General features: G+C 43.2%; 1 protein-coding gene across 3 annotated transcripts; it reads right to left on the bottom strand.

Annotated features, from left to right (window-relative positions):
* Positions 1–8236: 8236 nt before the first annotated feature.
* FLI1 (Fli-1 proto-oncogene, ETS transcription factor) lies at positions 8237–125791 on the bottom strand. 3 transcript variants are annotated; one of them, XR_010026035.1, is made up of 10 exons: positions 107211–107242; positions 53246–53457; positions 42804–42961; positions 36031–36234; positions 30820–30888; positions 12932–12997; positions 11108–11170; positions 10451–10498; positions 8781–9894; positions 8237–8711 (listed from the first exon to the last, which is right to left on the bottom strand). XR_010026035.1 is itself a non-coding variant. In XM_063139125.1 (9 exons), exons 1-9 carry the CDS (start codon positions 125783–125785, stop codon positions 9365–9367), a joined length of 1389 nt encoding a protein of 462 aa, XP_062995195.1. In that variant the 5' UTR covers positions 125786–125791; the 3' UTR covers positions 8237–9364. The 3 variants fall into 3 exon arrangements, 1 of the variants encoding a protein (XP_062995195.1); XR_010026034.1 differs by lacking the exon at positions 107211–107242 and adding an exon at positions 104634–104800; XM_063139125.1 differs by lacking the exon at positions 107211–107242 and adding an exon at positions 125747–125791 and having other exon boundaries at positions 8237–9894.
* Between the last annotated feature and the right edge of the window lie 1096 nt (positions 125792–126887).

The following is a 126887-nucleotide window of genomic DNA, read 5'->3' as shown; positions in this document are numbered from 1 at the left end:
GGTGCCAAAGAAAAGCTGGAACTTCATGTTATTTCCTATCCTATTTTGTGAATGGTGCTGCAAGATATCTGTAATGCCGGGTGGCTGTGTGAAACCATTGTATGGTTTCCCCCAGTCAGTTTTCATGTTCTGCATTATAAGGAAATTCATAAGCCATTAAGGGTGTGATCTTATACATCTTTAGACAGAAGAAAGTTCTAGAAATCGCACCATGTTGAGAGTGCTATGACTTTCCCCCCCCTGTCTAAACATACATAGGACTGCAGCTTAACCTAGTAACTATTTTCATCTATCATCAATGATCACTAATGATGCTATACTTTTACTCTGGGTGACAGCAGTTCTACCAGGTCTCAGTGAGGACCTCTCCCTGAGATGTTCAGGGCTTTATGTATGCAAAATGTGTGCTCTGTCTCTGAGTCATGGGGTCAATATCTTTCACATGCATGACCTTTATGGAAAACCTTATTCTTATGTGAGCCGTAGGGCTCCACAAGCAGTCATGTTTTGTTCTCCATCTTTTAGGAGTTTGGGATTTGGGAAGGGAGAGGCAGTGAGCAAGGAAGACCACCCAGGGGTGCTATAGGATTGAACAAAGTGAATTAATGATGATGGTTTCATGGTGAAACGGCCACCAGATGGCACACCTGTTTCCTTAGAATGACAAACCAAAAGCCAACTGTGGCTGCAAGCATTGGAATAGTCACCGTAGAGGCATTCAAAAGCAGAAATCTCGTTAAGTCTGCTCTAGATTAGTCCCGTTAGTGTCACCTAAATATTACAAGTGGAGTAATGTTGTTCCCTCAAGATCAGCAATTGTGGGGGGGGGGGAATCAATTAAGAGTTGTTGTTGTTGTTGCTGAAGTTTAAATACAAGCAATTTCTTTGGTAGTACAAATCAACATGTTGCCACAAAGCTTGAGAATCAGAGCAACTTTATCATGAGACACTCTAGGGGGCTCTCTTCACAGTGCTGAGTTGACACTACATTCCCCCCTCCCAAACCCTACGCTTTTGCTCCTGCAGAGTTGCGCTAGATAATCCTTACGCCAAGGAGCAAGCGTGAGGTTTACAGCGGTCATCCGCCCCCTCCTTCCCTGAGACAAGAAAAGATGTAGGGTGAGGAGGAGGTGGAGAAGCCAGTGGTGGCAGCTCGAGGGCAAACATTTTCCTAAACTCTTCTCCCCATGGTAAGGCAGCACATGGCATTCATAGAATCAAAGAATCATAGAATAGCAGAGTTGGAAGGGGCCTACAAGGCCATCGAGTCCAACCCCCTGCTCAATGCAGGAATCCCTGACAGATGCTTGTCCAGCTGCCTCTTGAAGGCCTCTAGTGTGGGAGAGGCCACAACCTCACCAGGCAACTGATTCCATTGTCACACTGCTCTAAAAGTCAGGAAGTTTTTCTTGATGTCCAGCTGGAATCTGGCTTCCTTTAACTTGAGCCCATTATTCCATGTCCTGCACTATGGGAGGATCAAGAAGAGATCCTGGCCCTTCTGGAGGCCATTCCACTCACTGGCCAGTCTCCTGCCCTGGCAACCAGTCGGGGTCACCGTTTGCCGGGAATGCCCCCAGAGCAGCTATGGAGCAGCGCCTGAGCGAGGACAGACCAGTGGAAAGTCCCTGACTTTTCAGCCATGCATCTTCAGCTCTTTGCACTGGGGTGGCTTTGAATCTGTGGCTGCATCATCTAACTGGCTGCACAGATTCGGAGCCATGCTGGGGCAAAGAAGATGTCAAGACAGTCCCCAGGTGACTGTCTAGGTCTGCTGTAGTGAGTGCAGGAGACAACTGTGGGCAAAGAATGATGTTGCAATATGGAAGCATGGAGAGACCCTACGACAGATTTCCCCAACTTGACCCCCTCCAGATGCATTGGACTAAAACTCCCATAATCTCTAAGATAACTATGCTGACAGAATAATTGAAAATCATTCCCTAGAGAATAATTGCCCTGCATTCATTTCAAGCCTTAATTGGCATGAGTAAGAAGCCCTGGATTCTGGAACATGTAATGTAAGAACATGTGAATCATCCCATGTTCAAGTATGGTTCCCTCACCAATTTGTAATGAGCAGCTATGTCCTAGCTGCCCTCTACACACATGTTGTAAAGTGATGCTTCCATGCTTAATGGCAGGTTTTTTGCTTCAGAGGGAGATGTTTTGGATATTCTGGCTCAAGACTTTGCCACCTCTTGGCATGAATGAAGGTGTAGATCAGAGTCTAAATCAATTAGGCATCTAAAATGAAATGAAAACTTAAAAGAGTAAAGCCATCTTTTGGAATGCTTCTAAAATGCAACTATTAGGAGAAAAGGAAGGGCCAACAAAATTTACCAACAACCACACACACTCGGTGCGTTCACATGTTGTGCGAACCCAGCCATTTTGGCAGATAGATCACCCCTCAATTAAACAATTCACATCTATTGCAAAACCAGACACTCTTTCACCTGACCCATCTGGATGCAAAACCCAGCGGCAGAAGATGTGATAGGAATTTTTAGTTAAACATTCACACATGGGAGAAACGGTTGGTTTGTTCCCTGGCTGTTAGAATGGAGGAAACTATCTGAAAACTCACCAGCTAGCATTCCAGGTTACAGGAGGAAAAGCTTGTATGAAAAGGAAGTCTGATCTGGCCATTTTCCCAACCGGTTAGCATTCCACTATAGTGGCATCAGGCCTGCAGGAATTGTTTAAGGTGGTTAAGGGTCCAATATAGGTTTAATATTTCCTTCCCTTTTCTCTCCATTACTAATGTGAAAACAAGAAAGTGTTAAGACAAGAAAAGCCTTTTACATGTAAGAAGTCCACAAAAGCCAGGAAGTTCATTGTCAGAACTGGGAGGGGGGTGGGAGGAAGGAAAGTCATTGCTCAGTGCATTAATATTATTCTACAAGTCCACGGAGTCCCATATTGCTTCTTTGATGCTGGAAGGCTGGAAGCCTCCAAAATGTGGATTACTACTGGCATATTTATTTGATCAACTTGTGAATGGTAGCTGGGGGGGGAGGCTTGGAGTCCCCCCCCCATCCATTCTTGCTGGAGTGCATCTTTTCCATGCAAAAGGCCCCAAGTTGAATCTCTTGCACCTCCAGGTAGACTTGCAAAAGCTCCTGTTTGAAACACTGGAAAGTGCCTAGCAGTCAAGGTAGACCAGGGGGTTGCCTTTAACGCCTATTTACCCCATTGTGGCTATGCAGTGGTGCTGCATTATTTATATGATGCAGCCGCCAACTTGCAGCCGTGTCGGGCTTTTACCCCCATAACTGCACTTTTCCCACGGTGTGCTTTCACTGCGATTTTTGTTGTATCTTTGAGGTCACCATGTTGTTTATTTGATCAACTGGTGCATGGTAACTATGGGGTATGTGGGAAGAGTTGGAGCACCCCCTTCCATTCTCAGTGGAGTGCATCTTTTCCATGCTAACTGTCCCAGGTTCAGCCTCTTACACCTCCAGGTAGAATTGCAAAGCCTCCTGTCTGAAGCACTAGGGAGCACCTGGAAGTCAATGTGTCTATATGGCCTTTTTACTAGGGCTGTGCTCCGCTCCGATTTGGATCGTGAATCGGGGGAGGAGCAACCTGATCCGCATCTGCCAGAGGTGGATTCGAATCAGGTTAGGGGAGCTGCAGATCGAGGCAAAGTGGTTTGCCTCCATCTGGAGCTCTGAATGCAGGTAAGTGGGGGAGAGGGGGGCTCACCTGGCGCCGGCGCCACAGTCCATGTGGCAATGGCGGCACAGCCAGGTAATGGGGCAAGGGGGAGGGGGGCTTACCTGTGTCCATCGCGGTCTGGCGCAGGCTTCAACTGAGGGCCAGGCCTCAAAGCGGAAGCAGGCCACGGCCTGGTTCAGCTTTGAGGCCTGGCCATCAGTTGAAGCCTGCGGCGGACTGCGACAGAGGCAGGTAAGTGGGGAGGAGGGGGGCTTACCTGGCTCTGCTGTGGCTCTGCCACCGCCACCATCGCAGTATGTGCAGTGACAGTGGCGGAGCTAGGTAAAGGGGCAGGGGGGCTTATTCGGCCCCCATTTTGCCCCCTTCTCCTCTTACCTGCCTCCGCTGCCTGCCGTGGAGGCAAGTAAGTAGGGTAGGGAAGGGGGGGGAATCTCGATCTGCCTCTCCGGATCTCGCTCCGCAGAGTGGAGCAGGGGAGTGTTGGATCAACCCAATGTGGATCGGCCTGATCCGAAAGTTGTGGATTGGGCCACGAAGTGGTACGGTGTGTGTGTGTCCGTGCACAGCCCTACTATTTACCCTGATGTGGCTGAGCAGTGGTGCTCATTCCAACTCACTTGGTGTCTTAATCCATCTCTCTGGGGTTCTTCTTGGGTGGTTACCTAGCATTTGCGCTGTTCCCCCACCCATTTGAAAGGGTTGAAATACCTCCCTAAAGCTTAGTTACTGACAGTAAGTGCTGTAAGCAGAAATAAGCTGAGTTTATTTAATTGGCTCTGCCTGTGTTGCCTTGGGGGCCTTAGCCACCTCTGGAATGGGGGCTGGAGACTTCCTTGATGGACTCCCTATTGGTAGGAATATTACCTGATAAAAGTCCATTTGCCCCAAGTCTAACCCAGAGGGAAGCATTGGTATGCAGCAATTGAATTAAAATGAGCAGCCTTCTGTCAATGTTAGTGGAAGCTAACTTTTGCCAAAGTTGTAAACAAAACTAATGTTGGAAAATGCACTAAACGTCCAGCGACGTCCTTCGAAAGGAAACCAAATATGGATATGTGCGGCACCCCTGAAACCTCTCACTGCTTGCAGAAATAGGGTGCACATGACAATAGTTTGACCCTGCATTGTATGTGTCTGAAAAGGTCATCCTTGCATGGTGAAATGGACTAGTGCAGTGGTTCCCAATTGGTGGTCCACGTAACCCACCCAGGGGGTCCGTGGCACCATTCACATGTTCACCATTCATTTCTGGAGTCCGCTGATGACGAATTCCTACCAGAAGTAAAATATAACATCACTGAGCACCTGCGTGATTTAGCGACTAGCTTCAGAGGCTACTTCCCTCCACCTACTCCTGAAAACACATGGAGAAGGAATCCTTTTGAATGTGGTGATGTACAGCTAACAACTCTATCTGCGGAAGAGCAAGATGCACTTGTTGACGTGACTTGAGATGGTTCATTGAAATCATTTTTTCAAAGAATATAGACTGGATCAATTCTGGGTGAAGGTTTTTCCTGATTATAAGAAGTTAGGTGAAAAAGCTTTGAAACATCTAGTTCCCTTTTGTTCCACATATCTTTGTGAACAAACGTTTTCGACATTTTGTTATATGAAGAACAAGCATAGAAATCGGCTTGATGTTGATCCAGATTTGAGATTAAAAGTAGGAAATATTGAACCGGATGTGGAAGGGATTGTTCGGGACAAAAAGAGGCATGATTTCTCCCAATCACATTTACGTTTAGTAGCTGCTAGACATGTCATAATTTGTTCAATTGTAAACTAGACGTTAGTAAAATTAAATTCGTCTTTATATTCCTAACTAAATCATTGTCATTTTTGTGTGGTAATATCACAAATTTTATGGTCTGTTTTTAAAATCTTTTGCTTATTAGGGGCTACCCCTTATTTTCTCCAAAAAATTGCTTTGCACAGGTAACTACCATAGAGATAAAAAAAAATTCAAAAGTAGGGGGTCCATGACTTGGCATTTGAAAAACAAGGGGTCCACAGTAATTAGCTAATTGGGAACCACTGGACTAGGGCACAACTGCATGAATGGTGAAGAAATACAGCTAAAAACGTATTTAAATCCTTCATCAAGGAAAGTACAATTTATTAAATCACTTTTTAACATCATGTCATCATCATCATACAACAGTCTTCTGCTTAACATAACAATTGCTTTTAGGAAACAATCCCCAAAGATTACTTGCAAATTATATATATTTTAATATCCAACAAAATAAAAAAATACATTGCATATATAAACTAGAAAATACCTCTCTAGTTAATGTTTTTTTTTTTAAAAAAAAAACTTTTACTAAAATGTCCTGCAAGTAAGATTTACCTATTAACATCCTAAAAATCAGCCTGTAAGAGATTAGCTTGACTGCTTTACCACAACTTGTTAAATAAATAATAATAAAAAGTATCAGTGCTTTTTTTAAAACTTACAACAACTAGATTATAATGTTCTGTTTTAAGGCTTTTTTTCCCTCCTTGCAGGCTTCTATAAATGAGCGGCTACACTAGGAATGTTCCTGGGAATGGTATAAGCAGACTGGAGATGCAAGTCTTTCTGCTGTTGTCTTGAGGCCTGATTCCTGCTGACTTTTGTAGGATCAGATAGCTTATTAACAGGCTATCTCCTGTGGTTTGCAAATTACATCTGCAGGGAACCTTTTCTACATTTCACAAGAAGAAATTCCTGCACATCTGCCTGGGACGTCAGTGTGCTGCAGAGGATTCTGGGAAGCATTCAATGGCTCTTAGTAATGATGCCTGTTTGGAACCTCTTTGTTCCAGCACACCACCCAATACCAGTTGTTGTCATTGGGCTTCTCAGAGGTATCCAGTTGGCCACAGTGGGAAGCTGAATGCTGGACTAGAGGAATCTTCCATTTGGTGCATATGGCTCTTCTTATGTTCCCATGCTCTCCTCTTGTAGGACCATGGAACTAGTTGCACGAAAATCTGAATGCCAATCTAGGCCAAGCACAACATTTTATATAAATGCATCAACAGATGCTCGACCGATCTTTTCCCTGTATAAGGCATTAACGCAGGGGTACTGCTGAGAAAGAGTAGGCACAATCTGGTGCCCTCCAGATGTTTTGGACTGTAATTCCCATAATCCCTGACCATTGGTCATGCTAGCTGGGGCTAATGGAAGATGTAGTATAAGAGGTTTGGAAGGCAACAGGTTGTCAATCTCTGGTTTAAGACTCCAGGGCCCCTCCATTGCTCTACGTAATAGGGCACATACTCAACATGGAACACGCTCAATCCTCCCATTCAATTGTGCATTCAAATAGATGGCATATAGAGGTAGAGAAGCTATGTTTCATGGAAGCTTGTCCACTGTTAGGACCATAGGATGCTGTCTTATACCAGGCCAGACTATCATCCATCTCAGTATTGTCTAATCTGACTACAAGCAGTTCTCCAAAATATCAGGCAGAGAGATCTTCCCCATCACCTGATGCTTTTGACTGGTGATACTAAGGATGGAACATGCAGTCTTATGCACACAAAGCATTTGCTGTAATACTGAGCTATGGTCCGGCCCACTCCACCCCCACCCACTAATCTTTCTCACACAGGAACTCATGCTAAGTTTTTGAGGAACCCCACGGTTCTCTGGAACAGAGTTTGAGAACTGCCAGGTTTAAGTCAACTAATTCGCTAATGAGTTTGCATTTGCTATGGAGATGCAAGACTCTAGTTTTCAAATGATGGATGCTTACTTTAAATGACAAACATATGTGGTTTTGCCCTGGGTTAAATCATGGGAAGGATGGAGGGAGGAAAGAAAACATGTACATTTGGGCTACAACCAGATCAGTCAGAAAATCACAACACTTTTCCATTCTAAGAAAATCACAACCCAGAAAGAGTTTGTGATGATATCAAGTCCATGTCCAGGCCTAGCAGTTGTGCTCAGCAGGTCAGACCATAGAAGACAGAGTGCACAGAGAGAGAGAGAGAGAGAGAGAGAGAGAGAGAGAGAGTATTGATCCTCTTGCACTGGAATCCAACTCTAGTTAATCAAAACCTTTTCTTCTTTTACACATTTTTGGAGTTAATCACACATATTGGGTAACAAACATTAATTAGAAATAAACTGGAAGAGGAACAAGAATTTTATTTTAATTGCCCAGAGTGTCTAGGGATGTATCTACATTATGAATTTAAAAATAGTTAAGGGTGCAATCTTAAACATCTGTAGACAGAAAAAAAAGTCCTGGTTGGGGAATGCCGGAAGTTGTAGGATCCCCCCCCCAATGTTTAGGATTGCACCCTTAAATAGGCACTTACTCTCTCCAGAAACCCCTGGAAAGTCTTGTTTGTGTGGGGAATTAGATATGCTTTTAAACAGCAGTCTCAGCTCCCCTTATGAAATTTAATTCCCAACTATTACAGTTGAACATTTACATTTGTAGTGTAGATTCACCCTTAGTTTCTGGATATAACCCTTGTTCGTTTCAAAACTGTGGGGTTGTTCATTTGTTTTTCCCAACAGACACATTATATACATTTTCCTTTTTAAAAAAAGTTTATTTTATTAGCCAAAAAAATACAAAGCTGCAACCCAAATGTACAGATTGAAAAGATGTACATGTTAAAAACAACAACAACAATGGATTTGATAGTAAAAAATAATTGCATTTGTGACCGAGGTCAACTCGTTTTAGTTTTCATCCTTTTCAATACTGTGAGATATAGATAAAAACATAACTCTGCATAATTTATACAGTAAGTTGCCTTCTGACTTGGTTGACCCTCTGAGTAGCAGTCTGACAAACGCACAGCGTTTGTGAATCGGTTATGTTTTTGCAACTCCCAGAACTCTGGCAAAGTTTGGGGATTTGCTGTCGTTTATATTAGTTCCATTTCTCATTCATAAGAATAGCTGTCCTTGATGCATTATAACTTTTTTTTCTTGTCTTGGATGTTTCCAGAGATATTAATAAAACCGTATAACACAATGCACATTCTCGAAACGTCCTTTCAATGCCCTTAATTGTGTGTGTGTGTGTGTGTGTGTGTGTGTGTGTGTGTGTACACATACATACATACATACATACACACATACACACACATTTCTTTCCTTTTTTTCCAGTTGGGTGAAAAAAGACAAGCCTTGTTTGGCTTTAAAGCTAAGATTCCAGTTGGTTTCTCCAAATCAGGTTCCCATAGTATTTGAACTTTCTTCTCCTCTCCAAAAACTGGAAAAGAACCTGTCATTGTCATTAGTCTGGAACAAACAAACATTAATCTTCATAGACTCAGAGGTCTTGGTCTTGTTTTCTTCTTCCAAAAAGCCTTGGACTTGACAATGCTTTGTCTAAGATCTGAAGTGATAATCACTGCACAGTCCGTAAAGCAGTTGAGTTATTCCTATCGAGGATATAAGGCTTAGAACCAAAATAAAACATACAATACTGGCCCATCGGAGAATCATCTGCCATTCAAGACAGAAGAAGCAGGGTTACAAAAATAAAAAAGTTTATTCCAATAATAATTATAATAAAAATAATAATAATAATATCCAGTTTTTCAGCTTTCTCCCCGACTAAAAGGTGAATGTCTATCAAAAAGTCCAGAGATATCCAAGAATGGAAGAGAGCATCCAATCAAACCGAGAAAGGGCACCAAAGATGAAAAGCATCTAGTAGTAGCTGCCCAGGTGTGATGGCATATGGGAGTTAGCATGGCGTGGCACATTGGGATTTGGGTAAATACTTCCTGTAGGGGATGTCCAATATGGCGATGCAGCTCCAAAGAAACTAGAAGAAGTGACGGGCATAGAGGAAGGGTGTGGAGGCACAAAGTTCACTTTCTGCTGGTGCGTGTGATATGAAGGCATGTATGAAAGATCTGAAGGATATTTGTACATTGATGACTCAGTCGGGTGAGGCTGAAGAGCTTGGGCGATGCCATGAAAGTCAAATTTATAAGCATACCTCTTGCCATGAACTTTGGTCATAATGTTCTTGTCATAGTAATACCGGAGGGCTCGGCTCAGCTTGTCGTAATTCATGTTGGGTTTGCTCTTGCGTTCTCCCCAGCGCCTGGCCACCTCGTCAGGGTCCGTCATCTTGAATTCCCCATTGGTTCCTTCCCACGTGATGCAGCTTGCATTGGAGCTGTCTGACAGCAGCTCAAGGAGGAACTGCCATAACTGGATTTGCCCACTCCCTGGAAGAGGATGGAGAGAATAGGTTGTGACATTCTATATCAGCTGATTCATGCTGTTCGTCACTCTTTATCAACATTCTGACTGCAGGCCGGCTGTCGCGGTTCACCAGACTAGCAGACTCTCCAAAATGAATTTTGCACACATGCAAAAAGTTTCAGCTAACAATAATACCCCCTTGTACAGAATTCCAGTGCTCTTAAAGTGAAACACCATGTGATTATAATATTTTGTGAATGTTTCATTGGAAGGAAACACAGCAAGGAATGGAATAGTAGCCACTATATGTGAGAAGAGCCGTAAGTATTTCTTTATTTCTTTATTAAATGTCTAGACCACCCTTCATCCTAAGAGATACCAGTGTGGAGTACAATAATGAGAGAGTACATAAATAAATTTCATAAAACAACATAACATTTAATAAAACTGCAGAGGGCAGTCATAAAAACAATTTAAAATGTCTGTACAAATAAAAAAAAAAGTCTTGACTTTGAGCTAAAAGCTGGAGAGACAGAGCTAGCCCATGGGTTGGTAACCTCTTGATCCAAGTAGACTCACCTGGATTGGCTAAACGGCTGCTGGTGGGTCCTAAAATCTGATAGGGATCTAAGGAAAGGGAACAAGAGAGAGAGAGAAAAAACAAGACATCATTCTACCTACTGCACAGAGACAGGGTAACATAGCTCCAATATTATTATTTTTGCCCCAATGTGACCATAACATCATCTGTGCTCTGACACATACTGGAAAGTCTGCATGCAAAGCTTGTGCACTACCACTGAGCTGTGTCCCTCCCCACATTGAACCCCCACATAACTAACCACTCAACATGAGAAAGAAGAGGTCACTTCATTCTGCTCTTTCAGTGTTTATCTTATATGTTTTACCTTGTATCTTCCAGATGCTTGTGGCTATGGAAGTTGTAGCCCAAAACATCTGGAAAGTACCAGGTTAAACATGTAAGATAAACTAAACTAAACACCCTTGCCCTAGCCAGCTGAGCTCTACAGGATCTCTCTCTCTCTCTCTCCATCCATCCATCCATCCATCCATCCTCTATTGACCCATCCCAAGAGATCTAGAGACAGTTCTGGCTTTCCTGGGTCCTAGCTACCTCCTTCTCTGCCAGCTCAATTTGCTAGCTAGACTAAACAGATATATGCACAGACATTAGTCATTCTCTGAAGTCGATGACACTGAATCTGATGCAATTACCTGGCTGGGATCGCTGCTGCTCTACATTTTTGCTCACATTTTGCGTTCCTCCCAGAGGAGGACCTAGTAATAACAGAGAAATGGGGACATTTTAGATCAGAGGAGAAAGAAAGGAGATGGGCAAAGTACAACATCCATGTCAAAATAATCTTTACAGTGTTATTTAAAACCAATTCAGCTCATGTTCGTCAATAGTAAAGATGCTGATTAAGGTCTCACAAGATAGGCTCGTGAAGGTTCTTTGGAAGCTCATAAAATCCCACTTCAAAGGAGAGGTGAGTTTTATGACCCCATGGATTCTTCTTCATCTTGCATGAAAATCCAAGCCAGAGAAGAATTCTCAGCTTCCATTATCCTCCACTGCTGCCCTTCTTTGTCCCTCCAAACGCCCTCCTTGCTAGCCTCCCATTCCCCAAACCACCCTTGGATCGGCTTGGGAAATGATTCAAGTTCTTTCCAATGAGCTTGGATTATTTCCAAGTCAACCCAAATTTGAGTGGGGAAACGTTTGCCCATCTCTACCCAACACCAATGTATGCAAGTTAAGGTTAATCAAGTGGAACACAGCCGCAAAAGGCTTCATGTGTGGTTGTTGGCAGAGCTCATCCCAATGAAACTCCTTCACACATTTACTCTACATTGCACCTTTGCAGTTTTCTCCCAAGGTGAGGCTATCAAAGGGCTCTGAGAAAGAGTCTTTATTACTTATTTCCAATATCAATACCCATTGACTAACCAAGGTTCTCGGAGTGGCTTTAAATTTATTTAAAATACAGGATAAGAGGCATCATTTAACTAGGGTGACCATACGACTGGATTTGCCTGGGTTTTTGATGACAAATCCGGGAGGGGGAGGGGAAATCCGGATTTTTCCAAAGAGCAGCTCTAATGGGAATTAACAAAAATGCTTATAACTCTGTCATTTTTTAAGATAAAGATATGAAACTTGGCACCATGATAGCTCTTAGGAAGGGCTTTAGTCATACCAAATTTGAAACAGATCTGTCCATCCACTAAGTTTTAGGATTTTTTTAAAAAAAGTTTGAGGTTCTAAAATTATTATTTTTAAATAATTTTAACTTGACGACCATGTTGTCCTCCTTTTTGGTTTCCAAAATATGGTCACCCTAATTTAACCCCATTCCCTTTCACTACAAACAGCAACGGGGACTAAGCAACCATTCTACTCTTAATGTATCTCAACTGATCACTTCCATTCATAAAGTACAAATGATGGCAGGTCCTGAGTTGTCTAAAGGAAATAGTCTGCCAAGGCCTTGCTGCTGTTTAATTTGGGGTAGACAGGGTTAAAGAACCCCTCTACCGTGTGGGAGGAGCTAGTGAGCACAGCCTTTATTTAAAATTCGCTTCAAAAGGAGATCAGAATGGCTTCAGACACAATCCTATTGATTGCACCCTTGGTTATTGGAAGCCTGATCATCCAATGCAGGACAGGAGGTGGAGGGAAGGAGACTGGGAGAGGCTTGGGATAACTCATATCCTGGCCTCTCCTGTCTCCTCTCCCCACCCACCAGAACATCCCCTTTGCTCCTCCTAGAAGGTCACTTTTCTGGCTTTGGAGGACAACCGACATGGTTCTTTCCATGCCAGCTGCAGGTGGGCAGGGGAGGAGCCTTCCAGGGACAATGCTATGCCCTTGGAATGCTCATCCCATGGACCATAGGAATGCTTGCTCCCAATGTTAATAAAATAAATTATTTACATTGTTGCTCACCTTGCAGCAATTATTCAATTCAAAACACGGCTTCTCTTAAAAAGTATTTGCCAGCCAATCTAAGCAAAAGGCATAACACACTGACTTACTTTTGTTGTGACTGGAATTCATGTTATTGCCCCATCCCGATCTCCTAACTGCATCATAGGAGGCATCTAATAATAATAAAAAGAGCAACAAAAGAAAAGAAGGGGAGCGGTTATATTCACACCAGGCCACGGAGGCAAGGAAGTAAGAAAAGAATGATTGGTGCTTGTCAATGGCTAAGAAATATCTACATGTGACGTGCACAGGTGGGCAGGTGTCCTACTTTGTGGAGGACAATATTCTATTTTGGAAAGCTGTTTGAAGGTGTCCTTTATTTGATGGGCTGTCCAGTTCCAGTCTGGTTTAAAGATAAAGAAGTATAAGAAGGGAGAGAAGGGGCCTAGAATTACCACATCAACAGTGAGCATCTGAACAGCAGGCTGAGTAGGCATGCGTGTCTTCCCCACTACGGTCAAAGGCATTGCATTTCTAATTAAATCATAATTCTTTCTAAATTTGCACATGCACACACACAAAAATATGCATATGTAGATGTTATTCAAATTGGTCTCTTTTTCATCCTCTTTTTGGTGATGCATTTTCTCTTTTTCGGCAATGCAGAAATGGTCACTCTGGATACACTGCAGCAAACTCATTTTATCCTGAATGAGAGATTGACTACATCAGCACTAGCTTCAGGGTGCTCTAATACATCTCAAACTTAATTGGGGTCCAGGGAGACCAACAGTATCTGAAATGAATAGAGGGATGAAGTGATTGCTCAGGTTGGCATATTTCAGCACAAGCATGAAGGCATAATGCAGCCATGATAGGCTTCAACATGGATCAGACATGCCATGGCAGTGAATGGAACCTTTTAAAAAACATGTGGACAACAGGCTGGTTGGCCAGTTTGTGAACAGATGAGATAAATCCTTGGTCTGATCTGTCATGGCTCTTCTTATGTTCATACACCCATGGCTATGTCAAATGATGGCCATTTTTATCACTTACAGGCTTTATTTCACTTATCCTATTTCTCCAACGTTCTTTCTGGAGCCATCATCCCTGTCTTCTTTTATTCCTTGGTGGTGTTAGTTTGTCAACAGTGGTCAACATTTTTATGGTCTCAGGATTTCACATGTTTTTCTTTCTTTGTATTTGGTGAATTTCTTGGTACAATACGGTTTGTACATTGCTGCAGGAGTCGTTCACTAATGGAATAAGCTGACTCAGTATATTTTGTAATTTCCTTCCTTGGAAGTTTTCAGGGAAAAGAGTGATCGAGCATCTGTTGATGTATTTATATAAAACATTGTGCTTGGACTAGATTGGCATTCGGTTTCTTGCGAAACTATTTCCACAGTCCTACAAGAGGACAGCTCTGGAAGTATTTCCATGGTCCTACAATGGAAATTTGGTGCCTTATGCACCAAATGGAAGATTTCTCTAGTCAGCTCCCCACTGTGGCCAACCAGGTATCTCTGAGAAGCTCAATGACAAGAACTGGAATTTGATGGTGTGTTGTGTCTCCAAAAAAGAGGTTCCAAGTAGCATTCATTGCAAAGACCCATTGATGGACTATCCACCATGAATTTGTGCTTCCTAAGGATGACAAGGCCCATCCCAAGACAGTCTCAATACACTATGGTGCAAAGGTTATTTATTTATGTATGTATTTAATAGATTTATATACCACTTTCCACCAAGTTCAAAGCGGGGAACATCATCAAGGCAATAGCCCTGTTCAGACAACACGCTAAACCATGCTGCTTAACCACAAAATGGTTAATGGAATGCATTTTGTGGTTAAGCAGCATGGTTTAGCGTGTTGTCTGAACGGGGCCAATAATAAAATATGACAATAAAACTACACAACAATAAAAAGCGCTACTCAGCAATAAAACTGCAAGTGATGAGGGCAATAGTCTAACCTCACTGTTGTTCTCCATTACTGGTAAGTGAATACTGTATCACATACCAATTATTTTATGTATTTTTTCTACCCCAACCTAATTCATTCATTTTACAGAGGTGATATTGGGTGAGACGAACCCACAACTTTCATTTCGGCCCCTAAGTCACGGAGGTGGAAGTGGGTGAAAAGGGAATTTATTATTATTTATTTATTTAGAATATTTATATACCGCTCTCCATTGAAAATTTTTGGAGCGGTGTACAAGGTAAAATGAAAATAAAAAACAGAATAAAAACAGTTAAAACAAAATTTAAAAGAAGCAATAACAGTAATCCAAGGCTGCATGTTAGAGAAAGGCTTGTTGGAATAAAGATGTTTTCAGGAGGCGCCGAAAGGAGTACAAGGTTGGCGCCTGCCTGACCTCCAGAGGCAGGGAGTTCCACAGGAGGGGTCCACCACGCTGAAGGCTCTTCCCCTGGTGGATTCCAATCGTAAGATGGATCTAGGTGGAACCACCAGGAGCAGGCCCTCGGATGACCTCAGTGACCGGGCAGGTTGGTAAGGGAGAAGGCGCTCTCTCAGGTATCCTGGTCCCAAGTTGTTTAGGGCTTTGTACACAAGTACAAGAACCTTAAACCTGGCCCGGTAGCGAATAGGCAGCCAGTGCAGTTCTCTCAGCAGAGGAGTTACATGCTGGAATTTATAAGTAGGTATTAGGACAGATGCCTTGAGGGTAATGTACAAGCCCTGTCTTTTAAGAGTTGCATAAAATGAAACATTAAAAAAAGAAGACCGGATCCATCAGATCAAGGGCAATGTGCTTACTTAGGATCTTGGGATCTTCCAAGGAAGTTGATTGGTGGGAGATTCAGGACAGATAAAGGAAGGACTTCTTCATGCAGCACATAGTGAAACTATGGATTTCACTATACCACAAGATGTAGTGACGGCCACTAATTTGAATGGCTTTAAAAGTGGGATGGATAAATTCCTGGAGGAGAAGGCTATGAAGGGCTATTAGTCCTGATGGCTATGTGCGACCTCCAGTATCAGAGGCAGTAAGCCTGTGTGCACCAGTTGCTGGGGAACATGGGTGGGAGGATGTTGTTGCACTATGTCCTGCTCGTGGGTTGCTGGACAACAGCTGATTGACCACTATGTGAACAGAGTGCTGGACTAGAGGGTCCTTGATCTGATCCAGCATGGCTCTTCATATGTTCTTATGTTCTAATAAGGACAGGCAGCCCAATCCTACTTACCTTTACTTAAAAGTAACTCTGTTTTTTCTCAATAGGGCTTACTCTCAAGCAGGGATGTGGGCAAAATTCATTCGGTTTGCATTTTAATATGAACCATCCTTTTGCACTTCTCCAAATGTTGCAATGCAGTTCTCCAATACACATGTTCCCCATCCCTGATTTAGGGGAAAGTCCTCCCTGCCCCCCAATATGTCTATTAGGGGAAATTGCCTGCAAAAATGTACACACATTTCCATGTGGATCTTTAAAAAGCCATTTGCATACTGATGCCAAAACAGGGCAGAATGAACTTGCTTTCAAACAAAAGCAATTGTTATAGAAAGTGAAATAGATGGATTCATCCATCCCTTCTCTCAAGCAAGTGAACATGAGGTTGCACCTTTAGAAATGTAGAGCTGAAAACAGAATGTGTGGATCTGATAGCTTTGATCCCGTCCAACCCAACAGTTCTATTAAACAAAGACACAAACAAAAGCATCCCAAAATTTCCTACGAAGCAAACAAGAATTTTGCCTTTAGGATAACGACTCTGAATCAACATCATCTGAAACTAATAGATATTCTTGAATGAGTAGACACAGGCCTAAAGACTAATGCCAGAAAGAGAGGCAGGGAGAACCATGGTCTAGCTCAACAAGAAACAAGCCAGAACTTTTTACAAAAATGAAAATGAGTCCAACATTTTCCCATGAGCAGACAAGATAGCCTTAAAGGCAGCATTGCAAGTCCAGTTTACAATTAGTCATGCTCAGAAACTATCTTGGGGATGTAGGGAAAGTGTCTTTAATGTCTCAAACAAATTAAAGCCAGAATGTTCCATTGTCTATTGTTTTTGGGAATGACAAGGAGTGCAAAATCATCTCGTGGAAAATCCCGCATGGCCTTGTATAATCCAACCAGCTTTAAAAAGTCTCCTTGTTTGCTTCTTGGCTTTTATTTTAAAAAAGGAGAAGTTTGGTGCTTTAAAAATACAATTACAATGGAAATATAGACAAAAGCATAATAAATTAGAATACTGCCAAAGCAGCAAAGAAAATAGTCATCCTGATCTCTCCTCTAGGGAGTCCAAAGCAGTGTACACGATCCTTCTCCTCTCCATTTTAACCTCACAACAACCCTGTGAAGTAGGTTAGAGCTGAGAATCAGTGACTGGCCCAAAGCTACCCAGTGAGCTTCATGGCTGAGTGGGGACTAGAAACCAGGCCTCCCAAGTTCCAGTCCAACACTCTAACCACTACACCACACTGGCTCTATACTGCACTGGCTGTGTTGTTCATGTTTTTTGATTGGACAACTCTGCAAAATTAAGAGAAATGCAAATTTTGAAGGATCACTGAATTTGGGGTTGCGTAGTGGTTTGAAAGGGGAAAATTAAATATGTTTACATTAAAATGCAAACTGAATAAATTTCCCCCTGATTCCTATTTTGCATTCCAACTAAAATCATCCATGACCACTGCTTGGGGCTGAAGGGAGGTATTGATGGGAGCCGGAGTTCAAAACATCTGGAAGGATCCAGGTTGGGAGAGGGTGGTGTCGTGGTTAAAGGGGCCATGGTGCAGGGAGTCCTGCATTCAAATGGCCCATGAAACTGACTAGGTGACCTTGGGCCAGTCTAGTCACCCTATTTCAGCCAAACCCACCTCACAGGGTTGTGTGAGAGGGAAAAAAAAAGATACCACTCCATTTTGTTGCCCCCAGCACATTAGACTGAAAGCAACAACAATACCGTCTACTTAGCTACTATGGCTGATTGCAATTTATGGGAATCCATTAATATACCCCAAATTGCCCTCTAGATGTGTTGGACCACAACTCCCACAATCCCTAGGGTCATGTTGGCAGGGGTGATGGGAATTGTAGTCCAACACATCTGGAGGACCCAAGGTTGGGGGAAGGCTGCAGTTCAAGAACTTAGGTGCAACCCTATCCACTTTTACCTTTGAGAATAAGTTCCTCTGAACTTAATGGGTGTGGGTGTTACTTCAAGTAGACATGTATAGGGTTGCACTGTAGTTTACGTGTCATTTGAAGGGCTACTTCCTTTTTCTTGTTCTGAAGCTACTGCTATTCTGTTTCATTTGGTAAGCCTGCACTGTAGTGTTACAGTTTCAAAATACAACCTTTCAAAATTCTTCTTAATTTCGGGTATCAGCCTGCACTTGGAAACTGCCAAAGGGTTTCAAGTTGAAATGAGTGTTCTGACTCTGTGTAGCCATCAGGCTCCTGTACGGACATTCTAGACCTTTTGCCTTATAGAAAGGTATTTGGGAGTGGGCAACAAGGCCACTCATGGGAAGAGGAGGAAAAACTAAGCCTGATCCTGGTGGGTGGCCCTGCCTGCGGCATTTCTTTAGCGATTCGTTTAGTAAGTTCTACCTCACCATCAGCATTATTGTCCCATGGCAGCTAAAAGACAAATAAAATAAAAATAAAATAAAATCACAAACAAATAACAAAGATCATCATTGTATCAGGTCCATGTGAGAGAAGGGGAACCTTCAGATTACACAGGTCCCAAGCTTAATATTTTCATTCGAGTAAAATAAACTTTGACTGCCTTAGAAAATGATTGAACGCATTAAATCACACGGCCCATCTGAGCTGACTTGTACTTTAGGTCTGCGCTGCTTTGCAGCGACTTACAATGCGCATTCCCACTCCTACCGCAACGTTTCTGGCCCCCGGCCTGCTTCCCCACCCAGCGCCTGGCAAGGAGAGCGAGGAGAGAGGGAGGCATAATGAAGCTGCTGTTAAGGACATTAGGCTCTAACTCCTGGCAGCGATGTGCTCCTGAAAAGCAGCTGGTTTTTCACATGCTGAGCGCCACAAGAGGCAAGATTTGCACAGCACCCATCAGGAGGACTTGCAGCGACTCAGTTTTCCAGCCCGATCGTTAAGCGTTGACAGTGTCTTTATTCCACACTGTTCCTCAGGAGCTCCATCAAGTTTAAACCATATTGAGTCCACACTATTTACTTTTCAGATAACGTTATTGGAAGGACAACAGGCACAGGATGCAGGGCGCTGCGTTTCTGCACTCCTCTAAGGGTTGCCGCCTGGCCCAATTTTAAACTGGCCTGGTTGCGGGTTGCTTGGTTGGTTCTCCCTCTGCTGAGACAGGCTTTTAAAGTTGGGTGGGCAACTAGCAGCCCTCAGGCTACACGCAGTCCTCACCCTAATTTCATGCAGCTCTTGACCGAATTTCAAAAGCCCTCTGCAAGGGATCAGTTCAGACATCTGGCAGGGGCGATTTGTCCCTTCCCCAGCAACTGACTGGGCAGGGAGGAAGCGGGGAGTGGAGGGTGAGAAGGAGATGGCTGAATGAGAGAAAAGGGGGAGGAACGCTTTGGACTCTGCCCTGCCAATGTCGGCATATGGCCCCTGAGCGAATGCGGATCTTGATAGAAAAAGAAGAGGGTGAGGCGTATGTACCATAGTTCAGTGGTGGAGCACATGTTTTGCATGCAGAAGGTCCCAAGTTCAATCCCTAGTGAATCCAATTAGCAGGTGATGGGGGAAGACCCTGATAGTCACTGGTAGTCAGAATACACAAAGTAGAACATAAGACGAGCCATGCTGAATTGGACCAGGGGTCCATCTGGTCCAGCATTCTGTTCAAACAGTGGCCATCTGGCTGCCCACAAGAAATCCACAAGCAGGACACAAGTGCAACAGCACCCTCCCACCCATGTTCCTCAGCAACTGGTGTACATAGGCTTACTGCCTCTGATACTAGAAGTCGCATTGAAGCATCAGGACTAGTATCCATTGATAGCCTTCTCCTCCAGGAATTTGTCTAACCCCCTTGAAAGCCATCCAAATTAGTGGCCATCACTACAACTTATGGTAGCAAATTCCATAGTTTAACTATGCGCTGTTTGAAGACGTACTTCCTCTTATCTATCCTGAATCTCCCACCAATCAGCTTCATAGGATCACCGCGGGTTCTAATATTTTGAGAGAGTGAGAAAAATGTCTCCCTATCCACATTCTCCACACCATACACAATTGTATACACTTCTATCATATCTTACCATCCTTTTCCCCAAGCTAAACAATTCCAGCAGTTGTAACCTTCCCTTTTAGGGGAGATGCTACATCCCCTTGATCATTTTAGTTGTCCTTTTTCTGCACTTTTTTCCAGCTGTACAATTATTATTTTTTCCAGATGTGGTGACCAGAACTGTCAACACTATTCTAAGTGTGGTCACACCATATATTTGTATAAGAGGAAAGGAAAGGAACCTCTCGTGCAAGCACTGAGTCATTACTTACTCTTGGAGGGACGCCAGCTTTCGCTGATGTTTTCTTGGCAGGCCTTATAGCGGGGTGGTTTGCCATTGCCTTCCCCGACCATTACTACCTTTCCCCCAGCTAACTGGGTACTCATTTTACCAACCTCGGGAGGGTGGAAGGCTGAGTTGACCCAAGCCGGCTGCCTGAAACCAGCTTCCGCTGGGATTGAACTCAGGCCGTGGGGAGAGTTTCAGCTGCAGAAACTGCTGCTTTACCGCTCTGCGCCACACGAGGCTCATATATTTGTATAAAGGTAGTATGATACTGGCAGTTTTATTTTCATTTGATTTTCTAATTATGCCTAAAATGGAGTCTGCTGTCTGCCTTCCCCCCTTCTTTTATAGCAGCCACACACTGGGTTGACATTTTCATTGAGCTTTCCACCATGACCCCTAGATTTTTTTCTTGTTTGGTCACCACTAGCTCAGATCCCATCAGATCATACTTGAAGTTTCAATTTTTTGCCACAACATGAACCACCTTTATACTTGCTTACATTGACCCACATTTGCCGCTAGGTTGCCCATTCTCCCAGTCTGGAGAAATCCTTTTGGAGCTCCTTACAATCTCTTTTTTGTTTGAACCACCTTAATTAGTTTGGTGACCACTTCTCTGCTCACTCCTAATTCCAGATCATTTATGAACAAGTTGAAAAGCATTGGTCCCAACACAGATCCCTGTGGGACCCCACCATTTACTTCCCTTCATTGGTAGATTGAATTATATGGTTGAGTCAATATTAGAATCCAGTCGTCCCCCCATCTTAGCCCAGTACTGTACCCCAGGGATGGGGAACATGTGGCCCTCCAGTTGTTGATGGACTACAACTCCCTCAACCCTCACCATTGGCTTTGCATTGCACCAACACTTCTGTTTTACATCACACCAGTTCCACATTTGTGCAGTGGGCTCACTGGATGGCAGCATGCACGGACAACTGCAGAAAGGCACCTTGGAGCACTGTTGCATGGTATACACATGAGTAGCACACAGAGACCTAATGCAAGCTAGACTCTCTCTCTCTCTCTCTCTCTCACACACACACACACACACGTGTTATGCAGAAACAAACCATCAGGAAACACAGGCTGGCCCTTCTAAGATCTTTTTGAATGCTCAAACTTAGCCCAGCCAGCTCATAACACCCCCCCCCCACATGTGCAATAACACTGCCTGCCGTGCACCCAAGGCAAAGAGGGAGGGGGGAAGCCCACTTATTTTGCTAGGGGGAAAGGAAGGATAATGGTTACTTAGAAAGTGCTCCAGACAAGCTGTCAGGTTGAATTCAGAGAACTGGAGTCTAGCGCTGGGACAGCACTGGCCTGCCGTGATCCCCTGTGAGTAGAGTTTCCTGCCTGCTACAGCTCAGAGACAACGAATCTTTGTTTCCAGAGAGTTTCTTTTTCTTTCCCCCCACTTTCCCCCCCTCTTGTTGGTGAAAAAACACACGGCTGCCTTCGAAGAGGGTCAGGGAGAAAGCAGACACAACACTAACTCCGGAATTTCAAAGGAAAACATATTTAAAAAACACACACACCATAAGAGCAAGCTACTGTCTCTCTAGAATCATAAACCCCCTACTTTGGACCACAGAATCATAATAAAAACAAGCCCCAAAGAAATCAGTATGTGCGTGTGGCTTTCGGTTGCAAAAGCGCTAAAATGGATTCAGGCCATTTTGTCATGAAAAGAAATGAAAAATATCGTACGATATATAATCAGAGGGAAAGACAGTTAAAATGTAAGAGGGAAAAAACAATGGTATGTGTGTGTGTATTTTAAACAAAACAATACACCAACCTGTTAGGATGGCTTACTGTATTTACAAAAGATGTTTTAAAAATCAACGTATTACCGGAGCTTACGGGGATTTCTTTTTCCTTAAGGAAAAGGTCTTTAGCATGGTCCCTTTCCAAATGTAACACTATTTCCATTTTCGGCTTCCGAGAATGAAATTTGAGAATGAAGGGCCAAAAAAGACATTACTTTAAATCTGTATATCCAGTAGGGATGTGCTCCGCTTCTAATCAGACCGGCGAATTAGAAGCGGAGCGGGGGGGCTTCGCCTGCCCTTAAGGCGGAGGCGAAGAGGATTGGGGGGCCGGTGGAGCATGGCGAAGAGGATCGAGGTGAAGGCGGATCCTTCGCCTCGATCTGGAGCTCCGCCGGAAAGGTAAGTGGGGTTTACCGGGCCTTGCCGCTGTCGCTGTCGCCCGGTAACCCCCCCCCCCCGCCCTCCTCTCCCTTACCTGCCTCCGTCCGCGGTCTGTCGGCGTTTTCAATTGAGCCCGCGGTTCAACTAGGAAGACGCCGACAGACCGCGGACGGAGGCAGGTAAGGCCCCCCCTCCCCCTTGGTCCCTTACCGGGCTCAAGAGGAGGATAGAGGAGCTCTGGGCTCCTACACCTACCCTACAGTAAACATTTAAGACATAGCTACTAGATAAGTATATAAAGTAATGTCTGTTCTGGTCCTCAGTGGATGGTCCAGACGGGTAGATGTCAGGATACAGAGGTGAAATCCAGCCTGACAGTTGGAGTTCTTGGGTGGCTGTAGGTCAGCCACTACTTCTCAGCCTCAGTTTTCATCTATAAAATGGGAATAGCTGTAGCCCCTAGGCATACATTTATTGGGGGAATAAATTACAGATATGCTTCACAAAACATTTGTACACTATTTCCCTAATCCCCAAAACCTTTTAGATCTGTAGAAATTTGCAAAACTGCTGTGAGCACCACCACCACATGCCAATCAGTGGATTACCTGTTGTGTCCATGGATTTTAGACTGCTTCTTATTCAGCATAAACTTTTGTTTTGTGACTATTGGACTCTGGAACAACATCTCTTTAATAAATTGCTGGTGGTGCAATACAGTTAAGGCTTGTTTTAAATATAGGTTTTGTCAATGTCCAGTAGTTGCTTCTTTTGAGGGGCAGATGTACACTTTGCGTCAATGATGGCAATCCCAGCATGGTAAAACTATTGTCTTTTTGTGCATTTATACCTCGTAGGACCTACAGTGATATTTGTTGTGGTATTTTGGATAATGTGAAATAAAGAGCAAGAAATAGCTGTATGAAAGTGGTATATGGAATGTTTAATGTGCCCTAACAGTTAGTACTGCAGTAGTGTGGGATGCTATTACACAGGTAAGTGTTGTACTAGAACTGTCTTTAATATTCACTGATGTACCTGTTCTTTAAAATTATTTACCTGCTTCAATGGTCAGTGTAAATGGATTATCCATGCTCTTTTGACAGTGAAAAGACTGACATTGTAAACTGGAAGGATAAACTCTCACCTCCTATAATGCAATGGTTTGAAGACTTCCCAGAGTTTTCAGTATTTGAACAGGTTGCATAGAGATACCACCTTCAAATGGATACATTTTTTTGGCAGGGATATTTGGTCGTTTTTGTTGAAACCTATGTATAATTGCTAGAAAGTTGTATGCATTCCATATGTATTCATAGCTATGGTTACACACAAATCCATGTACATATATCACTCAAAGAAGCAGTTGGGGGAGGAGACCATTTCACAAAACATCTTCTAATTGAAATTTCTGGATTATTTTCATGGATTTTGGGTTGAATCTTTGGCCTTAGCTAGACCAGGCTATATCCCGGGTCAAACCCCAGGATTGTCCCTGTGCATCCACATGATACACAGGGGATCCCGGGATCAGGGAGGGATCATCCCTCCCTTGCTCTGGGATTTAGCCCTCCCCTTTGGGCCTGCTTTTTCCATGGTCTCAGGCTGAGCCCGAGACTGCAGAACGTGTAGCCTGTTTGGACAAGGCTTGACACCGCTGTGCACGATTACTCACGCAGAGCCGAGAGCTGCGCCCATCGGGGTTAGGGTGGGGGGAGCAGGGAAACCAAATTAAATTTAAATAACCCTTACCTTCAGCGCACGAGTGTTCGTGCACTGCCAGTCCTTTAAGAAAATTTTAAAAATGGTGGGCGCAATGCCTCTCTTCCTGAAGTCGTCATCCCTAACGTGTAAACGGAGGAGGTATCTTGCGTTAATCACAACACGAGATCTTCACTCCTCCGTCCCGGACTTTCAGGTAGGTCTAGCTAAGGCCTTTGTTTCTTCCCAGTCCTAGAACTCTCAGACCAGTGTGAGAAGTGCAAATACTAACTCTTCACATTCTACAGCAAGAATAAAAAGAGGAGCTCAAGTCACCCAAAATCTCTCTTGCTTGAACCTCGAAAGCCAACCTTAAACAAAGCCAGTGGAGTTCCTTAGGTCTAAAGCCTAAAGGTGCATCTAACCACATTCAGAAAAACTACATTCCATTTTGCATTCTCATACTGAACTCTGGATTCAGCGTGTTACATAAATCATGTTATAGATTGCTACTTTCAAACTACCAGGCCATCTGGCTACCTTGTCCAAAGACAAGCACTTGTGAAGTCTCCCATTTCCTTATGTTCCTTGAATGGCTGCAATATCTTAATGAAGCTGCCAAGCCATGGAAATGGAAACAGATTCTTTTCCATTAAAACAAAATAAGCAGATAGGCCCAAATCATTCTACTTAAAGACAAGAGAAGCCTCATTTCATTTCTAAGAAAATTGTTCTTCGGCCAGGAACGCTGAATGATTATCATTAGAACAACAAGGCAGCTGAAGACAATTTGTACTGAGGACGCTAAATACCGTACATTTGAAAGTTTAGGATGCTTGCTAATGTGGAATCTCAGCCAATGTCCAGAGAAGGCTGGGCTAGATCCCAAAGGAACCTGCCACATGAACCACAAGACAGACTGATGTGGACGCAGCCAGACACAACCTAAGCATGTTCCTCAGCAATCCCACAGTTACATATGGTACTGCTGTGAACCAGATACTGTCTTCATTCATGGCTTGGCTGCCGGCAGTGAATTCTGATTAATGGCCAACTAGGAACACATATCATACCTACCTGCTAGGGTGGTAGCTGAGACCAGGGCAGGATCTACACTACTGCTTATAACGGTTTATAATGGTTATGACAACTGTTCAGGCCCAGGACACATTACTTATACTGTTTTCATAAAGTTTTTAAAGTGTTATATCCTGCTTGGTGTAGATTGTGTGGATGGGGTGTATGTGGAATCATCTCTATGCTACAGATGTATCCTGGTTTAGCAGTCATTCCTGCTCCCTGTTTATGGTCTCCATAAAACAGGAGTGGGAAGCCTGTAGCCCTTCAAATATTTTGAGACCACAAGTTGACCACTCCTGCCATACAGCTAGGTTTTGTGACTCCTTGGCATTTGGTCTCCCCTGTGCATCCCCTGTGCGGAATGCCCTTCTGTGTATAGAAGTTCGCCAATTCAGGAGACCACTTCATCCCTCTGATAATGTGGCTTCTAGACCAGAAAAACTTCTGTCCTCACACACACATTGGTTATTGAAAACCTAGAATAGAGTGTACATATATGATAGCCATATTGGAAGAAAGTGTAAATTGCTCCAATCCGCTTGAGCAAATATGGGATCCATTTGCTAAACTGTGTAAATCTTAATTTCAAGAACCGACAGCCAAGCTGTTATTGATTTAATGATACATTCTTCTGGTTTAAATTGAATAAATTTATGGCAGTGGCAGTGGGATACACCACCACCCTGACTTAGTTTCTCAACAGTCTCAGAAGGGAGTTCTCCCACCCCAACATCAACTTTTTAAAGCACTCCTAGTATTTAATTTATTTATTTTGCAGGAAATTCGTCTCATTGACCATAAGCCTTTTTGTCAGGGGTGAGGAATTGGGATAAGCTTTCCTGTACATAGTGTGCGAGTCAATACAATAATAAAATATAGCCTTTTGAATGAGCTCTACAAGAACACCTAGTGCTTTTGTTCATAAATACTGCACCCCTAAGTGGCAGAAGTTACAATAAATTACCAAAAAAAAACACCCAAATAAAAAAATTAAAATAGAAGTGTCACTTTTACAGTCTGATCTCCCCCTCTCTCTCTCCCCCTCCCCCCTCTCTCTCTCTGCTTTCCTTCCTCTATTTACAGTGGTAGCACCTGTCTGAATCTAGAAAAGAAGAAGCCCGAGCGTTTGGGTGAGGTTTATGGGTGTATGTTTACTGCCTGCAGATGGAGGCTCTGTGTTAGTGTGTTTGCTTTGTTCAAACAATCTTTTATTATTATTATTATTTTAAATAGATAACTATTCAGCTGGAGATGGGAGCCGGGCTGGAGCTGGATGAGCTTTGTTGCTACCTTGCAAACGTGTTTTCTCTTCGGACGGCTGAGGCGGCTCGGAGGGGTGAGAGCCGGGCAGGCAGTCTGCTCAAGTGGATGGCTGCTTCGCAGACAAAAGCAGCACCTGCAAAGTTCAGCCTTAATCCCCTAGGCATGGGCTGTTTGTGTGTGTGTGTTTCTATCTGTCTCCAAGGCAGATGGCTGAGGTTAAATGCACAGCGGTAGAATCAGATAACATCCTCTAGCAAGGCTGAAGCGACGCATTACAGGAAACACGAGGATGACACCCAAAACGGCATCCACAAGTTGAGCTCCCACCCTTCCCCCTAATGTGTATGTTCCCTTACCTGTAAAGCTATATAACCACATCATATCTTCCCCCCCCCCTTCATCTTTCTTAGCAGCTTCCAGTGATGTGGGGTGGAGGAACATGAATGGCTACACCACTGTGTTGGCATCGGCATCTCATTCCCGCGAAACCCTGCAGCATTGCTGCTGCGAAGCAGAAGCAATAACATTAGATGGCATGAGAGACAGTGGGCTACAAGCCCAGTGGACTGGTGGCCACTTGGCTTGTTAAGTCCACCCCTTGCCCTGATGAGGGAATGCTTACCAATTCGCCCACTTGTATAACCCCAACTAAGGCCATCAGTGGCACATGAAAAAACAACGTGGTGACTTTGGTGCAAAGGAAAAAATTGCAGTAAATCAACACTTTTAACAAGTGCAGTTTTGGAGAAAAAGCCTGCTGTAGCTGAGAGTTCACTGCTGCGTCATATAAACAATGCAGTGTCACTGTGCAGCCACGATAGGATAAACAGAGCATATAGACACACACACACCGATGGCTATATGCTACCACTGGGATCAGAAGCAGTATTATAATCGAGCAGGTCTGTTATTGAAATCATGTTCAGCAATTGTTTTTATCTATTTAATTTGTTCAAATTTGTACCGTTAAATTTTTTGGACTATGTTTTATTATAATGTTGTATTATAAATTCATTATAATGTTGTAGTTTTTGTATTTTCTTGTGAATTGTTGTGAACTGAACAGAGAGTTTCTGGTAATGGGTGGTATAGAGATGATTATGATAATGATGATAATTAATAATAATAATAATAATAATAATAATAATAATAATAAGTTGTTATTCAACTCAAGCAGTGTCTTCTCCAATTGATCAATAAGCATATGTTCTGCAAGCTTATATTTCCAATAGATATTTGTTTTGTTTTGTTTTTTAAAACAGAAACTATTCATCTTTGGTGTGTGCGTGTGTTTACAGAGTTAGAAACATTCTTGTAATGTTACAAGAGATACGGCCTCCTTCCACCCATCCCCCAATTTCCTAAAGTCAAACCCATCAGCTCACGGCGAACCTTCAAGGTTGGCAAAAGTTAAACTGAAACAGACCCTGCTTGCTTTTTTCTCCTGTACATGGAGAGACTTTGGCCTATAAAGCCCGGGTGAAGCTGGGATTTAGATTAAGTGATTGTTAGGGGAAATGGAGTCAGCTGCTGCAGGATGTGGGAACCTAGCAATACGATGAGACATAACCTTTTGCAGAATTGATTTTATATAGAAAATGCCTGCATCGTGCTGAAACAGACAGCCACAATGGCATGAGTTTGCTAAAGTACAGAACGCCCCTGCCACAGCAGAGCAGGCGATGGTGGAGTGTTACATGCCTGGAAAATCGGAAGAGTGACAGAAGTTCACTTGGTTGAACTTCATTCATTCCTCTAGGCAAGTCCAAAATGTAACTGTCAGGATGCCACCTGGCTGACTTCAAGCAAGCCTTTCCCAAGATGTGTTGGACTGCAACTTCCATAATCCCCAGCCAGCATATCCACAGGTCATTATGGCTGGGGTTGATTGAAGTTGTGATCTAGCACATCCAGAGAGCACCAGCTTAGTGCAGTGCAATCCTATGCACGTTTTTTTTTTTGTTTATTCGTTCAGTCGCTTCCGACTCTTTGTGACTTCATGGACCAGCCCACGCCAGAGCTTTCTGTCGGCCGTCGCCACCCCTAGTTCCCCCAAGGTCAAGTCCCTCACCTCCAGAATATCATCCATCCATCTTGCCGTTGGTGGGCCCTCTTCCTTTTGCCTTCCACTTTCCCTAGCATCAGCCTCTTCTCCAGGGTATCCTGTCTTCTCATTATGTGGCCAAAGTACTTCAGTTTTGCCTTTAATACCATTCCCTCAAGTGAGCAGTCTGGCTTTATTTCCTGGAGTATGGACTGGTTTGGTCTTCTTGCAGTCCAAGGCACTCTCAGAATTTTCCTCCAACACCACAGTTCAAAAGCATCTATCTTCCTTCGCTCAGCTTTCCTTATGGTCCAGCTCTCGCAGCCATAGGTTACTACGGGGAATACCATTGCTTTAACTATGCGGACCTTTGTTGTCAGTGTGGTGTCTCTGCTCTTAACTATTTTATCAAAATTTGTCATTGCTCTCCTCCCAAGAAGTAAATGTCTTCTGATTTCTTGGCTGCAGGGGCCAATTTACTTTTGAGCAAAAATGTTTGGAGGTGTGCAAAAGCACTGAGAGTGCACTTCTATCAGTGAATCTACTGGTAATAGTCACAAGAGCCACACTCCATTGAATGCTTCTCAGAGCTAGTTTACATGCCACAGCAGAGTCACAAAAAATGGCTCTCTGTCTCTACATCATGGAAAACTCTCAGAATTTGTTCGTCTCCCTGGCCACTGTTGTAAAACAGAATGTGGGCCTAGATGGACCTTTGGTCAGATCTAGCAGATGTCTTCTTAAGTTTGATGTTATTATACTTTCCAGTTTCACCCCAGAATCAATGGGTCGTTTCGCTTACCTGTTCTGGAAGTGAACACACTTGGGTGCATTACAGAGCAAAATATGCATGCGCCCACCCACCCACCCATCCACCAGGTCACTACCTCAAAGAGATGCAAACTATATTCTTAGCAATGGGATGAAAGGGATGAATAGGAAAGCATGAACGCAAAGCAAATGCAGTCACATGTATTTACACTTTGGATTTCATTTTTTTAAGGAAGGGGCTAAAAGACAATGGTTGGAAGAAATGCTGGATTTTTTTTTTTTTAAGGATTTCAGACCAAACATTCAGACCAAACATTTCAGACCAAACATTTTTAAGGATTTCAGACCAAACATTCCCCCCCAACAGAAGCAGATATTGTATTGTATTTGTAAGTATATACAATGATGTTAGGAAACTATGCCTTCAACACTTTATCTGCTTATCAATATCGACTTCCAAAATATGACTGTTATTAAATTCTTCATCCCCCAAAGTCAATCCAGAAGGGATGGCACAGACATTCCAAGATCAGCACCTCTCTAAAAAGCCTTCCAGATATTTTGGACTATGACTCCCAGCACTCCTGACCACTGGCCATACTAGCTAGACTTGATAGGAGTTGAAGTCCAAAACATCTGGAGAGCATTGTGTTGGGAAGGCTGTTCTGGAGGAGATAGGATGGAAAACATCTGAAAGGGCAGTAGAGATGAAGAATAGGATTTGGCCTAGAGTGATCAGGTCCTTTAATTTAGCACCCGTTATAGGGAAAGGACTATTCCAAATTTGGTGGTCACTACACATGTGGATGGTCATTATATCCAATCAAATGGCCGAGTGGCGGCCTTTGAAGATGTGGCACAGCCATTTCTTTGGCTTTTTGCTTAACTTTGGTATGGTAGTAATGCAGACCTAGAGAAAGAGGAAGAAGGCAATGAAAAGGAAAGGCCCAGATGGCTACCATTATGGTGGCCCGATATCCTTCCTTGCAGAGGGACACTCCTCCGTAAAGTAGGATACTTGTGCAGTCCAAGTCCAGGGCTGTGCAGTTCAAGTCCAGTTTAGAAATAAAACAACAATGACATAAGAAAAGAGAGCAGGACCAAGACATGGCCTAATGACACCTGGGCAGCAAACAGAGTCGGCACCTAGGTAGCCAGAATCTACCCCACTAGGGCAAGATGCACTTTATTTCTATTTAAATTATAGGAGTTTCCAAATTTGCATATCTACCTACAAATCAGTGTATGCAAATCGGCATCTTCTTCCGTCCTCCTCTTAGGCTAGCACGCAGATGCAAAGCCACACTGGGAGGTTCAGAATGTACAACCTGAAGGTGAGAAAACATTTGCTTCACGTCCAAAGTGAGTTCTGGTTCTCTATTTGTTGGGGTTTTTTTCACATTGAAGGGACCAGACAAATGATTAATAGGACAGGTAAAGAGCAGGCGGGAGAAACTCACCTTCTTTGGTATTGAGTCGAGAGGATGGCTCCGTGTGGGCTTGGGTGTTGTAAGACAGCAGTGAGCTACCTGGGAGAAAGAAGGAGAAGGGGTTAAGCCCAATACAAAAAGGAGGAGTTTTGCAATGGGAAATGGAGTGATATTTCAAAAAGAACCAATGCTTCCTGTTCACCATGCATCCCATAATATTTGCACAGCCCTCACCTCTATAATAAAAAAGTGGATGTCTGTCTGTCAATTAGTGCCGCAGCACCAACACAATGAAACTTAGATACCTGAAACTAGCATGCACACAGTAAGGATACCCTAGGAGTGTGCATCTTTGCATTTTTTTAATGCATCAATTAATTTACATTTATTTTAATATGTCCTTATGTTCAATGACTGCAGTATCATCTTCAGTCATGAGGTGGCAGACTTCCCTAAGCAACAGATAGCTTTGCGGATGATACAGTCTGAAGGCACAGGGAAGTACTCCAAGGGGGCAGGTTCAAATGGTGCCCCCTCCTGCTGTGAGGCAGCCCCCTCAGGGGGAATGCAGTGCACAGACCCTTCCCTCAGGGGCTAAAGGAGAGCACTGTGGCGGGGCCATGCCTAGCGATGCCAGTGGGCTTCACTGTGGGCCCTGTGGTTAGCTTAACCATGCTTCTATGTGGTTAGCAGCACTAACCACAAGCCATATGCTCACACATGACACCGTTAACCCTGTCCGGTTCCCAGCTTTCTTAACCACACGCTAACAATAAAGCAGTTAGACAAGCACCTGAGTCCTCTGAATGCTCTGCCCCTTATCCCATCAGCCCTTGCGCTAAGAGAGCTGGTAGTTGTTCAATTTAGGCTATTTAGGCTGCTCTATATTACCAACTCTATGATTTTGGCCTCTTAACCACAGCTGCTTCGCATAAGACACCTTAAGCCAAAGTTAGTGCTGCTAACCCTGCTGCAGAACAGGTTTAGTGAAGCTGACCACAATGTGGTTAGCGGAGGCACCTGGTTAAGGAAAATGCATGTCAGACGACAGCGTTAACCCTGCTGTTTAACCCAAATCCCTTAACCAGCATGGTTAACAGTGTTGTCTGAATGGGGCCTGTAGAATATTAAGGCCTATTCTAACTCATACAAAGTGAGGTTCATCTGCTTGGTGATGATGACGATGATATTTATTTATACCCCACCTTTCCCCAGTACTGGGACTCAAGGCAGTTTATAAAATTAAAACATGTACAATTAAAACATATAAATATAAATTACAAAAGTTAAAATAGAATTAAACCTACAGTAAAATTAAATACACAGATTATAACTGAAGACATCATATGTTTGTTTTGCTTTCCATTCCAAATAAAATGGACAAAACAAATTCCGGAAGATTACTTTGTTGAAGCTACTCTACATGTTCCAAATATTTACAACTGGTATAGCTCTCCTGGGACCGTACCACTTTCAGAATGGAGATCACACATTTGAATACTTCTGCACAACAAAAGAATCTCATGGCTGTGGAGAGAGGTTTGCTTGTTCATTTACATGGGGAAGCATTGAAAATATAGAAATTCCCCATGCCCATTTTCTGAAATGGTATAGTCCTGGGTGGCCTGTACAATTTCTGAATGTTTAGGTGACGTATGGATCCACTGCAAAAAAGAAAAGAAAAGAAAAAAGAATCCTCTGACAACTTAAAATATTAAGATATTTATCAGGTAATAAGCCGTTGTGAGTTACAGCGAATTTAGGAGGTTGCCCTGAACTACTTTTTACTCAGGGGGTGAAGGAAGCGACATGACATAAACACAGGACTGAGGTACAATTTGGAATGTCTGCCTCTCAAATGGGACAAAATGGGTGGACAACGTTTATAAAGAGCACAGATACCTTATCTTCCTGGTGTTTTGTGCGTTTGACTTTGTTCCTCTCAAATATCAGTGAGGGAAATATTTGAAGCCTGACACATTTTTCTGGCTTATTGAAAATGGATCCTGATTTCAAAGCTCAGCACGACTAGCACCAATGAGTCACGCAAGGGACAAGACATCCTGGCTATGCAGTTGGAAGTGCAGACTGGCATATTGAATTGGGCTGGGGAGATGGGAGGTAGGCAGGGTGGGGGGTGGGGGAGTGGGAGAGAAAGTTACCGTTTCAGCAAACTTGTCAGATAAAGTGAGGGCCACTTTCGGCTGAAAAACCCGAGCCGGGCGGCCAAGAGGGAAAGAGTTGCCCCAAGTTTATTGCTCAACGTTCTCTCACCTTTGCCCGACAGTCTGAGGTTTCTGGTGGGAACACCAGAAAAGGAAGAAAAATGTGTTTCCTATTAAGACGTTTAAATGAAAAAAGAGAGGGGAGGGAAGAGGAGAGGAGAGAAAGGGGGGACCAGAGACAGCAAGACTAAAAGGGCATTGAGGCAGACGGAAAAGCCAATCCTAGAATCCTTTTTGGGCGGCTTTCGAAACCTAAAGGAGCAGAGATGGAGTGTAATTCTGCCTGAAAAAAATTGAAAATCACACCCCAGTCTAATTGTATTTTCACCCCTAATTCCAGAGACGTGGAGGCTCATTGGCATTATATTGGTGTGTGTGTGTGTGTGTGTGTGTGTGTGTGTGTGTGTGTGTGTGTGTCAGTTTGCACATGTTCAGTGCAATTGTTGCCTTACTATTTCCCTACATCCAAGGTCTGAGTCCTGATACTGAAAATAGATTCTGGGTAAGATCTTTGTGAGTCTGGCATAATCCCACACTTAAAAACAAACAAACAAACAAACAAACAAACAACAACACCCCAAAAATCCCTTGCATATGTCATTCTTGAGCAAGCATGATGGCAGGCAGGAGCAGTGGCAGCCCTCTGAATAATTGGCTCTAGCTTCCATGTGAATTTTTCACTCTTCCCCAAAGCAATCCTCTGCTCAGAGCCCTGGGCCAGAAAAATAAAGGTGGGCCCTTCCAGGATGTTGGTGCCCTGTCATTTGCCCAAGGATGCCAACTGTTGGTACCAGCCCTGACTGCAGCAGTAATTTCAGCAGTGAAATAATTCACTTCTCTGTTCACCTGAAGCCCTCCAGATGTTGCTGGACTACAACTCCCATCAGCCCTAGCCCTCATGACCATTGTGAGGGAGAATGGATATTGCAATCTGACCACATCTATAGGGCCACACATTCCCCGTCCCTGCTTTGGTGAGAAGTCAGGGCCAAACTACAAATAAATAAATCTGAGATTTAGGGCTTCTTTGATCTTTCTTTCTTTTAGAAAAACCAAAAATGGAATCACAGAGGAAAAACCTTCTTAACACTTCATTTCCTCTTCCTCCCCCTGGGATCTTTTTCTTGCTGAAAATTCTCTCCCCATCCCAGCTATTTTTATCCCATGGGCAAAAAGAAATGTAGCTCACTCCTGTAAGGTGTGTGTGTGTGTGTGTGTGTTTGTGTGCAATAAGCAAGCATGAACAGAGAATCCTGATTTTCAAAAGTCCACTCTATTTATTTATTAGATTTATATCCCATCTGTCTTCCATGGTGGAACTCTACATGTGGTTCCCAGGTGGTCTCCCCTCCAATCTCTGACCAGAACTAGACCTGCTTAGCTTCAGCACGTGTCTTCTGACCATGCTTTGGGACTCTAGGCATCAAGGTCTGCTCAGGAGGACCCAACTATCCACACTCTGCTCCTGTTTTGGCATCTTTTTCAAGCATCACAGGTGAATCAGCAGTAAACAACACTTGCCTCTTCCAACATTCATTTTTAATGCTGATTTGCTCCTTGTCATATGCAGACCTTATAGGAGGAGCACATCCAGGATTATTTCTGGCAATGAACTAGTGGCAAACTGTCAGCACCCGTACAACACACATCTTGCTTCCCAGTAACTAACGTATGAAATCGCTGTACGTTTTCTGTTAACTGGTGCCATGCGTAAACATTCCCTCAGCTTAACTCTCAATGGCTCAACCATCTGAGACAGGCAGACACTGCATGGCAAAATAGTCTGTTGAGGCAGAAGGAGGAAGTGGTTGATCCCCTATGCAAGCAGCTCATCCGGGATTCTTGCTCTCTCTGCCTCGAACCAAATTGCTGCTCATACACTCCAGTAGATTAACGTGTCCGTAACTCCTTCCGTAAGGAGTTAACTTCGAATAGAAAGAGCTATCTCCCTGAATGCCTTTTGTAGATCAGAGACTCAACACAAAAAAATCCACTGGAAATTAATTCTGGAAAAACAATAAATTCTCTTCAAAGGTGTTACGCCACAAGGGAGTTACCCAGAAATCCAGAAACCAGACTGTCATTAGGCGGTCGTAAGAACAGCTGCTTGGAAGGGAGTCATCACCAGTAGGATGCTTGGCCTATGAGCACGGCTTAATGAGGACAAGGCTTCTATATATTTGTCAAAGCATCCCAACTGTAGCCAAAGATGCCAGCAGTCAGCGAGGCGACGACAGAGCCTACGGCCCGCAGGCTCATCCAACAGGCCACCCTGCAAAGCAGAAGAGCTGCAAGGGAAGAGGCGCCACTGCATGTTTGCGAGTCATTGCATCATGATGGGGCAGGGGAAAAACAGTGTGGAAATGTTAGTGCCAAGTCAGATGTGGGTGGAGAGAAGACACAGTAGAGACATTGTTGAATTTATGATTGCAAAGCAACTGCACCCAAGCAAAATACATTGGGAGGCAGGCTAGAAGGTTGCAGAACTGGAGTTTATTGCCAAATCTATGACCATTTGGGTTGAGTATGGATGGTTGTTGAATCATGGGTTATCGTTACATGCAAACCCTACACTATGGTTTAACTATGGGCCGTGGCGGCTCAGGGCCAACGTAATTGGTGGGATGGAAAGGGGGTCACTGGAAGCAAATCCAAGGGTGTCTACTGAGATGTACATCCCATGAAATTCAATGGAGCTTACCCCTGGCAAATGAGTAAAAGATGGCAGCTTAAAATACATAAAATGCCAGAGACAATGGAAAAACCTTAGCGAGATGCTGGAAACATTGTGATGTGGGGGTTAGGTGAGCTTCCCTAGGGACAGCATTCCAAAGCCAGGGGGCCACCACCAGAAAAGCCCTTTCTCTTGTTGACACCCTCTGAGTCTCAGAATAAGGATGCAGTTGAAGAAGGGCTGTCAACCTGTACACAAACCAAGGCAAACACATCACTCACTCATTCACTCATTTAATATGCCAGTCATACAACAAGAAAAGAGAGCAAAGCAACCACTTACTTTCCCTGAGGTAACTGAGGTGTGAGAGCAGAACTTCTGTGTTGTAGAGGGAAGTGGTCCGGAGGAAATCGTCCTTGTTCATCTTGCACAGTTCTTTTCCATCCATGTTTTGGAAGAAGTTGGTGTCAATCTCCATTAAGCCATACTCCTTTATGGCCCACTCCAGCCACTGACGTACATGTTCCTGGGACCATAATGTGGGGTCTGTCAGAAGAAAAGGGGTGGTGGTAGCATTTCATTTATTTTATTTTCTGTACTTTTAAACCACCCACTAATAACGGAAATTCTCCAGGTGGTGTGTAATACATTAAAAACATTCAGTACAAATAGGAAAACACACACAGATAAAAACAGCACAGAATAAAACCAATCAATACTTTATCAAGGTTTCTGCTTTTGAAAATCGTTTAAAATGTTATTCCCCCCCTAATAATATTTATTTAATTCAACTTATAGCCTGCTGCATCACAAAGGCTCCAGATAACAACATGTGCTCATTTTCCCATTCTGTACCTTTCCGATTCCTTGCCATCAAAAGCCAATTGTAATAAAAACATTGCTTCTGGGTGATGCTCTGGCCTCGGGACTGGGTGTGTGTGTGTGTGTGTGTGGGATTCCAGAGGAAGAGAATTCCAAAGCTAGGGGCCGGGAGGGGGAGCCATCACTCAGAATGCATCTCAGTCCAGTTTCTAGTCCTGTTGTTGTTTATTCGTTCAGTCGCTTCCGACTCTTCGTGACTTCATGGACCAGCCCACGCCAGAGCTTTCTATCGGCTGTCGCCACCCCTAGCTCCCCCAAGGTCAAGTCTGTCACCTCCAGAATATCATCCATCCATCTTGCCCTCTTCCTTTTGCCTTCCACTTTCCCTAGCATCAGCCTCTTCTCCAGGGTATCCTGTCTTCTCATTATGTGGCCAAAGTACTTCAGTTTTGCCTTTAATACCATTCCCTCAAGTGAGCAGTCTGGCTTCATTTCCTGGAGTATGGACTGGTTTGATCTTCTTGCAGTCCAAGGCACTCTCAGAATTTTCCTCCAACAGTCCTAGCTTGGTAAATATGTACGAGGAGGTCCTTGTTCTATCTGCCTCTCTCAACGTCTCTCCATTGTCCACACTAGGGGCAGGCAACCTTTTGGGGCCTTGAGCAAATTTGACAATTTTTTTATATATATATATAAACTGCCCTGGAGGCAGCACCACAAAATGGCTGCCAACAGAGGCATGACAAAGGACAAGTAACATGCCCCCAAAGCTGAGTAAAAACCTATTTCACAGCACTCCCAGCTGCCGATAAGAAAATGTGTTGATACTTTTAAAAACTGGGAGGGGTAAGGCACCTTGATGGCCACCAAGAAAAGTGCACAGGGGAGCATTGCTAACCCTAAGCAGCACCATGTTGAATCAGGATGTACTGGTAGACCCTTGGGTGATTTGCAATAGAACAGTGGGGGTCGGGTGGGAGGACGGGGTCTGAGTCTCAGTTATTTAACTGACTTTCCCCAGGCTCCTGAAAATAATGAAGAACAACATGTGTTGTTCTTATTGTTTTATTATGATTTTATTAGAATGTAAGCCTATGCGGCAGGGTTTTGCTATTTTATTGTTTTACTCTGTACAGCACCATGTACATTGATGGCGCTATATAAATAAATAAATAAATAATAATAATAATAATAATAATAATAAGAAGAAGAAGAAGAAGAAGAAGAAGAAGAAGAAAGTTTGGAGTGACAAGAAGCGGACGTTTTTTGTGGAAGGATTGTGAGCTCAGCTCACTTTTGGTACTGTAGACAAATTCCTAGGCTCAGAATGTGCTCATAGGCACTCTGATCTCCCATTCTAAGTGTCTGCTTTTTACATCTGGCTCTGCTTGGAAGATCTTGGGCTTCTAATAAGAAAGAACAACATCAAAGTAGATCTGACCAATCTGAAGTCTCCCTGCCCCATACTGACCCACTCACATCACCCTTTTTTTAAAATCTCTGTTCTTTTATTTTTCTGAAACTGCCCTTGCAGGTCTCCGGAAGCTAGGCAGCTACAACCAGCCAGTCCTGATGATTTTGGCCCCGTGCGTCAGCCCATTACAAATTTTGTACAGATGGTTATTAATGTTTTTGGAGAGATGTTTATTGCTGAGCTCCAGAAAGTAGTAAATTCTATGAAAATGACCTCCTCTCACTCAGACAATTTTGCTTTATATGTCTGAGTCATATTTCCAGACTCTACTGACAAAAACAAACTTTTACTCCCACCCACTCACTCTCTGCTTGCAATGTTCGCCCTGCAGAGTCAACACAGATGGAAAAAGGATGAGATGCACGATTCAGTTCATGACTGCATATTAACTGCCAGTTAAGACCCAAGTAGAGAGCTGTTATCCCTGGCGATTTCACCAGGGAACCCTGTATGTCCTTCACACAGACTGGAGGGGCATAGGATACCGACTACATTGGGCAGTACTCGGCTTCCACAGGTTCTGTTTTGCCTGCGTCACTAATCTGTTGTGCAACAGGGCATTTCTGGCTCTTAAAATAACCCCAGAAACTAGAAGGAATGCTAATTTCTGAATCAGGACAGGTCAGTGGAGTTCCTTTCTGTGAACTGTGCTGACCTGCCCACTTCGGAAGTTATCCTAAGACTGGGACATAGAAAGCTGCCTTTCTGTTGGTCTGTCTTGCCCAGTATTGCCTTCTGTGTCTGGCAGTGGCTCTCCAAGTTCTCTAGCAGGGACCTTTCCCATCATGCATCACTTTTTGACCTGGTCCTTTAAACTGGAGATACCAGGGATTGAAACTGGGACCTTCTAACCACAAAGCACATGCTGTGTCACTCAACTATGGTCCCTGCTCCCCAAACTATTCTTTTTTTCTGACAATGTTTTCCCCCAAGAGTTTACAGTGGCCACAGTGGACATAACACAATGGACCCATTCAGAAGACACCTTAAACCATGGCTTTAACCATGGTGAATTAGGCTTTTTGCTTTATTCACCATGATTAAAGCCACATAAACCAGGGCTTTAACCATGGTGTCTTCTGAATGGGGCCAGTAGGTGTAATGCTAAACCATGGTTTAGCACTATGGCAAAGACCTGCACCTCCTCCCAGGCTTGCACACTCCCCTTCTCCTTCTCCTATGCAGCTAGGGAAGCAGTTCCTGACCTTCTATGTCTGTTTTCGTTAGCCATGTCCATCATTCTGTCCCCATTCTCCACTCCCAGGGGTCCCATTGATTTCATTGGGTTCAACAGTATGTTTGACAGGTTTAGACCCAACTCATTGTCTTTTTGCCCCATTATTCTGGATGGGAATGGTGAGATGGCATGCCCTGTCTTTTCTAGGGTTCTTAAAATTGTATTGCGATGTTATTTTAAATGGCTGGTTGAAAAGACTGAGTTGGAAGTAACTCAATTACTGCTGGAAAGATGTCCATTGCAGCTAACTGGAAAAAACAAATCCAAAATGAACGCACTTCTACAATGCTATATAATAATTTGGAATAATATTATTTTGTCAAATTTGATGTACCACAGAAGGTCATTTTATGAATAATACATTTGTGGGTGGGTGGGGGGATGGACAGTATTTGCAAAGCTTTAGAATAATATTTTCCAAGAAAATATTCAGCCATATGGCTTCCCCCCTTCTTCATTGCAATATTCTATTCTATTCTATTCTATTCTGTTCTGTTCTGTTCTGTTCTGTTCTCTCTTTCTCTCTCTCTCTCTCTCAACCTCTCTCTCTCTCTCTCTCTCTCCCTCTGTGTGTGTGTGTGTGTGTGTGTGTGTGTGTGTGTGTGTGTGTGAGAGAGAGAGAGAGAGAGAGAGAGAGAGAGAGAGGATGGTTGGTGTAAAGTGTCACAACAGCCAGTTCTACACTAAGCAGGATATGACACTTTGAAAATGGTTTGAAAACTGTATAGGGTGTGTGGTGTCCTGGGCCCCAACAGTTGTCACTACTGTTATAAACCATTTTAAAGCAGTAGTGTAGATCTGGTCCAAGCAACAAGGAATCTCTGGATTCACTGCAGATGCAGTCAGTCTTAAGGTAAAATGTATAAGAAAGATAGAATGACTAATAGAACTATTTTTTAAAGCTAAGCTTTTTCTCTCTCTCCTGAAGACCTTCTATCTACAGGCATTCCATACTGTCTCTCCTTATACTCATTTAACAGCACAGCTACTGATGAGGGTGGAAGCCGAAACGTTAAGCTTAAAAAATATTGTTAAATACTCCGTTCTTTCTGTCTCACACACACACACACACACACACACACACAGAGTTTATATATGATTATATATTTAAACTTTAACAAGGTTTCTGTAAAGTGTATTGTGCTTTCCCTGGGAGTGGGGTGGGGGTGATATATCAGGCTAGAATACTATTTTGATAGAGCTGCTTTTCATTGCATGTCTGCAGTTTTATCTACATCCTGTGCGCTATTTTCCTCATGACTCTTATCTAACAACGCAAGGCGACTGTAATTAATTAATAAATAAATAAAGCTGAATATATTATGAGTATATCCTTCATTTTCCCTCTGTGTTGTCCTCATTTCTACCCTCTAAATAATTATTACAATTTATTAACTTCATTTGCAACATGTATTCTTCTTGCCATGTTGAGGGGTAGGAGGACAAAGAGACAGTAATAGTATGAAGTCCCCTATATGGCTATGAGGACTAGAAGCTCCTTTCAAACAACTACAGAGGCTAAGGGGCTGTCTATACATTGAGAAAACAGATCTGCACTGTGTTGGTTAGATGACGCAGTGCAGCTTCACAGCCACCGTGAGGCTTCCCTGTGAAGCTGCGGTTCGAAAATGTCAGGGATTTACCCAGATGTTTCCAACTGGAGCAACGTTAATATGCTGTTTCTGACAACTGATGTCACTCTCAGGCCAATCTGGAGTCCATCCAGGTGTAGTGCCTGGTGGAAGGTGCCCCAGAATTGGTCGCCTTCCACCAGGAAAAGGATGGGAGTGGCTGGGCTCCATTATTATTATTATTATTATTATTATTATTATTATTATTATTAATAATAATTTATGTAGCGCCACCAATGTTCATTATTATTATTATTATTATTATTTATTTATATAGCACCATCTATGTACATGGTGCTGTACAGCGTAAAACAGTAAATAGCAAGACCCTACCGCATGGTGCTGTACAGAATAAAACAAAACAAGACAGCCTGCCATATGGCTTACATTCTAAAAACACAATGGACAGGATGGGAAGGGGAAACGCCAGCTAGAGTGTGGGACCTTAAAACTAAAATATAGTCTGGTATCATCACGCTACGGTTGATAAGCCTTTGAAAAAAGAAACGTTTTCAAGTGAGATTTAAAAACTGAATCAACATCGTGGTGCACAGATGCACTGGAAGAGAATTCCAGGCATAGGGGGCAGCGAGCAAGAACAGGAGAAGACAAGCGAGAGAGGTGGAAACTCGTGGGCAGATAAGAGATATCGTGTAATGGGAGTGAAGGGCACGAGCAGGACACTCTATAGTGGAATATGGGATGAGAATGCCATCCAGAGCCCCCTTGCTCAGTATCAGGATTACCTGATGCCACCCTGGGAGATGGAAAGCGTGGGGTTTCAGGGGGAGGAGGCACCAACATGGTGCCATGTAGACAGCCCCTAAGATCTGTATGAAGTGGACCAACCTCTGCTCCAGGTTCTGCACCATATGACCACAGAAACAAAAAATGGGGATAAACAAAGGATCACTATCTGAGCATCAACTCTGCGCTCTCATTGCACACTGTTGAAGGGTTGTGTCCAGCTCTGTATGCTATATTCATTTATGATGCAAATGAATGATGCAAGCCTGTCTTCCACTGACTTGAAAAAACAGAAGAGCATTTGTTTTTTAGACTAAATATATTCTTGAAAAGAAAATAGATTGCATCCAACATTATGCTAGCGGGCAAAGTAGAAGAGGTTGCACATTTTAGCTGCTAGAGCTGGGGTGGGTAATATGTGGCCTGTGGCTCCTCTGAAATACAGGGGACCCCCCAAAAATGCTCACCCCCTTTTTTGCAAACAAAATTGCTTCCATAGCTGCTACAGAGTGCTAAAATGGTCAAACAAGCCATTTTTTTTAATCATTTGGGTACTCCACAGTAGTTAAGGACACCATTTTTAAATCCCACCTCCATGTTTGCCACCTGCGGGAGGGGTCCATGGGAGGGCTTGGGGGACAAAAATGTCCCCCAGATCTCCTGAAGTTTCCCACCTTGTGCTACAATCTAGTGGTTGCACAAAGTTGAAAAATAAACTGATGCAAAATCAGTGGGTTGATTTGAGATTCAGGCATACTTAGAGTAGACCCAGATCTACACCAAGCAGGATATAACACTTTGAAAATGGTATATGGAGTGTGTCCTGGGCTCCAACAGTTCTCAACACCATTATAAACCATTATAAAGCAGTAGTGTAGATCCTACACATTGCATTTGAGACTGTGTTTAATTTGCAACCTAATTTGGTTGCAAATTAGGTCCGCTAGTATCCATTTATTTCAACAAATTTCTTCCCCATTCTTAAAATGATGTGAGCTGCCTTGAGTGATGGATATGTATGAGAAGAGTGGGGCATAGAAATCCTCAAACAAACACCTTCTCATCTTAACAGGCCCTATAGTGTTCCTTCACCAGTATCTTTCCATTATGAGAGAGTTCACCTTGCATCCATGAGCAGATTTTGCCAAGTCTAAAAACATATCCAAATTCCCTTTGATATGCAGGAAACTGGTGTTCCTCCTACCTGCTGGAACAATGACTCTCCTCTCATTGGTTGTCATGTTGGGGGGTGGAGGGCCGTTCTTCTCATCCATGTAGGTGCCATAATTCAAGGGATTGGATTCTGTCCCAGCACCAACCAGCTTGTTGCATTTGGTAACACTGCAATCCACTGGGGACTCCCTGAAATGCAAAGACAGCTGTTAGATCAGTATTAGATCAATACTGTGACATCATTGACTCTGGCACAACCCCACCCACCCTCAAAAGCTAAATGGTGCATATTCATCAGTGTCTGACACATGAGAATCATGGAAGTTTTGTCCAACTACAGTTTAGTTGAAGAAATTGGTTGGTTTTCCATTTTATTTTCAGTATGAAAACCTGAGTGTTATAATATCCATAGGAAGGAACTGCATGGTTGAAGACTGAGTCCACAGGATCTCATTTCCCCCCTAAAAAAAATACTTTCTATTAAAAAAACCCCCACCCATCTTTAAATATGGCTTGACCTTTTCATATTCTTTTAAAGAAAATTATTTTCTATAGTTGACATTTTCATACTTATTAAATAAAGTAGCTTATTACCACCACCACCACCACATATGAAGCCTGCAAAAAGGAAAAGAAAAGAAAGTTGCAATGCACAATGCTCCTTTTCAGTTTTCCTGCTATTCCCTTTTCCGGGATACTCAATTCTACCCATCCCACCTTCAGACACATGGTTTTCTATTTCCTTCTAGCAAGAGATGCTTACTGTTCTGTGACCCGTGAGCATGGCCAACCCTTGCTGGGGTGCTACTACTACTACTGTTGCATCATCATCATCAAACATCATCATCATCATCATCATCATCATCATCATCACAACAACAACACCACAATATATCCACACCAACATCCAGAAAGCAGTCATGCTTAAAGCATGCTTAATAATAATAATAATAATAATAATAATAATAATAATAATAATAATATTTCTTACACGCCTCTCCAATTGGATCGAGGCGGAGAACAACATCAAGCATGAAATACATAAAATACTGATTAAAAACATATTATACACTGTTAAAAATCAGTAAAAGACAGTGTGACCTGGCAAAGCACATCATGTCCATCTGGGAAAACCAATAACAAATTATAAGGAATGCCAACAAGCACACAACTGCATAACAATTGTATAACAACAACTGGAAATTATTTAGGGAGTATTATATTCTGTCTACACCCCACGGCTATATGGCATGCGGCGATCTGAAAGATTGCATATCCGAAGAAGTCTGAAATGATGAAACAGGAAAGATAACCGGAATCCTGTTATAATAATTAATAACTTAGTACATCAACAATATCCAGTCTGTTGTTATAATTTTTCTGTTAAAGTATCATAAAAAAGTGACTATTTGTTTGATATTTTGTCAACTTCACAAATCTGTATGTTTGAATTGTTCTAATTGATTTTATCATATAGAAGTCATTATTTTGAATCTTCATACTACTACTGTCTGATTTAATTGGTAAAATTGTTATGCAGTTGTATGCCTGTTGGCATTCCTTATAATTTGTTATTATCAACCAAAACTCCGTGAGTTTTGGTTTCATCTAGGAAAACCACCATGAGTGACAAATGAGACAAATAATAATAATAATAATAATAATAATAATAATAATAATAATAATAATTCAAAAAGTCTAACAAACCATAAATAGCATCACTCTTGGTGATAGTAAAAAATCAGAGAGCCCTTGAGTCTTGTTTCAGCTTTGCAGTCCTTCCATACATGCTCTGTAACCCCATCTGTCTTCCCCTATCTCTCTCTCACACACTTTCTCCTCTATATGTAACATTTTTATATGCCACTTCGTTCTGGAAACTGCTCTAGACACCCCTCGGTCATAGAAGACCATTCAAACATACACTGAGCATGAGACCACTGGTCAAACCCTCAAATGCTGACATGCTCACTGTTGTGCTTTCTCCCCAGTGGCCACATGTTGAGTGTGAATGGGCAGGGCCGGTGCCAGACGATTTTGTGCCCTAGGCAAGGCGAGCTTGCACCCCATCCCCCCAAATTGCGAACTTCGATTCAGCTGTTCAAGAAGACTTTCTGAACTATTATATTTTCTTTTTATTATGTTTCCCCCCCTTAAAACAGCTAATTTGTATAAAACAGTGACTCTTAAAGGCAGTACTGCGCCCCTCTGAGGTCTGCGCTCTAGGCGGCTGCCTAGTTGGCCTAATGGTAGCCCCGGCCTTGTGAATGGGAAAGGGCTCTAAGCTTATATACTTACACTGTATTTGCATAGGGCGCTTGAGCACAAATGGGATGCCTGGTTGCACTGAAGAGCTGTTTGCACGTACATTCCTTTCTCAATAATTCTGTACATGCAGCTGTATGCATTAACACTACATATGCATGCAGGCGTTGCCACTGGGTGCATCAGCATTGAGGAAGGATTGTGCCCTCAATGGCTTTGAAAGAATCGAGCCCTTTCGGTGTGAAGGGAAAACTATGACTGTATGTTAGATTCCCATCTGGTGAACAAGCCTGAAGGATTTTCCAATTGAGAACATTAAATTTGTTTGTTAAGGCGTGGAGGCAGAATTACTCTAGCGTAGTTATCATGGCTGGGAGATAAACGTTCCGTTGAGATATTCCGAGGCAGATGGTAATTTTTTCCTCATGTCTTTTTGGGGAGAAACGTTGCTTGGAAATGGAAATTAGATGTATAACTTACACATGTTAGAATTTAAGGTTGTGCTATTTCGCCTACTGTTTTTCCAGGCACAGAACCAAAGTCAGTCTTCAGAGAGGCAAATTGCTGAAGTTTTAATGTCCCCGTGGCAGTCAGAGAAGGGTTTGAGCAACTGCAGAGCAGCTAGGCCTTGCAGAAAACAAGAGAGAGAGAGAGAGAGAGAGAGAGAGAGGGTTGGGGTGGGATCATTTCTCACTAGCGACAGAAATTCCCTGTGTCAGGTGTTAAAAGCTGAAAGTATTTGGAGTACAAAATGTCTGGCATTCTGCAGAGCTTTACCCAGAGATCATCCGAAGCACAATTTGGGTTGCCAGTAGACATAGAAGAAGAAAACAGGCAAGAGAGAAGCATTTGCCACCAAGTTATAAGTTTACATACCTAATGCTGCCTGGGTCTAGACCAGCCCTCCCCAACCTGGCACCCTCCAGATGTGTTGGACTACAACTCCTATCATCCCCAACCACCTACGCTGACACATCTAGAAGGCACCAGGTTGGTGAAGGCTGGTCGAGGTGGTGTCTGGTACCCAAGACAATGTGGTGACCATGTTTTGCCTTGGCTGCCCAGGTGTTACATCTAGGGTGGCCACTTGTTGTGCTTTGCCGAGGACAGTCCTCTATTTGAGGGTGTCCTCCAGAAGCGTGGTCCAGTCCAGGTCTGGTTTAAAGGTAAAGAATCCTAAGAAGGGGCAGGAGGGGCCTTGAACTTGTCCATCAGTTACCATTTGAGCTGAAGAAGCCCACAGCTCACCTGGTCACAGACTCTCCCACTATGGTGAGATGCACTGTATTTCTATTTAAATTATAGTATTCCCCCCCTAAATCCCCATCTACACATAGAAATAAGAACACACAAATGTGTCCCATTTTCTCCTCTTTGTTAGTGATACAAATCCCAAACAACACTCTTGTTACATGGGTATCTTACAATCAACACATAAAGTGTGAAGCGCAAACATGCAAGCCTAAAATCCCATGGGATTTTTTTTAATTTTTTTTTTATTAAACTACTACATAAAATACAAACCAACATAACAGTTTAACATACCATACAAAAAGAAGAAAATAAAATAAAAAAAAGAATTCCAATACATAACAGATTACTTGAATATATAATTGTTAACATATAATACTTTATCCATAACATAATCCAACATACTTCAACACAATCCAACAAGTGCTCCCCCTTCCCTTCGGGATCATTCCTGTTTCCAAAATCTTAACACCTCTTCTGCTGGTGGCTTCCCACTTCCCTTAGAAAACACAAATATTAGGAACTGTTTCCAAATTTCCTCAAAATCATTCGTTTTTGCTATACCTCTTCTCACTTTAATGTTACATGTCAATTTATCATTTATAGCAATATCCCATACTTCTTTATACCATTCTTCAATACAATAATCACCTTGAATCTTCCAGTTCCTAGTTACAATTAACCTTGCTGCAGTCAGCAAATTTGTTATCAATTCCTTAATTTCTTTTTTACATTTTAAATCTTCATATAGTGAGAGTAATGCAACTCTTGGTGTTTCTTCTATCTTCATTCCAACAATTTCTTCCATCTCAGAAAACACCATCTTCCACAACTTTTGCACATATTTGCATTCCCACCACATATGTAAATATGTTCCTTTTCCCCCACAACCTCTCCAACAATTTGCTGAATGCTGCTTGTTTATCTTATTTAATCTAACCGGGGTTAGGTACCACCTCCATATAATTTTATAATAATTCTCTTTTATTCTCACTGACATATTTCTCAACACTCTTTGTCTCCATAGTCCTTCCCAACTCTGCTGTCCTATTTGTACCTTCAAATCTGTTTCCCAAACCATTTTTCCTGAGGTGCCCGTCAACACTTTCTCAAGCAATGTTCTATATATTTCACTCATTAACCCTTTTATCATTGTGCTTTCTCCCTTATCAATTTCTTTTTTTGACAAATCCCATGGGATTTGCCAAAGAGCATCAGTGGGCTGCTACTTCCCAGCATATGGAACTTCTAGAGATGTTGCTGTTTTCAGATGTCTATTTTGGGGGAAAGCAGATGTAGCCATGGCCAGCATGTTTGCTACGTGAAGTATGAAGGAGCTCTTATTTCGGCTAGGAAGGAAGGTGGGTGACCAACGGCACTTCTCAGAATGTTCAAGAACCAAACCATAACAAAGGTGCTCCCACCAAAAAGGTCCTGCCATGTTGGTCGTGCCACAGGGCATGTTCCTCAAAGGCACCACCAAGAAAAGCTTCCTCAGTTGGTCTTAAATCCTGGGCTAGTTTGTACTGGGGCCCTTCAAGTACTTGGGTCCTGAGTATTCCAGTTAATTTGCTAATTAGGATACTCAAGCTAAAAAAAGAACGCAAATCATCTAGCAGGCTGTAGCAGTAGCAGACCAACCATTGGAGCTCGAAGCAGAAGGGAATAAAGGCTGTTTTCTAAAGAGGCAGCTGGGACCTTGTTAAGAGGGTGCATTTGTGGGTGGGTGGGGGCTGATGTACAAAAATAACAAGGAAGAAAGAAATGGGAAAGGGAGAGAATGGGCAATGTGTACTATTGAGAATGCAGTTCTAAGTGCATTATGTATTGAAATATGACACTTCAAGGACCTTGGTTTTGCTAGGCAGCTGATGGGCTCAAGGAACAGGTGACTGAGGTTAGGCTGGAGGGGTGATGCAACCAATCACGGAAAAAGAGCCTAGTGGTTGTATTATTCATGGGACAGAAGCGCGGACTTTCTGCACAACGAGGAACACAGTATTCCAGTTAATTTGCTGATTAGGATGTTCAGGCAAAAAAAAAAGAAAGAAAAAAAGTTATCCAATCTTGAGATAACTGCATTTTCTTTATTAGCTCTTCCTTGCACTTGCAAAATGAGGAGCATTCAAACCAATTCCAGGCTGCCCTTTCCCCCTTGCTAAGATTGCAACAATTTATGCTGTTTTTCAAGGACCCTCTGTCTCCTGGAGACTAAGGGAAGAGAGATCATAATAGCCAAGATTACAATGAGAACAAGGCATTAAAAAGCCCAGGTTCCTTTCACAGCAGCACTTGAGGAACAGGGCTTTTCCCTGGATCACTTTGGCGTCATTAATGAATTAAGTTGGGAAGAAAGGTAAGTATTATGGACACTGATGTGTGTGAGATGGATTGTGCATAAGGAGAGGGAGTGTAGAGGATAGGATGGAGGAGCCAAGATGAATATTCAGAATGCAGCAGTATCCCGTTTATCTGGATGACTGCTTCTAAAACACTAGGATAAATCAGACCTCTGTATATTTGGGAGAACTGTTTATATAGGATCATAAAGTTCCGTCCCCCGCAATGTACTTTCTGTACTGGTTTGCACAGCTACTGCTGCTCTGTTTTCCTGGGCAGAGAAGTCATCACAAGGCATGGGGTCACTCTCAGGTCACAGAGTGCTCTCTGGAAATCATGAACGCCATCCAAATTGACCTGCCCGAAGTACCAGCTATAGCACTTTTACAAAGTGGAATTAAGAAGTCAAGGATGGCATGCACGCATCTGCATGTGTGGGAGCATGCTGGGTTGTAGCAGTCAAACTTATCCAGGGCGCAATGTAGACCACGAACTGAGCATCAGTCTGATTAATCTGTTGTAGAAGAAGTCATTCAGATAAACAGGATACTGCTGCATCCTGATTATTTATATTGGCTCCTCCATCCTATCCTCTATGGTCCCTCTCTTTATCATTGCTCTTCCTCTTAAAAGCACAATACTGCAGTACCTGTAAAGTCCCCGCCATTTCTTTCCCCAAAAAAACTCGTCTACCCTGCATGCCATCTCCTTTCCTCTCTGCTCACCAGTACACTTTCCTCTCCTACAGCATGATTTAGGGTGGCCCTGTGTCCTCTTTACATAGGACAATCCTCTACTTGAAGGGCTACCAGAGAACTATCCTCTATTTTGAAGATGTCCTCTATTTCAAGGGTTATTTGTCCAGTCCAAGTCTGGTTTAAAGATAAAGAACCATTAGAAGGAAGAGCTGAGCCTAGAGCTTGCTCATCAACAGCATCTGGACAGCAGGCTAAGCAAAGCTCAAAGGTCCCAATCTTCCTCACCATGGTGAGACGTGCTGTATTTCTATTTAAATTGTGATGATCATGTCTAGAATTGCATGTATACATTTAAATTAGCATATGCACATTTCATGCACAGAAGTGTCTCTTTTGTGCTCCTTTTTGGCAACTCACAAGTGGTCACTCTACTCCTCCAACAAATTTACATTCATAGTAGTAGGAATGGAGGAGAAACTCATTGTGTTCACACTGTTATGTACACTTCCAAAATTCACACTAACCAAGCCTGTACATGAACCAGAATGCAATCAAACGTCAATATCTACATTTCCCCTAAGATTTGGCCCAAAAGCCTGTTGTTCAACACCATGGCTTTAATCTGGACCCCCAACCCCATGGCTGCATTTAACTTTTTCAAAACCAGCAAGAGATTGATTTCAAAACCTTTTCAAAACCAGGGGTCTGGAAACAAAGCCCTATGTGGAGAGACTGAAAGAACTGGGCACGTTTAGCCTTGAGAAGAGAAGATGAGAGGAGACATGATAGCACTCTTCAAAGACTTGAAAGATTGTCACACAGAGGAGGGCCAGGATCTCTTCTCAGTCATCCCAGACTGCAGGATGCAGAATAATAGGCTCAAATTACAGGAAGCCAGCTTCTGGCTGAATGTCAGGAAAAACTTCCTGACTGTTAGAGCAGTACAACAATGGAACCAATGACCTAGAGAGGTCGTGGGCTCTCCCACACTAGATGCATCCAAGAGGCAGCTGGACAGACATATGTCAGGGATGCTTTAAGGTGGATTCCTGCAGTGGACTTGATGGCCTTATAGGCCCCTTCCAGCTCTACTGTTCTATGTTTCTATGTTTGAATCATTGGTCTCCTCATGTCACATTCAGTTTTCCCCTTAGCAATGGGTAATAAGAAAGAGGGTGAAATTCCTAAAGCAGCTCCAGGGATTACACTGGCTTAAATTCAAGTACTTTGGCATTAATTGGTTGATTCACCACCATGATAATTTACATTCCAGTCTTTCAGATGTTCTGCTTGAAATTTCCATCTTTATGGTCTCAGAACTGGTCCGACACCAACAGGCCAGCTTTAAAATGAATAAATCAGGCATTCTCCCTAGCAAGCTGCCCTACTTGAGGACATATTTCTGAAACAATAACAGTGCTAATCCAGTACAGACATAGGCACTAGAAAATATTTATCTGGTTCTTGCTGGAGGGATAATAATTTTAAACTGGCTTGGCTAGCAAAGCCTTACATATTGTCCCCATTTCTTTCATTGTTGAGATCCCTCTGAACGTGCCAGTTATTCCTCTTTTGTCTGCCTCTAGGCACTGCTTCTGAATTTTCTTATATCAGGGAAAACAAATGAAACTCCATCTGAAACAGTGAACATTATACAGGAGGAAAAATAGCAAGGAGGGGAGGGACCTTAGGCCATAACTACTCTGTCCACTCTCATGAAAAGCATGAAAAAGGTTGATTGTGTCATGCCCTTGCTGGAGGGATCCATTTCGCGGAAGAGCTAGAGCTCCCAGAGACAAACCGCATTGAGGAGCAGCCCATGGAGATGGACCAGGAGGAACCTGAGCCCTTGGAGATGTCTACAGGTCTATCCATATGAGAGGAGAGGAGTTCCACCTCTGATGTGGAGGATGAGTGACCATCCTCCACATCAGAGAGCAGTGACGTCTCAAGAGACATCCCAAAATATGGCCGTTTCCCCCCTTTACCAGTAGTGTGATGGTTATGCAATCATTGACAACTTCAGACTTGACATTTCTTTCTTGGATGTCATGGAAAGCCCCACAGTTTTCCCTACATGCCTGTATATCCATATATATGGGTGCATGTCCAACTTTCTTTTGAACATCTTCAAATTCACTGTGGTCCTCTAAACTTTCCTCTCCGTAATTCCAGACCCTCTATTTCTGATGTTCAGGCTGTGAGTGTTATCATTTATGCAGCTAAAATGGCACCACTCAATACAGAAGAGGGTGGGAGCACCATGCTTGGGGAAACCCCTAGGTTTGCAGAAATAAAAACAAAACAAAAAACTTGAGAACAAACAACTCTAAGGGGTTGGGATCCAAAACAGCCCAATGAGTGGGCAACGAGTGGGGTACCGCAGGGCTCAGTCCTGGGCCCAGTGCTCTTCAACATTTTGATTAATGATTTGGACGAGGAGGTGCAGGGAACGCTTATCAAATTTGCAGATGACACAAAATTGGGTGGGATAGCTAATACCCTGGAAGACAGAAACAAACTTCAAAGTGATCTTGATAGGCTGGAGTGCTGGGCTGAAAACAACAATGAAATTTAATAGGGATAAATGCGAAGTTCTACATTTAGGAAATAGAAACCAAATGCACAGTTACAAGATGGGGGATACTTGGCTCAGCAATACTACAAAGGAGAAGGATCTTGGAATTGTTGTAGATCGCAAGCTGAATATGAGCCAACAGTGCGATATGGCTGCAAGAAAGGCAAATGCTATTTTGGGCTGCATTAATAGAAGTATAGCTTCCAAATCACGTGAGGTACTGGTTCATCTCTATTCGGCCCTGGTTAGGCCTCATCTAGAGTATTGCATCCAATTCTGGGCTCCACAATTCAAGAAGGATGCAGGCAAGCTGGAGCATGTTCAGAGGAGGGCAACCAAGATGATCAGGAGTCTGGAAACAAAGCCCTATGAAGAGAGACTGAAAGAACTGGGCATGTTTAGCCTGGAGAAGAGAAGATTGAGGGGAGACATGATAGCACTCTTCAAATACTTAAAAGGTTGTCACACAGAGGAGGGCCAGGATCTCTTCTCGATCCTCCCAGAGTGCAGGACACGGAATAACGGGCTCAAGTTAAAGGAAGCCAGATTCCAGCTGGACATCAGGAAAAACTTCCTGACTGTTAGAGCAGTACGACAATGGAATCAGTTACCTAGGGAGGTTGTGGGCTCTCCCACACTAGAGGCATTCAAGAGGCAGCTGGACAAGCATCTGTCAGGGATGCTTTAGGGTGGATTCCTGCATTGAGCAGGGGGTTGGACTCGCTGGCCTTGTAGGCCCCTTCCAACTCTGCTATGCTATGATTCTATGAGGACTGAGAATGCTGCCTAAACATTGGGATGGGTGAACAGAAAATCAGGGGTGGGGTGGGGAGAGAGAGAGAGAAGGGATTGGAGTGGAATCCTGAAAAGCAGCACTTCCTGATGCAACATTTTGTTGCAGGTCCCACTTGTTGATTTTGTTGATGTTTTCTAGTCAAGATAGGTCAGATGCTTATGTTTCTAGTGTTGTGTATGATTGAATACATGCCCCAATTGCCAATTTAAAAACAAAATACAGAGGTCTCCTTTAGAGATCATGAAGTTCATTGCCAATGTAGAGTAAGATTATGTACTCTGACAACCAGATAAGGAGCAGAATTATCTCAATGTTCATCTCAGACCCAAATAACTGAACCTCCCCACAAGACTTGCATCAACATATCCTGCAACATAGGAGTGGGCAATTTGTGGTGTTCCAGATGTTTTGGCCCAAAGTCCCATCAGCCCTAGCCATCATAGTCCATGGCAAGGGATCGTGGGAGTTGTAGACAAAAGCATCTGGAGGGCCACACATTCCACACCCTACTGCAACACATTAAACAGGCATTTATGCTTCCTCACCTGGATCCATTCATATGATCATATTCCCTCTTAACGTTGACCCGGACTGGCTGATTGATCCATTCCTGCTGGGGAGGTAAAGGGTTGATTTTGTGCGGTTGGCCATAATCGGGGTTCCCTGAGGCTGTCATGTCTGCTTTGGGGAGGTGAGCAGCAGCTCCGTAGGTGGAATCAAAGAGGGACTGGTCTTCACTCACCACTGAGAGAGCCTCCTAGACATCAAAGAGAACACACATTAAAAACCCGTTTTCATAACTAGACTAGAAACTCTACTGATGTTCCCTCTTTGAGCTGGCAAGCAGGTGCCCAGGCTGGCTCTACCTGAAACTGGCATTTGTCTCAGAGTTGCGGATTGAATCAGCACCTTTTGCACAACAACTAAGCAATTAAGCAAAAGTTGTGGTTTCCTTGTACCCTTAATTTGAGTTTGCTGGAAGAACCTGGAGATGAAGGTTTAGAGAGCAGTAAAGGAAATGGCCTGTACTTATTTTGACAATTTGCTGAATTTGGGATGAATTTGGCAAAGGACATTAAAGTGTCTTGTGTCACCTTGAACATGAACCAATATTATTGTGGCTGAGCTTTAGGCCGCAATAAATCTATTAGATTTGGAACTTCCAAAACTCCAAGTGAGCGCAGGAAGGACTTCTCCCCTGACTCAAAGCCACACACACACAACATCCCTGCAAGGCGGGCAGGGGAGGAGAGAGGGAAGGCAGGCAGGCAGGCAGCAGACATTTCTGGGGGCATAAGGAAGTGAGCCAAGGATAAGCCAGTAATGCATATAAAATGGAATAAATAAATAAATAAAGAAAGGAGGGGTGGAATTAAAAGCAGCAGTGTTGCTGAATAAACAACAAGAAGAACTTTTTAAAAAAGGCTATATCTGTCTTTTACCAGCAATAGGGGGACATGCCCAGGGGAGGGGGAAGCAGCAGCTGCCAATTTGACTGGTGGTCAACCAGTCTTTTAAGAAGCAAGGCTGTCAGTTCAACTCATGAAAGCCATTGCTTCACCACAACAGAAAAGTGGAACTGTCACTTCAACTCATGATAGGCATTGCTCCACTGGGTTACTCTCTTTGGAAGGCTCTAATGGCCCTCCAAGTACAGGAGAGAGTGGGGGCACATCCACGTGGGATGCCCTAGGGGAGCTCATCCCCTTGCATCACATCTTTTCAGTTGTTCCCCAAAGTTAGGGTGGGTAGCAGTGCTGTGTTTCTATCTCTTATTATTGGCTTAGTATATGATTTCACAGATTGTGTTTGTGCATTTGGTGGGGCTACTGTTTTAAAAAATACTGGGAAAAGTCCGTTCAGACTAAGAAAGAGAAGTTCCCAGAATCCCAAGTTACCCGTTTTGCCTATCCCCTCCTCCAACTTTGGGATCATGTGATCATGACCGGGAGTTGACTCTGCCCCTCAGCCCTTCGGAAAAGGTATTTTTCCCGCCGGTTTTAAAAAAAATTCTAGCGCGCGACCCGCACCACGCAGAGAGGTGAGAGTAGTCTCAAAATGACCCCCATCCACGAGTCTCTAAGCACCAGAATTTTCAGAAAGATAGCATCAAAAACAACACAGTTATCCCCCTTTCTTTTCTGCAATGCAATCCTATGGGCGAAATGTTTCAAGATGGCGATAGAAGCGGACTGCGGAAACCGGAGCGCTCCGAAAATGGGCACTTCTCTTCGCCTTGCTTCTAGGGGTCCGCGGTCCGCTTCCACTCTGCCTCTGGGCAAGGCGGAGCAGGCCAATTCGCTCCTGCTTCTGCGCTTCTAATCGGAGCGGAGCACATGCCTACCGTTAACCATTTTGTAGTTAAGCATCATGGTTCAGCGTGTTGTCTGAACCAGGCCTTCATGTTAATCCTTCATGTTCATGAAGGCTCCTTCTGTAGTATAGAGTTACAGTTGGACAATGGTAGTGTTCCCAAGGGCAATGAAGCCACTGCTATCACCCAATGGAACAAGCAGTGGCTGATGGAAGTTCCCTCCACGCCAAACAATTGCTCATCGTGATCTTTGTCAAGTTGGCTAGACTGAACCTAAGACAGAGGCCTTGTGTTTATATCTTGTATTATATTGACCTTGGTAGAGGGCCAGCTGTAGCTTTCCCTGTTTTTTGAGCTACATTTCTGGCATGTGAGAGCAGGCTCTGTCTGTGGCTGAGCACAGCCCATGTTCCCCAGACTGTCGACACAATCCAGCCCCCGCCAGCCTTCCCAAGGCAGCTGTATGCTACAGAAGGCTGGCTTTTATGGCTGCTGCTACTGAAACGATGGCAGAGTGTAGTTAGGGGGAAAACACCTTAAGAGCTAATAGAGGAATGGAAAGAACTCATACAGAAAACAATTTATATTCCTGTGGCCAAAAGCCAGAGTAAGGTTTTTTGTTTTTTGTTTTAACTGCAGGACACCAAAGGACTAGAACTCTGCCAGATCATTAAGACTTTGGGCTCAAAGCATGCTCCTCACCAGTGCTGGCTTTAAGTTTTTGAGGGCTCTTGACCAAGACGTCCTCCATGGGCCCCTTCCCTCAGTGTATGTACCTTCTCACCACTATTGTCCTCAGCTGCTATTGCTCCTCCTCCTCTGTCTCCTCATTGCTCCGGCTTGCTTGCTTGACAGGCAGAGAGCCAGTGAGCACGTAGGAAATGGCATCTCCTGCTCCTCCTTCTACCACACCCATTGTTTGGAGCAGAGTGAGAGGCAAGTGAACAAACAGGTTGCCATGGTGAAGAGGAGGAGCAATTCCAGGAGGTGCCTAACCATACCTGCCTTTGTCACTGGTCCTGGTCCTGACATTAGACATTCTGTTGTCTGAGAAGGCTAGGACTTCGGTGGAGAGTTGGACCACAGGATGGCGGGGTGGGTGCAAGACATGTCAGGAATGTTTCAGGACCTTTCCGGACGATTCAGTTTTCACATTAAAAAAACTTAAGTCTCTAACCCTTTTATTTGAGGTGAAATATGGAAAAGTGTGCATGCAGAATCCTCCCCAATTGCTCTTGAAGTCGTTATGTAATTAAATAATTATGAACATATTAACTCACATATACTTATGTTCGGCCCTCTACTGAAGTGATTCCACAGCCCAACAGCCCACTTCACTGCAAAGCTTCTGGCTTCAGGTGTGGCCACTTATTGTTATATGACTGTGCAGATGTATGTTTTGTGTAGCTTACAAAACAAAAGAGGCGAACCTCCAGGAGTAACCGATCTCCTCTCATGAACCATCCAATTACTCTCAAGAGTTTTGGAGATCCAATTCTAGATGGCATACTATTTATCCTAGCTTCTTGGCTCTTGGCACATTGAGTAATACAGGACTATTGCCAGAGCTGTGTGCCCACTTCCTTTTTCATCTCCTACGAAAGATTAAGATCCTGCACTAAGGTCATCCAAGTTCTATGCCTAGAAATTCTGCAACCTGCATAAATTATTTCTGTTAGTGATGAAAGGAGCAAAGAGGTAGGAAAACCCACCTTTCCCTGGGTGGTTAGGCCTCTTGCAGGCATAACAGTTTCAAGGAGGCGTTGGTGCTTATAAGGGTTAGAAAAGTGCTTTTAAAAAATGAAGCTGAGACTTGCGGGAAGTTAAATTCTACTCCCCATAGCATATTCAGAACTTTTTCTGCATTCTCACACAACTCGGGCACATGCAGGGCACAGCCCTGATTATTGTTAGTAGAGCAGCTATCCCTGGGGAAAACAACACGGCAGCTGTGATAAGTGGCTGACTGGCCAGTTCAGACCTAATGATTAACCATAGTTTAGCATTACATCAAAGGTAGCCATCCAGATATTTTGGCCCACGACTCCCATCAGCCGTAGCCAGCATAGCCAAAAGTGAGGCATGATGGGAGTTGAAGGCCAAAACATCTGGAAGGCCACAAGTCGCCCACCCCTGCATTACAACAATATGCCACAGAGAGCTTTGTGTTCACACACTCCCCCTCCCCTCTCCTCTGATGGCAGGGCATGAGATCAGAAGCTTTCGCTTTCATTTTTTTTTATTAGTGACAACTTAGCATTCTATCCAAACTATGGCTAATTTTTATGGAAATAAACCAGCTTCATAAACCATGATTTGAAGTTGGCTTATTTCTACTAACCACTGTTAGTTAAGATTAACCACAGTTTGACTAGGTTTGGACCACATGGCAAATTACAATTAATATTAAGTGAGGTGAAAGCTTTCCAATTCCTCCTTGTGGCTGTACCAGAAGAGGAGGTGGAGAAAGCAGGGAGCACACAGTCTTGATCCTTGATCCTATAATGCTAAATTATGGTTTAGTGTTATGTCTGAACCATCTGACTATGAACACAGCTATGCTAGCTTCAACATAGTCCAGTGAAATCATGGTATTAAAGTGCAAGGCAGCAAAAATGCTAAAGCTAATTCAGATAAAAGCAATGAATCTCTAGGAATTAAGATCAGGGGCTCTTAACTTGCTTTTCTTTGATCTCTGGCTAAGCAATCATGTCAATGACAGCAGAGTTCTTATCTGTAGTACCCAGAGTCGGGTGGAATGAAGACGTCCCTCGAGAAACAGCAGTGACTTGAGAATGATTCAAGACAATGAGCTGAAGGGTATGACTTGTACATCCTGTTCATATAGACAGGGTTTGTTGTTTCTAGATAACAACCCAGAGTTAACAACTTCTGTACTACCGATAGGGCAAAAGGAACCCCTCTGCAGGAGAATCGGCAGAGACATTGCAAGCCCAAGACTGACCAGTAAGAGGGACAAACTCAAGAAAACAGACCATCAAAATGTATTTGACACATGGTAAAGTGACATCAAAATTTGCACACAGTGAAACATCTGGAAGATAACATACTGTCTGATGATCATCAATTGTTCATCTCGGGGAATATATGTAGAGCTGGAATGGAGAACCCCTGGCCCACAGTTGTCCCCCATCCAACCCACAGAGGTATTGGCTCCCTTGGTGAGTCTTGCCTCCTGAAGTCTACTGGAGATGATGAAACAAACAACAGTGAGATCCCCCTTCCTTAGCACACCACTCATCCATCCAATTGGGAGGGAGAGTGGTGTGCCAAGTACTTTGCCCACTTTTCCACCACCTCAAGTGGGTAGCTTTGCCTGCTCCATGTCTTCCCCCACTGGGGAGGCTGCAGGGCAGGTGACACCGCCATGGCCAAGGCAGCATCTGGAGGAGTGCTCCAGCCACCACCTTGGATGGGGCCCCTTTGCCCACACTTTCCCCCATTGGGGAGGACATGACATCGGTGAAGCAGACATGATGGAAGCTGTGACTGGAGCATTCCTCCAGCTTCACTGCACGTGAGCTTTCTCTAGCAAATCCGGGGTACAGAATCCTGGGCCCTGCCTCTTTTTTTGGGGGGGGGGCTTTGGCCTGTGTGTACTGCTGGACTGCAACCTCTAAGAGCTTCTCTGAAATGGAATCTCCCCGCCCCCGGGGCTGAAAGAGATTCTGTACCCCGGATTTGCACAATGGGAATTAAGCTCTCTCTCAAGCATTATTGCTTGGCTGTATTGTTTTTCAAGAGACATGTCAAAGGCTAGGATTCAGGACTCTCAAGCACCAGGTATGCCAGAGATCTATTGCCCAGTTCCTGGGGCGCCCCTGATCCCATTCTCCGTTTACATGAGCCACGAGTGCTTTCCAACAGGCATAACAAACAGTGGAACTTCTATGCTTCCAAATAATTTCCTGGTCTTCAGACACCATCATTCATTTCCCTTCCCTTCAAGTTTTCTGCCACTCCGGCCCATAAAACAGAGAATCTGGTGCTTTCCAGTTCAACCCTGGCCATGCTGTTTGGGGCTGATGGGACCTGAACTCCAACAACATCTGGAGGGCCAGAGTTTCCCACACCTGCCTTAAAACAATGTCTAAATTCTTGGAATGCTTTAATTACGTTGCAATTTAATATGCAACATCCCCCACCCCCCAGCACAGAATTCTGGCTTCTTTTTCACGTAGCCTGGTTTGTGTTGTCATTGTTGTTTTAACTAGCGCTCCTCTACTTTTACCAGCAGTGTGGAATCTAGGAATAGAACAGCACTATCACTTTAGGGAAAGCTTCACCCAGTACATTGCTGTGTGTCAGCTTTGGGCCTATGGCGCAGCAATATGGATAATTTAAAACAACAACTGAAGACTCAGCTTTAATACCTCCGTGAATCCAGAGCAGACTGTGCAACCAAGCTGAAATTAGCCCACCAACCACATGCGGCAGCCCACCAAGGGGATTGACAAACCTCCTGGTTTTTCTGGGACTGCAAAAGCTGTTCTGGCTTGCCAACCATCTGGCAGGCCACCATGCGCGGCTGATGTGCCAGATTCCTCAGCTTGGTGGGTCACAAGATGTACAGATTTGATCCAGAGTATACATACAGACCTTACTGCATTAAAACACACACACACACACACACTGAACTCAGTTCAGCTCTGCATTTTCCTTCTGTAACAAGGCCATTTTCCTAAAGCTTTTTTAAATCCACCCTTGTAGGTCTCTCCTTGTCCAGATGCTACGTGTATCATTATGGGAATGAAGGAAGGGCTGAAGAGTGAATGCAGCATGGGTAATAATAATAATAATAATAATAATAATAATAATAATAATAATAATAATAATAATAATCTGGGTTCTGTTCCTGGTTTGAAGCTGAGCTGTGTCAGCCAAAAACACTGCAGCTTATTTGGCAGTTAGGCAAAACTTGTCATGCTAATCCCAACAAGAACCATCTGGGTCTGGTGGATAGATCCGAGCTGGCAAATCAGTTCAAGATTTTGAGCCTTGCCTCTTTTACCAAATACGCCCCACTTTCCCCTTAATGTGCGCTTACATCTGGTACGTACATAACAATTTACAGCACCACTCAATTGCCCACAGACCATGCCTGGGGAAACATGTTCTCTCTATAAGCTTACATACATTGATTCGTTTTTCCTCCCTCCCTCTCTTTCTCTCTCTCCGGTTGTTTCCTTCATTTTCTTGGGAAATAATTAGGCATCTCTATTTGTCAGCATTGACCCAAGGCTATAAATACACAGTCGCATATTGCAGACACAGTTGTAAATATTGTTTTAGCAGGTTTTATGGTCTTTTCAGCTGGAGATGCTTGGGGCCGGGGATAAGATGGTTTTCAAGAACTGGCTACTTTGCAAACCCAACCGCTTCCCAAATGAATAAATAAATGAAGCACGTTGCATTGCAAAACTCTGCCATATCCTTTATTTTGTCTCCCTTGCAACTAGAATTTAAAGGATGGAAATTGTAGAAGTAATAGTTCATTTGCATTTTTTAATAGCAACAACGAGGATAAAGTCAGGTTGCTTACCTGTAACTGGAGTTCTTCGAGTGGTCATCTATGCATTCACACATATGGGCTCTGCGCCTGCGCAGGGCTCGCATCGGATACTTCTAAAGCTAAGGGAAACGTTTTTGGGCGGGAATGTAGTCCCTTCCTACTGCGCAAGCGCTAGCCATTCCCGCCCAAACCTCAGTTAAATTATATTGGAGACCGAGATGTGGCCTCCCTACCTGAAAATTTCACTTAATAAAACGACATAGACACTGTAGCGGGGATGGAGGGTGGGTTGTGTGAATGCATAGATGACCACTCGAAGAACTCCAGTTACAGGTAAGCAACCTGACTTTCTTCTTCGTGGTCTCTATGCATCACACATATGGGCGAATCACAAGCTCACATACCTGGAGGAGGGGAAGTGTCTCTTTACCGTAGCACTTCTGACAGTACCGTCCTTCCGAAGGAGCAGTCTGTCCTTGCTCGGGCATCGAGTCTGTAATGCTGGACGAACGTGGATGGGGTCGCCCAAGTCGCTGCCTTACAAATGTCTTGCATGGGGATTCCTCTGCTGAAAGCTACGGACGTAGCCGTTGCCCTTGTAGAATGGGCTTTGACAGGTTTTACAAGCGGCAGTCCTGCTATAGAGTATGCTAGCTCCACTGTTTGTGCTATCCATCGAGACAGCCGCTGCGTTGAGACTGCTTTGCCCTTGTTAGGGTTGCCGTAACAGACAAATAGAGTCTGAGTCTGTCTAAAGTGTTGTGTCCTGTCCTTATAAAAGGAGAGGGCTCTCCTAACGTCCAAAGTATGTAGGGTTGACTCGAGTACTGTACTCGGTGCTGGGAAGAAGGCTGGGAGGACTATTTCCTGTGCTGCATGGAAGTCTGAGAGAACCTTTGGTCGAAAGGTTATATCCGGGCGCAAGACCACTTTGTCTCTGTGGAATACAGTGTAAGGTGGATCTACTCGCAATGCTTGGATTTCACTCGATCGCCTCGCCGAGGTGATTGCTACTAGAAAAGCAACTTTTAGGGACAGGAACATAAGCTGCACTTTAGCTAGCGGTTCAAAAGGCTTTTTTGTCAATGCATGGAGAACCACTGATAGACTCCATGGAGGGACCAGTGGGCGTATTGCCGGCGATATGTTCCTAAGGCCCTTTAGAAACTTTTGAATGAGGGGATGTGAGAAAATGGGTCTCCCGTCCTTATGTTGTAAATGCGCTGATATAGCCGCTAGGTGAATTTTAATAGATGAGTGAGCTAAGCCTTGCTGGTGTAAGCTAAGGAGGTAGTCCAAAATCATTCCAAGTTTTGCCTCACTTGGTTGGAAATTAAGTGATTTAGCATAGTTGAGGAACTTATTCCATTTATATTTGTAATTCCGTCTTGTAGATAGTCTTCTTGCTTCTAGAATGATATGCTTTACTCCAGCACTTAGATCGTCTTGATCATCCTGATGTGAGGTGAAGCCTATTGCACTATCCTCCATGCTGTGAGGTGCAGCCTGTCGATGTCCGGATGGTTCATCTTGCCGTTCTGCTTGGACAGCAGCGTCGGTACGGAGCGGAGACGTTTGAACTGCCCTCTCGACAACCGAAGGAGGTGAGCAAACCAAGGCTGCCGTGGCCACCACGGGGCAATTATTATGCAGTTGGTTCTGTCTGTTTTCGCCTTCGATACCACCTTGGTCATGAGAGGAATTGGTGGGAAGATGTAATATAGTTCCCCGTTCCAGATCCTCGCGAAGGCATCCCCAAGGGATGCGCGTCCCACTCCTGCTCTGCTGCAAAATCTCTTGCAAACAGCATTGTGTTCCGTTGCAAATAGGTCGATAGATGGGTAACCCCACTGTCGGAAAATAGTGCTCCTTACTCCGGGGTTCAGTTGCCATTCGTGGGAGGTCCCAGGAGATCTGCTTAAGGCATCTGCAAGGGTGTTGTGATTGCCTGCTACGTGGATCGCTGTTATCCATATGCTGTGGTGAATGCACCAATGCCATATTTGCAACGCTATGTACAGTAGTGTTCTGGATCTTGTTCCTCCTTGCTTGTTTAAATAATATACCGCAGTGGTGTTGTCGGAGGCTAGTTGGACGTGGTGACCTTGAATCGTTGGGGCAAAAGCTTTTAGTGCCTTCTGGACTGCTGTTAGTTCCAACACATTGATGTGATGAATTGATTGCTGCTTTGTCCATGTGCCCTGTGCTGTAAGTTGGTCGCAGTGTGCCCCCCATCCTGTTAGAGATGCATCTGTCGTCACTAACTTCGATGGTGCGGGGTGTACGAAGGGAACACCTGCCTCGAGATTTCTTATGTTGGACCACCATTTTAGAGAAAGAGCTACCCAGTGTGGTAGCCTTAGAAATGTCCTCCTGGCGTCTTTCCTGAGATCGAAAGACCTGAGGAACCAATTTTGTAGGACTCTCATGTGCAAACGGGCGAGCTGAACCACTGCCGTGGTAGCTGCCATAAGGCCAAGGAGCTTTTGAATGGAGTGTGCTCGTACGGTACCTAGGGTGCTGATCTTTCCTGCGAAATTGGCAAGTGTCTGGGCTCTGTTGTGGGGGAGGAAGGCCTTGGCTTGCATGGAATCTAGGGTTACTCCGATGAATTCTATTCGCTGGCTGGGTTGAAGCTTGGATTTTTGCGGGTTGACGCAGAGACCCAAGACCTGCAGAAGTTGTAGGGCAGTTACGACGGCTTCTTGAAGGTCGGTGCACGAATTCGACACCACCAACCAGTCGTCTATGTAAGGGAAAATGCGAATGCCTTGTTTTCTTAGGTGGGCACAGACCACCGACATACATTTGGTGAATACCCTGGGGGCTGTAGTAAGGCCAAATGGGAGGACCGTAAACTGGAACGGCTGGTCCCCGATCATGAAACGTAAAATTTTTTGGCTGGACTTGGCTATTGACACATGAAAATACGCATCCTTTAGATCGATCACGACGAACCAGTCGTTTCGGTCTAATAGCTGGAGGATGGATGCTATGGTAGTCATCCTGAACTTTGTGCTGATTATGTATTTGTTGATCCCCCTCAAGTCCAAAATGGGGCGAAGCCCCCCATCCTTTTTGGGGACTGTAAAGTATCTTGAGTAGAAACCCTTGTTCATGTCCGCAACCGGAACCTCTTGAATGGCCCCCTTGAGTAGAAGGGATTCTACTTCTTCTAGAAGTGGTGTCGATGGGGCCGTCACTTTGATTCCCGAAAAAGGAGGGAGGGTGCTGAATTCTATTCTGTACCCGTTTTGTATTATACTGAGAACCCAGGCATCTGTAGTAATCTTTTCCCACTCGTGAAGAAAGGGTTGCAGCCTGTCGCGGAAGAGTGGGGTGTGTATATCTGGGATGGCAGGGTAGTCAAAGGCGCTGCCTTTTCCCATATTCCGCCTGTCGGCGCACTTGCTGGTACCTTGATGGGAAGGGATACTGCCGCTTCCTCTGCATTTGTTGCTGCTGTCTGGGTTGGCGATCAGCCTGGACCCTTGTCTGTTGTGGGTAGTAAGTCGTCTGTGGGTAGGAAGTTCTATTCCAACGTCTTGGTCTGTAGAACTGAACTTGTTGCTGTTGCTGAGTGGCGAAACCCATCTTTTTCGCCGTCGTTCTAGCTTTATGTATAGTGTCCATGGCTTCATCTGTTTTAGAGTTAAATAACCCTTCCCCATCGAAGGGAAGGTCCTGTATCCTTGTTCTTGTTTCTTGGCTAAGACCTGCAGATCTGAGCCAGGAATGCCTTCGTATAGCTATTGCGCCCATCATTGCCTTAGAGTGGCAATCTGCCTGGTGCCTCGCCGAAGTAAGCTCCTGCCTTGCAATTGCGGTTGCCTCCGACTGAAACACCCTCGCTAACTCTCGTTTCTCTTCGGGGAGGTAGTCACACAAGGAGCCTATCTTCTCCCACAAAAAAAGTTGATAGCGTGCCATCGTCGCTTGATAGTTCGTCACGCGGAGGCCCAGAGATGTGGAGGAGTATACCCTCCTGGCCAGGAGGTCTAACCTCCTCCCTTCTTTATCCGCTGGTGTCGAATGGACTCTCTGGGATTTTCCCTGCGCCGATTCTACTATAATCGAATTAGGTTTGGGATGCTGCAGTAAGAATTGTGCGTCTTTTTCTTGTATTCTATACATCGATTCTAGCCGTTTAGAGGGCGGTGCTGTTGACGATGGTGTTTTCCACGATTGTTGTGCTGTTTCTAATATCGTGGGTATGAAAGGAATTGCTACTGGTGCGTTAGCGTCCGAAGTAAATACATCATAAACTAGGTCTTTCGGTTTTTCCACAGGTTGTTGAGTCTCGAGTCCGAGAGACTGTGCCATTCGCAGCATATGTTCGGAAAAACGTCCCATATGGTCCGATGGAGACGGGGGCTGCTGACTTCCTACCGCTGCCTCTGGGGATGGAGTTGACGGCGCTACCGACACTACTGAAGGTGAGTCAGATTGGTAGTCTTCTTCTGGTGATGGTGATCGAGAGGTGCGGCTGAGCTGTGTTTGTGCCGGTTCCCTGTGTAATGAGAGGTCGCCCTGTAGCGAGAGTTGTGGTTCGTTCTCCTCCGTTCTTGCTGGTGATGGTGGCACAGCTAATGCACTCGGTCCCGAGGCTGCAAAAGCTCTCGATGCCGGTGGAGGAAAGCTTCTCGACACCGGCGGGGGACGAAAAAAGTCTGGCGGCGGAGGATATCTGTATGGAAACTCTCTTTGGTAATCATAATAAGCAGCATAATCCCAATCGCCCCATCCATAGCGATATTGTGGGGGGTTGTGCCAGCTATGTGCTCTATCCCACTCTCTACGAGGGGAATGGAAGTAGGCGTTCGTATCAGTTCGTTCTGCATTTATGTCCGGTACATGGTGTTCCCTCGGTCCCGAGGTTCTAGATGGGTCCGGTGACACTTCTCCTTGCTCAGGTCCCTGAGAATGATGCGAGCGGGGTCCCATAGAGTGCTGCAGTACAACTTGTTGCGATCCAGCTCTAGAGGGGGTAGAGTCTCTTATCTCCCCCTCGGATATCGACTCGAGGAGTCTTGAGGATGCCCTCGGTATCGAAGGGGATTTCCTCGATACCGATGGGGGCTGCCTCAGCACCGGGGAGCCTGGCGGCGCAACAGCTGCTGGGGCTGCCCCTGTACTATCAGTTGACGTTTTCTTCTTCTTTTTCTTCCTTTTTTCGTTGTCTTTACTTGTCCTAGCCTTTTTTGAAATCCTTTTGGCTGCGGACAGAGTTATAGATCTTCCCGGTGTAACCGGGGCCGGCATGGGCTCAAGCTCCCTTATTTCTCTAAGGGGCGAGTCTCCGATGCGGACTTCTTGAATGGGAAAAAGGGCTTCCTCTTGAGTAGAGGCGCTCGTATGGGCGATAGCCTTCCCCTTTGCAACTTGCGCTTCCATTAAGGCAGTAGGCGAGGCCACAGTTTTAGGCGCGTCAGCCGCTTGAAGAGCCCTTTCCCACAGAGCTGATCTCAGACGGTCGGCTCTGTGTCTGCGCGTCTGTTTCGTGAATGCCATACAATGATGGCAGGACTCTGTTTTATGCCCTTCACCAAGGCAGATTAGGCATAGAGAATGCCCGTCGGTTGGTGGAAGTTTTGCTCTGCACTTCACACACTTCCTGAACGGGGCCTTGAGGGCCATGCGCCTCCCTGGTGAGACGCTATATCGTCCCTCCTTATTCTCTCTCTCTTTCGTTCTTTTCCTCTTTTTTGTATAGAACAAAACAAACTAACATAAAAAAAAAAAAAAAAAAAAAAACTAAAATAACCACTTTCAATCTTTGAGAAATTATTTCGCTAGAGAAGTTCCGAAATACGAGTTGCCACATCGGCGGTCGGAAAAAAACTGAGGTTTGGGCGGGAATGGCTAGCGCTTGCGCAGTAGGAAGGGACTACATTCCCGCCCAAAAACGTTTCCCTTAGCTTTAGAAGTATCCGATGCGAGCCCTGCGCAGGCGCAGAGCCCATATGTGTGATGCATAGAGACCACGAAGAAGAACCTTTGTACTGAAACTATCTTTAATACGGAACGATGTGCCTGTTCTCCTAAACTTCCTACCGGCTTTGTGGAAGTCAACATGTGGTCAGCGCAAATGGATTTTCAGAGCCCTTATGACAGCTAAAAGACTTACTATCGTATTGGAAGGACAAATGCTCACCTCCCATAATGCAATGGATGGAGGACTTAACAACACTATCAACATTTGAATGGGTGTTATAGAGGCACGACTTGCGAGTGGATAAATACATGGATATGTGGTCTGCTTTTCTTGAAACCTATGCATAAATCTCTCTCTCCTTTTTTTAAAAAATTGGATGGTATACCCGATGGAAAATAATGATATTCCTATACATGTAATGCTTCTTTGTTTTTCTTTTTCATGATTTATTTTTTGTTCTGTTCTGTTAATATTCACAATAAAAAGAGGGTACATGCCGATTGGAGTCCCCAGGGACTAAACATGGAACAAGCAGTCTTTCACTGTCTATCATGACTGATCTTCTCTATGAGGAACCCAACATTCCCTGGAACTTCTCTTGTAAATCACCAAACTATGGCACTCATTCAAAGCAGTTAAGGAACATTTAGACACTTTCTGCAGATTGGAACATTGACCTGCCATCCGCAACCAGCGCCCATTCATTCTTATTTTTTAACCTACCCATGACACATTATTCCAGCCACATTCATAAGCATTGTATTGTTACATCCTGTTTTCTTATCCCAACACCGTTTCCAGAACAATTGTGGGAAGCCAATTAGGAAACATTCACAAAATGCTGATAGAGTCATGTACAAAGACCAAAACGTTCACTTCCAGCATGAGATGTCTTTCTGAAGACCAAGGTACAAAAACAAGGGATTGTGTAAGAAGGGGAACAAACAAACAACAGAAAAATCCACCAGAAGAAAGAAAGAAAGAAAGAGAGAGAGAGAGAGAGAGAGAGAGAGAGAGAGAGAGAGAGGTGTACTGTTTTGTTTTCATTATAATAGGTTAGGTTAAAGATTAAAAAAAATGGCTGAATGTTGAGCAAGTATTAGGGTGACCAACTGTCAGGATTTCCCCGGATTTGTCCTGGTTTTTGTTCTTTCCATGGTGTCAGGGGGGATTTTCTATAATTTTCAGTAATGTCCTGGAATGACACACCTTCCTCTTTAAGGCTGCCATTAGCATGGCAGGAGGGAATGACATGGTCTCTTGAGGCACATCATTCCCCCACCCCGAGCTCCAATTGAGGTCTTAAAGGGGAAAGTGGGTCATTCATGGACATTATAGAAAAGGCCCCAATTGGAGTGGATGGTGGTGGTGCAGAATGAAATCCTTTCCCCTCCTCCACTCCAATCTGGTTCTTTAAGGTGGCGGGGGAATAACGTACTTTCTGCAGGACTCAGAAAGCTGCTTCCCCCCACACACACTAGGTGTCCTCTTTTTTGGTTTCCCAAATATGGTCACCCTAGCAAGTATGATTGAGGTCAATGTAGTCCAGAATGTGAGCAAGTACTCCACTGCAGCAAACTCACATTTTCCTTCCGCCAATATGGCAAACAAGACCTATGCAGGCATGAGTCTCCAATCTATTGGGCAATGGGACCTCTGTCTCGGATTGGATCTGCTTTTTATTGGTATTTAAATGTACTGATAACTGTTGGGGCACATTATGTGTTCCGTGTACTGCTTCTCTAATTTTATTTCCCACTTTTTTATTCTGTATTATCCAAAGTAGTGTGACAGATGTCACTGTGTGTGCTACAAGGTATACCTGTGCAAAAGGGTTATTATGGCATCACCATGATGCAAACATCTTGATATAACACAAGAGGTAGATCTGGCCCAGGTTTCTGAAACTTCAGAGTTGGGAGGGGGTTTGTGGTACACAGTATAAGATATTTTCCTATATATCTAAGTCAGACCATCTAACTTATTACTGTCTACACTGACTCAAATCAGTTCTCCAGAATTACATGCTGGCATTGAACATGGCATTTCTATTACCATTCTCCTAGCCGGCACATGCCTATGTCATAGAAGCTTCTTGGTATTGTGAACTAATGCCACTTGTTCTACATGAGGTTATCCTTGATAACTATTTGGTAGTGTCCCAACATCTGCATTGACTTCCTGGCAGGATCTACACTACTGCTTTATAAGGGTTATGTCAATTGTTCAGGCTCAGGACACATTACATATACCGTTTTCATACTGTTTTAAAAGTGTTATATCCTGCTTTGTGTAGATCAGCCCTGTTACCTTAGAAAAAGGAGGTATGATAGAGGTGTACAAAATTATGCCTGGTGTGGAGAATGTTCTCCCTCTCCCACAATACTAGAGCCCAGGTTCATCCCATGAAGTTGATTAGTGGGAGATTCAGGACAGATAAAAGGAAACACTTCATCACACAACCCATAGTTAAACTATGGAATTCACTGCCACAAGATGTAGTGATGGCCACCAATTTGGATGCTTTTAAAAGGGGGTTGGATAAATTCCTGGAGGAGAAGGCTATCAATGGCTACTAGCTCTGATGGTAATGTGCTACCTCCAGTATCAGAGGTAGGATGCCTATGTACACCAGTTACTGGGGAACATGGGCAGGAGGGTACTATTGCACCTGTGTCTTGCTTGTGGGTTCCTGGTCAACAGCTGGCTGGCCACTGCATGGACCCATGGTCTGATCCAGCATGTCTCTTCTTGTGTCCTTATGCTTTCTGAGTGTTATTCATTCAATGTGTTGGTTTTGACCAATGATGTGCCTGGCAAGATTTTGGGATGGCATCACTTCTAGTCCATCTTCACTCCTGGCCAAAAAGTGTTTCACAAGTTTCTGATGCACTACAACAACCTATTTACCAGAGACAAGAGCATGGTGAGTGTACACACCATCAGCAATGGATTTCACACCGTCTTCATCTCATTGGAAAACAAACAAGTTTCTGGAGTTGCTCCTCCAAATTCTGGGGGAATCCATCCGTTTGCTGCCTCAGCAAGTATGCCCTTCCCTTGAACTCTTCTATGCCTTGCCCCTAACTAGTCCACACATTTGGCAGCATAGCACAAAATTGCTGCCCCCACTGGGCTGGCATGCATCTGTGTTTTCTTTACACACCCAGCCCAGCCTCTGGCTCCGCACTGACCAGCTTGCCTCTGCACACGCCTATAAGGGGGGGGGGGAAGCGTAGATTTCTGTTGCAAACAAGCCCTCTTGTGGCATTCCAACAAAAACATCTCAATGGGATTACATCAAGCTATTTTCTTTGTCCGTCACAATCACACCATGGGGGATAGAAAATCCAGCCTTTAACCGCTGAATGTCCTCTGGGGTGGTTTGACTGATCTCATTTTCCGAAAAAGATTCATTAATGGTCTGATCTCCAAAAGAGCAAGAGGATGGAGCTCTGGGGCTTGGTGGGGTGCAGGATTGGAAAGTACGTTGGTTATGGGCTCCTTACACACTGCGCTCAGCCCCAGGATTTACATAGCTATATGCCATTCCGTTCCATGCAGGATGGAGCATGGTTTCAAGTAGCAAACTGACTTCCTTTCTGAGAGATCCTACAGCAATCTCAGGATAAAGAATAATCCTGTTGTGTTAGTAAGCAGCCCTAGTAAAATCAAGAGTGACCCCTCTTGTTCTCGGAGGGTTGGACCCAATAGCAGACAAGACTCATAGAGGAGACAATATGGGTCCATATGACCGGATTTCCCCAGATTTGTCTGTTTTTTTGGTGACAAATCCGGGAGGGGGAGGGGTAATCAGGATTTTTCCAATCTTCCCCAGCCAAAGAGCAGCTCTAATGGGACTTAACAAAAATGCTTATAACATCATCATTTTTAAAGATAAAGACATGAAACTTGGCATGATGGTAGATCTTAGCTAGGGCTTTAGTCATACCAAATTTGAAACAGATCTGTTCATCCGTTGATTTTTTAGGAATTTTTTAAAAATTGAGGTTTTAAAAATATTATTTTTTAAATTGTCATTTTTAAAGATAAAGAGCTGAAAGTTGGCACCATGATAGCTTTTAGGTAGAGCTTTAGCCATACAAAATTTGAAACAGATCCATTCATCCATTGATTTTTAGGATTTTTTTTAGAATTTGAGGATTTAATTTTTTAAAAAAATGTTATTTTTAAAGACAAAGAGATGAAACTTGGCACCATGATTGCTCTTAACAAGGGCTTTAGCTATGCCAAGTTTGAAACAGATATGTTCATCCATTGGGTTTTAGGTTTTTTTAAAAAACTTCAAAGTTTTAAAATTATTGTGCTTTAAAACTGCTGGAGCCATATCCTTCAAACTCAGGTTGTCAAACCTCCTCTTTGGGGTGTTGCACATTGAGCAGTTTCAGCCCTTGGCATTAAGGGGACCTCCAGTCTTTAGGTAAGAAGTCTTGGGCAAGCAGGGCGCCTTTCCTGTTACAGATTTGGTGTGCAGTCGGGTATCTGGAGCTCAGCAGAGGCAAGGCATCCACAAATCAAAACGTGGGAAAGGAGAGGTCAGTCAAAGCAGCCCACAGGGCAAAACAGAATGGGCCAGAGGCCTTTTTCTAAAATTTCCACATCATGGGCGATGAAGGGTCATCTTTAGAGAAAAACTCTCATGATCATCAGTAAGGTTCCAGTTGAGAGAGAGGCTCTCTTCTTTGCAGATGCCCTGTTGCTGTGAATGTTGGAACCTGGCATATCATTGCTTTGCTTCGCTACCACTTCCCTTCCACTTCACTTTGTACACTTGTGAGCTATGCTCTGATTGCACTGCTGGGATGCAATGCAGAACATTTGAAATGCATACCAGAGAAAAATAGATAATTTGTGGCTTTGGCTGGCAGGCATATCTCTTAGAGACAGAGTTAGACTGAAGACACAACTCAGAGATGGCTGTAGCTGAGCCCTGAGTGGCTGCTGTACCACACAGAGCCTTTTTAAGAGTCTCTCAGAGTCCAGTTTTGGTGCAGGCAGAGGCAGCTGGTGGTGGAGTTTTTTTAAAAAACAAGACACCGGATGCAACCAAGCTATAAGCTGTTGCCCTACCCCCAGCCACAGGGTACAAGTGCACAGCCTGGCTGGACTGTTGGGAGACTTTGGCAGAGAGAGAGGGGTGGGGGGATTATTTGAGGCTGGAAATGTTGGCAGGCTGGCATAAGGCAGAGAGAGGCTGAAGGCAACCCAGATGCACCTGTAGCTTGGCCCTGAGGCTGGCTTGCCACACAGAGTGTTTTAAGAGTACATCAAAGTTGTGTAGGAGGAGAGGTGTTGGAGGCGGCTGGTGGCAGAGGTTTTTAAAGTATTGGGCAAAAGGTGGGATATAATAATAATAATAATAATAATAATAATAATAATAATAATAATAATAATAATGATGATGTAAGAGTCACCAGACATGACCAAGCAATAACCTGCAACAAGCAATATCCCAAGCCACAAGTGTGCAGCCCAGCTGGACACTGGGAGACTTTGGGGGGGGGGGGGAGAGAGAGAGAGAGAGAGAGAGAGACAGATTGAAATTGAGATTGTTTGAGGCTGGTTTGTCTGCAATGACTTAGAGTGAGAGATAACAGAGGCTGCACAGACAACCCAGAGACATCTATTTTAACTTAGCCCCATGGTGCTGGCATGAAACACAGGGCATTAGGAAGAGGGTCTCAGAGTCGCATGTTTGTGCAGGAAGTAGACAGAAGTTCAAAGTCTGGATGTGCGAAGTGGTTCCAACACACAAGCCTTGAGAAGCTAAGGTATAAGTGAGAAGTGTGAATGGGCAAAGTAGTGTTCACTGCCACAACACCCACCCTAATGTTAGAGTAGAGAAACTTGTGACAATTATACACAAGCTTTTTTAAAAAAAATGAAATTTAAAAAAGCCAGCCATCCGGCCGGCCAGTAACAAGCCCTGTTAACAACAACAGCAGCTTGCAATGAGTGAAGATACAGTCAGAAAAGATATTTGAGGGAAGGGGAGAATGTAACACACAGAGTACAGCAAAAGCTTCAAAGTACAGCAAAACCTTCAAAAGTAGGAGTGAGTGAAGTTAATTTCAGATACATTGAATCTCTCACTTGTTCTTTATTTCAGTGATTTTAACATTAAGATGTTATGTAGAACAGATTTGTCTTAAATGTGTGCTGTAAAATCAGACGTGTGACCAAGGCTATGTTCGTGTGGGCACGCCCCGTTGGTGCTGGACACGACCCCTTGGGGCCGACCATGTTGTCCTCCCTTTTGGTTTCCAAAATATGGTCACCCTACCAGGACCCCTTTCAGTCCAAGGGCCGGATTCCATTTTGGAGAAGCTTTTTTTGGGGTGGTGGATTCCCATGGTAGGCGGGGCCAAAGGCCAACAGGGCCTGGCAAAGGGGAAAGCAGCAGGGCCAAAATACCATTATATTTTAGCTTAAAGCTTTTACTGGCAGAAAACAAGCCTTAGGAGAGGCATCTCAACCTTTTAGAGCAGGGGAAAGGACTGCACAAAAGTCAGGAAACTACTGATCAGTGGTTGGGGGAAGATAGGATCTGCCTTAGATTGAGTAAGACCATGGGTCCATCTAGCCTAGTATTGTTGACACTGACTGGCAGAGGCTCTCCAGGGTTTCAGGCGGGCTTCTTTCCTTGCTCTACCCAGTGAAGCTGGCGGAGATCAAACCTTCTGCATGCAAAGAATGTGTTCTATCACCCTGTGCTATAGTCCCTCCCGGGGTGGAGGTAGGGTGCAAGGCCCTCTGCAGAAATGCAGAGGGGCAGTTTTTGCCCCCAAGTGGGCCAGATTTGGGCCACAGGCCTAAAGTTGTACACTGCTGGTGTTGTGGAGATTGTGCTGGATTAGTTTCATGGAAAAACCTAGACGAATGTGGATAGTGTAGTCAACTGAAAGACGCCACAGTGGTGCATAGCAGCATATTTACTGGACTTCGGGAGACCTGGTTTCAAATGCCTGCTCAGCTACAAAACTCTGTGAGGAGCTTCCAGACAGGGTTTTTATTGGGCAATTGTATTGCCTCTTTCACTGAACGTTATGAGTGGGGTGTGAGGAGACATCGTCACCTTCCATTCATAACCCTCCCACATTTTACTACTCCTTTTTCATATATATTTGTCTGCCACAAAAAGCCAATTCAGGTGGTAAAGATAGAATAGCTGTACAATGTCCTTGATTGGCACTAGGAGTCACCCATCTGGAATCACCCTAGTTGAATTTAGGACAGTTGCTCTCTCTCCCCCTAAAAATAGATATAATAATGTATTTCACATGTAGAGTTATTTCTATAGGATGACTAATATATTGAATAATAATAAATCCATCTCACAAGGCTTTTGTGAGGATGAAATGGGAGAAGTGGCATGTTTACTATCCTGAGTTCCCGAAGGAGACAAATTTAATAGGTAAAATAAATATATTCATGTTCCCTTCCTGGGACTTAGAAGGAAAAACCTGAATGAAAACCTAAATGTTTCATGGCTATTCATGCCCAAACCTGAATGTGAGAATTATGAATATAGGAAATTGATACATTCCACATTTGAGGGGATTTTTTTTATTTAAAAACCCCCACTTTCTTAGTATATGTAAGTTGAAAGATACTGTCTGATGGAAAGTGAAACTAGATAAAAGCCTAATTTGACTCTGGTTTAGGTGCTGACCTCGAAATTTGCAAAAAAGAAAAGAAGAAAAAGAACTTAAAATAGAGAATCCCCTGTTATAACAGCATATGCAAGACTGCTGACTTCATGAGACTTGACAAAGAAAATCTCACGATGAAATACAGCATGGTGATTTATTCCAAAATTCTCTTATATGCCTGATACAGTATTTCCGTACAGTAGTTCACTCTATCCTTCTTCTACATCAAGCTAGGCTTGTCCATCTATCCTCATAATTCTTGCTTTGGCTGCAAGTGATCCAGCATTCAATTTCTAACCATGTTCGTGCTCTGAAGAAGTGGGTGTGCATTTTTTTTAAGGGGGGTATTTTTTAACAGAAACAATTTGCTGGGGTCAAACTGCGGGGAATGGTCCTGTTGTGAACTCCCAGAAGTACCTGGTTGACCACTTCTATAACAGAATGCTGGACTTAAATGGATCTTGATCTGGCCCAACAGGTAATTCCAATAATTTGGGCTGTGTTGCAGAGTTCGAATACTGCTAGGGTATTTGAACTCTGCAACACACCTCAAAGCGTTAGAATCCCAAAGCCCTCAAGATCACATCTACAATTTTGAAACGGCTTTGCATATTGCTTCACAAATTCCTGTTTGCTCAGGCAACATGCTGTCCACCACCATTCAAAATGTCCACTGCAATACTTCCTATCTGGCATTGCTCTATCCACCTGCTCAGGATTCTTAAATAAAACACCTGGGCTAGCACTTTCAATAAGGGGGCACAGCGGGCTATTGCTTTCACCTAGTTATGGCCCTGCTGTGAGGTAACATTCTGTAAACCTGTCTTTTTTCATCTGTGTTCATTGCTTTCATTTAGTCAACTCATTTTTAATCTTTTTTTTTTAACAGTATGCACAAATGCACACAGAAACTAATACTTTCTTCCTCAAAAGTCTGTGTACACTGTCCAAGACTACCCGACCCTTCTACGCTGCTCCTCAAGCTAAACTTGACTCTCAGTTGTGTGATTCTTCCCCACAAGGGCTTGGTTGGTTTGAAGGAATGTTGTGTTAGAATGCAAAGGAGCTTCAGACAATTGTGATCATGAGCAGGGCAGGATCTACACTACTGCTTATAACAGTTTATAATGGTTATGACAATTGTTCAGGCCCAGGATACATTACATATACAGTTTTCATACCGTTTTAAAAGTGTTATATCCTGCTTGGTGTAGATCGGCCCCAGGGGGAAGAAACGTCCCTTAAGCCTATTCCCTTCCTGCCATTTCTTTGCTGCTTACACAGTGAACACTGCAATTCCATACTTGTCTACTCAGAAAAGTAAACACTATTGAGCTCAGAGGGACTTACTCCCAGGAAAGAGTACATAGGAGTGCCATCTGAATGTCACAGGTATCTTTCTTCCACAGTAGGGATGGATGAGAATTTTGTTCAGTTCATTATTTTTTCTATAAGAACTTGCCAACATTTGTGAATTTCTTCATAAACGGACCAGAAACACTTGAGATTTTGAAAATCCCAAAGTGAGAGAAAGTGAAACTGACAGATTCGTGGTTAGCTGGATTTGAATCTCTGTATATTCAACCATGTTTGTGATGCTGAACTGGGGTGGCCACCTCTTTTTTTCTGCCATGCTCCTCATCGTTAACAGCTACATAGCAGGCAGGTACATCATCATCTTCATCATCATCATCATCATCATTATTATTATTATTGCATTTATATCCCCCTTTTTTCCTCCAAGGAACCCAAGGCAGCATACATCCTCCTCCTTTCCATTTTATCCTCACAACAACAACCCTGGGAGGTAGGTTGGGCTGAGAGTCTGTGACTGGCCCAAAGTCACCCAGTGGGTTTCCGAGGGGGGCCTAGAACCCCGATCTCCCGACTCCCAGTCCAACACCTTAGCCACTACCCCACACTGGCCCACTCCATGCTATGAAGACCTGTACATGTTGAATTTGGCTGGTGTCAATGGGTGAGCATTCTGTTTAGGCTCATGTTGTATAAGAATGTCACAAATATGTGAACTTATTCATATGCGGAATAGAAATAACTTGCAATTTTTTAAAAATTTAACGAAGGCAAACTGGGAGATTTACCCACTTAAGTATAGTTACAAGTATGGATACCAAACCATGTGCAGGTATTTCAGTGGGTGTGAAGGGAGACAGGGCTCCAGGAAGAGAAGGGAACTGATAACCAGTCCTATACTGACACATAAATGGCATGAAAGAGTTTTGCCACAGGTGTTCTTGAGGTTTTTTTACAAATATATTTTAAATGCTTTTCGATTTGGGTAAACTGATAGAGTGTGTTCCAAAATGATAATAAGAGTGGACTATGAGGTCACTTGAGGTTAGGGATGATGAAGGAATTCAATCTTTGTAAACTAGTGTAAAGCTCATGTTGCCATGGGTGCCAGTAGTATGAGGGCAAAACGGGATATAAATGTTTTAAATAAATAAATAAATATGGTTCCTTGATTCCTGCTATGTCACAAATAGAAGCTGTATGGATGTTACTTTCCTTCAGTGCAACCTCACTTCCTCACACCCATCTTTGCTGAATTACATTTGCTTCTCCCCCTCAGGCTTCAACCCCACCTCCATCCCTCTTCCCCCAAATGTTCGAACCTGGCTTTTCCTAGGGCCACTTCTTCTCCTCCTCCTCCTCCTCCGCCACTTCAGACTTTTCATCAGCACCTCCACCACCATCCCTGCTGCCTATATGGCCGCTCCAAGAGTGGGCTTGACTCACAAAATTCAAGGCCCGCCCTCCATCCCCACCTGTGTGTTTTTCTCCCTGCACACCATCACGACGCTGAGCTACATGGGAGCTGTATTTCCCCGACGCCCTCAGGCTCTGAAAATATACCATTCCTGAATGGATATTAAAAGTCAAGCATAGAACTTTTTTGAACTTTCAGAATTTTCTGCACTTCTACACGCTTCAGTTAAAAATAAAAAGCAAAGTCAGTCTGGTAGAGCTCTAATAAGTGTTACACAAATACATTCTTATATAGATTCTGGTACTAAATGACTTGATCTGCACTACCCAAACTAAAGTGCAGATCAAAATGTAGTTATCTACCAGATTTTGCACTTCCTGGATGTTCTGTCATGGTTCCTGGCTCAAAAATAACATATAAAAATACGTATTTAGATGCAATTTTCGAGGCAATTTAAAACAACAACAACAACAAATTACAGCTTTGGAAATGGGATGGGATGGATTTATGGGTGAACACATGCAGGAGTGGCATGGGCTTTAAATAGACCAATTCCTTCATCCCTGCCTTAAACTCTTGAAGATGTCCTGGCTTCCAAAAGTTCTCTTGTTGGGTAAGTGGGAAAGGGCTTGCTCCTGTGTTTCTCCCTACTCTGGAACAGATTCCCTTTGATATTGCAAATGGGCTCCACTCTCTCTGCATTCAGGGAGTAGGATCATGACACATCTATTTAACCTGGCATTTTACATTGCTATGGTTTTTAAGGTTGTTATAAAAAATATGTTTAAAATGCTTTTATTTAATTATGGTTTTTTTCCTCCAAATGTTTTGCAAACCACCTTGGCTGGTGGCATAAAATTCAATAAATAATACATTTCCAAGACAAAAATATATAGATCTGTCTTAAGATTTAGGGGCAGGGGGTGAGAAACAGCTTGCTCTCCATTAGTTTTTTCAACTAAAGAAAGTGATAAAGTACACCATTTGCAAAGTAAATAATTTGCAAAGTACATAAGTTCAGCCCGGCCAAGTTAAGATCTCAAAGATTGGGAAAGACATCTAAGAACATGAAAAGCTACTGCAAGATGGTACTCCAAATAGATTAAACAACTGATCTGAAGCTGAATAAGTAAGCATGGCTCAGCTTACTTATTCTTGGCAAAGTACCTTATCAGCATCTTTTCTCCTACGAAGTAAAAAAAGAAAGAGATTGGTTTATAAGAGCAGGAAGAAGTGGCAACACTTTTAGTGGACTGTACCACTTCAGGCTGCAGGTGACAGAGATGGGTTGTATTGCCCAAGTTTAAACTCTCCCTCTACAGAGGAAAAATAGCATGCCAAATGCAAAGTTGAATGCCTCTCTCTGCCGTGCTAGCTTTTTATGTGCAGGAAATTCAAATATACAACAAAGCAACTATGTTATGAAATGATACAGCCTAGGAAAAGTTTTATCAGGTGATTCTGTTGATTGCACAAACTGGCCCAAGGCACAGAGATAAATGTGCCCTTAAGTGGAAGTTGGGAGAAGATACTATTGCACCTCTGCTTAGTTTCTGATGGATCACCAAGTGTTTCCTGGTTGCTTGGATTCTTGCAAAGAATGATGAACTAGATGTTCTTTGGTTGGATCCAGCAAAACACTGTTTTGTTTTGCTTTGCTTTGAGGAGCATGTACATTCTGGACCATTTATACCTGTTAGGAGATCTCAAAGACGTGCTCTCACTTTGTAAATTTAAAGCACATTTGATAGACCATGGGAAGTCCTCTAAAAAAATGTAGGTACTTCAAGATTGAAGTCAGCCCAGAGGTTAAGAAATCCAAATTTATCTCTTAACTAGAGTAGCCAACCCGTGTAAAAAATTAGATTGGTTTTCTGACTTGTGAAACTACAATTTAGGGAACTGAAAATGTATGTGTTTCTTTTCTGATTTTGTCATTGTTCTGACTTATGGTCTTGACAACTAAACTTATGCATGTCTACTTAGAAGTTCAATGAGGGTTATGCCCAGGTAAGCATGCATATCGGATTGCACCTGCATGGCTTTACAGATGTCACTCTTTTAGCCACAGTTCCCCCTTTGTAAAATGGGGAGATCATCGTACCATCACAAGTAGTGAAGTAAGATGAACTGTGAATGATATGCACTTCTGTTATAACATGGGAAGTGGGTCTTAAGGATTTTATATCACTTGTTCCAGAAGTGATCTGGGCTCCTATCCTTAACTCAAGTGAGGTCCAGGAGTTTTGCTTGCTGTGATTCAGTGGGAGGAGGAAAAGAGGCAGTTACCTCTTTTCCACCCTTAAAGTGATGTATGAACTGGGTCAAACCATGTTCTCACACAATTGTTGTGAGGACCAATGAGATAAATATTCTGAAAACCTTTGCTGAACAAAATCAGTTTTCTCATGACTAAATCAATAAGGGTATGCACTACTCTTCAGTATTTATTCAGAGGTGAATAGAGAACCAAATGAGTCCCGCTCCAATATTTTGGTGTCAATCATTTTAGTGCTACTAAACAAGGCAAAATAAATTAAAACAAAACAAGGTAAATATTTACACACACACACACACACACACAGAACTTCAATTAATGAGAAAGGAGAGATTGGATTGACATTATTATAATGTTAATTCCAATATGTTATAAATAAAAACTGTTTCTCCAAGAATCTATTTTATATATATTTATACCTGCCTTCCTTCCCTGACCCCAATATTGTTGATAACTTTAATAATTATTGCCATATCCCAGATTCATATATATAAACTGAAGATTTGTGGTTAGCATGGAAACTCTTTGCTGTGCTGTAAATGTTTTATCTAAAACATTTTTGCCTTTCTTTTCCCTACAACTATTCAAAATGGCTTACACTTTACATTAAAACACACACACACACAATCCGAATCAAATCAAAATAACATGTGGTGGATTTACAACAAAATATTTTAAAGTCCAACTCAATGGCTGTTCTCAGAATAATATAAACATAACCATCTAACCCATCAACATCCACGACAGGTTCAAAATTACTAAAGCCAATGGATTAAATTAGATTAATCGGATTCTTTAACCTCTGCATTGTCTATCAGTTTGTTTCATGGGAGTTCAAAGTGTTGTTCTTCATAACTTTGAAAGCCCTAACTAGTCTGGGACTAGAGTATCTTGACATTTACCTCTTCCTACATTTGGGTTCAGGGCCAGTGTCAAGTGATCTGGGCTCCTATCCTTAACTCAAGTGAGGTCCAGGAGTTTTGCTTGCTGTGATTCAGTGGGAGGAGGAAAAGAGGCAGTTACCTCTTTTCCACCCTTAAGGTGATGTATGAATTGGGTCAAACCATGTTCTCACACAATTGTTGTGAGGACCAATGAGATAAACATTGGTCTTGACATTTACCTCTTCCTACATTTGGGTTCAGGGCCAGTGTCAAGTGATCTGGGCTCCTATCCTTAACTCAAGTGAGGTCCAGGAGTTTTGCTTGCTGTGATTCAGTGGGAGTTCAAAGTGTTGTTCTTTATAACTTTGAAAGCCCTAACTAGTCTGGGACTAGAGTATCTTGACATTTACCTCTTCCTACATTTGGGTTCAGGGCCAGTGTCAAGGGTCAGTATGATTGGGCACCTGTCAATGGCCCACACCTTTTTAGGGGTTCATTAGTAAGAGCCCCCTGGATTTGCTCCTTTTCACCACTGCAAAGTTATCGTTCATCTGCCTCTGGCTCTGTCCTGAACAACAGTGGTGATGAGAAGGAGGAGGAGCGGAAGTCACTGCCTGCTTGCTCATGGGCTCTCTGCCTGGAAAACAAGCAGGTGGTAGCAATGATGCAGAAGAAGAAAAGCAGGTGACAGTGAGGAAGAGGTGCCCATTGAGGGTGCCTTGCGCAAGCGCCCACCAAAGCCTGGAGCTGACACTGTTAGGGTTGCCACTCACACATCATCAAATAAGAGGACAAAAGACGATACACATTTGCAGAACATTCACATCTGCCAATACATATGTTTGGATGCAACTTTGGAAAGAATGACTCATTTTTTTCAAAAAATGCAATACCTCTCATCACAGTGGGGTCGGTGGTGACCAGGTGACCCCTGTGTTTGCTCATTGTGCTGTCTGGGTGCTAACTGTGGATGGGCAAATTCAAGGCCCTTGCTGTTCTCCCTTCTCATGGTTCTTTACCTTTAAACAGGACTTGGATTGGACAGCCCTTCAAACAGAGGATGCCTTCAATTAGAGGACGGTACTCTTGACAGCCCATCAAATGGAGAACTTTCCTCTAAAAGGAAGGACACATGGCCACTCCACTGCATATAGACATGTCTGGGCACATCAGGTCCTTGACAAAGTCCCCCTGCCACTGGGCATATGGTGGGTAGCCACAAGAGATAGGGCCTTCTCTATGGTGCGCCAGATTTTGGAACAGTGTCCCAAGGAGAGCTGTGACTAGCCCCATGGCTAGGTGCCTTTTCGAGGGGCGACAAAGTCTGATTTCTGCATGCCTTTTCTGAGTGTTGCTTTTAAGTTGTATTTTGACAGGAGCCATTCTCAATTTTAGTTATTTTTAGCTGGTTTTAGCGATGCCGTTTATTGCTTTTCAATGGGATGACATTCTCCTCTCTTTTTATTTTATTTATTTATTACATTTTTATACCGCCCAATAGCCGAAGCTCTCTGGGAGGTTCTTCATGACTTTTTGCACATGCCCCACAAGGTATTGCAAACTGCTGAAGAATAGTGGACAGGATCCTTTCCACAGGTGAGACAGGCAGGAAAGGGAGACAAGAGGTGCATATTTACTAAAACCATGGGTTTCATAGCATCGATATCTAGGGGACAAACAAAGGTGGGGCAGGAGGGGGCTACTGCCCCCTTCTTTTCTGCCATGGGGCTTTGCTCTTACTCCGAAAGGAACACCCTGTCAAAATGAGCTTAACAATCTGCTAACCTTTCCACGCAATTAAAGGCCACATCTGTCTTGCAGGCCTGCTTCTCCTCCTTTGCCGAGGCACAGACATGAACTAAACAGCCTGTCTTGTTGATTTGGTCAGGGAACAAAGGCGTCCATTCATGGCGCGCTCACTCGGGCCACGTGTGGGTGTGCAAAACTAACTTTGCTCAGAGGGGTGGGTGGATAGCCTTTGCTGGGAGCTCAGTCTTGGGCTCCTTCGCTCCTGCTCTCTGCGATATAAATCAGTCAGTCCCACTGGCCTAGGAAGGTAGACGGCTTTCCAATTCTGACCAGACTGAACATCAAACCGAAAAGAAAAGTTGGCGAAAGCAGTACCAATGACTTTGAACATCAGAACGTTCCATATCGGGCCAGCCTGATGGTACGTCCAGCTTAGCATTCTGTCCCTAACAGTGACTGGCCTGGATGAGCAGCTCAGGATAAGGCATCAGAGCCATGGAGTTGCTCATTGCCATAGCGTATTCACTACTTCTGCTGGCCTTGGTATTGGACATTTTCTGGAATAACTGAAATGTTCTGAGCTTTTGACTCCAGCCCATGACATACTGGGAGCCAAATCTCCAATTCTCCAGATAGGGTCTACCCCTCAATCGATCCTTAGCTAGCTCCACCTCTGTCTGGCTGAAACCTCATCAGGCTGGGCCCTCTGATCAGTCAAGCTCCACCTTAGCAGTGCCCACAGACCAGGTATCTTTAAAACCAAAAACTGGCAATCCTAAACGTCTCTCTCAGACCCCATGGCTTGCTTCCAACATTCTTCATCTTAGTAATTCTTCATCTAGGGCAAGGATGCAGAACTTCAGTCCCTGGGTCCACATCTAGCCCCTCCAGGGTTATCCAGGTGGCCACAGCCCCTTCCCCTTGCCCCATCTCCTTGCCCCTGATGACTGACAGTTTGGTGCAGTACTGGCTCCAAGTTTTGGGGGTCCCTTGGACAAGGCACCCTCAATGGGCCCCATCTCTCAGTGACTCTACCTTCTCACAGTCATTTTAACCAGCTGCTGTTGCTTCTCTTCCTCCACTTCCTCATTGCTGCCATTTGACAGGGAGCCAATGGACAAGTCAACAGTGGCATCTGCCGTTCTTCCTTCTTGCCACCATCGCTGATTACCTGGCCAGAGGAAGAGACAGGTGAACCGGCAGGTTGTAATGATGAAGAGGAGGGCTAATAGTTTTACTGCTTTTAAACTATATATTGTTTTAACTTGGTTTATGGTTTAATTTGTTTTTAGCTGTGTGTATTTACTGTTTTTATACTGTATGCTTTTATCTGTACGCCGCCCTGAGATCTTATTGATATAGGGCGGGATATAAATGTTTAAAATAAATAAATATTTGAAGTGGCCCAGACACACACACACACACACACACACACACACACACACATACACGTTTAAAATGTGGCATACCAGCTACTACACCAGTATAAGGACAGAATCCATGACATTAGACTCACATTGCAGGGATGTTACAACAGCACACTTTTTTTTTTCAAATGAGGTATTAGTCTGATTGATTTCATGAGGACTAACAGCCTGATTCTGTATGTTGTCACCTATGGTAATGCACTAGAAGCAGCACTACAGGTCCTGGATGTGATTTTAGCAGAGAATATTTATGTACAAATGAAGTGTCGCTTACTATTGCTAAACTGTCTAGACAGCCAATGGTCTATGGAGTAAAATAACCCCAATAAGTTCTCCTGCAATGCCAAAGGAGGTTGAAATAAGGGATGCAAAAAGTCACCTGCAAAAGTATCCCAAGGGCCTTTCAGCTTTGACAGTAGGGATGGATAATACTCATTTTCCCACTCTAAAGCATTTTTCATGGGTGTTTGTCCAAATACATGCCTTTTGCATATGCACGTTTGCTTAATACACACATTTTTGCAAGTAATTTCCCTAATATAATGCATATTTGAACGTTTTAATATGCCTATACACATTTTCTTTATTTGAATTGGAAAACTGCTTTGCAACATTTGGAGAAGTGCAAATTTCCAAAGTTAGCTAAGTTTTGCTTCACATCGTGTTTCAAAAGTGCAAAATTAGGAAATTTTGCGCTAACATTCAAATTGAACTAATTTCTCTCCCATCTCTTTAACCTTGCCAGGATCATGATTGCAATTTAAATGCTCATGAAATTCAAGTAATATAAACCAAACATCGCTGTCATCTTTAGGGTCTTTTTTTCCTTTGGTTGGGTGTGGAAATTGCACTTCTTTAGAAATGGGTTAATCTATTTATTTCTGGTCCGTGGCACTTCTACATGCTTTAACTCTTAATTCCATTCCATTATGTTTAAGCATAAACCTGTATTTTTTAAAAACAAACAAACAACAAAACAAATAAATAAAATATATTTTAATACACACTATGTGTTTTTACACTTTAAGCTGCCAAGAACAACACCAACAAAGGTGTTGGTGGAGAAAGAGGATTTTCAACTACAAATTAAGAAAAGCTTCTTGATGGCATAAACTATTTGACAACATTACAAGCTGCCTTGAAAAGAGACAGTCTCTCCTGAAATACAGGTGTTTAGGAAGAGGATGCATGGCTACCTAATGGGTTTCTTGCATTGGCAGGGGGTCAGGCTAGACAGAATATGAAAAGACAACTTGAAGTTGCCAATGGAAATCGGCTTACCCGCCCAATCTAAGTTTGGGCGGGAAGGCAACGGTTTCGAGTGGGGAGGGGCAGGCAAGAAGAGGGCTCACGTGGCTCTGTTGCTGAGCCTCGTGAGCCTAGGGCGGAGCCGCTGCTATAAAAGCCGCACCGCCCGAGGCTCGGCCTCTTTCGTTTTCGGCTCCCTCCCTCCCGCCCGTTCCTAGTGTGGGATTAGCCAGCTGCTTCTTTTGGAAGAAGGGCTAATTAGGAATTTTTCCACCTGGTGGTTTTTGCCTACTTCATACTAGGGACGTTAGGGTGGTCTGGGTTATAAGTAGGTTAATTCGTTTGCAGGAAGGTGCGGGAATGTAAACATAGGACAGGGACGGTGAGCTCACTGGCACCCTTGACAGTGAGCTGCATAGCCAGAGGACCTGCTCCTCGGGGTTGTGCGGCTCGCGAGTCAGGCTATGGTGTGCAGTTGGAGAGCATTCTGGCTGCATCTACCCACTGTCCCTTATGGCAGCGGGCGGGGGTGCAGGGGGATGGTCTCCCCACACTCTCAGAGTGTCACATGAGCAGGGAGCCAGTAAAACGGCTTCTTGCTTTGATGAGTGGCTCGCCCTTTTGACACGCAGTAGGACTGAATAGCATAGTGATTCGCGCACTGTCACACTCAGATCCAGGGAGGGTGGATTAACCAAATTATTTAATAAAGAGGCCCTAGTTATACCCAATGCTCTGGTGTCTCTGTCTTCTTTCATGCGTCCTCCTTCACTCGCAAAACAACAGCAACGATAACTCACTATTTTTGAACCCAACTTGCTTCAGAATGAAAAGCTTCTTTATCGGGAGGGAAATCTACAAAGAATAACAAATTTAAACGCAACTCAGTACGTCATCAGACGGGTGAATTTTTATGTTTCCCTACTGCCGCTATGGCCTTCTGTTGCTGTCCCACAATAGCGGCGGTCTCTTTACATAGGGAGAGAAAGAGGAAGCAGCAATGGCCATGTGACTATCGCACTGCTTTTCCTGCACACAGCAGGAAATGGCGTCACATTCCGTTTTAAAAAATAGGATGGATTAAAAGGGGTCTATTTTGTGACAGAAGAACTGGGAGGCGCAATGGGAGGCAGACGTTGTCGTTTAAAGGACACACAAATATCCATAAGTGGGCAGTAGTGAGCATGTGATAAAACAATCGTCTGATGATGCTCTGAGCAAACAACAAGATGTACATAAATGAGTAAACCTTCTAAAATTTAAAATCTTAGCGTAAAACTATCATGTTAAATCTCCAGGGAACCCGTCGCACCAGCATATGCTGTTGGCATTGTGGTAGAGATTGCTTAAACTAATGTTATGTTTATTGCACAAGCAGAACGGAAGTCTAAGGTATTGCCTCTTATGTTGTGTTTGTTATATCATTATTTTATACATTGCCATCAGTATGCATAAGGTGCTTTATGTAAGAAAAATAAAGGGTCAGGTTTCTGCCCCAAGGAGCTTACAATTTAAAGTCTGCTGATGATGAGAGGAGGGAGGGTTGAGAGAGCCACAGGTGATAAGAGATAAATGTGAGCAAATGCAGTTGTGAGTGTCTAGACTTTATTTTGTCTAGAGATGACAACTTAGTGGGGCTAAAGAAAATCATCACCAAAATGGTACGTTTTGAGGGGAATTTGACAGAAGAATGAGAGAGAAGTGATGTCTCATTTGGTACTGGAACTTAAAAGATAGCCATGGATGGGGGATGTACATCATGGGACACATGTTCTTTTTGAGGTTTTAAACTCAGCTAAACAGACAACTGTCCCTTCCCTCACAGAAGTTGGACTGTAAACTTCTGAGTTCTCAAAGCAACTGGACCTACCATGCTACCAAACCAGTATCAGAGGCTTCACCACTACAAGAGCAATACAGCCATAGAAGCACAAACAATAAATGCAATGTAATGTAATACAACACACACAGTCAAGTACCCTTTCTTAACTGGCATTAGATTGTCCATTAGTTACAGATTTATATGACCAGTCCTATTTCAATCAAAGGGCTGACTTGCATACAATTCCTTCCTGCCACAGAATGTGTACGGGTGTGCAAATGCAACCTGTAGCAGATAAAAAGGACCTAAAACATAATGATTCATCCGCTTTCTGAATATATACCATACATTTTGTTGAATGACCTTCTGCTCAAATGGGAAGAAAAACCTGGCCAGCGAAAAAGAAAGAAAAAAGAAAGTAAGAAGCCCTTTACAAAATATTCCAGACCGCAATTCAAAGGGCATAAGAAGCAGAGTGGATGGTTAGTGTATGTGTCACTGCATGGATTACGGTCACACCCTCACCCAAACTCTGAGCTTTCACAAGCTGCAGCAAGAACAACAGGAAACGGGCCTGGGTATTTATAGCATTATTGTGTTTATTCCAAAGTGACATTCTGGAGAGATTTCGATGCACACAATCCCTTCAGAATTGGCAGCAATGAAACACCACTTCTCAGTTGCACACCGGTCCTTTGGATCCAGCTCTTGATGCACTGATGTGCTGGAGGTGGCTTGAGAAGTTACATTTCTCAAACATCAGGCCTGCCCCATTGGCTTTTGAAAGCAAGAAGAGTTTCGAAAGGCCTTTTGCAATGTGGTATAGAGGTGTTGCTATTCAAAGGGCTGCTTCGTTGATTCCAGGGTTTTGGTATACTTTACACAGAGGGTTTATTATCCCCTTCCCATATCTGAAGTTTCAACTGGGTTGTGTTATATCTACAGTAAAACAAAGTGGCAAGATCTGTACCATTTCAGATTGCAAGCGTGGGAACCCCAACCATCTAATCTATTTTAATAATAATACCCTATTTCTTCGATTCTAAGACACACTCCCCCCCCCATATAAATGTCTCTAAAAATGGTGTGTGTCTTAGAATCGCAGGTGTGTCTTAGGTTTGTTTTTTTCTGTTGGTGGTACTGAAATTAGTGTGCATCTTACAATCAATGGTATCTTACAATTGAAGAAATATGGTAATAATAATAATAATAATAATAATAATAATAATAATAATAATAATAATAGAAATTATCCCAGCATATGAAAAGTTACTATGTCGGGGGCAGCATTCAATCTTGGCTTCTGCTTGGCATTCTTTCCCACCCACCTCCCATGTGTAGACACTCCCCTCACGACACACACACATTAGGGAGCATTCAAACATGTAATCCCCCCATCTGCAATCTAAAGTGGTAAAGTCCAATGAAAACTTTCCTGGGCCTTAAATATAGAATTAGGTTGAAGCGGAGGTGAACTTCTATTGGAGGGAACAAGAATTCCAGATTTCTGGATAGAAAGAAGGGAACTGAAAGAAGAAAACAACAGAAAAGGGGTGTGATAAGGAATATTTTGGCCATATGAAAAGAGAGATCTTAAGACTTTATCTATGAAGTATCTATGGACCATATCCAGTGGAGGCTGGTGGCTCCGGTGTCAGTGGGGTGGTAAATCTGCTCCGAGTTTCAATCAGAACCAGTTAGAACTCTAAAGGAGCTTCCCAGGGTGCTTCACACTTTGGATTGCTCCTTTAGAATCCTGACTGAAACCCGGAGTGGATTCACCACTCCACTAACATCAGAGGCACCAGCCTCCACTGACTTTATTTACAGGAGCAAGTTCAGATGTCATAACGAAGCAACGAAGACTGTAACAACTAAAATCCAGGTATGAGCTCACAATTTCATCTTTACTATCGATAGTCATTTCTCCATTTTCATTGCAAAGGTCATTTTAGCTGCATTTTTGAGTCACCGGGTACCCCACAAACTTCCACAAATGCTGGTATTAAAGTAGCAATTGTGGGCAGGGGGTGGGGGAGTAGCAATCTGAACATAAAAAGTCATATGATCTCCAAGCCATTAGTAAAGCCTGCTACTGCTATGAATGCGCAGTAATCATTTCTCTGCAATTTAAGCTTTCAGCAACAGAATTTTGCATTCACCCTATCTGTAGAATACATCAGAGGTCCCCATGCACAGCATTTGCAGAGGTAATAAAAGCTCCCCCTGCTCTATTTTTTAGAAAAGAAAAACAGCAAGCAAAAAAAGAAGGAAAAAAAAGGGGGGAAGCATTGAGAAGTCTTTCTTTTATTTTCTTTTTGTCCTCCAGGGGTGGGCACTGCTGCCCTTTTCTTTCTGATACATTAATTAATGCAATTGAATCAATATCCAAGCATGTCCCATTTCAAGGGAAAGCTATTCAGGGGCATTATTATGTCTATTAGTCTTCATTATGGCAACGCTTATCAAGCCCAGATTTCCAGAGCTTATTTGCATCGTGTTTTGGCAGGTGCTAACCCAGGTGTCCCATTGGCTTTCAGAGAAGATGCATAGAAAAAGACAATCCAATCTTCAAACATCATTTGTGTAAAAGGAAAATATGGAGACTGATAAAAAGAAAGGCTAATTAGTTCTAATCTGGGGTCATTTCACATGGCCCTAAGGCACGTGGCTGGCTGCCTATTTTCTGTCCACAGTGATATTTTTCATCAGTTTGAGATTTTGATGAGTCCACAGAAAAGTTATTGTCTGCACACTCTCAGTTATAAGGTTCACTGATTGAGATTGGGCCAGTCGTTTTTAAACTCTCTCTCCCAATCTAACCTGCCTCACATGGTTGTCATGAGGATAAGACCACCATGGGCACTGCTCTAATAATAATGCAATCCAAGCATCATCACACAGGGGGGGGGGGAGATCATGTCTCCTTACCATCACTTCTCCGCCCCCACTTTTGCCCCTCATTACTTCCTCATTCTTCCCAGCTGGGAAAGAGGAAGTAAACAAAGACCTCATGGCCCATTCAGGGGCTGTTTTTATCATGCTACTCTTCCTGCACACAGCAGGAGATCACAGCACATTTCATTCCCCCCCTTCCTCAAAAAAAGTTGAATTTTTTGTGGTCTATTTTGATCAGGAGGTGTGGGAGAGATGGGACATTGTTGTCTAAAGGATATGTGCACATCCATAAGTGGGCAGTAGCGAACGTGCAATAAAACACTCGTATAATGACGCTCGTCTAATAATACGCCAATTATAATGCTAACCATAGTTAACTCAAACCTGGTTCTAACTGTCTAACCATGCTTAGCATTAAGGTTGGTGCATATATGTAGCACTAACAATAGCTTATTCCAAGACAGGAAGGGAGGGGTAATTCACAAAAGAGAGGAAGGAAGGCAGAAGACCTTTGCGGGCAGAAAGATAATCACTTGCCCATGCTGGGTTTCCTTAAAGCCAATCTGTACACTCTGGTTACTGCGCCACACTTGCTAATCAATGAAGTAATAGGGTCACTATTCACCATCACTGGCTTAGTTAATCTTCATTCAGGTTTCCTGCAAGTTCCATGGGAGCCTATCCACCAGGAGCAACCGAACACTACCAAAGTGACAAGAGAAAGCAGGACATTTATCTGAAGGCTGTTCACATGAAACCTCACCTTGCATTCACCAAATGCATGAGGGATAAGCAGAATCCCACCCTGGCATGAATACACCTCTCCAATACCCACACATCCAGCATTAGTCTGACAGGCCCTTTGTCTTAGTCTTCCACTTGTCACCTTCCCTTGCCCCCTGAGAACCTAGCTCTGCCCAGGCATTGCCTCCTACATGATCCATTTCCTCCACTCTACCGGAGGAGTGAGTGATATTCCTAAATGGAATGACTATGTAATTCTGCAGTTAAATCATCCTCTCTTCATTATATGTTAGGGTGACCAACTGTCAGGATTTCCCTGGATTTGTCCTGGTTTTTGTTCTTTCCATGGTGTCAGGGGGGATTTTCTATAATTTTCAAGAATGTCCTGGAATGATACACCTTCCTCTTTAAGGCTGCTATTAGCATGGCAGGAGGGAATAACATGCTTTCTTGAGGCACATCATTCCCCCACCCCGAGCTCCAATTGAGGTCTTAAAGGGGAAAGTGGGTCATTCGTGGACATTATAGAAAAGGCCCCAATTGGAGTGGATGGTGGTGGTGCAGAATGAAATCCTTTCCCCTCCTCCACTCCAATCGGGTTCTTTAAGGTGGTGGGGGAATAACGTACTTTCTGCAGGACTCAGAAAGCTGCTTCCCCCCCATATACTAGGTGTCCTCTTTTTTGGTTTCCCAAATATGGTCACCCTATTAAATGTATTTGCATCCACCAACCCATCTGGAGATTTCACTTCTAGGGATCCTGGAAAAGAAGGTAAACCCAAAGAATGACAACCTCTCCAGCAACTAACAACATTTCAACAAGGCCTACCCCAAAGATTAAAATAAAATAGGGGCAAAATACAGGCAGGGATTTGTCCAGGAGAGCACCAGAGAAAAGGGACTCTCCCATTTAAGTAGAGACAGTCAGTTTAGTGTATGAGATGAGTTTGTATCGGTTCACCATGCATCTTTGTGGTTTCGAGTTATCATGTGACAAATATGCTCCAGACACCTAGGGTGGCCATATGTCTTACTTTACCCAGGACAGTCCTCTATTTGAAGATCTCCTGATTTGAAGACTGTCCAATCCAAGTCCAGTTTAATGATAAAGAACACTAAGAAAGGTGAGCAGAGGTCCAGAAGTTGCCAATAAACAGTTAGCAACTGGGCACCAGACTGAGCAGGTACACAGTTTATCTGGCCATAGTCTTCCCATGATGGGTAAATGCACTATACCTGTACAGTATTTAAATTACTATTTCTACATGTACCTATACATCTAAACTGGCATGTGCAAAATCCATGTGGATTTGTCTTCTCTTTTTTGGTGATAACTTTTGTCTTTTTTTTTAACAATGTGCATGGGGCCACCCTATCTGTAGTTGGCCAAGACTCCTGAGCATGCACAGACAACAGCATTTCTCACACGTTCTGCTGCAGTGTTTAATTTTCTAAAGGGGAAGAATGCTGGCTGGCTGGGTTCAATCTATCTAAAAGTTACAGGTATCATTCTCCAAGTTGGAATCAGGACACCCACACAATTCACCTGGAAGGCTTGCCCTTTATGTCCAATGGGCCTGTTCAGACAACAGACTAAGCCATGGTTAGGTCACTAACCCTTTTGCACAAATGGTTAGTGAATACGTTTAAAATGTAACTATGTAACCACCATAGTTAGGAATGGTTCGCATGACAGGCTAAGCCATAACGGCCCTGTTCAGAAGACACCTTAAACCATGGCTTTAACCATGGTGGTTAAGCCAGAAAGCCAGGCTGTGTTCAGAAGACACCTTAAACCATGGCTTTAACCACACTGAATAGGGCTTTTTGCCTTGTTCACCATGGTTAAAGCTTCTGAACACAGTCTTTATTGCTTAACCACCATGGTTAAAGTCATGGTTTAAGGTGTCTTCTGAACAGGGCCACTGTTTAGCTCAAAATGCTTAACCACCATGGCTTAGCATGTCATCTGAACAGGATCAATATCAGGTCCACTCAGACCCACAAGTTGCGTTTTCTGGCTGACACTCAGCATTCTAGAGTTATACATGTCTCACAAGCAAAGCCATCCCTGCTTCTTCTTCTCTTCCTTTCTTTTTAAAAGAACTGCTCAAAACAATATTAGAAATGAAAAGCATGCTGGCTGGTACTCAGACAATTCCTGTTTCACAAAAAAAAAGAAAAAGAAAGAAAAGAAAAAGAGCTAACGTTCAATGCAAACATTATGTGAAGTTCCCCGGGAGAGTTGGAACAGGAGCAGTCGAGGAGTTATAGCTTCCTTTGTTCTGTTAAAAGGGAAAAAGGAAATGCATCAGGAAGCCCGGCCATGGAGCACAGGAAGTCTCTCTTGGCCTGATAAAAAGAACTGAGGCAAGGTGGCTTCGGATGCAGTTATAAGTCAATCAAACTTGGAAGAAGAAGTTGCAGCCAGAAGCAGTGGAAGAATTTAAAGTCATACACAACAAACTGCAAACCTGCCGAGTTAGACACACACTACTATCCAAAGCACATGGTGTAGCAAGTGAAAGGCAGAACCCCATATTACCCCAGCGAACACTGTTTCCCAAACCTGTGTTTTGCCTTATAATGTGGGTGAGAAGAAGGGACCTGATGCATGTGCTTAGCACATGTGCTAAGCACATGTGCTGGCATGCTCGTTCTCTATTAGACCTATCCCCCACCCAGGCCAATCTCCCATTCCCTTACCACTGGGTTTATTTCTCACCTAAAGAGTTGGGGGTGAAGGGGACAGCTGAAAAGCTGCTGGTAGGGAGGGGTTAACTGAAAGAATCAGCATTCCCTTATCTCTCCCCCTCCTTTTTTTGAGAGGGAAAGATTATGTGAACTGTGCAAAGTAGAATACAGCGAGCACATGTGACCTTAAGCGCATGGAGCCCCTTGTCTACCTTGCAGAATCCTTGGCTGACTGAATGCATGAACCAGCCTAGAGAGACAGAAAGAGGCACACAGGCAATTTACAGGGGAGGCCCATCGAGCTTCACCGAAATATCCCAAGGAAATGTTTCCTGATCAATTAACAGGCTATGCTGCAAACTGTCACCTGTTCCCCTGGCCTACTTCTGAATCGTTCCTGCAGGCAATGGATGGCTTCACTGGGGGCTCTGCTTGTAGTGACTGACTGTACTAGTGATAAGTGGAGAGACTCCTTAGCTTTCCATAGGCTCTTGCATCTCTGCCCTCTTCTCCTTCTGCTGACCCATCTGCTATTTTGCTTGGGGAAAGAGACTCTCTTGCATCTTATTTTAGCTAAGCTTCAGCAGGTCCTCATATGGTTTGTTTCTTAAACTAAGGGATGGGTGGTGGTGGTGGCAGTGGCAATATAGTGTTAACATTCGCAAATCCCTGGGATTTCCTCCGAATTCACTTTTCAAGCACAGGGTTGCAGATCTTGAGCCCTCAACTTCCAAAGGTCCAAAGCATCAAGAAGGGATGCAGCCACCATGCTGCCCAGCCTACCGCTCAACAAAACCCTTTGCTCACTCTCCCCTCCTGCTAATCTTGTGCCCCACTGCAAGTGGAGGATGGAAATGATGGGCAAAAAGAGAGACGTCAGCTTTTGCTGCTCCAACATTTTAAAGCAGAAATACTGAACCTCTCTTAGCCTAAGGGCAAAAGTCAATTTTGGAGAAACTCTAGGAGACCACATTCCAGTCACGGAGAAGACTGAAGGAAAGAAGAGGTGGGGTCAAAATACCAAAAATACCAGCATAGTTTAGCTTAAAACTTACTTAGTTACTGCCAGTAACTAGGTCTTAGGATAAACATTTCAACCGTTGAGAACGGGAACAAAATTGTGAAAAACCTGGGAAGCCACCAAATGATCCGTGGTCAAGGGAGAGGTGTCGGGGCCCTCTGGGGAACTCCAGAGCAGGATTGGGAACCCAGGTAAGCTGGAGTTGGCCCACAGACCTGAAGTTCAACACCCCTGTTTAAAAAGCACAGATACAATCTCCAGCTTGACAGAAAAAAATCTCCATATTATCCCTGGAACGCTCTTCCAGAACATTTGAGAACTGCAAGTTCAATCGCAGCTTTTAAAGCTCAGCTAAAAACTTTTCTTTTTCCTAAAGCTTTTAAAACTTGATTTTGCTCTGACTTTATACTGCTAGTTTTACCCTACCCTGTGCCTGTTTGGTGCATTCTCTTCCCCTCCTTATTGTTTTATTATGATTTTATTAGAATGTAAGCCTATGCGGCAGGGTCTTGCTATTTACTGTTTTACTCTGTACAGCGCCATGTACATTGATGGTGCTATATAAATTAATTAATTAATTAATTAATAATAATAACTTACTGAGCTTCACTACAGCTTGAATTGGGAAAGAAAAAGGGATGAGGAGAATCAACAAACATATAAACCACATCCCAATCAGATTGTTCAAAATATACACAGAGATATGAATACATTGCAATAATCAATCAAGAAGGTCTTAATTGGTTGTTGGATAAAGCCGACATTCTCCTGAAGTTCATGTAACAAGTTTAACCCAGAACTTCCAATAACCAGAAACTCTATTTTGTAGATAATGGATAGAATGTTAATTTGATTATTTTAAGAAGTTCCCAGTTTTTATACTGTTGTTTTTATGTTACTGATGGTTTTTAAATTTTGTATACTTTTTTAATGTTTACTGTCTTTAACTTTTGTAAACCACCCAGAGAGCTTCAGCTATGGGGCAGTATATAAATGTAATAAATAAATAAATAAATCTTCCACAAAGTCATATTCTCAATGGTGGTAACTCTTCCCATGACCATTCTTTTGGTAACTAATAATTTGAATTATGCCAATAAATTGAACATCACCTCTATTTTTCCATTGGATCCAAAAAAGCATATCAGTACTAGAACTGGATGGATCGCTAGCTACTATAATCTTCAGTATTTTCTGTAGTGGTTCTTGAACTTTGGCACACCATAGAATATCTTTAACTGGGACCCAAAAGTCAGGACACACAATGTCTACACTACATCCACTGCCAGCAATGTAAAAACCTTTGTACTCAAGCTCCTTCTGCCCATAAAAGCCCCTATACCATTCTCCAACCTGGATCTCTTCTTATGAATACAGCATACCTAACCATGACGACTGAAGTTCCTGGGAGTTATAGGCACCTGGAAGGACCCAGGTCAGGTCACTCAAGCTAGGTACACTTTATTTATTTTATTATTATTATTATTTTTAAAAAGAGGCCATTACAACCATGGGTCCAGCAGCTGGTGTCCCCTGCCCCAGTAATCCAGGAAGAACTGCTGACTCAGCTCCTCCATCCTTTCTATCCTTTGCAATTACTAGTAATACTATGTTGCTGAGTCCAATGGAAGATCCAGATCTGGAAGAATTTTAATGTCTGGTCTAACCATTTGGTCACGTAGAGCATCTTTGCTATTTCCTATGAGTCTGATTTCTGCAGCTTCCCCAAGTCTTATAATACACCAGTGAAACAGATCCAAGAATTGCATATGCCAATCATTCTCTGTCCCCCAGCACACACACACTTTGCACATTCAACCAATTTTCTGAAATGCTTTTTAATGAGCTATGGGGAAGTCCACAAATAGCCCAGAAGAATCTGTGAATCCATGAAAAGCAATTGACCATTTCTTTACTGCATTTTAACTTTTCAACTTTTCAACTTTTCCTTTGCAAGGAAAATGTGATTTATGATGCAACTATTGAAGTGATTTTGACAGAGGTGATATAGACAGAGACTAAAATGTTCCAACCATGATAGGATGATAGCTTACAGGAGTTAGAACATATTCTCCAGCAGGTATTTGCAATTTTATCATTTCACCACTATCAGGTTAGGAAAGGCATCAACGGCCTTTGTGTTCCATTTCTACTGGTGGGTAAAGCTGTAATTCCCATGCTGCTTGCCAGGTTCTCTCCATTGGAATTGAATTGTTTGTGTTGTGCAAGGAAGTAATTCACTAAGTAACTGAAAGTATCCTCTGAGTGCAGAGTAATCAGATGCAGGAGGCTGCCCGCGCCGTTTATATGCCACAGCTATTTGGAAGTAAGCCACAACTGAATTCAAGGAGACCTAATCTCAAGTAAGTGTGCATAGGATTACATTTAAGGATTTGGAGGTAACTATTGGAATCCTAAACACACTAAATTACTTGGATTCAGAACAACAGGATAGATGTATACACCATCTTTCACAACTTTCAAAATTCAGACTCCAGGGATTGCACACAGCCTGGGCATCCCCTAAACAACTGTGTGGAACTGATGTGCTTAATGTAGAGTAGATTAACTCCATGTGAAAACTGCAATATCATGGGCAGTGTTCCTGACCAAAAACATATGCAAAGAAGCAGCTTGAATCAAGGTGTTTAACATGACCAAATGGATATTTAAAAACTTGTTTCTCTAAGAGCAGTACAATTTCAATAGAAGACTTTGTGAGCCATGTTCAACAGCCAAGAGCAAATTCCTGCTGTTTACAAGCAGTAAGGAACACTCACTGCTGTACTAAGATATTAGCAGAAACATAATCATCTAGGTGCATTGTACAATGTGCATGAATCTCCTACAAGTGTGCTTTCTCCACTCATTTCCAGCAAATGGAGAAACCCTATAGATGTGTAGGAGCTTCATAAATGCATTGCAGATTTGAAAACAAATCCCATTGATGATGCAAGTCAATGTCCATGCACTAAAGGAACAACAACACATCTATATCAGGGTAACTGAATTTCTGAGCTTGAACAACTAAAAACTGCCACCTGAAATATGCATATATTTGCCTAGTTTATTCTAGTTGTTCTGCCTACAGAAAGATGGTTCAGAAAAACCACAAAAGAGTGTAGAAATAGTGCCTTGGATGCGAGGGTGGGGAAAATAAATTTCACCTTTCCGAAATTGTTGTTGGAAGCTTAGGGATGTGCCGTCATCATAAGTTCAAAGTCCTCTCAGCACACATTTATTTGTAAAAGAACCTCTGGGCACTCAGATTTCAGTAGTTGCTGTGATCCTCCTTTTTCATTCTTTTTTTAAAAAACTATTAAAACAGATTATACCCGAAGATGAAATAAGCATCTTTGTTCTTTCCAGTTGCATTGCTTATTGCAGAGAGAATTATGGCTTCCCTGGTTCATTTTGTAGCAACTGGACCACTGGCTAATTTCTAGTGGGCCTTGTAGACCTCCAGGCCCCTGGGGTTCTTCTAAAGAATGCTGAACTAAATGGACTTTGATCTGATTCCATCAGAAAGATGCTGTCTGTGTTGTGCATGTGTGCACATTTTCCACTTAAAACCAAACATTCTCCCTTCATTTTCTCAAGGAGAAGGGCTGTCACAGTGATAACTACTATCCTTGGAACTTGGCTGCTGAGCATCTGTTTCTAGTAAAGAGAAAAGACCAAGAAGGACTAGGAGCAACATAGAAAGCTGCTTTATACCCAATCAGATTATTTGTCCATTGCCTGCTCTGACTGGTAGCAACTGTCCCGGGTCTCAAGCAATGGATTCAAATGAGTTTGCTTTTCTAGCAGAAAGAGATCTTTTCTATTCCCTGATACCTGTCCCTTTTAACTGGAGATGCCAGGAGCTGAATCTGTGATCTTCTGTATGCAATGCAGGTGCTCTTCCATAGAGCTATATACTCCATGACCTCACATTTTTTACATTACCGTTTCCATTTATCTGCAACCCTTCAAAGAACCGTTATAATCCAGTTCAGCCAGCATTCCTCAGATGGCAGGTATGAGTACAGAGCCCCACATCTGAAGCCAGAGTGGTGGCAATGATGATGAAAATGATGAGGGCCATATTAGCTATTTTAAAAATAATACAATGACAACGACAACCATCACCAACAGCCTCCTTGTATATGCTGTATAAATTGTAGTTCATTCTTCATTAGATATTGAGCTCCTACCTAGTCCCTTTTACTGTAGATGTTCCATAAGTATAATGGTTAAAGATGAAGAATTATATTGAGTGGATTTCTTTGTATTTTTAGTGATCTTGATTTATTATTATGTGATGTATGTTCAATTAGTCAGCTAATTGCTGGAGGTGTAACACACTAATGCTTTATTTAAGCACATGTTTTGGCAATGCCCAGTAGTTGTCCCTTTTGTGGGAGGTTGTCATTATGTGGATAAAGACACTACAGCAACCCTTCTTAGTATTTACAGATGTACATGCTCTTTTAAATTATCTACCTGCTTCCTGGAAGTTAATGCACGGCCAACACAAATGGATTCCCGTGGCCTTCTGAGAGCTAAAAGCCTGATATTACTGCATTGGACAGAGAAACACATCTCCCATAACGCAATGGATTGAAGACCTTACGAAATGTGAATGGGTGATGTATAGACACTACCTGCAAATAGATACTTATTTGGATATTTGGTCCACTTTTGGAGACGTTTATGTATAACTCTTAGAAACCTATATATATATATTGTGTGTATACAATCACACAGAGATTTCATACATATGCATTGAAATTGATATATTCAAATCTAAGCCACTTTTTCTTCCTTTCTTTTTTGTTGGAACATTACAAAATTAAATCAAATTATGTACGTTCTTCTCTTTGTTGCCTTTATTTTGTTAACTTTATTTCAAAATAAAATAAAATTTCATGAGGGGTGTGTGTGTGTGTGTTTAATTTATTGAATTTTCATATAAACTATAAGATACATACCTTACAAATTATATAACTAACACTAAATAATCACACAATCATATCCAACAAATAAAACTAATAAGTGCAACCCCTACAGGGACCAACTAAACAGCCTAATGAAACATCCTTCCAGAATTGTAATGACTCCTTTGAAGGTGTACATCTTTTCCTCTTTGATAAAACAAAATTTAAAAAATATTCCCCATATATTTTCAAAATCATTTCTATTCGATAATCCTCTTTTAACTTTAATGCTACATGTTAACTTATCATTAATAGCAAATATCCCACACCTCTTTATACCATTCTTCTATTTAATACTCACCTTGCACTTTCCATTTTCTAGCTATCATTAGCCTTGCTGCTGTCAATAAATTTGTGATTAAATCTTTAATAGCTTCAGTGACCCAACCTGTATGATGGCACAAGTGCCCAACCACCAGCACACCCATGCTCATACCAGGTGTGCAGGTCCCATCCCACTGAAAGGGACTTAAGGAAGCTGCTTAATATCAGATTATTTGTCCATCTATCCTACCATTGTTTATTGTGACTGGCTTTCCAGGGTCTTTCCAGGCAGAGAGAGAGAGACTGCCCATACTTTTCAGCTAGAGATACCAGGGACTAAATGACCTACATGCAGACCACGTGGTCTGACACTGAGCTACAACCCCTAAAAGTGCAATTGAGACCATTTAGCACAGCGGTTCTCAACCTGTGGGTCGGGACCCCTTTGGGGGTCAAACGACCCTTTCACAGGGGTCGCCTAAGACCATTGGAAAACACATATTTCCGATGGTCTTAGGAAACTGTATTGACTGAACTATGTCATGTATCATCTTTTGTATTAAAGCTATTGTTATGTATTATTTTCATTAGCAAACCATCCCATGACAATGGATCGTGTAGAGAAGAACGAAAATAATTTTATGGTTGGGGGTCACCACAACATGAGGAACTGTATTAAAGGGTCGCGGCATTAGGAAGGTTGAGAACCACTGATTTAGCACAAAGTAGTTATGCGCTGACTGTGAAAAGATCCTGAATACTCATACAAACATTATAGAGATTCCAGTAAAATTCAAAGAGTAGACCACACTAAACTGGCAGCCCACTACTACCTTACATAGGGATGGATTCAACGGATTTTGTTGAATCCATTCTGTCTGTGTTTCAAGAATGGTCAGCAGTCTTTTGTTCCATCATCCACTCATTGACATAACCAGACATTTTGCTTGTTTGTTTTAGGGTTGTACAAGAATTTCATTCCGGTTTACAAATGCACACTTGCACAGGTGTGCACTTGTGCAAATCCCAACCAAAAGTAAAAATACAATAAAACCTATCTGCAGGTCTGCGCAACTTGGAAAACATTGGCTCACTGCAGAATCCACAGGACAGATCATAGAAAAACATTGCGGATTTCTGACATCCTTAATCCTAGATGACATGTAGACAGAGAATGCATATTGTTTAGTTCAATCGCAGCTTTTAAATCTCAGCTAAAAACTTTTCTTCTTCCTAAAGCTTTTAAAACTTGATGTTGTTTGGACTTTACACTGTTAGTTTTACCCTACCCTGTGCCTGCTTACCCTACCCAGTGCCTGTTTACATTCTCTTCCCCTCCTTATTGCTTTACTATGATTTATTAGATTGTAAGCCTATGCGGCAGGGTCTTGCGATTTACTGTTTTACTCTGTACAGCACCATGTACATTGATGGTGCTATATAAATAATAATAATAATAATAATAATAATAATAATAATAATAGATATTTGGATGCAAGAATTAGGCACAGACCTGCAATATACAAAACAGAGCTCTGAAGTTGGACAACCCTATGTACAGAAGACATACAGATAGCTGTTCTTTCCCTTTCAGGCTATGCCTGTCCTTTAAATGATCTTTCCTTCTCCATCTGTGACATTGTGGCAAACTGAATCTGCACAGAAGAGGAGCCCCAGCTGCACAGAAATGCCCGTTACCGTTAGGACTTTGCCCAGTTCATCAGTAGCAGCCTTCTCTTTGACAGGGTGTCATAACTTAACTCATATTCTCATGCCCATCTCCTGATGCTTTTTGTTGCTGTTGTTGTTTGTTTTTTGTTAATCAGACAATACAAAAGCTGTTATATTTTGCTTGGAAGGCTTTTTCGCCTTGGCATCTTCTGGCTTTCCTCTATTGACATATGAGCCTGCTGGATTTGCTAAATGTATCAATGTTATTTTGCAGTCCCAGATTCTTCCTAAAGGAGTACTGAAATCATTGCCTTTATAGGATCATGTTACATACATGGCCATTTACAAATAATGGTTTCGTGTCTTGAAGAGCCTAGTATTAAGTTACAAGACTAGCACTATGGGAGCAGGATCTTTTAATTTGTTTGTTACTGCATGGGAGCTATTTGCCAACACTTAGCAGTGTTCATGCACTGGAAAGTAGGCACTCTCTCCTTTGCAAGTATTTCATATGTTGGCATGGGTTGAGAGGAGGTTCCAAAATTGACCATCAAGAGCCCTGAACTGAAGCCCTCTAGAGCGGAGTATAAATGAAATTATCCACCTTATTCCTGGGGAGAGAAATTGGGGTGGAGGGGCAGAGAGAGAGAGAGAAGATTTCTCTAAATTTCTCCATAGAAAGGAGAAATTCTCCAACAATTTCTAAGGGATGGTGCTCACCATCAGCAGTGGCAGTAGTCCAACTTCTTTCTTCCTCCCACCTCAAAGGTTCCTTATTTCATTTCCATTGCTGTCAGTGGCTACAGCAGCAGCAACTGTGTTGACAGCCTGGCTGCCATTTTGCATCCTCCACAAAACCTTGGACCCAGCATCATTCTAGGGCAGGGTGGGGGATGTGACCACAACAAAAATGGTGGAGAATATTCAAAGAAAATTCTGCAAAGTGGCCTCTTTTTTCTAGGAGGGTGAGAAAAAGAGAAATCTCAGGCATTTGCTCAGGAAATTATTATTATTATTATTCAGAGAAATTTCTGCTCAGTTCTTGGGCAAAAAAGTAGCTAAGTACATCAATGGCAGATATTTAGCCAAATTCATCCCTGTGCCTCAATGGTGACTTACTTCTGTGTACAACTGACCTCCTCTTCCAAGCCTGGTCTGTTCACACCAGTCTGACAGTGAGATGACAGGAGTCTTCTTCAAGCTGGTGATCTCCAGATGTGTTGGGCTATTCCTCCCATCATCCCCAGCCAACATGGAAAACGACGGGAGTTGTAGTCCAACACATTTAGAGGGCAGACTGGGCTGTACCATTTCAGACTGCAAATGGGTAATCACATTTCTGGATGTCTCCTGTGTATTTAAAAGGAAAAGAAATACCTAGGCAACTGACTTAACCAGCACCTATCTTCCAGATGTGTGTGTTTACTTTCAGGCAGGGCTTTCGTGGGGGAGCATTAAAAATGGCATCTCCCACCTGTGACCTCAAGTGGTACAGTTCCAGGATCTGTGATGGGATGGAGCAAGGGCTTGCAAGTATGCAAGGCAAACATGTATTAGCAGGGACACAAACATAATCTCCCCACCCCCTGGAGAATTCCCTGTTCCCTCTGAGCTGAGTTGCAATTCTCACAGGAGCTGGGGGAATTTCCCCAACATCAATATATTGTTCCTTGTTGTAATGCAAACTATTTGCGGGTGTCTTGGGCCATAGCTAGACCTAAGGTTTATCCCTGGATCGTCCAGGGGTCAAACCTGTTCATCTAGGTGACACACAGGGGATCCAGTGCTCAGGCAGGGGTGAACCCTGGATGATCCCAGATTAAACCTTAGGTCTAGCTGTGGCCTCAGTCTTGAAGGGCAATGAAGACCCATTTCCAAAAATGAAAAAAAGAGAAAGACCTCCTCCTAATAGAGATAAAAGTGGTTTGTCGGTATGGATCCAGCCAGCTGCCTGAAAGTTTGGACTCCTCTCGGTCTATGGGCACTGTTCCGATGAGTGCCTGCACTTCAAAATGCACCACCACATCGCTGCTGAGGATGATCCTGTCTTTTCGGAGAAGAGAGTAAGAACTGGAAGACTTATGCTTAGGTGAACCCAAGCTTACCTTGACCCACGGATAGACCTTCCCCACCCATCAATCAGGAGGAGGAGGAGAGGTAGTGTCTGTGTCCAAAAGGGGGAACTGGGAGTGCACAGGGCTGTGGTGAGGGACCAGGAGAGGCTGCTTGGGGAAACCGGGCTGCTGTCCAGGAGATGGTGGTTAGGAGACAAAATAAGCTGCAGCCTTCGTAGCAGCAACTTGGCTGCCAGATCGTAACGGTGCACGTTCCTCGCCACTCGCTTCCCCTTCGGGGTGGAACGTTGCACTTGTTACCAGCAACGTCCAATCTGGCCGCGGTCGGAGTTCTCCCAACCCCATCAACAGAAGTTTAGATTCCGCACAGATCAATTGCGGGTTGGGGAAGGCGGGCGAGGGGGGGCGGAAGGGGGGATGGAGAGGGAAGGAAGCTGCTGACACCCCGCCTATGCAATAAAGCTTTCCTCCCCCCCCCACCCCTCTCTCTCTCTCCAAAATCCTCCAAAACCAACACACCCACTGCGTCCCAGTCTGGCTTCACGTCGTCTGGTCAATTTCATATTTTCAGTGCTGCCGCAGAGCGAAACAACAAGAGCCCTTAGCAGCAGCCGCCCAACGGCCTGTCATCACTTTATCAAGAGGAAGAAGAAGAAAAAGAAGAAGAGCCGCACCGGACTCGTAAACTTTCGCACGCGGGCCAGATCCAACGCGTGCGCTTCGCACACCGCGCCGTCTATTTCATGGGAAGGGGGAGGGGGGAGAGCCTGTCTTCTCTGAATCACTGCCCCCCCCTCTTCAGATGAACCCAGACTGTAAAATAAGCCAAGGCTGTGTGTACAAGGGACGTGGGGGAGACTTAACCAGAAACCACCTTGCATCTTTCCAGGGGGGTGGGGGGAGCGATCATCGGAGGGTCACGATTATAAACCGAAAGTGTGAGGATAATGAAACGAGATGAGAGGACTCCTTTGAACGTTCTCCTAATATTCTCACAAGAGAAAGTTAATCGGGCCTGTATTTTAAGCCGTCTCAAAATCCGATGATTTCCCCCCTCCCTCCTCCGGGAAAAAAAAAAAAAGCAATGCAAGAAATACACGCTGCCCCTTTCAGGGTGCAATCCTGCACACCCACTTAAGCCCCCCTGAAACTCAACGGCGCTTACTTCCAAGTAACGTCTACAGGATAGCACTGTTAATGTCGCAGTGCTAGCCAGGCAAACTCGAAGAAATCCTAATCTACCGAAAACACTTCGAACGAAAAGCTCCGAAAATATACAATTTTCTGAAAGATGGAAGCCCCAACTTCAAACCAGTGTCGCCCCCCCCCCACCTCCCACCCCACACACACCTCGGCCCCGCCGATTGCAAAACAAACAAACAAAATCTACGCGGGCATTTCAGCCGTTTTGAACCGGATTTCGTTTCGCAAGCCCAAATTCTGCCAAAACCAGAAACAGAAACATACACACACACCACCATTCAGGATACGCACAGAGAAGTTTCTTCTGCTCATAAAGGTCCCCCCATCTCGTTGTTTTGCCCTTCCCTCAGTCCAGATCTGGGAGGGAGGCAGAAGAGGAGAGACGCGCCGGAATAATCCAAAAGATCCCAACAGATGCTGCAAATCCAAATTCCAAAGCCGATGGGGAGGCTGGATTCGGCTCGCCAGTGCAGCGTGCAGTGCGCCCCGAGAGACGCAGGGTTGCGCTCTGCCGCGCCGACTGCGCCCTTTGCAAAATGCAATTCGGGTTCTGGGTCCCTCCCCCCCCCTTTCCTTTTTCTTTCTAGCTGCGGCACCTCAAGCCAAGGCAAGAAGAAGAAGAAGAAGAAAAGAAATCGAGGAGCAGAAGAAAGACCGCTCCTCTCAAACTGACTTAACCCTGGTTTACTGAGAGGTCCAAAACTGCAACACCCCAGACAAGCAAGCAAACTTCCCGCTCGCAAAATCCGGCTCCCCGACCCGCTCCATCATCACAGCCGCCGCCTCTAACCTTAATCGGGGTTCCGTCCATTGTGAAGGTTTGCCGGGCGAGCGTCCCAATAGTCCACACATTGACCCGGTTTAGCTTTGCGCCCGAAGTAACCCCTCCGAGTCCCAAATCGGTTTTCTCCCTCCACCCTTGGTCCAGCGAGTTGCAGTTCCTTCCTTCCTCCCTCTCCCTCTGTCTCTCTCGCCACTCGCTGTCTGACGTTTTGATTCTTCTCGCGGCAAAGCGAAAGAGCGACAGTTAACCGGATGAAACTTTTTTCCCCCAGCTAATTTTGGGAAGTGAAGTCACTCGAGGAGGAAACTCTTGCCTGCCGAAGACTGGTCCTGCCTCCTTCATCAAAATATAACGATCATCTCTCTATCTGCGTGCAAACAGGATCTTTGCTTCCTTTAGATAAGAGCAGAAATATCGCCTTTTGGTGGTTGCCAAAACGCGTGGGCTTGGCTGCTCCGGTATAAAGTTACTGGTGGCTCGTTAGGAAGCAGGAATGACCGATTCTCAGCTGTACCGCATGTTAAAACCAATCAAACCAAACCAATCGTTGTTCAATGTGGATTTGGCAAATCTCTCTCTCTCTCTCTCTCTTTCTCGGAGCAAAGGTGCCGTGTAATGCAATCCTAGCCACGTTTCCTCGGAAGTAAGTCCCACAGAGTTCAATAGGACTTACTCCCTGTTAAATATACGGTACGATTCCAGCTTGAGTTGCTAGATTTCCGGTTTTCTTCCATACCATTTTTAAAACAACAACAACAAATGATCATTAATGGGGCTTTCTCCCCCCTCCCCGCAGACTCAGATTAAATTTGAGGGGAGGGGAAACAGAGCTAGATGCACATATATTTCAATCCAGCTTTCCAAATTTGGGGGAAAATAAGTGAATTTTGTAAAGATAATCGTTTAGATAAATGACCAACCCATCACATTGTCAATAGCCACGCAAGAATTTTAATGGAAACTTTGAAGTATTTCTTTTTTCCCTCTATTCCCCCCCCCCGCCCAACTGAGAATTTGAAGACGACCAGTTATTGCCAGAAAAGGAGGAGGCAGTCATAGAAGAAGAAAGTTTTCTGGCTTTTTCTCTACTACCAATTTTATAGATGAAGTCATGTGTGTGTTTTTTATAACACCTGCTCTGTGTGTGTGTGTGTGTGTGTGTGTGATCTTAGACATGCATAGAATTGCACTGTATTGTATTTTCATATATTTCAACATTTGCACTAGCCCATGGTACCTATACATATAAACTGACCCTTTCTAAAACAAAAGTAAAGCAACCTATTCAGAAAATGTAGCGGCCAATTCTACCATGTTTAGCAAGTGATTTTTGAAACCATTTAAAAATTATTTAAACGTTCTGTTAATAGCTATTCCATACATGCTTATCTGGAAGTAAATCACACTGAAGTTAGTGGGGCTTACTTCTGAGTAGATATGTAAAAGATCACGCTATCAGAAATGCATTAATGCTTCAGCAGTCAAGGGCTCCTGCAACGCGATCCTAAGGATGTTTACTCGGAAGTAAGTGCTCCTGAGTTCTATTGCTCATACTCCAAAATATGCACAGGCCCCTTATAAGAGGGAGTCACTGAGCTTTGGACCTGAGATAGTTTTGGAAGGGATTCACATCACTGCCAGCCAATCCATGTAAAGGCATTAAAACGTATTTTTTGTTATTGTTGTTTTAAATTCTAGCTTTTCGTGCTGTTATTATGAAAGGAACTCCAACTCTCTGGTTCTTAGGACACGATACAAGTGATAGACTGGTAGCTGCCCGTTTGTTTGATTTGCTTATGTAAAGATGACTTGTGTATCCCGCCATAGCTCTAAGGCCCGGGACGGGCAGAGCGCTAAAAAACAGGTAAAAGATACACAATACAAATAGGTACAGAAAGACACTCAGACCAATCCTCGGCCTGTTTACTCGGAAGTAAATCTGCCTAGGACGTACTTTCCATTCCCTTAGGCTTCTTAAATTCCAGTGGGATTTGCAGCTGGTTCCAATACAGGGCTACTCAGAAGTAAATCTCATTGTGTCGAATAGGGCTTATTATTCCCAGAAAGGACCCATTTTTGTTTAATGGTAAAGGGACACAGGATCAACCTCCAACCAGCAAACGCCAACAAACCGAATCTAAATACCTTTTTCTTTCTTTATCCCAGAATCTCCCCAGTCGATAAAAGTCCGTTTATTTGTGACTGATAGGTCTGCCGAATATTCCCCACAGAACTTTTGAGTTTAAACCTCTAGCACAGCGAACCAAAAAGAGACATTCATTTCTTTACTGGGATTTTGACACCCCCTCCCTCCCTCCCCCCGGCCTAATAACAACAACAATGATAATAAATCGGGGCAGAATTCCCAAACATCCATGCACAAAAAGACCACAGGCGTGATGCGACAACGTGCAACAGTTGAACAATCGTGCCATGAAAATGGAAGGGGGGGGGAGGCGTTGGGAACCTCCCAGGAAATCGAGGAGAAAATAGAAACTGGGAAAGGATCTGACCCCCTCCCCTCCGCCGTAAATTCTTTTTCAGCATGTCCCCCCCCGTCCCCCCCCCCAGGGAGACAGTTACCTTATACAATGTCCAGGTTTTTCTCCCTTTTCCTTTCCTGCGGGATTATTATTACTATTGTTATTTTTTAAAAATCCGGTGGGGGTGGGGGTGGTGAGATGGGCTGTGCCCCAAATAAGAGACCCGGGATTCCCTCGCGCCTCCCAAAAGATATTTGTTTCGCTGCCGCAGAGCAGCGGACGCCTCGCCACGCGGATGCTTGATTGCATCCAGAGGAGGGTTAGGGGTGGGGGTGGAGGAGGCGGCGGCGGCCCCTCCCCTCGGCCCCCGCCTCTCCAAAATTAGCCCTCATCAATTCAGCTACAAACCGCCCCCCCCCCGTCCCGTCCCGCTCCCTTCCCAGTTCAGATGGCGCAGACACGGGACAAGACGTGACTAGACCTGGAGTCGGGGGCTCGCTGCTGGCCAGCCCCTGAGCCCGGTGCGTGAGTGTTTGAGTGAGTAAAGGGGGGGGGGTTAAGATTGAGGACAGGCCCGCCTTCCCTCCCTCCCTCCCTCCCTCCCTCCTCCCGCAGCTCCAAGTCTTGTCAAATTTTACAATCCGAGCGTGGGTCTGCAGTGGTGTCCCCGGAGATCAGCACACATCTGGATACTGCTAGCGGGGTCAGGTCCCCTTCTGCCTGGGGCCACTGGAGTTGGCATTCAATTAAAAGGAATCGGGGTTAACCCTTTGCTTGCCTCCTTTTCTTTAACCTACCACCCCACCCCGCCGCCTTTGGCACACCGCCCTCGCCCTGTTGTAACCACCACATGGCAAAAATGCCAGCACCACTTCGCACCCCCCCCTCATCCCAAAGGCGAGGGGGTGGTGATATTAAAGAAAAAGGAAGACATGAATCTTCTAACCCAGATGTCTCTCTGTCGACGTTTGCGGCCAGATTCTATAAATTCTGTTTACGCAGAGGTGACATTGGGATTCGGTGTTTTACTCCCGGGTAGGTAGACTGCAGCCTTGACCGTCCCATTCTAAACGAAGTCAGTGGGAAGCGTCTAAGCGAATCCCAAACAGCAGCAACAAGCAAGCAAACAGCAACAACTGAGATTAAGCCAGCCAGCACTGTCACTTGGGGGGTGGGTGGGTAGAGAAGCGAATATTGACCTTTCAGTGACCTAAGGGTTGAAGTTGGTTGACCGCCATTAAAACCCGCAAGCGAATTCCAAGATCTGAAATTGACAAAGTCGATGTAAAGACGAGATGAGGGGAGACATGGGGTGATGACGAGAAAGATCGGAAATTGACCAGATGTAAGGACCTTAAAAGAAAAGGAAGGAGGGCCACCTCCAGAAAAGAAAGGTCGTTCTTAGCTCCTATTTCTCATAAATTGAGAAACTTATACAACAATTCTCAAGTCAACTTAGTTCATGGGTCCCTCCACATTTTATTTTATAAAAACTAATCTGAACCAATTTCCTTTCGAAGTGAGGTTCTAATAAAACATGGGTGTGGACAAGAGGAACCTTGAGGAGAGGGTAGACATCCCCTCCTCACACCAAATCAGAGATGACATTAGTAAGTCATGGAATGTGGAACACAGAAGCTCACTTCCTTGCACACTGCAAGAATTTTCCATCTCCCCATAAAAGAAAATAAGTCTTTATTATTCTGGTAAAACGGAGAGAGCAAATGCAGCAACTATGCCCCAGTCTTATGATGGCTTGGATTTGTCGTTTGAACACTATTTCTTTTCTTCACCAGCCCTGCCTGCTCACTGCATTTTATCTAAACTGAAGTCAATATCAACTCACTCACTCTCAGAAGGAAACAGGAGATAAAATTAATCAAGGAGATTGTAACATATTCTCTGAACAAAGCCACTGAGTTGTTTTATAAGCAGTCTCATAATAACGGGCATTATATGTTTGGCTTAAGAGATCTCGTTAAGGAATTGAATATCTGTATAGCAAGTGGCAAATTTGAATCCTAGGTGCAAAGACAGATAAGGAAAGTCGTGCAATACCCAGACAAGTAAATCGTGTTGATAGTTGGGAAGGGAAATGTAGTCCGCAGCTATTTCTTGATGCACCCTGCGATGAACTTGGGTTGTTCTCTACAGTCATGTGCAATGTTAGAACAGCTATTGTAATTCTTAATTTGGGGTGGTTGTTGGTCTTAACTATTTATAAGTTGCTCAGTAGGGTTAACTAAAGACATTTGGAACAATTATTTGATCAAGGAAAATTATGAAGAAATATATTTTGGGAGGAAATGTGAAAACTATCTCATACTGACTTTTTTTTTTTAAAAAAAATACACACATCTAAAACAAACTTTGCATACAGATTTTTAATGCAAATCAGTTGAATTGTTTGCAAACAGCACAACTTTTGGAAATAAGTTTCAGTGGGATTTTCTTTTGAGAAAGTGTGCATAGGATAGGGGTTATGGCCTATTCACACACATCCTGGGTACATTGAAAAACAATCTGCTGCAATTCTTTGTGCACAAACTTGGAAGGAAGGTCCGAGTTTGTGAACTCAGTGGAACTTGCTCAGAAACACACCCTAGGATTTGGGTGCAAACAGGTTTATTTGGAAATAACTTCCATTGATTGCCACAGAAATTTACTGGAAAGGGTGGCTGTTCTATCCTTTATTTTCCATGCTTTTATTCTCTTCTTATTTTCTCATACAAACTCCTGGAGGAAAAGGCTATCAATAGTAACTAATCCTGATGGCTATGTGCTACTTCCAGTATCAGAAGCAGTATGCCTATGTACACCAGGTGCCGGGGAAGATGGACAGGAGGATCCTATTGCGTACTTGTGGGTTTCCCATGGGCAGCTCATTGGCCACTGTGTGAACAGAACATTGAACTTGGGCTGGATCTACACTACTGCTTTAAAGCGCTTTATAACAGTTATAAAGCGCTTTAACTGCTTTAAAGCACTATAAAACTGTTATAAAGCGCTTTAAAGCAATAGTGTAGATCCGGCCTAGATGGACCCTCAATCTAATCCAGGTCATATTGTGTTATGTTCTTATTCTCTTTTGCTTTATAGCTCTATACACAAATCAACTGCAATTCTATGCATACTTACAAAAGTCATTCAAATGGGACTGATTTAATTATGAACTCTGATTGAAAGGTTTAACTGGCTGAATTGAACTGCATTAACACGAATTTGGCTAATCCACCTTCATCTGCATTAGCATTATTATAGTACCATGGGTAGATATGGGGCAGGCCCTCCAGGTATTGTTGGACTCGAACTCCCAACATTTCTAACCATTGGCCATACTGGCTCGGTCTTGTCACAGTTTTCATCCTTGCTGTATCATTGCAGAAGCAAAAGAGTGTGGGTGGGTGGGTCCCTGCCCACAAGCTGTTTATCAATGACAATGGTGCAGATATGGAAGACAAATAATGGGAGAGGAGAATGTAAGTACATACAGTGTCATGCGCTCTCGTAGCCTTCTTTATAACTAGATGGATGAACGCAAGTAAGTCCTGCAGTGTCCATTGAGACTTATTGGCTAGTGTGTGGGTTTAGGATTGCAGCTTTGATATCAAACCATGTCACTAACTGCTTGCGAGAACCCATTCTTCTTAAACACATTAAGTGGAAGTGAACTTCTGTTGAAATCACCCAGACTGCACAAGGATCTGGGACCAAGCATGTCAGAAGATCAGAGTGATACTTTGGTCAGAGTGGGGTTTGTAAAAGAACAGCAGAGATAAGATCCTGGCTCATTCAAAGATAAGGGCAAGCCTGCCATTATGTTGCTTGATTCTACCCAGTGGATGGTCTCTCTCTCTCTCTCTCTCTCTCTCTCTCTCTCTCTCTCTCTCTCTCACACACACACACACACACACACACACACACACACACACACTGAAATGCCACAAGGAAAGAACATAATTCATAAAAAGGAAGACTCCGTCCTTCCTGTAATCTTGTTTACAGCTGAAGTTGGCATGTCATGTTAGATTGCTCTTTAGCACACCAAAGGAACATCGTCCTGGCTTACTTTTTCAATTTTGTTTTTGCTCTCTCTTTTTTAACAGCTTAGTACAGTCAGAAATCCATCAGGGGAAGTTTCTCCCAGCATGGAAATGTAGTAATAAGAAGTGCTTCTTTGCTAAATAATTAAATGTCTGCCTATGGTAACAGGCATAAAAGTCCTCCTCCCTCTGTAACTTCCAGTAGACAAATAACTTACAAGGACCAATTGCTCATCACATATTTGTTTGTGTAGCAACAAAAGATCCCAGTCAAGTCCTGAGGCTAGCAGAGCAAGCAAATGCAAATGCCTGGCTTCTTCTGAAAAAGGAAAGGTTTAAACCATTCTCTGATCTGTAAGTCCCAGACCTGTTGGCCTTGGCTGTGGTTGTCAGTGATAAGGGGAAGGCACTTTGCATATGCTCAGAGGCACATACATTTTACATATTTAATTCAGGGCTTGAGTCATCCTTTTGTTATCACAAGCCTCTTTTGCAACGAGGCAAGGGGTTTCTCTTTGGATTCACACCCCTGTAAGAGATCTTGTTCTCCCTTAAATATTCCTTTTACCCACCCCACAAATATTGAAAAGCTCAAAGGAATGGGAAGGGGGGGGGAGAAGTAGTAGTGGGTGAGGAGGCCCAAAAACCAGACTACACTGCACCAGCTCCAAACGTCTGGCCCCTCGCTTGAGGCCATAATTAATTTGAGATTTATTTTTATTGGAGAACCCAGTCTCGTCTGACCTTAGCCAAACAAGACTCCAGCTAGACCCTTGATGCGCTTGAATGAAACGGAATATTTCTCTCTAACTTCTCTTCAGGCGTCCGTGCCTGCTTTGAATTTGTTCCTCAGACTTCATATATTTGGAGATTTGAAGGAAAGATTTAAGGCTTTCTCCCCCTCCCCTGGCATCCACCTCTCCACACACCCCCTTACAGAGCGGGTTGGAGGAGAGAGAAGTGGTGGAGCAGACCGGACTACAAAATGTATAGGAGCTAGAGCATGTTTTCTTAAAGGTGTATTTTTCTATAAGCACCCCCCCCCCCAAATAATGGAACTTTTAGAAGGTCAGCTGAGTTACTGAATTAACTGAAGGGGATTTGGTTACTTGGATTCTGGTGTCTGGAAAAGCAGGAGACTTGCAGTGTAAAAACTTATCCCTTGTGTCCTCCTTTAAAAAAAATAATTTTTTTTTAACAGCTTCAGTATGCTGAATTTTCCAGGATAAATAAAAAGCATACCCTCCAAGCAGTATCTTTAAACCAGGTTTTTTAAACAACAACAAAACTCCCTGCTGCTGTTGTTGTTAGGAAGAACAAAATAAAGAATCCACTAGGATGAGAGAGACACGAAAAACGTTTATAGTGTAATCTTATGCATGTCTTATGTAAGATATTGATTTGCAGCCTTAATATATTTAATGCAAGTCTATGAAAATAATTCATCTCGATCACCATTCCCCAACCTGGTGCCCTCTAGATGTTTTGTACCACAACTCCAATCAACCCAGTCTGCATGGCTAATGGTCAAGAATGCAAGGAGCTGTAATCCAAAACATCTGGAGGGCACCAGGTTGGGGAAGGCTGATCCAGCTTTCTAAAAAAAAATCCCCATTAAATTACTTTAAACGCTGCACATGAACTAGAAGAAATACTTAGCCACTGTGATCAGGAGATGATGATGATTCCACCTTTCCCCCCAAATATGGGACTCAAGACAGCTTTACAAATTAAAACATGTACAGCATGCAAGATCTATTTTGCTGATTGACAATGCAATCCTACACAGTACTAAAACGTAAGTTCCATTGAGTTCATATACACATGTCTGTGTATAGTCTTTGGCTATGCTCACTTATTTGGGAGTAAGCCTATTGAACTCAATGGGACTTACTCCCAGATAAGTGAGTGTAGCTTAAGACTATGTGCCACACACACACATGGCAGTCCAATTAACCTCTATGGCATTTACTTCTGACTAGACATATATAGGCTTAGACTGTTTGAAAGGCATTTAGTGACATTTTTGGCTTAAGAAAGATATCTGAGAATATGAATGGCTAGAGTTTACTGAACCAGCTGTGCTGGCAAGAATAGCAGGCTTTGCAAATTGCACAGGACATCCACTGCCTCCCTTCTGAAGAAAGTTGCATGATTTGGACAGGGCCAGCCCAAGGATTTTTGATGCCTGAGACAAAAGAGAAAATGCCCCCACTCCAGTCCATGTATAGAAGACAATCAGACATGTATAGAAGACAATCAGACTGGAAGTTGAAGCTTTCTTCAATGTTTGCTGCCTCTACAGGACTCAAGGGCAGCAGGGTAGCTTAACAGTTGCAGCACAGGCTGTATGGTACATGTACAGGTCTGTCCTCCCAACATCTTGCTGCCATTTCCATTCCCCAAGGATCTGCTGCCTGAGGCTGCTGCCTCACTCTGCCTCATGGTTAGGCTGGCCCTGAGCTGAGAAAAGGGACGAGGCACCTTTTTTTAGGTTGAGGATCATATTTCATCAGGGTTAGACTACCAGAGGTCACATGCTGCCAGTGGTCAGGGCTGAAGCCAGTGGTGGATGGTTCCCCCCTTTTATTGCATGTGTAAGCAGCCCTGAGCTTCGCAGAAAGATGGGTCAACATTCAGTCAAGCGACCACATAGTAAGACAAGTTTTCAGGAAGCAGTGAGTTCACATAAGAACATCCATGCTGATTCAGACCAAGGGTCCATTCTGTTCAAATAGTGGCTGATTAGTTGTCGATCGGGGACCCACAAGCAGAACATGGCACAACAGCACCCACCCACCTATGTTCCTCAGCAACTGGTGTATATGGGCTCACTTTTCCCACTTGCCTCAACTTACTCCAAAAATGTATATAGACATCAATTTCAGATGACAATATCTCAACATGATCGGTTGTTACACACTCTGAACTTGCCAGATTTTTTAAAAATCCTGATTGCTACATTTTTTAGGTTGGGTGTGTGTGTGTAAGATGTGTGTGTGTTGTGTGTAAATGGATGTGCATGTGTAAACTTGTGTGTGAATTAATCAGCATGTGCTCTCTCTCTCTCTCTCTCTCTTTCTCTCTCTCTGTGTGTGTGTGTGTGAGAGAGAGAGAATGAATATGGGATGCCCCTGCCCAATTTTGTTTTTACCTCACCCACTTTTCTTGAGGGCCTATCTGAACACACACACCCCTAATGAATGTCACTCTCAGGATGTAAATGGCTGCCCACCTTTTTAGTAAAGTGTTACAGAAATTATTAACAATCATTATCACTCTTTTAAGGACACTTGCAAACTGGTATTCAGCTAGAATTTTTCTCCACCTACAATAGTATTTTGCATGACACTACATAGCCTTAAAATGATGGCAGGGAAATGCCAGGATTTGTCAGCAGTATTAATATTTTCCTGTCCAGTGAAAACATCAGTTTTTTTTTAAAAAAAAGCTATCAACAATTCCTTTTCCTCCTTTTTCTTTTTCTTTTAAGGTTTTGCAAATATTCCAGTCAGGGCAATGCTAGGAACAAGTCAAATATTGTTTCCATTCACCGCAGCTATGTTCCCTCCATGAATATGCTTCTTTGTGTAACACCAAAAACGTTATGGCTGTATGAAAATTCATTTTTTTCTACAACTTTTTTTTAAGCAAGAAATTATGCACTGAACTATGATTTCTTTCTTCTCATCTCATTCAGACAAAATTTATGGGATCTTTTCCAAACCTGGAAAACCAACCAACCAACCAACCCAGTTTGGATTTTTTTTTTTCAAAACCAGGAGATTCCACATGATGCAGATATTTTTTATTATTATTTATCATTACTTTTTATTGACATCTTTGGCCCATCCTCCTTAGAGATTTTGTCTCATCCATTGTCACAAAAGTTCCCATTACATGGGTAGAGAGCAGTGGGAAACTTAGAATAACCTGCCCAATTCAATTGTAATGATTCTGTACAAGCTAGGATTTGGGTGGTCAGAAGCCCTTCATTTCAAGGCATATCAAGGCATCATGCATCACTATAAACAGTTTATAGCCAGGACATCTGAAAATACGTCTTCTCCAATCTGAACCAGCCCGTAGATCACCATCTCTGGAAACCCTTTTATATGTCCCATATAAATACTTTGGATAGCTCCTTTAGAGTTCTGACTGGAACCCAGAGTGGATTCATCACCCCACTGACACTGGAGCTACCAGCCTGCACCAAGACTGATGGCCATAGATCACCCAACTCCGCTCTGATGTCATCGTACAGTCCTTAAAGAGTATAACTTGCTAAAGAGAGCCAAAGATGCTATGGTGATACCCACCTTTCTGTCCCTTAGGTATGTCTGGTTTGTATGTCTAGCGAGTGCAGAATGTTTGACTGAGTGGGTGTGGCTGATGATGTGGTGAGAAAGGGGAAATTGTGAACTGCCCAGAGAGCTTCAGCTATTGAGCGGTATAAAAATGTAATAAATAAATAAATAAAGGGGAAGGGGGGAGTATAAGTAGTTAGCTGAGGGGATTGTGGGTTTAGTGTGGTTGGTTTAGTTTGGTTTTAGTCTGGGTTTTTTTAGTCTGGCTTGTGCTTCAGGAGAGTGTTTGGTGTGTGAGGAGTGAGAAGAAATAGGATTTTAAGGGACTTGGGATTGTTGTTTTAAATATAAAAATAAACTGAAATACCAAAGATCTGTTCAATTTCAATAAACTTTTCTTTGTGTACTGTTGCCATAAACCATGTGTCAGGTCGGATTTATTACCTGCTATATTACACAGTGTAAAAGCATCTAGCAATACACCTGCAGTTCAGTACCTCAACAACAGAACCTATATTTCAAAACCCTTTACCTTGTTCCCTCAGATATAGGGGAAAGGTTGTGTTGTTTTTACCCTTTCCTCAGGCTTTTCAAGAGGTGGCGCTTGGCTTGAGAAGGGTGTGCTAGGCAAGGCCTTCTGTGTGAGTTCGGTGACATCCCAATGCCTTCAGAAGAAGACATACCAATCCCTATTGTCATATGAGCACACAACACATTATTTTAGTTTATGGACTTCTCTGCCAAAAGATGTGAGGATGGCCACTAGTTTCAGCAGTTTTAAAAGCTGACTAGACTAGCTTCATGTAGGCTAGCTTCATCTGTGGCTATTAGTCATGAGAAGTAAATAGAATCTGTGTTCGGAGACAGTATGCCAGTGAATAGCTATTGCCAGAGAGCAATTGTGGATGAGGGTTACCATTTTTATGCCCTGATCATGGGCTTCCTGGAGACATCTTCTGTGGGATACTGAATTAGGTAGACCTTTGATATAATCCAGCTGGGCTCTTCTTAAAGCTAGGCAATTTGGGGGGAATTAGGGAACCTGTCATTCTCATCCTGTTCCAAAGGCTCGAGGCCATGGCAGTTCCTTGTGAAAATCAAGTCAGACTAGCATGGCATAAATCCCTCCATCCAAAACACAGAGTGGATCTTAGAGCAGACTTCCCCAACATGGTGCTCCCCAGGCCAGCATGAAACACCATGGCCAATGTTCAGAGATGATGGGAGTTCTAGTCCAAAAACATGGAGGGCTACACGTTGGGGAGGGCTGCCAAAGACTGGAGGCATTGTCAGATTATGGCTTACCAGGACACAGAGACCAGTGGATGACTCTGCATGGCCCCCAGGCTCAACAACTCTCACTTCTGACTACTGGAGAATAGAAGAGAAACTGATCCGCAGGACAGGGCTATCCATCTCAGTCTTGCAGAGATGGTTGAGATCAAATCTGTTCCATCCTGTCTCCACACAAGCTTGCAATTTTTTAAAAGTTAAAATCTATTTGGAAATTGTTACACATTTTTATTTATTTATTTCATTTTTATACCGCCCAATAGCTTAAGGTATTTTCATAATGTGTGCATGAATGCATGCATTAACATAAACATTTTGTGTGCATTTTGTGTGCATTTTGGATATTGAATTAAATATACTTCCCCCCCTTTCCTTTTTTGTTTTGTTGAAATTTCACAATTAAAAATATTGAAAATAACAACAACTTTTGACCAGATCAAGAGTTGTAGATCTGCCCATCTGTGTGCTACAGACAGATGCTACGAGCTACTTTATGTGCTCTCAGGGTCTTGGTTATAACCAGTGGGATTTTAACACACACACACACACACCAGTACAGCAGGCCAAATTCTCACACGCCCCCCACAAACTGGTAATGTAACTTCCTCATGTTTCCAACAGCTATTTGCTACATGCTGTAGGGTTCTGTTCTTTGAGAGACAAAAAGTCCACTCCTCTCTCCCAACATGAGCACACGGAACTAGTTACACCGTTCTTTGGACCCTGGCCAATGAATAGTTATAATATTTTATCTCCATAAGTGAGGGATGACAACATGCTGGCTGGTTTGCATTCACATATTAATCCCAAAGGCCTTCCTAAACAATCATCATATTTAAGCATTTACATTACACTTTTAGACTATTCACATACATTTTCTCAGTTTGGCATTGTTTAGAAATCTAGGTCATTGCAAATCTTGAAATGGTGACAAAATTAACTGTATCTCTCAATGAATAACCGTACCTAAACCCCAGCAAGTTAAGTATCAACATGGCATACTCTGTTGCAACATGGAAATCAAATTTGTAACCTGAAACCAAGCCTTATCCAGCACCAGCTCAATAAAAAAATATTGAGAAAACTCCAAGGCAAGAAACACTAAAAGGTACATATTTGCTTCTCTGTGCTCCTATGGCAAGCAAGGATGAATAGAGATAGCTAACACCTTCCCAAAAATTGTTAACCTGAGATTATTCAAGATTTCCAGCATGGACCTAAATATAATTATATTATCTCAGTAATCTTTGCAACTCCATAAAATAGTTAAGCTTTTTAGGGCTAAGCCAAATTTTCATGGGCAAATATTTTCAGTGCGAACTGGGGAGGTTTGAGGCCCATGAAATGTTCTCCAAAAGATCCCCCCCCTCCAAAAATAAACCCTCATGCTTTTCACATCAGAACTCTCCTGAAGTGCCAGGTTTTTGTTCTGTTCTATTTTTGTTTTAAGACGGAACCTTCTTATATATGGCTATATGATCTATCCAACCAGGAATGACATAGCTAGTAGGATGATGTCACAGTGCCATGTAGCCAAATGGATTTGGCTACACGGTGACATCTGAAGACAAATCAGAATGATGGCAATGCTTCTTAACCCTTTATTCTCCTCCAATTTTGCAGCATCCTCTAACCTAGCACCAAATATGCTTCCAGATGAGGGTTTGATGGCACCACTGCCATGCCTCATTCAAAGAAATTTACAGAGGCTCCATATGTCATCGACTTCTACTCATGACATTCCCGTGTTTTCTCACCACTTCTCCCATCTCTCCCCCACCCCTTTAACACTAGAAATCCATTAAGGAGAAACAGCTGCACAATGCTTTCTCATTGGTAGTACTCAATCTGGAAGCACCCCAAAATGGGAGAGCACATTTCAGTGGTGGCAATGCTTTTAAGGAATGCATTCTCTCTCCCGCTTCACATTAGCATGATTTTTTTACAAGGCAATTTTATATTTTCTTCATATTTATACCCATATTGTTTTCTTTTTTCATCTGGTAATCTGCTATAAACTATGGCTAATGCAACAGATTTAAGAAGCTGCAGTATACCAAGTCAGAATATTGGTCAACCTGGCTCTGCATTGTCTACACTGACTCCAGGGTTTTAAACAGAAGTATTTCCCAGTCCTACCTGGACATGTCCAGGATTGAACCTGGAGCCTTTTGCATATAAAACATGTGCTGTGTACCTCTCAGCTACATTCCTTCCAGATATACTTTATGTCTGAACACAGTGTGTGTGCGTTCACGATTACATGAGTCATTTAGCTTTCATACCACTGAAATAGTGAAAACAGACCTCATCTTAAAGGACTTTCCCCTGAAACAAACAAACAAACCCTTATTGATTGTGTCTACAAGAGCGTGATTACATAGGGAAAATTTGCAGACTCCATGCTTTGGAATAGGGCCCATCTGATGCAGTTAACTATCCCATTATGAATGCTAAAAACACTAAGGACTCATTCATAGTTTAATTGAATTCAGTAGGGGTTGTTTTTATAATTCTTCCTTCCCCCCTTTTTTGCCATTGACTTTAGATTAGTAAGCATGAAAGGGAACCCAGCAGAATCCCCATTATCCAAACATGAGTTATTCCAACCCTCTAGTTACTGAGATCCTCAGTATATCCTTTGTAAGGCCCTACATCATCATAACTCTGTGTAAAATGCTAAACTGAATTGCACTATTTAATAAGACATGAAGTAGGGTGAAGCAACCAGAAGGTTTGGGGTGCCATTCAAAAAGGTAGCAAATGCCACGTCATCGTCGTCGTCATCATCATCCAACAGTGGTGGATTGCAGGGGACTATTTGTGTTTTGTTTTTTTTTATCTCAGATGCCAAATAACTTGAGTAGCTCCACTGTTTGATAAGCTTCATATTTTATTGCACAAAGCAGGCATAAACCTCATTCTTGGACACACAACTCAGGAAAGAAACTCCTTCCTTCAGAAGCTTCCTCTCAAATAAATGGGAGAGTTAGAACTCCCTCTGGTTTCAATGGGACTCACCTAAGAGAAATACCGAGTGAATCCCACCTTTTGTCTCTAAGGCCCACACATGGATATTCATGCACAGGGCTATGAGGATGAATGATTAATACCTGGCTGTGGAATGCTGTAGGACCATTTTTAGCCTAAACATGCATAGGATCACACCCTTATACATGTTAATTGAATCCCAATTCTAATGGCAATGGGTCCCCTCCTGAGATGCCTGTGCACCAAAGTACTGTGTTTCTATGTGCAAAAGGTGGGCAGACAGATTGGGGGTGAATTGCCATTTGCAGCCATGTTCAGAAACAGGGAAGCTCAAGCACATACTCTACAGCTGTTGAATGACTGGTTCAACAGTCATTCAGTCTCCCCAGGGCACCATGAGTGCCTATGATTGGAGGAAAGGGTGATTTGGGATCTCCAGCAGATAACTCTTAGCACCCTCACCAAACCACAGTTCTTTGCAGGGTGGGGAAAAACCTATATATGTATATGAATATACATAATCACACACACACATATTTGTGGTGTAGAGATGCCATCTGTGTAGGAGTGAATGTCCCCATGCTGTCGAAATCAGAGGTGGATGGCTCACCAAAAATTGTGCCAGTGCTTTGTGATTTGGAACAAAGAACAGTATAAAACCCAGTCCTGAAAACTCAGCTCCTTGTCTTAGGATATTTGGGGTGGGGGGGGTGGGGAGCTGGGAAGTTTCCCTTTTACAAACCTGGGGTCTGTCTATGTCACAAATGTAAATAATCCCTGTCCTGAGTTTAATCATCATGTATTAGAAGGCTGTAATGGCTACTCATCCTGATGACTCTATTATGTGCTACCTCCAGTATGCCTCTGTACACCAGTTGCTGGAGAACATGGGTGAGAGGCTCCTGCTTGTGGCTTTCCTCATGGGCAGGTGGCTGGCCACTGTGAGAACAGAATGCAGGACTAGATGGACCTTTGGTCTGATGTGGCATAGCTCTTATGTTCTTATCATAACTCCCCCCTTTCACAAATCCTAGGAAATTTTCCATCATCACCTCTAGCAGAACTATAGTTGCCAGAATGGGCCCAGAGAAGGAGTGTGCAAACAGTTTAATTCAATAGTGTAAAAATGCATACTTCATTTCCAGCGGAAGTCAGTTTCTAAACAATCGACAGATCAAGGTTGACACCTTATGCATGCTTGGGAATAAGCCTTGAAATGTAACATAGGAGTCTGCCTTTTGCTGAGTCAGGAAAAAAAAACAAGAAGAGGGGAAGGAAATGTAGGAGTATGGTCATGAAATATAGATTTGCAGCATGAAGCTCAGTGTTTGGAATTGGCTTTTAAGCTTCTCATTGCAAAACCGATTAAGAGGGTGGATAAAGAACATCTGAAACTGCCTCCTAACAAGTCAGACCATTGGTATAGCTAGCTCAGATTTCTCCCAGTTCTGCTACTTGAAATCTTCCATTAGTGATGGGAGGAACTCTTCCATTCAGGCTTGGAATAAGACTTAGCCCATAACCATACTATTTTCCAAAACTTGGGAAATGGCTCAGTTATTTTGGAGCTGAATTCTATGTACAGTTCAATTCCTGTTGAGTTCCTGGTGATCAGGAACACAATAGAGTCTGATTCCCCCAAAGCCCCACCAGGGAGTCTCCAACCCATGCACAAACTTCCTGCCCCTCTCTCATCATGTCTCAAATCAATTATCTCTGCTGGTATAGCTGCTACTAGGAGGAGGGCCTTCTCTGCTGTGGCATCCCAGCTGTGGAATGAGCTCCCCAGAGGTACGCTTGGCGCCTACAGTGTACTCCTTTCGTCGCCAGCTGGAGACATTTTTATTTTCTCAGCATAACACTTAATTTAACTTAAATTTAAACGTTGCTGTTTTAATTCTATATTTTAACCTATATCAATTTTTGCTGTGTGGTTTTAATCCTGGTTGTGCTTTTTATATTGTATTTTGTATTCATGTTTTTAAATTGTTGGTTGTTTTATGCACCTACCTGGACCTTAAGATCATCTACAGGGGCCCTTCTCCGTGAGCCCCTGCCAAAGGAAGTGAGGCAGGTGGCTACTAGGAGGAGGGCTTTCTCCGCTGTGGCACCCCGGTTGTGGAATGAGCTCCCCAGAGAGGTCCGCCTGGCGCCTACACTGTACTCCTTTCGTCGCCAGCTGAAGACCTTTTTATTCACTCAGTATTTTAACACTTAATTTTAACTTAAATTTAAATTATACTGTTTTAACTCTGTATTTTAACCTTATAACAATTTTGTTGCGTGGTTTTATCCTGGTTGTGCTTTTTATATTGTATTTTGTATTTGTATTTTTAACTTGTTGGTTGTTTTATGATGGTTTTAATTTTTGTGAACCGCCCAGAGAGCTTCGGCTATTGGGTGGTATAAAAATGTAATAAATAAATAAATAAAAATAAATAAATAAATAAATATAAGGCTGGAAAATGTAGTTTTCCCAGTGCTCCTGGCATATGTTAGGAGCCCTGGGTAATGTTGTTTCCCAGGGCTTTTGGCATGCAGCTCTAACACGCTACCAAGCACTAGGGAACGGAGGCAGGCAAGGGAGACCTTTCCCCCTTTCTCCTGCTGCTGCTGCTGGAGCATTGACAAAGTTAACCGGAAGTAGGTGATGGTAGGTAGGATTTTAATCCAGGTCAGAGGATGATGTCTGTGTCCTAATGTTCACTTCATAATTGGAGAAAGCATGATGAGGTCGTTGAGTTTCATAGTGCTGAAGAAGGAAATACCAATTTTGGTGGGCCTCGGGACTTCTGCATGCAAAACATCTACAAGGCTACTTGTCCTTGTGGCAAGTAAGCTTTACACAGGATTGGGCCACACTAGTGACAAAACTGGTTCAAATCAAGTGAGGTCTAACACTGGGTGTGATTAGCTTCCATGTTTACAAAGAATCGTGTTTTGTAGCTCACAGCCCAGCCTGACAAAAAGGAAAGAGGGAGAAATGTTCCCCATTCCCCCTTGCTTTTTCAGACAAGGAAAGTAGCAGCTGCCTGCATTTTAAATTCTTGTATGTACTGTAGCCTAATTTAAAATGTGTAATCCAGATGTCCTGGTCCTGGTTTGTTTACATTCTTGAGAACTGTTGTGGGGAGAGAGAGAGAGAAAATAAAGACATACACCCAGATTTGCAACCCAGCATTTGCTTTGGATCCCTTGGTGCATAAAGACAAGCAGCCAAAAAGGCAGAGAAGGAACTTCCAAATGAAATCTGCTCTCCAGACCTTGCATTTTCTAGTTCAGAACTGCCCCTAACTCCCTCCACTGTTAGGTTTAGACAGTGCTTCTGCCAGATGACTACTTTTGCATCATCAGCTGGCGATAGCAGCGAAGTTCACAGAAAGTCTGTTTTGTAATATTCACAAGGGACGGGTGAACATTTCATTCAGTTTGTCTTTTGATGAGAACTTACCAAAATTTCCAAATTTCTTCATAAACAGGGTGGAAACAATGTACAATTTTTAAACAAACAAACAAACAAGAAAATGGGACAATGCAAAACTGATAGATTTGTCTTTCCAAGGGAAGGCTTGTTTAACTCTTCAAAATCTGCATTAGAATCTCTGTGTTTTCAACCATTTTTGTAGTAAGGAATTAGGTTTGCTTTCTCTTTCTTTTATGCCAAGCTCATGGCGCAGAGCAGTAAAGCAGCAGTTTCTGCAGCTGAAACTCTCCCCACGGCCTGAGTTTGATCTCAGCGGAAGCTGGTTTCAGGCAGCCGGCTCAGGTCGACTCAGCCTTCCATCCTCCTGAGGTCGGTAAAATGAGTACCCAGCTAGCTGGGGGAAAGGTAATCATGGCCAGGGAAGGCAACGGCAAACCACCCCACTATAAGGCCTGCCAAGAAAACGTCAGTGAAAGCTGGCGTCCCTCCAAGAGTCAGTAATGACTCAGTGCTTGCACGAGAGGTTCCTTTCCTTTCCTCTCCTTCCATGGCTGTCTACGTGGCAAGCAGACTTTTTCCATATTCACAAGAGCCATATCTATCAACATTTGGGCATTACAGATGGGTAAGAATTTCTTTTGGCTTGCTTATTTGTTACATACTTAACAAAATGTGCATATTTCTTCATGAACAGGATGGAAAGCATCTGAGATTTTTTTTTAAAAAAAAATTTCAAATGTGGGAGAAAGCAAAGCTGACAGATTGCCAGTGCAGATAGGTGAGGATTCCTTATGAAAAAAATGAGCCGAAAGAAATTATTAAAATTTGCACATTTCTTCATAAATGGGATGAGAAAAGCTTGAGAATTTTGGATTTTGAATGTGAGAGAAAGTGGAACTTATAGATTCATCTATCCCTAGTATTCCCACTATGACTGGATTTATACAACACACTAACCCACACTAACTGAGTGTTGTTGAACTATATTTTCTGCTGGATGGCTTGCTAACCATACACTGCAGGTTATTTTTTTTCTCAAACAAGCCACCTTGGGAACCTATGGTTTGTTGCTGGGTTGTCTGGGATTATTAGCAAGGCACACTGCATGGTTACGAACCTATCCTGTGGGGAAATCTCTCTCTCTCTCTCTCTCTCTCTCTCTCTCTCTCTCTCTGTTCTCCTAATGTCTTGCCACACTCTATTGTGACCAAGAAATATAGTGAGGAGCCTTATGACGAAGGTGAAAGAAGAAAGTGCAAAAGCTGGGTTGCAGTTAAACCTCAAAAAAACCAAGATTATGGCAACAAGCTTGATTGATAACTGGCAAATAGAGGGAGAAAACGTGGAGGCAGTGACAGACTTTGTATTTCTGGGCGCAAAGATTACTGCAGACGCTGACTGCAGCCAGGAAATCAGAAGACGTTTACTTCTTGGGAGGAGAGCAATGAAGAGCAGAGACACCACACTGACAAGGTCCGCATAGTTAAAGCAATGGTATTCCCCGTAGTAACCTATGGCTGCGAGAGCTGGACCATAAGCAAGGCTGAGTGAAGGAAGATAGATGCTTTTGAACTGTGGTGTTGGAGGAAAATTCTGAGAGTGCCGTGGACTGCAAGAAGACCAAACCAGTCCATACTCCAGGAAATAAAGCCAGACTGCTCACTTGAGGGAATGGTATTAAAGGCAAAACTGAAGTACTTTGGCCACATAATGAGAAGACAGGATACCCTGGAGAAGAGGCTGATGCTAGGGAAAGTGGAAGGCAAAAGGAAGAGGGGCCGACCAAGGGCAAGATGGAGGGATGATATTCTGGAGGTGACAGACTTGACCTTGGGGGAGCTAGGGGTGGTGACAGCTGACAGAAAGCTCTGGCGTAGGCTGGTCCATGAAGTCATGACGAGTCGGAAGCGACTGAATGAATAAACAACAAACGATGATGTGGAGGTAGGAGCAAGCTTGATTCCTGATACTTTATCACTATGGATAGCAAATAACCTCTTGCCTTAATAGTTCCCCAATGGCTATCATTCAATCCTACAAGGAACCACTCTACTTGAAGACACCGTTGTCCATTGTTATACTAATTAGGATGGGAGAGAGCTAGGCACAAGGTAAGGAAATGGAAATTCATGTAAATTTGAGTTCCAAATCAGATACCATTTAGGAAAGTACATACATGTAATTAGGTTATAGTACTATCATTGCATAACATTGGAAGAGAACCCCCAACAAGCTATAATTGCGAGCCATGAGAAAACTACCACATAGGTAATGATATATTACTGATGCAATCCTCTTGGTTATAATTCAAGCATCAGACCAACCAGTGAGTATGATGTATGAATATGACATGTATATGGAAACCCCTTCAGTTCTCTTTATACACCTTTTATGCTCATGCAATACCACTGTTCATGTAGCAAAACAGCTATTTAATGATTATATCCATCTCCACTCAATTCAGCTATTGTCATGGAGAATCAAGTCACACCTTGAAGCTAATATAAAGGGCTTATTGAATAGGTGAGGATTTGTAAATGTTTGACATTACCTGTTTAAAGATGCTGTCATGTCTTACCTTGACGTAAGACGAAGTGTCTGGTACTGTCTGGAACATCCTTATTTGTAAACAGATTATCTGAAGCAGCCCCAAAGTTGGCCTGGAAGAGTAATTTAATAAGTGGAGGGGAAAAAAAGAACCTTCCCCACAATAGAGACATGTTTAATTTCTAGAATAAGCCCCCCTCCCCCACCTCAGCAAATACATTTCAAATCTAGAAGAACATCATTCTCATGAAATAATAATCTTTGTTCATTTGGTGTAAAGGCAGAGAGAATAGGAGTGGAGGCATAGAGAGAGAAGACGTTTCATTGAATATTTGATTAACAATGCAAACCTGTGTGTGTCTACTCAGAGGTAAGTCCCATTCATTTCAATGGGGCTTGCTCCCAGATAAGTGAGTGGAGGACTGCAGCACAACTGAATTTCCACTGAATTTACCATGAATTTGATTAACTGAACATAAAATGAATATTGAGATTAAATTAATCCCTAGGTTTTAATTTGGTTGTTCTTTGTTTTGTTTTATTTTAATGAGGTCTTGGATTGTCTTTGCTTGATAGGTTTAACTTGTTTTAATTTGTTTTAGATATATGTTGTCTATGTATGTAATGTCAATATGTTTTTATGTAAATGGTTTTACACTTTGTATAATGCATTTTAAGTGTTTTAACTTCTGTAAACTTCCTAGAGGGCTTTGGCTATGGGGGGGGGGGGGTATAGACATGTAATAATTTAATAAATTGTAAAATGTAATACTTGGATTGGGTCTAGGGTTTGGATCTTAGAGCAGACCAAGTGACTAATTGAAGTCATCATGATTAATTGAAGAAGCCTCATTGATTGCAATAGGTCTACTCTAAGTATGAGTAAATCTGGATCCAGCCCTCCATTTTAAAATTTTGACTCATTGTAATCCTTAATAAGGTTTTGACAAACCTTGTTGACTCAAAAAGAAAGAAAAAGAAAGATATCTACACCCCTTTCTTCAATTCCATGCAAGCTATAACAGAGAAACAAAGCTGTAACTAAAAGGAAGAAATACAATTTCTAAATTTCACCTTTGTCGGTGACATCAGTGGTGCTCTTGCTGTCCTACTTAAGCACATGCTTTTTCTGACTTCAAATGTTATGATCTCATGATCTCATCATTAACAGT

The sequence above is a fragment of the Elgaria multicarinata genome, chromosome 12 (assembly GCF_023053635.1).
Source record: "Elgaria multicarinata webbii isolate HBS135686 ecotype San Diego chromosome 12, rElgMul1.1.pri, whole genome shotgun sequence".
Taxonomy (NCBI): domain Eukaryota; kingdom Metazoa; phylum Chordata; class Lepidosauria; order Squamata; family Anguidae; genus Elgaria; species Elgaria multicarinata.
The sequence above is the reverse complement of the archived record's forward strand: the minus strand, read 5'-3'. Positions and strand labels throughout refer to the sequence as shown.

Coding starts and splice junctions, on each gene's coding strand:
- FLI1 (XM_063139125.1), bottom strand. CDS start 125,785: ATGTTCCAGACAGTACCAGACACTTCGTCTTACGTCAAG. Junction 36,235..42,803: donor GAGAGTCATTGTTCCAGCAG/GTAGGAGGAACA, acceptor TTCTTCTGACAG/ACCCCACATTATGGTCCCAG. Junction 9,895..10,450: donor CAGCCGTTTAGCCAATCCAG/GTGAGTCTACTT, acceptor ATCCTCTTCCAG/GGAGTGGGCAAATCCAGTTA.